This window comes from Rhodnius prolixus, unplaced genomic scaffold (genome assembly GCF_049639745.1).
Source record: "Rhodnius prolixus isolate KJV_2025 unplaced genomic scaffold, Rpr scaffold_1, whole genome shotgun sequence".
Classification (NCBI taxonomy): domain Eukaryota; kingdom Metazoa; phylum Arthropoda; class Insecta; order Hemiptera; family Reduviidae; genus Rhodnius; species Rhodnius prolixus.
In genome coordinates, this window is record NW_027411581.1 from 41,667,800 (window position 1) to 41,789,695 (window position 121,896).

The 121,896-nt window shown below is 34.8% G+C and overlaps 1 protein-coding gene, 2 long non-coding RNA genes and 1 other non-coding gene across 6 annotated transcripts; 3 read left to right on the top strand and 1 right to left on the bottom strand.

Annotated features, from left to right (window-relative positions):
• The first annotated feature begins 83,704 nt into the window (after positions 1–83,704).
• LOC141451462 (uncharacterized) lies at positions 83,705–119,919 on the top strand. Its single transcript, XR_012456829.1, has 3 exons — positions 83,705–83,835; positions 119,157–119,220; positions 119,320–119,919. It is a non-coding gene; the product is annotated as an uncharacterized lncRNA (long non-coding RNA).
• TRNAP-AGG (transfer RNA proline (anticodon AGG)) lies at positions 99,981–100,052 on the top strand. The gene has a single exon. It is a non-coding gene; the product is annotated as a tRNA-Pro (tRNA).
• LOC141451459 (uncharacterized) lies at positions 100,157–104,521 on the top strand. The gene is made up of 3 exons (XR_012456826.1): positions 100,157–100,341; positions 103,022–103,128; positions 104,304–104,521. It is a non-coding gene; the product is annotated as an uncharacterized lncRNA (long non-coding RNA).
• LOC141459959 (uncharacterized) lies at positions 110,327–112,526 on the bottom strand. Of its 3 annotated transcripts, none has more exons than XM_074139552.1 (5): positions 112,493–112,526; positions 112,287–112,406; positions 112,112–112,204; positions 111,120–111,211; positions 110,327–111,014 (listed from the first exon to the last, which is right to left on the bottom strand). In XM_074139552.1, the coding sequence occupies exons 2-5, from the start codon at positions 112,395–112,397 to the stop codon at positions 110,360–110,362; spliced, it is 951 nt and encodes a 316-aa protein (XP_073995653.1). In that variant the 5' UTR covers positions 112,398–112,406; positions 112,493–112,526; the 3' UTR covers positions 110,327–110,359. The 3 variants fall into 3 exon arrangements, with proteins under 3 accessions (XP_073995653.1, XP_073995644.1, XP_073995633.1); XM_074139543.1 differs by having other exon boundaries at positions 110,327–111,056; XM_074139532.1 differs by having other exon boundaries at positions 110,327–111,211; positions 112,493–112,525.
• Positions 119,920–121,896: the final 1,977 nt, after the last annotated feature.

The following is a 121,896-nucleotide window of genomic DNA, read 5'->3' on the forward strand; positions in this document are numbered from 1 at the left end:
CTAGTGTTGGAAAGTAGAAATATTATAATGATTTATTTATTTCTGAAAGATGGTTGGATGGTTGTAAACAGGGATCAGAAGATGGCGGTGAAAAGCCGATGATAGGTAAGAATGGCGGCAGCCTTTCATGAATGTCTTCCAGGTCCCTCCATAGAACTGTGGCAGCACAATATTAATAATGCGGAGATCACAGGTTCGAATCCAGCTTCTGGCTCTTAGATTTTCTCTTCCAAAAACCTTACAGCTCACTTTACGGTAAAGGACAATGCTGATGTGACAAGAGAACACTGTCTGGAGGCCGGTAGTGCACTGAAAAAAGCTCCGATGCTAATGATCTGCAGTAATTGACGTGCCTTAACTTAAAAAATACAAAAAAATATATATATAATAATAATAACTAATTTATTTCTGGCCTAACAACCATAATAAGGATGCAGTGCGTCATTCCAACACATTCTTGGCATCATTCACACAATTTTTATGTCAGTGCAGTCAAATTTTAATGAACTTTAAACTTAGGAAAAAATACTTAAGATATTTATTAGGCCGAATCGCCTCAGCAGCCATATAGCCTAATAAAGCTAAGGGAAAGTAAAAATCAGCAATCAGCAATCAGCAATTGAAATTTAAAGTTTTTTTTTTGTTTTTTTAATCTTGCTGATGGTTTATTGAACTTCAACTTTTAGTTCAAAATAGTTTTGAAAATGTTAGGTATTTGAAAACTATCCAGCGAACTTTATCATTTTTTTGTTCGGCTTATTGGCAACGGCAACTTTATTCAATACAATACAAATGTTTATTCTTAAAAGTTATTTATAAACATTGTTTCTCTGTCTCTCAATGGCACTACAACCCAGTTAGTTGGGACCTGGCCTCCTCGATCTTACTCTGCCTCTTTATTGCAGCCGCCATCCAGTTCTTCCTAGTACGCAGTAGCTGCCTGGCATCCTGCGTCATACTGTCAAACCATCTTAGTTTCGATCTCACAAGTTTCCTTTTGCGGTCAGGGACTTCCTGTTAAAGTTTATACTGGTCTTCCTGGACCATTCTCGTGATATGCCCGGCCCATCTAAGCCTTATTAGTTCAATCCACTATAAAAATTGTTTACGAAGAAAAAATCATTAAAAGCAAAAATAAGGCAAATAAGGTTCTAAAATAAACCTTCGTACAGCGTTACACTTTTTCTGTTACAAAAAATAAATCTTATTTTCATTTTGGGATACCGGGTTCGAGATCCACTGTGTATCCTGAGATTGTTGTGTGTAACTTCATTAAGGGTGAAATAGGTACTTCTTAAACTCATTTTTTATTAAAGCTTGCTGTTCAATAATTCCCTTTATTATTATTATTTAAAAATTAAACAATGACCAGCTCACTAAGAGCTTTACACATTAAAACAAACAACTTTGAATCAACCTAAAACTTTTGGAAATCAAACTTTTATGAAAAAAAAAAAATCTTCTCATATAATAAGTTCATTTAAGTTTTAAAAAGTTTAAGAACTTTTTTGTGCTTTGAAAAAAAAACTTAACAAAATAATAAACTACATCTCACTGATAAAATTTAGATCGTGATTCATCTGCTCCATAAAAACTGTTCGCTTTCATTATCTCACCCTCTCTTTCATTTAAAACTCATCATCATTGAAATCATCTCAATTTCAGCCCGTTGCCAACATAACATGTATCAATGAAGGATAAACTTGGCGAACTCTTCAAGATTCTGAGAGTACTTTGAAGAGACTAGAAAAGCAAAAGGTATAAACGGTGAATGTGGCTCAGCGAATCGGGCAGTTATGGTGCACCAACTATACACATAATTCCCTGCACAGTCTAATGGTGTATTTGCAACGATTATAATAAATTTTAATTGCACTTTTTTTGCTTAACCGCAGCTGGATGAACCACTCTTCCCTAACAGTTCCTGAAGGTCCTTCTAGACGTCTTAAGCGCCAATGGCCTAGCGATTTGCTCGAGCGAATTTAAGTGCGTTCAAGTTATTAAATCTCAACCATGCTAGTGACTTCCATAGTTGATTATTAATGTTGTATTGATACAAAACTGCTATATTTCTTGAGGCTTTATACTTTATATTTATATTTTATTTATTTTACTTTTTTTGCTGTAAAAAGTGGATATCTCCAACACTTCTAAATTGAATGGAGTGCTTCACGCTTCACACAGTATTTCCTTCTTCCATTCATCTCCGTCGAAGCCTCTTCTTATGTAAGCTCATAAATCACAGACTTCTGCCTTTATACTAGTCAAATAAATAATAAACTTAATAATAATAAAAGAAATTGCTGCTGTTATATAACCCTATATTATAAGTAAGTACGCCGCATTGGCTGCTTGGTTTGATCTTAGTCGCCATACTGTCATGCACTTAACATGCATCCTTAAACCATGGCCGTTTGTTACAGACTGTTTTCGATATTTTCGTAGAACTCCCCTTTTTCTCTTTATAGACACTCTTCTTGACAACTTTTAACATTTAGGGCATCAGTACTCTGTAAACTAGATAAATCTTATATCTGTATTAATTCGTAATTCACATATTTCCATTGAAACATAGATTTTGCAAAAGTTGCCTTAGACAGCGTTAGGGACGGGTATTTTCCTAAAAATAGGATATTAAATTACTTATCTTAAACGTAATAGTTTAAGTGCTTCGTGTTTCGTCAGGTCTCAAATTAGGGGCAACGGCCAGAGAAAGTCTTATTTGTAGACTAATTTCTATCTCATTTTAATACGTTTGAGGCAGTACGATGCCCTTCATCAGGAAATACGTACGTCTAACTTGCGAAAGACAAAGTTGCTGAAATAAACTGGTGTTAATGATGATGGTCTTCAGACCTCAAGGAAGTCTCGGGGCCATTGATAATTCAGTCGGCGTGGTGGATTGTCACAGGAGGCGAGAGAATTAGAGCAAGTAGACAGAGCAGTATGGAACTTGGGATATTTCATCTTAACAAGTTGTACGAATGGAATGTTGAGGTCGTTGTGAAGAGTGAGATTGGACACGTAGAAAAAAGCATCAACAATCTGTCGAAGGAGTTTTGACTGAAATGTTTGTACTGAATCCCGCAGCTTCAGTCCGTTTGTCCACATAAGTTTGAGGATATTATTATAAATCAATCGTTTCAGTTCTAGCTGCGATTTGAAGCGAAGTGCATGTAGTCTGTAAAGGAGTTTCGCACTTTTGTTATTGTTTGTCTTTTAAGTCTAGTGTGTGGGTTCCTCGTAATTCGTTTGTCTATAAAGAGCCCAAAGAAGCTCACCAGATATGTGCAAGGGAGAGGATTGCTGTTGAAGAGGACAGGAGGACCGTAGCCCCGCTGGAGATTATGAAAACATTGATTTAAAAAAAATCCCTTTATTTGATTTAAACAATTAATTGTATAATTGAAAAGCAAAAGCATAGCAGCTTTAAGACGTGCTCTAATAGTTCAATGTTTTTCTATCGCTACAGTAAAATCACCGACTGGATTATAAAACCACAATTGTGAACATATCACTTAATAACAACAACTGCAATTCGTTTAGCTATAAGTCAAGCAAATAGTGTCGTGGGAATAAACTGTAACAATGAAATACTTTCAGCGAATGAACTCGTAAGAGGGGAGTCACCACCCTTCACAAACCACAAAATGCTATTTCCAGTGTCATTGTTGCGTCGGTTATATAAGAAATAAAAAGTGTTCTCCCCTTCTAACTACAAAAATATTATTTTTCTAACAGGACTGCATTAGTGGAGGGTTAATGGATTTTTTTTTTTAAATCCCTTAAAATGTTTTCAATTATGTTACACTGAGCGGTGAATCAATCAATTCCCTTTCTATATGGTTGTGAACTCCTATAAAGTGAGAATGGTGCAGGTTTGGTTCACGCTGAGAGCTCCTTCTAGAGGACAGAACTTAGATTTACTAAAGAAAACCATCACTTTAGTCACTGCTAGCACCTATGTGGGATAATGATCACATAAGGGCCTAATGAGTTTTCTTAAAAATTTCGATTACTTTTATTTTTCCAGCAATCGGAGGAAGATTGAGGCTGTTTGGAGAATAACTTATCTTCAAAATGGTGTCAATTTTTAGAAAATTTATCTGTCTTTCTAACCGTATCATCAGAATCGAATTCGGACTAAAACTTTCTGAGTAATAACATTTTTATTGGAAAAAAGTAATGATTTTAGAAAAAAAAATTAAGTGACGACACTTAAGAACAGGGAAAATATGAAGTTGGCTAATACGTCATTGAACTCCACTTCAGATGTACTACACTTACTGGTTCACCCTGTGTGTATTATAAATGATACATTTGATTCTATTGATTCTCAAACAATTGATTTGATCTGTCACAAGGCTAGAAAGGCTTGTGGTTAATCAAGAAGAAATTAAGAAGAAACAGCTGCAATTGGCAGTTCAGACTTTTAATATAAACTGACATTGACATTGTTACGGGCGCTGACAGGCGTCCCCATAAATCTGATATTGATTAGCAGCTGCAAAAAAACAAACAAACAAAAGAAATAACAATGTGAGGATGGCCAATATTCAGAAATTATTTTAAACGTCATCGTTTGATAAATTTCGATAAAGGTTTCGAGATCATGAGTTACCCATCTTAATAATAATGCTCCACAGAAATAAAGTAACTTGGCATCATCTAGAATAAGGAAAACAATATAATATTCTGAAAGAAGGTAACATTGTCTATTTCGGAATTTTAAGGAAAAAAGCAAATGATTGCTTTACTTCAATTGTTTCATCAATCCATCAATCGTCTTTTTTATTCGTTGATCTAATCCAACTATTCTCAACTATATGAGTAAATTCGATTTTAATCAAGAAATATAGTTAAAACGTTGTTTTGTTTAATTTTTCACTTTCTAGTCCGAACAAGTATTGCAATTAAGTCAACTAGCCGAAGAGCGGATGGTTGCAGGACTTGTGATTTCTCAAGTCGACAATGAACAATATGATTCTTGCCTTTGTACGAAGGAAGAGGCTATCCCCTGTTAGGACCTCTGATTGCCTGAGGTTTCAGGAGATCCGGAGATCTGGGCATACAGAAGAATTTAGGGTGTTTCCCAAAAAGTTACTGCCCTAATCATTAATTATTATTGCACGGATTAGATAGTATATGAGACCTTTAATTACATGGTATTCATTTATAGTTTTCATTAAAAGGCAATTCTCCATATTATTATCGCAACACGGCGAGCTTACTATTCCTGACTGGCATTTAAGCTAATTTGGTTTTCCCTCATTTTTCTTAAAATCATACACATCTACATTTTTTCCTTTTTCCCTTATTATTTTTGAGCTGCAGCATTCACACAGAAACTTTTTTTTTATTCAGAGCTCAATAGAAAATGCATTTCTGCGTAAAAACTTAATATCAGAAACTTATTCTGATCGCAATACTTTGGACTCAGAGAGAATGTTTTCAAAAAGGCAAAAACCTAATTCATGGAACAGCCACAGGTTACAGAATTTTTCAGCTAGACCTCCCCGATAAATGTTTAAGTTCATTCAACTCTATGTAAAATTGTTAATTTTATGAGAAGAATAATTTGGTTAATGATGTCTAAAGAACACAGCAGGAGCGCCAAATTATTGGTTTGCGCCAGGCATCAATTATTTTTCATTTTTAGTGTTTATTGTTAATTTATTAGATGATAAAATAAATGTGAGTATTTATGTAGGTAAGGTTGAAGAGCCTAGCGCCATATATAATGGCTAATAATGAAAGTAATTATTTGAACAGGAAGGCGGATGGAATTGTAAGTTATCTGTTACACCCAGAGGGTGGTAATGAAATAGTGATTAGAAGAATTGAGCGGCTTGCTTCCGATCGCCAGTTAGAGGCCACCCGCACACCCTGCACAGCTCCCACTTTCAATCTAACCAATAAAAGAGTGTTGTACGCTCAATGAACATATATAACTCATGGCTTTCTCATTCACTCTGTAATGTCTTATAGATTTAAGTGAATGGACCAGTCTGAAATAACAACTTGATGTCTGTACTAACAACTACAATAAAATATTTCCTTCTATTACTGTCTTCACAATAAATTAACTCCAACAGTTAATAAAAACTAACAATAGAATCAAATACTTTTTGATTGAGCATCTGAAATAGTTTTTGATAAGGTTAATAAGGCCTACTTAAAGGCAATGATCACTGATTCATAATCTACATATTCTTTATCATTCTTGTTTATACATTGCATTTTTGATAATTTCTGATGCAATCAGTACTTATTTATTGTAAAAATCTTTTGATAAAAACCTACTTCGTAAATTTACATGGACTCATTTAAATGTTTTATTATAGCTGTCAAATTAATTGAGTAATACAATTATTATGAATTAAAGTAGACGTTATAAATTAATGTATAATAGTTATTTCTCACACTATATATGAAAGTGCATTTACCTGGCATATTCATTATTAATAAAAAAATATATTTTAATTAGAGTTTATTAATTTTATTGTGTTATAATTTAATTGCGGTCAAAATTTCTGTTCAATAAATTTGGCGTATTGGGTAGAAATCACGTCAATAATTCAATTCAATAAATAATGTACCAAGATATTTACCAATGGAAATTCAGTGTATGTAATATAATTCACAGGTGTTTGTATCTCACCAGTTAACATATCACCCACATCCGGTTGTAAGTACCACCCTAAACAGTGTCAAAATCGACATCAATATTATGTCCAGTAGACCAGAATACCTTTGGCATCATCTAGTATTATATTTATATTAACTGAAATTAGTTTAGATTTATTACAGTATTATTCACATAATTATAAACGATTGTTTTATTCCATGTTAGTAAATAGTTTTGTATTTATTACTACATTGTTGTACGAGGGTGTTGTCCTATTTCAGGTAACAAAAAAAGAAACCTTCTTACCAGATCATATCAGGGCTAAATTATGTTCCAATTGCTATAAATATAACTATAAAAGAATTGATTAAGAATTCCATTATAATCATTTCCATAAAATATTACGAAGGAACAGACATACTTGCTGCACTACTCAAACTCAGAACAATCATTCTTCCAAACTTGGAATGTTTACTACATGTTACATTCTCTCGTTACCTTCTCTGCTTATATTCTACTGTTTTACGGAACTTGAAACCGTGAAAGCCCGTTCTCACAAAACATTTTTTGGGATTTGTACTATAAACAATAATTTCACACTAGGATTCCTATCCAAGCTGAAACAACCTCATCTTTAAAAGCTTGTCTTTCCTACCGCGATGTAGCGCTAAAGTCTCAGACATTGAACGTATTTTAGATGGTGTTCCGCAAGGTAGTAACCTTCTTGCCAGTTTTCTAGCTAACAACTCAACCTAATACAAAGCACCACCACTTAGGCTGACGATACTTCTCTATTTACTGCATATCTCGATCCTCTGGTAGTTTTCCAAAATGTGCAGGACCACCTTAATTAAGTAACTGAATGGTGCCCGCGCTGGCGAATAAATAAGTGCGCACAAATTGCATTTACACTGAGACGAGAATTTGTCGACTATAGATAATCAGAACGCCCAGACATCAACCTATCTGGAGTTCTACCAGGACAGTCGCCTGTCTGGGGACCCACTACGTACCTGACTGAGAACACTGAACACACATACAATCTGATTGTCTACGACCCACTTCTAACATCGATAATAGAGTTTAGGATTCGCCAAATCGTCTAATATCCAGATAATGCATTCCTTCCATTCCAAAATTTGTCAGATGAATCATTAACACACGTTTCTTCGTTTCCGAAGACATTCTCCATAAAGGACTAACGTGCCTTTGATTTGCAAACTAATCGGTTCAAACTTCCTTAACTTTCACACCAATCTATCCTGCCATCCCAAACCTGCTGCAAACCTGTTGTCTCTTTCCACATGATAACCAATAACCGTTAAAACGACGATGTCCGCTTTATCCCCTATTACGTATCAAGGTAGATGCTAACTCCTTGATACCTAACTCCTTGATAGGGAGTTCGACCAAGTCCCCTCATCTCATCTGAGCAGGTCAGATGAGAATAAATAAAAGAACTTAGTTAATATGCTAAAATTTTCTACGAAATGTAACTGTTACACCACCATAATCCTTCTTTGCCACCTCAAAGTGGATATGTGTAATATATTCATTACCTAACAACAACTCAATGCAACGAGAAGCTTGAGCGCCAAAGACGGTAAAAAATAAATTACCCGTGCACCCAATTGTTCCTCTAATAGTGAACAATCCTTAATGCATTCTTGATAAATAAGTTGCATCTAAAATGATGCTCTCACAGACCGTTTACTCGTCGTTCAACATTAGACTATGCCCAGATTGTGCCCTGGTCATGTGTTGTACACAGAGCAACATGTTCTTAGATCATACAAATGAAGGATTTTTTCCGTTCGCCATAATGTTAATATTTGAATGCTAAAACTGTCCGGTAGGACAGTTGTATAAGGGTTGATCGTCAAAAACTGCACGAAAAAGCGTAACGTTCAAAAACACCCAACTTTGACAATTTTTTTCTCTTTTTCTATAAAAGATAAAATTCCCAAATTTTCTTTAAAATATAGAGCAAACCCTCCTTTATAACTGTAATTTTTTCCTAATTACATAGATCTGATAGATTTCTAGAAAAAACGACATTTTCAGAAAATGTTCTTGTTTTAGTTCTTGTTACCTTTTTTGTAAACAACGTAGCGCCTAAACGCGCGAACCAATTTTCATGAATGAGATGTCATTCGATTCGGAATTTTATGTAGATGTGCCTTTTGGGGGTCTTGACGCTATACATCGAATAGGAGAGGAGTTAGCCCTATGTATGTAAGGCCCCCTCCAAAATTATTATTACTAATTACTCGGTAAATCTTGGCCCGATTTTGATAAATGATATAAATGTTTGCTAACAGAAAAATACAAAAAAAAAATAGAGTATTAGTGCTAATAAACAGTAGGATTGCAGATTATTATCAAGGATACAGTAGGATAGTCCTAGATGGTTATGGTCAAAAAGATAGATAAACGCGATAAGTATTAAATAAGTACTCGTATGAGTGAATGTATTTCAAATCGTGATAATTACATAAATATATTCAAATAATGAATTCTAGACGATTTCATATATCCAGAGGAACTTAGTTATTGGCCTGCGGTGGTTGTTAACAAAGTCCATTTCGGGGCAAACTGTCACGCCTTGTATATCCTCCGGGATGACTGTATTAATTTATATTAAACATTATCTTCAAAGTTTTAGCAATGAATATATTTTCATATTCCCATTAGTGTGCCGGTGGTAGATTTAAATGAGAAATAGTTCCCACTGGATTAAAACATTATTGTAATAAACATTTATAGCTTAACTAAACTTACGAACTTACGGCTTAGTAATTTTATTAAATTTTTATTACCATTTATGTGTTTTAAGAGATAAATTAAAGTTTCAGATATTTGCGCTGAGTGTTTTCCTTATTAATTCAGTTAAAAAAAAATGGATTCTTTGCATTTCACAAGATAAAACTCTAGTTAATGAGGAGTCCGCCTCGATCGCCTCTGCACAACTCGCTCTTCTCTAGTCACTCCTCAATTTCCTTCAACATATTTCAATGTCTCTCCTCAAGAGAAGTCCTTCTCTTGCGATCTTCTGCGCGCTCTGCTTCTGAAACTCTGGGTAATTTTGTACGCCAGTAATATAGGCTTATCCCCAAACTGCTGTTGAAGTTCGTCTTTCTTACTGATCTACCAAACCTATTCTCATAGAAAATCTATTTTCATTCAATATTTAATTTTCTTTCCTCGGTTTCCACAACCATCCACATCCTAACCGACCTTAATAATCATTTTATTGATAAACTCTGGGTAATTTTCTTAACAGAAAGGATTATTAGAGTGTTACACATTATTCCTTTATTATTTGTTTTGTAGGTACTATTATTTTATTCCTCGCGGATATAACTGCCTTTGATCTTGTGTGATGACATTATTCACTCTTTTTTTTTTATTCTAATCTTGTAAAAAATGTAAATAGTTTATTTCCCACGTTTACGAACAATCCTAAGAACCAACCTTTGATATTAAAATTGTAAATAAAATATTATTTTCAAAAGTCATAAGCCCTGAAAATGACCTAGCCTATCAAAAGTCGGAAGCTTGGCAGAAAATGAATAAAAAAGCATGAGTGAAATTGGCAATAATCTCTCTTCTTTTTTTCTCTTTGGATTAATGAATCAATCACCAAAAAACTATGAACAATATTTTACAACAATACAAGTAATAAAAAATAATAATTTGCAATCACGATATTGTTTATTTTAGGTATTTTTAGAATAAAAATTACCATAAGTTAGGTACTTAATTTTCAAAAAATTACGATATATGAAATTGGGTGGTGGTTGAAGGAAGGTTATTTCCAGTAAATGCATCTCTCCTACAATAAGTGCATCAAGTGCATGTTCACCCTTCACTCTCACTCTGTCACTCACTCTTGGACACCTATTTCCAGGTCATTATATGTATATAAAAGCTTAATTAGTCTTTTTACTAAAATTTTTATTTTCATTTATAATCAGTATTCTTTTGTCAAGGGAATTTTAATTAATATTGAACCGACCGATTCTTAATTAGTTTCTATTGTTTTTCATTCTTAGACGGGAGGATACAGCCTACCCACTTCAAACAATATAATTTTATTAATATAGCCACTCTCTATCAGCCCAAACGTCTCCTTTTGTTGTTTCTCTTACTCCACTAATATGAGGAACAAATCTCAAAACAAACAAAAGTATGACCAAAGTGTTGATATTTTAATTTGATTTTTAAACGGAAATATTCGTTTTTTTCAAGATCCCATGATTACGATCAAGTGTGATAAAATGGTTTGCGCTTTTTGGCCGGCATCACCCAAAAACGAAAATCCTAGCAAATCCACATTTACATTCATAGAAAATTTTTATTTACATTATTTGTCTATATTTAATGGTTTCACTGGACAACTCAATTAAAGATAAAACAAAAAGTGAAAAAATGCGATGAAATGATGTAAATTGTTTTTTAAAAATTCTGTTTATCATATAAATTCAAATAAATTTACCATTATCATTCAGCGCCTGCTACTGAAGTTGAGTTGAATTACGTATTGCAACGATTTAGAGCACGGAGTTAATCAAAATGGCTTCTGAAATGAATTATTTATTATTCAATGGCCAAAAATGTTTTGCCGTTTATTGGTGTTAATCTTTATTATTTGGAAAATTGTAAATATACAAAGATATGACTGAACCAATCTCACTTTGTCACTTAAATTTAAGATACTTCAAAAAGTGGAGTTAATCGATTTGTGCAGCGAACGGCTCAATTGTTAAAAATTAATTTACTATAAGCGTTTTCATAAAACACCAATGTTTTAATGTTTTTCTCCCTCTCCGACCTTTCGACAAGCTTTGCCTTCATCTTCAGAAAACAAGATTGGTAAAAATAATAATAAAAAAAAGAAGAAAAAAGTAACTTGAAAAAAAGATACAAAATTACCCCTTTACTTAGGGCATATGATGTCTTCTTGGGGAGCATGAAAATTAGATCAGAACTCGTCTGATGATCTGAAGTTCACTTTGGTTAATGAACATCATTTTGCTTATTAAGTGATGATTATTGTTGTTGTTGTTGTTGTTGTTGAGTCACCATCTATGGCCGCTTTCCAGGAATAGTACCTACATTGAAGACCATGAATTTGTAAACGTTAATTTTGAGTTTTTTGTTTTAATTAATTAATTAATTTATTTTTGCTACACTAATCTAGTAAGCGCTGAAAGGAACGAGCAGAGCTGGTTGAAATGTAAAGGAAAAAAAAATTAAAAATATGAAATTAAACTACGAGGGTCGTTTGAAAAGTCCGTGCAAAAATAAAAACTACTTAATTTTTTGGGGTAAACCTTTTTTATTTTTCAACATAGTCTCCTTTTAGGCTTATACACTTCGTCCAACGCTGCTCTAGTTTGTTGATCCCTTCCGAATAATAGGATTTGTCCAAGTCTCAAAAATAGCCGTTCGTTTCTGCAATCACCTCCTCGTTTGAATAAAATCTTTTTCCCGCCAGCCATTTCTTCATATTGGGGAACAAATAGTAGCCCGAGGGAGCCAAGTCTGGAGAATAGAGGGGATGTAAAACGAGTTGGAACCCTATTTCCATTAATTTTGCGACTACAACTGCTGAGGTGTGAGCTGGTGCGTTGTCGTGATGGAAAAGGACTTTTTTGTGGGCCAATCGTGGGCGTTTTTCTTGCAGCTCGGTTTTCAAACGGTCCAATAACGATGAATAATATGCACCTGTAATAGTTTTACCTTTTTCCAGATAGTCGATGAGGATTATTCCTTGCGAATCCCAAAAGACAGTCGCCATAATCTATCCGGCCGAAGGAACGGTCTTTGCCTTTTTTTTGGCGCAGACCCCCCTTGGTAACCCATTGTTTAGATTGTTCTTTGGTCTCAGGAGTGTAGTGATGTATCCATGTTTCATCCACAGTGACGAAACGACGCTTAAAGTCCTGCGGATTCTTCTGGAACAGCTGCAAACCGTCCTTGCAACACTTCACACGATTTCGTTTTTGGTCAAGCGTGAGCAATCGCGGCACCCATCTTGCGGATAGCTTTGTCATGTCCAAATGTTGATGAAAAATATTATGTACCCGTTCATTCTAGATGCCCACAGCACTAGCAATCTCACGCACCTTCACTCTTCTGTCATCCATCACCATATCATGGATTTTATCAATGATTTCTGGAGTAGTAACCTCAACAGAGCGTCCAGAACGTTCAGCGTCACTTGTGCCCATATGGCCACCCCGAAAATTTTGAAACCACTTATAAACTGTTCTAATCGAAGGTGCAGAGTCACCATAATGTTTATCAAGCTTGTCTTTAGTCTCCTGAGGCGTTTTGCCTTTCATAAAGTAGTGTTTAATCAACACACGAAATTCTTTTTCGTCCATTTTTTGAAAATCACTCGACTTCCTCGATTCAAACGAATGCCATACACAAAGAAATAGACCGATCTGGCTGAAACTTGGTGTGTGTTCTTCCAAGAGATGCTACTAACTAAACATAACCTCGATACGCGCCAGTGGTGCTATCTCTCTGACTGCACGGACTTTTCAAACGACCCTCGTAGGTTTGTTTTATTTTATTTAGTTTACTTTATCGCCATTAAAAGAATGAGACCATCTATGAATGAGCCATCTATCTAGTTTTAAGAGGAGTTAAGTTCAACGGCCAACAAGATGTAGCTTCATATTCAATTTTGCCATTTTGCCCTCTGGATGGAAGTAACATAGTTAGCAATTTAAGATCTTCCTGACATGTTTATTATTGTTAATATTTTAAAACACTTTTAATGTTGCCAATACCAGATAACACTTTCTTAACAAGAAATACAACCACATTTTTTGCCAACATAAAGGAAGAACATCTGTTCTCAGATACAATTTCTAAGATAGTGAAGGGCGTGGAATCAGCTAGAGCGATCGTCCCAAGGGATAAGAAAGGTATATGGATGCCGATCTCACCCTCAGTCCGGCAGGAAAAGCGGATTCGCTCCGCAAGACGCCGTTGAATACCTAACTGGTGAAACCGCAGCGAACTGGCTGTGTGTAAAAAGGGGCCAGCTGCACGGTGCCCTGCCAGGTCCTACAGCTGCCCCCGTACATTTTCTCTTTCTATTTCGATAGGTATCGCACATAACTACTACTAACACTATATTTCTCTGTACTTACTTGAACTGACATACACACAAACAAATGCAAATGCATGGGCCACCTTAATCTCTTTTAAAGAAAGAGAAAGACCTTGTCTAAAGGACCACAAAAAGAATGGTCCACAACCACATCGCTTTAGATCTCTTTGGAAATTAACCGTGAATTTGTCCTTAGAGGTGCATACCTAGTCACAATACCGGTGACAATGGCCTGTCACATAAAATCTCCTCCATTTCTTGTAATGGCACCCCACTTTTATTTTTTTTACTTCATCTTCTTTTAAAAACGAAAGAAATTTAATACAATAGAAAAATTTTCAAAAATATCTATTTCTTTAAATTGAAGAAGCTTGCAATAAAGAAATTCTTTTTATTTTCTTACATACAAAGGTACAATCAGGTCTGTCGTAAATATCTTAAAGTACCACAGAAAATGGGATTAGTTATTTTGAGTTAAAAATGATTAAATCAGGAAGAAGGAAATGTGTTCAGAAATGTTTTGAAATTGTTAATTTTAAAGCTAACTTGACTAGGAGAGAGAAATCAGCATTTTCCTCCTAACTTACGATCTATAATTTTGTTTAAAATCAAATTCGGGTCAAAATTTTTAAATTGAAAGAAAATCAGGTTATAAAAAGTGCCATTTATTTTCTGGATTTTTCATATTTTTAGATTTCCTCAAAAACAACTCCAACTTAACAAATTATGCTTTTATTTTGAACACTTTTCTTGAAAAAAAAATTCTATTAAGGATAATTCTGGAAAACTGGGAGGACAACTTCCTTGTAAAGTAACAATTCACTGAAATTTAGGATTCTATCTATTCTGTGCTGTTAAAGATAGTTATGTTAAAATCAATTTGAAAAAAGCCTATTTCACTTTGGGATTGAAGTAGGGTTTCCTGCTTCAGTGTGATTTGTGGTTTTTGGTAACTGCAATTTGTTGTTAATGACTTAAATTTTCAGTGGTTGAAGAAAATTGCTCAATCAGCACCTTGAAAAAGTCATGTCAGACTGTTAAAGCCAAGTTCTTGCCCCTAGGGATTAGGTCATCTCTACGGAATTCAGTGGCCAATTAACTCTGTACTTTAGTTCTGACAATATACTATATGATTATATAGGCTTCGTGACCGTAAATTATTGAACTAAGGATTCAAGATTGGCGAGGAATCAGTCAAATAAAAAAAACAACTCGTCTTTTTGCCAACGTTTCGACAAATATATTGTCCTCTTCAGAGCCTGGATATTACAAATACACAAACACAAACAATTTAGAGACTGAGTAGCACAGAAAATCAGTAAAAAACAGTAATATAAAAATAATATACAATAAATTCTTTATAATTATTGAAAACTTACGTGGCTATGCGGGTTGGTTGCAAAAAGACGAGTTGCTTTTTATTTGACCGATTTCTCGCCAATCTTGAATCCTTAGTTTTATGATTACATATTTCAATCGCCCATTAACCTCACACAATTGTGATTTTGATTCTGGTTTTACACGGATCTAAAACCGATCAAATCAATGAAATAACTCTTTAGGGCAATCTAGCATAAAAAAGGTTCTAAGAGTTTAAAGACAAGCTTTAGTTTATTGTTGAAACGCTTTAGATCAAATAAAATGAAAAATAATGCTATCGATATACTGGGTTTGAGTTCCAACAGAAATCGCAAGTTCAGTGCGTGACGTTATGTGAAGTACGAATGATGATGTATGAAAGAGCGAAATATTCCAGTTACGACGGATACAATCAAAGATATTAACTTAAGGGATTTTATTATTAATCTGCACAATTTAACACGTCATTGAGATTTTTTTATTTTTCCAGTGAACATGGGGAAGCTGTGATTGAAATCATACTTAATGCTTGTGGTGCGAGAGGTATTCTGGGTAACTTGACTTTTGTCACAAATAAACGATGATTAAAACTGTCGAGAAACTTGTTTGCAAAAGTATTGAGCCATTGCCACGGTCACCACGATCTTTGTATGGTGTTGTTTTTATTAATTTTATTGTAAACAAAATAATGGGTATTAATTTTGTCAGTTTAAGATAGTTTTCATGTTCCAGCGGGCTAAACAAGGCTATCCCTTTATCCTCTAGGTGTTTTCTGTGGATAAAGGAATGCGGTCTACCAGACAAGATACATCTGCCCTGCGATGTAGCCCTGGGCCTATCACTAGAGTTCTGCCGCATCTTCCACCCCCTCTTCACCATTCTCTTATAATATCAAGGACAAATTCACGGGTTAATTCCTCTTTGTCAAGATGTTGGCCTTCGGCAACTGAGGTCTCCTACATAAACTACTCTCGGGGCTGGTGTTTGTGTAATACGCTCTGGGTGGGAATAAGAAAAACTTACCAGATTACACGTCACTTCCTTTTTCCTCCTACTATTTCCTTTTTATAAATGTGACACTTTTCAAAGGGGGTTTTTTATTTTATCTTTTATACAGAACTAGTTCTGTTTGTTCAATAGCTCTTTCTAAGTCTGTTAACAGTTGTAATGTCTTAAATAAATATCTCTAAGTTAACATTCAGCTGTGAAAACATTTAAAATGGTTTTGGTTAAACCTTTTTTTAAATAGACTTATTTATATTGACAACTACAACCATAAGCTAGGTTACAAAAGTATTGAAGTGAACTAATTTGTACGAGGGTCGTTTGAAAAGTCCGTGCAAAATAAAAACTACTTAATTTTTTGGGGTAAACCTTTTTTATTTTTCAACATAGTCTCCTTTTAGGCTTATACACTTCGTCCAACGCTGCTCTAGTTTGTTGATCCCTTCCGAATAATAGGATTTGTCCAAGTCTCAAAAATAGCCGTTCGTTTCTGCAATCACCTCCTCGTTTGAATAAAATCTTTTTCCCGCCAGCCATTTCTTCATATTGGGGAACAAATAGTAGTCCGAGGGAGCCAAGTCTGGAGAATAGGGGGGATGTGAAACGAGTTGGAACCCTATTTCCATTAATTTTGCGACCACAACTGCTGAGGTGTGTGCTGGTGCGTTGTCGTGATGGAAAAGGACTTTTTTGTGGGCCAATCGTGGGCGTTTTTCTTGCAGCTCGGTTTTCAAACGGTCCAATAACGATGAATAATATGCACCTGTAATAGTTTTACCTTTTTCCAGATAGTCGATGAGGATTATTCCTTGCGAATCCCAAAAGACAGTCGCCATAATCTATCCGGCCGAAGGAACGGTCTTTGCCTTTTTTTTGGCGCAGACCCCCCTTGGTAACCCATTGTTTAGATTGTTCTTTGGTCTCAGGAGTGTAGTGATGTATCCATGTTTCATCCACAGTGACGAAACGACGCTTAAAGTCCTGCGGATTCTTCTGGAACAGCTGCAAACCGTCCTTGCAACACTTCACACGATTTCGTTTTTGGTCAAGCGTGAGCAATCGCGGCACCCATCTTGCGGATAGCTTTGTCATGTCCAAATGTTGATGCAAAATATTATGTACATGTTCATTCGAGATGCCCACAGCACTAGCAATCTCACGCACCTTCACTCTTCTTTCATCCATCACCATATCATGGATTTTATCAATGATTTCTGAAGTAGTAACCTCAACAGGGCGTCCAGAACGTTCAGCGTCACTTGTGCCCATATGGCCACTCCGAAAATTTTGAAACCACTGTTCTAATCGAAGGTGCAGAGTCACCATAATGTTTATCAAGCTTCTCTTTAGTCTCCTGAGGCGTTTTGCCTTTCATAAAGTAGTGTTTAATCAACACACGAAATTCTTTTTCGTCCATTTTTTGAAAATCACTCGACTTCCTCGATTTAAACGAATGCCAAACACAAAGAAATAGACCGATCTGGCTGAAACTTGGCGTGTGTTCTTCCAAGAGATGCTACTAACTAAACATAACCTTGATACGCGTCAGTGGTGCTATCTCTCTGACTTTGCACGGACTTTTCAAACGACCCTCGTATTGTAGGCGGTAACAAATATAAACTAGTTTCATCGTTCTATATTATTGTATAATTCTTTAACCCAAGGAAGAATTCCTGTCGAGCGAATTTGTTTCTCTCTCTAATTTAGGTTTATGTGTAGGTATCGTTGAGTATATTCCTTTAGTATTGGCCTAATTACTTACGCCTAGAGAATCCCAAACTGGTTCTGTATCGTCCAACAAGAAAGTACTTCAGTATTTAGTATCGCTCACTAAGTAAAGATAGTATTGCATCCTTATCAAATTTACAAAATTGATTTTCCAAGGTAATATCGTTTTGAAATACCAGAAAGCGAAAAAGTAGTTTTCAGAAAATGGTGTTCGTGAGGATGTGAAGAAAATAGCTCAAAAACTAATCATCTTTATATGCCGTCCACTTCTAACCATGTTTCGCATCGCTGCACCAGCTTCTTTAACCTCACTTCATAGAAGCTCTCCGCCTGAGATTTAAACCAGTTGACAATGGTGACAATTGTAAAGCAATGGTGCGTCCAAGAAGGGGAAATTCATCAGCCAGGGCACTAATCGTCAATCGACGATCAGATCGAAGTTTGTGGTCCCCTTGGAAAACGATTTCATCGGTCTGGATACTGGGCCTGCCAATCCGCTCTTTATCGTGGACATTTGTTCGTCCATTTCTGAATGCACGACAACATTGTTTAACCTTTCCTTCATTCATTACTGCAGATCCACAAAACTAGGCACAACTACCGATGAATTTCAGCAGCTGAAGATCCCTTTTGCTTGCAAAAATCTTTTCACACCTCGCTCTTCACAGCTGGCGGGAGCAACGTTTTACGCGGGTATTGTTGTATGCTAGCATGGACAGGCAACGACTTCTGAATCAAAACAACAACAGCAAGAGCTTCGGGAACAGTGAATAGATGGCACTGCCAAGTTTAACTGTGTTTCGACGCGCCAATATTTAAATATTACCAAACGGCCCTTACTTTTCGAATACGCCTCATATAACTTTACAAATTGAAATTTTCTCTTTTTTAAAATTTTATCAAAAACAGCTCCAAAGATTTTTTTTAAAAAAACACTGTTTCACACTGTAAATATGGCGGTCTACAACTTTATTAGAAACGTTGTTCCCAGGAAAATTGGATTTTGGAGACTTTTGAGGAACTAAGTTTGGGTAGGCTTTCCTTTTAAGAAGGAATGAAGTATAATGTACGGTCCTAATTGTTAAATTTGTTGCTAAAATTGCTGAGTTGGATGATAATTGCATGACTAGAAATCCTACTTTACTTAATACATTTTTCGCTTTTTTCGAAAATTTTCCCAAGTTTGCAAGCTTAATATGAACCATTTTTCTAAGGTAGTTAGCTTGGGGTATTTTGAAAGAAACTTAAGACATACACAGAGGGTCACAAATTATGCCCACACTAATTTGTAATAATGATTCTCAAAATTCTTTAATCATTGGATTTGCGGATAAAAGAACTTCTCCTATCCTTGGACACAACTGTTGCCATTACCAAACCAACTTAGTTTGTCATGTTCCGAATTCACTTCATCAACATTGTGTTGAACCTCGGTCGTATTCTCCATTATTTGTCAATAATAATTCACTACGTGGACCAAAATCTCCGCCATGTTTCATTACTTCCTTCAGCAGAGAAAAGTTTGTAGTATTTCCCTTTCTCTTTTTTGCTTTTTGGGATGATATATTGCCCTTTGAAGTGTAAAGTGGAAATTCGAGACTGAGAACATGCCTGGCCAATATCCTTTTTATTTTAACTCAAATCACGCCTTTATACATCATTACTATCAGTACTACCTCATAATTCATGCTGAACATAACACATAAATGGCACTCAAGGGTAATTGCAAGGTTATGCACAAGTTTAAATGGACTCCTCAATATTTGAGAAATGCTCCAATTTAATCTAATGGCTAAGCTATATTAAATCTATAATTAAAGCTCCAAGTATAAAATTCAATATTCCGAAAAATGTCCAGTCAATAGAAATTATTTAATATTCTTTTAATTAATTAAGTACATAGTATGGCTTATGCAGAATTAGAGCAAAAATATTATTGTTGGGAAAGTCTTTTTTAAGTGACCATGAGACCAATTAATACCGATGAATACGATCCATTCATAGATGATCCCAAAATGGTAGGTAAAACAAGAGATTCTGTATTTAAAGTCCTCTTATGAGTTATTCCAGTATTCCAGACTGAAATTAAATTGTATAATAAGCACCACTCTGATGAAGATCTGAAAAGAGGTTATAGAGGCAAGGAGAATCTCATCCAGGCTGCTTTTAAAGCTCTAACAGCTTATAAAACAACCTAATCCTTTGTTTGGGAGTAGGTACCATTGATGAAGTTGTCCCAGCGCAACGAAATGAATGTTCGGACACGCTGGTATCAGATTTAATGAAGTTGCTGTTCAGTTGGCCAGAAATGGAGTGCCCAAACAATTTACAAAATTTAAAACTCATTTAGGTTCTTGAGCAATCACTGTGAGAGAGCATGAAAATTCTGGTAGGCTACTCCAGTAATGAAACCCGGTAAAAGTCTTATGCTCGATCTGTGTAAAACCAGAATTGAGCACCTCTGAGGTTTGATAGGAATCAGAATAAGCTCAAGGCACCCCGTAGGGGGGAGTGGACTAGCCACTTCTTCAGGGAGCTTGGCGTCCCTGCGGGTATCCCAGTCTAACAACACTTCAACACTCACACTGACACCCCTTAACACTCACATACTACACTTAGGACCTGCAGAGGTAGTTGATGTGTGCAGCTACTTGGGTTTAGCGAACCCACAGGTAAACTCGAGCTCCCCACCACACACACTCATTTACACCTTAACATTCACACTATACAGACGACTACACACACTGCACGAACAAGGATACGCACTCGTCGAGAGTCAGAGTATAAATATCTCTCCCTCGCGTGCCGTGGCGAGGCTTTGGGGCTAGGGTGGAAAAGAGGATCCTGGGCATTGAGGGAGACGTTGACCTGCGGGCAGCTTATCCCAACACATGTCTTTGGCCTCGGCTTCACCCGAGAGCTCCACCTGGAGGATACCCCTACTTCAGGAAATCGGCTAGGGAACACTGTCTCAGACAGGTTCCTAGGGGTAGGAAGGGGGTCGCGGGGGCACGGGTCGGTACCTGGTACCGGAACGTTGTCTTCCGCGGCACCGGTCTATGTCGAAGTGCGATGGTCCACCCGGATAGTAACCGGGTCCATTTGAGCGTCCGAGGAGGCGGGACCACGTACTTCGATGAATTTATATGTCTATCATGGATATACATATTAATTCTACCGGGCCTAGCCCACCATTTAACCCTGCCCACAATCCTAACTACCTTCTCCCTCACCCAAACTCCAATACAACTCCCAATCCTACTCCCCCATCCCACATCAATCCAATCTGTTTTTCAGGATCTCGACACGGCATGGACCAGGACAATTCGATGGACGTTTCAACGACGGGGATGCAGGTTACTTTGCAACCCTTTTGCCCTTCTTCCCCGCCAAGGAAGAAAGCCAAGGGCGGCAACCAGAGAGGTAATGAAATTTTTAAATTTGTTGACTTTGAAGCTGATAATTGGGGAAGATTTTTTGTACTCAGGAAGAAAGAAGGTTCATTCTCCAACGAATGTTCCTTCAAAATACACAAGTTTTTGAAAAGTGCACTCGGCAAAACCAAAAGTATAAGAAAGCTTGGCGATGGCTCAATTTGTGTTGAAGCGGATAACCGCTCCCAAATAAGGGCCATTTTGAATTTGCAAAAATATATGGATGCTGAAGTAGAAGCGGGCCCACACAAGCGTCTAAACACTTCCCAGGGAGTGATCACTTGTCGGGATTTTTTAAACAGTGAGCTGGAAGACATTAAAGAGGGTCTGGCCGATCAGGGCGTAATAGAGGTGAGGAGGATTAAGCGGAGGCAGGATGGTTCCTTAGTGGATACCGCCTCCCTTGTCCTCACATTCGACCGCCCGAGACCGCCACAAATGGTAGAAGCTGCATTCTATAAATTGAAAGTACGCCCTTATGTCCCATCTCCTATGAGATGTTTTCAATGCCAGAGGTTCGGACACACCTCCATGAAATGCAAGGCCACCGAAGCGGTATGCGTGTGCGGAAAGCCGAAACATGAGGGCGAATGCACTCCACCAATAAAATGTGTAAACTGTGGCGGAGATCATAATGCCAGATCCTCGGGGTGTCCAATTTTAATAAAAGAGAAAGAAATTCAAAAAGTAAAAACATTACAGCAATTGCCCTACCATGAGGCAAGAGCTATAGTTGAAAGCAGATCTTATGTTACGAAAGAAACTTCTTACGCAGATAAAATGAGGACACCCCTGACAGTGGCACACATTCTTTCAGCCCCTGCGAACCCACAGGGGCATTTAAAAAATGGCCCCTCTCCGGCCTCAAGGGGAGCTATTACTGACTTGGGAGAAATCCCACCGTCTACCTCCTCCCCTACTTTAAAGGGGACCATTATAAAGGTGGGAGAAATCCCACCACCAAAACAAAATGCCCCTCATGGGGCATCGGTAGCCGAAAGGCTACCATCAATCACTCCCACTACTAGTGGAAGTGATTCAAAGGTGGTTCAACAACCACCTAAAAACAAGACTTCCTCCGAAGGGGAGTGGAAGGTGGTAAGTCCACCTAAATACTCTACCAGGAGGAAGCGTTTAAGCTTAAAGATGCCACCTCCTTATCCAGTAGGAATAAGGGGGAAGAGCATCAAATCGAATAAAGAGCAAATGTCTTCCGGCCAAATTGCTCATTCCCCCAAGCAGCAATGGCAGCTAATGGGGACGGATATTGAGGCCTCTGAATCGGAGGGTGGTAACATTTCCGACCACCCCCCAAGAAGAAGAAAAAAGGGCTGGCCTAAAGGCAAGCCTCGAGACAAGTGTGCCACTGATTAGACAAGTGATCATGATTCTCTCTTCAGCATCCATGTATCTTAATACTCAAAACTTAGTAAACACAACGAATTCATTTAGAATGTTCCTGCCACGTGTGGTCACATCGAACTACCAAAATGTGTGAGTCTATCATGCAATGGAATATGCGGGGCTATATGAGTAATGTGGAAGGGTTACGCCGAATGGTGGCGGAGCACCGACCATTCGGGTTGTGCCTCCAGGAAACTAAGATTAGACCGGGGCAATCCATTCGAATCCCCAGATACAAAGTATACAGCAAAGAGGTGCAACCTGCCCCAGGAGGGAGGGCGCGCGGCGGAGTGGCCGTCTGTGTACGGGATAATATACCCAGCCAGCGGCTACCTCTCCAAACTAATTTGCAAGCTGTTGCCGTGCGCCTGTCTACACCACTGCAGATCACATTAGCCAGTATTTACTTGCCAGACATATTCTGGCGAAGAAGTGATCTGGAGAATCTACTCTCGCAGCTGCCTGCCCCAGTGTTGCTGTTGGGAGACTTTAACTCTCACAACACTTTATGGGGTTCAGCTAGAACTGATGCACGAGGTAGAGCTCTTGAGGAGATTATAGACAATTCTAATCTGATGTTCCTCAACAGTGGTGAAGCTACACATTTTAACGCACACTCGGGAGGCTTTAGCGCAATTGACCTGAGTGTTGCTACTCCTACCATTGCAGTTCGCTTAAGATGGACCACACTCGATGAACTATATCACAGTGACCACTTCCCAATCTTACTATCAAGCTCCATCTCCAGGGCGCCCTTTGTGATACCCTGGAGATACGACATCAAAAATGCAAATTGGCCTGCTTATTCCAACAATGTGGTGACTCCACCTCTTACAGGGGATGCCACCCTTGATGCAAAAAGGCTTACAAGATCGTTGGTGCGAGCAGCCGAAGGTACCATTCCTAGGATTGGCGGGAAAGTCGCAAGACTCCCCGTTCCCTGGTGGACCCCGGAATGCAAGGCTGCCAACATAGCAAAAAAGCAGGCCTTTAACAGATTTAAAAGGTATCCGACGGAAGAAAATTTAATTAGCTTTAAAAGACTAAGAGCCAGGGAGAGGCGTTTAATAAGGCATTTAAAAAAGGAAACTCTCACCTCATACGTATCGACGATTTCCACATCGTCGACGCTAAAAGAGGTGTGGGATAAAATAAGAGCCCTTTCTGGTGGTAGCAAATATCCATCGATACCAGTTCTAAAACGTAATGATGTCGTCGTCACCGAGCCAAAAGAAGTAGCAGAAGTATTGGCTGGGCACTTTGCACAAGTGTCCAGCTCACAAAATTACCCTGCAGACTTCCTACGGCGAAAAGGTGACGTGGAGCAGCAGCCACTCGACTTTGAAATCGCCATTGATGAATCCTACAACGCTCCGCTGACCATGCAAGAACTAGAAAACGCTTTAAAGAAATGCAAGAATACAACTCCAGGAGTGGATGGAATCCCATATGCTATGTTAAAAAACTTGAACATAACTGGAAAGGTAAACCTGCTAAAATTATATAACAGCATATGGGAGACCGGACAATACCCTGATGGTTGGCGGGAAGCGATAATTATACCGATCCCTAAAGAAGGAAAAGACCCTAGTGACCCCTCTAGCTATAGGCCCATATCATTGACCACCTGCTTGAGTAAGGTCCTCGAATCTATGGTCAACTATAGATTAGTATATGTGTTAGAAACAAGAGGACTTTACAGCCAGCATCAAGCGGGATTTCGCAGGTATCGTTCCACGTTGGATCAGATGAGCCACCTTGAGGTCTACGTACAAAACGCATTTATGCGTAGGGAGCACGTTCTGGCCGTGTTCTTCGACCTCGAGAAGGCCTATGACACCACGTGGAGACATGCGATCCTGCGGAAGTGTCATGATTGGGGTTTGAGAGGGAACATGCCGAGGTTCCTTCGTGGCTTTTTAGAGTCGCGAAGGTTCCGAGTACGCCTGGGGTCGGTCCTTTCGGACCCACACGTCTTAGAAAATGGAATACCTCAGGGATCGGTATTAAGTGTTACATTGTTTACAATGGCGATAAATAGTCTAGCCGATGTTGTAGCAGATCCGCTTCAAATTTCTTTATATGTTGATGATTTGGCAATTTATTTATCAGGAAGGGATCTTTGCGAAGTTGGAGAATCGCTACAACAGGCAGTTGACAGAGTGGCTGCAGAGGCTTCCAGGAACGGATTTAAATTTTCAAAACTTAAAACGGTGTGCCTACATTTTTGCCGCTTGAGGCATGATCATGCCCCTCCAACACTGATTTTGGATGGCACACCAATTCATTATAAAGATAGCGTTCGTTTCCTGGGCCTCATTTTTGATAGTAAGCTATCCTGGCAGGAGCATATCGAATACACTTCTACAAAAGCAAGGAGAACCCTCGATATCTTGAAATTTCTTGGAAGTTACAAATGGGGAACTGAGCGGGAGATCTTGAAACGTATCTTCATTTGTCTTACCCGCTCCAAACTTGAATATGGAGCCCCCGTTTACAGTTCTGCGCGCAAGTCACGCCTGGCGCTATTAGACAGAGTTTATAATGAAGGTATTAGATTATTTACAGGCGCCTTCCGGACCAGTCCTCTACAGAGTCTTTATGTGGAGTCGGGGATGTTGCCTCCTCAGTTAAGAAGAGAGCAGATTACCCTGACTTACACCGCCGGAATATGGGGGAAGCGGTTTCTTACCTTATTCCCTACCATATTCGAGAGCCTACACGATGAAGAATTTCGTTACCAACGCTCGCGGACGCGACCCCTTAGTATCCGAGCTGAGGAAATCTTAGCTGCAGAGGGTATAGAATTAGGAGAAGTTATGGGTTGGGGCTTTGCACCCCACCCTCCATGGTTACTGCCCTCTGCGCGCGTCCGCATGGACCTGGCAATATTTAAAAAAGATGATACACCGCCCGTTGTCTATAGACAAAGATTATTAGAATTAATGAGTGTTTATTATGATTCTAGACCTGTCTTTACGGACGGGTCCAAAACAGACAACGGTGTTGGTAGCGCTGTGTACACCGATGGAGTTACCCTTAGTTGGACACTCCCTTATTACGCGTCGGTGTACACGGCAGAGGCGTATGCACTTTGCCAGGCCCTAAAGCTAATAAAAGATAAAGATTATAATAAATCGTTGGTACTGACTGATTCGTTAAGTGCGATAATGGCTCTCCGGGATCAATTCTCGACGGACCCAATGGTCGTCACTATTTTAAAATTACTTTTTGATCTTCGTGCACGTGGCCAAGGGGTGACATTCGTCTGGGTGCCAGGACACATAGGTGTGTCCGGCAACGAAAGAGCAGATCAGGCTGCTAAACAAGCTGCCTCTACTACCTCTGAAGATGTCATCCCTGTACGTCCTACTGATTTACAAGCCTATATGAAACTTATTATAAATAGAAAGTGGCAAGTTCAGTGGGACAACACTAATGAAAAACTAAAAGATATAAGGCCACGTGTGCTAAATGCCAAAGTTGAGAATTACCCGCGGCATGAATCAGTGATTCTAACAAGGCTAAGGATTGGTCATACACGTCTGACACATGGGTACCTCCTCATTGCCGAAAGAAGGCCGAGGTGCCCGCGATGCCGAGAAAGGCTGACAGTGTCGCACGTGTTGGAAGGGTGTCAGGCACTGCGAACACAGAGAGAAACAGCAGGCCTGCCACATGACAAGCGCGTTATCCTTCAAGAGGGTTCTCCTTACATCAGGAGGCTATTTACGTATCTAAAACAAATTAATTTATATTTTAAAATTTAGGTTAGTGATTAGGTTAGTTTATAGGTTAGTTCTTTTAAAGGGGAAAGGAATATCGAGTACTTTCCCCTAGTGTGAATGCTTAGGATGAGTGTATTATATTAAGGTGAGAATGTATTTATTGGCATGAATGTATTTATTGGCGTGAATGTATTTATTGGCACGAATGTATTTATTGGCGTGAATGTATTTATTGGCGTAAACGTATTTATTGGCGAGAAAGTCGTATGTATGTTTAGGTTAGGTTTTTTATCTCGGGGTTGAAAGAAATTTTATACGAGTATTTCAACCCCATTAGGTTAATTATATTTAGTTCTAGTTTATTTTGGGATGTGCAGGAATATTAGTTCAAAGTACTGCACATCCAACTGCTAGTAGAGTAAATAGCCTCCTCGGACTTAGTATTAGCAAAGCCCAAGCAAATAGTAAACATAGAAATTATAATACTTTTGGTTTTGCCTACAATAAATATAATAGAAAACATCTAAAATTATTAATTCAGATTTAGTTATGTATTGTAAAATTTAGTTTATTTAAGGGATGGCACAATGATGTTCCACACTCCCCCTCGTCGACAATGTCGATGAAATAAGAGGGAATGTGTGGAGACAATCTTGCGGACCCAGGCTCCACCCGACCTTGCTAAGCAAGGTGTAGTGTTTGGAAGCTATGGGTCTGCACACGTGTCATCCCAGCTCGAGTAGTATTTGGAAAGTGAAAAGAACATTATTAGTGGGCGCTAATGGCCAAGGCAGTCGATGCGCCAAAAAAAAAAAAAAAAAAAAAAAAAAAAAATAAGCTCAAGGCTCCACCAGGAGGGGACCCGGAACCGGAACCTGTTGTAGGTGTGGGAGTAAACGGCTTCTCATAGTTTTGATTGTCTTGCTATCGCTATGTAGTGATTGATATAGTTGGCTTTGTGCGGATCAAGAACATCATATCGTTACAAAGATTCGTGAGGAAGTTCCTCGACCTTCTAAGAAAGGATTTAAGGAGTTAGGTCTTGTTCAGCTCGGTCAGTCTCTCTGGTGGCGGTGCCTTGGGGAACAGGGCCCCCGCTCTTTGATGCTCTTATAAAGCCTAAAGTTATCTAATAGTAGTTCTCACAGAAGAGCATGAGAAAGGACACTAAAAAATGTTCATTGACTAAAACAATTACTAAATTTAAGCGATTTAAATCAATTTAGATAATAATTTAGTTTTTCCACTAGTAATTTTCGTTTATATTGAAATTTTTAACTTATTAATTAATAAATTTTGTATTAGATATTGAAATAACAATAATGAAAGAAGAAAAATAAAAAACTCACCCATCTGAAATACAAAGGCCCACTATATTTCATGGTAGTGACAGCACTGGACTATAACTTCTGATCTAGCGATGACATATTATGATGGAGTAGGTCTCAGACTGCGAGGCGATGTGCTCTAATTTATTCCATTGAAGTTCTGTTCTACATGTTACCTTGTCAAGATTATCTCTCTGACATCTATACACGGTTTATTAGGCTTTTATTTTTTATTATTATTATTTAATTTAGCCGTGCCACGCTAAGAACCGAGCTGGTTTAACAGTCCTGTCGTAACTTTTATTTGCTTACTGTCGTTTCCCCAGAAAATGTCTGCTCTAAGGAGTAAGCTCTTTTTTCTTTTTTTAATTTAAAAAATAAAAAACGTATTTAATCATTTTTAGTCTAGTTTATTTTCAGTGATTGACCCATTTTTTTTAAACCCCTGTATCTCGAGATACAGCATCCGACTTTTGTTTTTCAAATGGAACGTTATATTTTTTGTTGCATATTTTTATAGTATTTGAGCTCCTAAAAAAAACAAAAAAACATTATTTGAAATCGGTTAGGTTTTTCAAAAGTTATGGTAATTTAAAATATGAAAAACAAATTTCAGTTTATCGTCAAAATTACGTTATTGTTTTTTTAAGAATCTGTTCAAACTGGGCACAATCAACGGATAGGCAAGCCAAAACTCTGGACTCCCACGCTTTGCTTGTAGCAGCACTTATGGTGGCGAATCAATATCTAGGTAATCTAGAGTTATTCGACGTTTCAGATCATCGACTGAAGCTACGGAATTAAGGATACTGTACACTTTATTTTTTAGATATCCCCACAAAAAATAGTCCATTTGGGTTAAGCCCGAAGATCGAGGTGGCCATTGGATGGGACAATGAGTCCCTAAGCACTTTTCATGGAAATTTCTGTCCAGGTAACCTCGAATAACTCTCGCATTATGTGCCGGGCAACCATCTTGTTGAAAATACATATCTAGCCGACGTTGTAGAGAAACATCTTCAAGCAGAACTGGCAAAATGTCTCTTAAAAAAAGTTAGATACCTTGCACCAGTTAAGTTCTCTCTGTAGAAGTATGGGCCAATTAGTTGATTAAAGTAAAACTCCACACCAAACGTTTGTAGAAAAAACAACCTGAACGTCTTCGACTTTGCCACCATAAGTGCTTCTACAAGCAAAGCGTGGGAGTCCAGAGTTTTGGCTTGCCTATCCGTTGATTGTGCCCAGTTTGAACAGATTCTTTAGAAAAAATAACGTAATTTTGAAAATAAACTGAAATTTGTTTTTCATATTTTAAATTACCATAACTTTTGAAAAACCGAACCGATTTCAAAAAAAAATTTTGTTGTTTTTTTTAGGAGCTCAAATACTATAAAAATATGCAACAAAAAATATAACGTTCCTTTTAAAAAACAAAAGTTGGATGCTGTATCTCGAGATACAGGGGTTTAAAAAAAATGGGTCAATCACTGAAAATAAACTAGACTAAAAATGATTAAATATGTGTTTTTTATTTTTTCGAAATTTCCCGCCTTTAATAAAAAAAGTGGGTGGGGCATATAACTCTGGTCACCCTGTATATTTAATAGTAATTTCTACTTTACTGGTAAAGTAAATATATTATTATGGAAGAGTGATTTTATTTGACTTCAGTTTAAATTTAACAGCTTTTTATTCATTAAACAAATAAATGACGTTTTCTTTGTTTTTCTGTAACTCTTTCGATTGTGATTTCATATCAAAGGAAAGTTGATAGTTGAAAAATTAAAAAAAAAAAAAATGACTGAACATTTCGCAATCTGACCTTGCATATTTCTTTTGTAACTTAATCGATAGATCTATCACTTTATTGGCTGGACAAGTGCAAATATTAAGAGTAATAGAACTGACCCATAGGTGAAGGTCATTTCTGAGTGGGTGCAGTTCATACATTTTTTTTAATCAGATAATATATTTTATAAGTTTTTTTTCTTTTTAGTATATTGCTTTCGGTTCATTGGATATTAAGTTTGCTTTTTGTTGTTTCATCATATTTCGTACATTTGTTAGTATGCTACTGATATGCGTATGTACGCCGGGGCTACTATGAAGGTATTGTCTTCGAACCTTTATTCTAGTGTATGCAGCCAATGTCCACCGGTCTATTCCAAAACGATTAAAGATGTAATACCATCTTCTATTATTGTTTATATATATGTGTGTGAGTTTGTGAATGGTCGAATGCTCGATTTACGAGAGCATGTGTGCGATATTGGGGAGGTGGAGAGTTAAGGACAAAAGACTTTGGGGGGGGGGTTCACTTGGTGTTTGGAAGCAATTGAATCGTGAGGCCCTGGGGGCGTACTCCCTCCACCCATCCAATGTCACTACTTGTACAAACCTTTACACTATTGCTATGTTGCCAGCATAAACATTACACAAAGAAAACCTAACTTTACATTGGAACAGAATATTGGCCCCTCGTGCTACACCCAAACTATTAAGACAATTGCTTCAATCTATCAAATTCAATTGGACAATAGCTATGTTTTCAATCCTAATTTTTTGTTTTTTCACTAAAAAAATTTCAATGCACAAATAAAAATTGTTTTTAGAGATCAAAGTTATTAATTAATTCTAGTTTTAATCTTTTTTAATTCTGACCTCTGTTGGTGGACAATTTCATAGACACTTGAGCAGTTTTTAAATAACTCAATACCAGTACTGCAATCAATTTTCCTTAATCCTTAATCCAGATGAAGGTTCAACTGTTTAACCACAACTAATCCAAAGTTTTCGTTTGTCGATTATCATGATGTAAATAAATCCACTTTTCAACGGAAGTAATAATTAGTTTGGTGAAACAAAAAAGCACTATGGATTTGAAGAAGAGATTACTTGTAGTACCGGAACTACTTAGTTTCACCACCCTGTAGCCACCCACTCAGCATTGTTGATCCTGGACCAGAGCAGCCATGTAGAAACACAACCTTCTCGACTAAAGTTCATTAATTCCAGGAGCAGGATTGTAAAGTTTTCCCAACCTTCCAATATTCATGTAAAATATGTTTTCCTTCTTCCATTTTTTTTTTTTTTTTTACATTCTCTTACTCTAGTAAGAGAGTGTATTGTAATCGGTCAGATTTTCGATTTTGAGTTCTAAATATAGATATAAATTTTGGGGTCTCTTATTATGAGATAAAATGTGGTTTTTATAAAGGCTGTCTCTGTCTTTATGTGAGATTTTTCCTCTCAATAGTAACTCTAAACGTATTTTACTCGTTTACATTAAAAAACAGCATTAATTTTACAGTTACATAAAATTTTATAACTTTAATAAAAGTTTTATATAAAACTATTAGTGAATTTAGTAAATTTATTAAAAAAGAAAGAAAAAACCCTACTCCCTAAATCGAAACCTTAGTAAAATAAAAAACTGAGACCTAAAGTTGGCCATCATTTATTTTCCCTGTTATTATTATTATTATTTTTAATTAAGGCAAATCAATAATGGAAAGCCATTGCTGCCTCAGTCAAGATTGCCCAGCACTGAACACTATTCTATAAAGTTTCCTAAGAAACCAAAATTTAACCGACTGCGCTTAATCCCAGGACTTTGTCTTTACTTTCAGCATCTCTAACAATTCACTCAAGCTACAAACACAATATTGTAAGTGAACAATTTATTGGTAAGCGTGTGATCTTTCCATGCGTCATTGGTGTGTCCCCAAATTGTAATGAACAAAGTCAGCTGAAACCCGGAATCATTTGCATATAGTATTTTAAAAGGATCAAGATGTGTGCATTTAGAACAAAATAATAATAATAATAAATAATTTTGTATGCTTTCTTTTTTTTTTAATTTTTTATAAATCTGCGACTGCGTCGGTTGTTGCTACAAGCAAATGTGATGTTATGTTATGTCTAGAATGTAGATTGGAGAAGGCACCCAGTGGTGACACTCCATTAACATGAACAGATCGTTATGCTGTTATGAGGAGAGTAGATCGCGCGGCCATCTTCTCTTCAATCTCCTTGGAGGATTACCTGGTAATGTGGAAGAAGATAAGTAACTACTCGTAATGTTAAACCCGATATTCGGAATTTTCTTAGGATTTGAAAACGTTTAAATCCTTTCGTTAATTGAAACAACAAGTACTTTTGCTATTATTATTATTATTTATTATATTTATTTATTTATTTTAATAGACAACATGAGTTACAAGTAGATGAATAAAAACACAAAAATATAAAAATGAAAACATAAAAAAAACTAATAACCTTGCCCTCTCAAATATCTTAGAGCATATATTGTGTGGGATAGTCTAAATAATTTTACATGATTTAGTCTGCCATTCGCCGCCCATCCGTTGGCTATTGTTTGAGATGGCGCGAACGTGCCTTCATTTTCTGATATCAGCATCCTCTAATCTGTCCGTTAGTGGTATAATTGCACTGTGTTATATATATATATAAATCTATTGTCACGAATCCTTTCTAAAAACGACCTTCTTTTAAAAAGCGACAGGATAGATAAGCAAACAAAAGAATGCCATAACCTGGGTGAAGAGGTTGTTAAATATAATGAAAAAAGAGTCTATTGTGAAATATTTTCAAAAGTTAACGCAGAGAAATGGTTAAAATATTTAAGGTGCTGCTTGCTAGTGCAATTTATTTTACATTAAATTCGTAGATAATTTGTTTTTTAGTTATCTGCTTATCATAGATCATGTTTTATAATTAGCTACATTAAAATTTCTTCGTGATGCTGACCAACTAGGTGCGGTATTTAGAACGCATTACTGAAACCGATTTGGATTTATGGATTTGTATGGGGCTTAGCCAAGAATTCTTATTTTCTAAAAAGAAAAGTGAAAACCCCCCGTAACTATTCTAAGAGCAGTATAGCAGATCGTGTTGGTAATTTAAAAAACAAAAAATCGGATGCTACCCCATGGTAGCAAAGTATTCTATAATATAAAAACTACTTATTCGCAAAACGTTCGAGGGTTGCTGCAACGAGACTTGAGTTATACATTCTGTAATAATTTCCGTCAGATATGTGTATATAAAGTACAAAAAAGCTCGCATACACATTGTTTAGTAAAGTTCACACAGAACGCCTAAGATAAGATTTATTTTCATACCATAATTTTTCCCATTATTAATACACTGTGTGAGTGGAAATAGAAATTAATAAAACGGTAAGTGAATTATTTTATGGATGTTAATTGATATGAAGGAATGTAAAATATGAGTAAAAAATTACTATTGTTTTGCTAGACAATCTACCTTTCGTTCTGCAATCATATACGTATTATATAATTGTAGACAATGAGAATTAATGATACATCTTCTTAATGTGTGATGAGTTTTTATGACAGCTATAATTCAGTTTAGATTGGTATCCTGGTTGGAGAAAGATGCTTATAATCCGGGAAATAAGTATTTTTTATTTTTTATTTTAGAGCACTTAGAGACCAGAAAAATTTATGTGAGATGACACCGGCGTTTATAGACGTACGAGTAGTGGGAATTCCTCGTTATTATTGAACTCATTATTGCCGTGCCAAAAATTTGTATATTATCGATTGTAGTAACATCTTAGAGAGGTGTCAAAAAATGTTGAGATAATAAATAAATGATAAAAACTGGCTATTTATATTTATTCTGAAATTAACGGTTTCTTTTTATTTTCTTTGGCCAAGAAGCAAGGTATAAGTCACTCAAATCTAGAAGATGAGGGAGTACTGAATCGAAGGAATCTGAGAAGATCCAGTTTCTTAGCAATAAGTACATGAATGTAACGTTAATATTGTTTGTATACAATCTTTGTACGAGCGAGCTCGAAATAAAAAAAAAGGTCTCTTGATCAATAGACATTGGACTTTTTCTCGTAGATAAAGTGACTGGAGGTCGCTAAAAGACTATTAATTTATTTGGTCATAGAGGCGGCACGGTAGCCGAGCGGTTAGAGGCGAGACCTGTAAAGCTAGTATGCATTGTGGTTCTGGGTTCGATTTCCGGTCTTAGGCCTTGGATTTTATTTAATGGTTAATAAAAGAAATTTACAGTAAAGTATGTTTGCTAGTCACCTAATTGGTAGTTGGACGTTAAGCCCCACCTGAAAAAAACAGGCGATTACTTTACTTTACTTAATTGGTCATAGGCGCCACAATGCCTAGGTCTATAATACTTCTTATTTCTAGAGGAAATACACTATTATCCCAAATTTCCAAAATTGACTATCCACCAAAAATAATATTTTTAAGGTCTCTCCCCAAAACTGTTCTGTTATAAATACATATAAAACACAAGACACGTTTCAAAGACGAGAACGAATTTCTTCGCACCTCAAATCGAAGTAATTTCCTTCTACTCCAGAATATTATTATTTTTTTTTTTTTAACCTCTTTAATACTTGAGTGATTGACCATATCAAGTGCCACAACAATGGCACTTGAAGGAGAAGTGCCTAAACTATAATTTTATATAAAAGTTTCAAACATTTATATAGTTTGATATAAATTACTGGAGCCATTTTCGAGAATATATTGGGAAAAATAATTCAGTAAAGTGTTTTTTTCCGGCATTTGAACTTTGATTGCTAAGTTACTGTCGGATACCATTGGGGTGCTCTAATGAAATATAATTAAAACGTCTTGATATTTTTGATTTCTGGCAGGTTTTTGTTTACGCACACTCATCCGGAGTCATCATTAGCTAAAAAAACCACTTTTTCGGATCAAGGAATCCTCAAAAATTGTTAAATACTCTTCTGTATCGTGAATAATAGTTATTTATTTAACAAGTGTGGAAAGTAGTACTTTTCCTCACACGAAAAGTTTGTTTGCACAGGGTTTGCACGCACGAGCTAGCGAAGCGAGGCGAGTGCAAGTGCAAATTGCCGAGTGTGAGGAAAATACTTTACACTCGAGTTAAATATTATATTTTTTCTGCAACCATTAGGGTTATTAACCCCCCCCCCAAAAAAAAAAAAACTAAACAGGAATCACTATAATCCATTTTAAATTTCTATAAGGTAACACTATAACCTTTTTAACTGTTATAATTAAAAATATCTACGTAATTATTTATTAAAATATTATTTTTATTTCTATATTCCATTCAATTTTATTTTATTTTTTTAATATTCGTTTTTTAATTATTTTGATAAAATAAATTTAAATAAGGTTATTAAAGTTTTACAGAAAATATTTAATAACAAAACTTCTTATATCTAGGAAGCACAATAAAGTTTTTTCACTCACAAGTGAGGAAAGTGACACTAATGGGAATTTTTCTCCACCAGTGAGGTAAAGTTGGGCATTACACAGCTGATTTTAATTGAGTCATGAGAACTTCCCTACATGGTTGCAGAAAAACGTATTTTCTTAGTAGACTTTTCTCCTTATTTAAGCCTCTTTTTTTTTTGTATCAAGTTCCGTAAAGTAGCAATTTTGGTTATCGAGTTTTTTTGTTAAATTCTGAATTTCATTCTTAAATTAATCGTACCCCATTGAAACGGTGTTTTCCAATTAATCCTACGAAAGTCGTCCCCACTAGTGAGGTAAAGTTGGGCATTACACAGCTGATTTTAATTGAGTAATGAGAACATTCCTATATGGTTGCAGAAAAATGATAATTAACTGATCCAAAAAAGTAGATTAACTACATTCGACAGCTGCTGAAATGTTTAAAATTGTGGAAAGTACTCAAAATCTTAATTTCTATCAACTAATTACAATAATGATGCTAAAATTTACTTAACAACAAAATGATTTAGGAATGTATTGCTCATCTGGTGCTAGAAATAATGGCAAAATCCAGCTCTAATCATACCAAATTATTCGTTATCAAATTAAAACTTTATTTTTCTTTTATGGTTTTGAGGTTTATTTAGGTCTTATTATTAATTATTGGGTTTATACTTGGTGTAGCACTTTAAAAGACAAATTATCTTCAATAAGTCTTTAACGTATTGAACGCCTGTGTATTCAAGTAATTACGCTTCAAAATTTACAGCGAGAAACCACAAGATAAATGCGAATTACAATTTTTTGAATCATTTTAAATCTCGATTGTGCTCAATAATCAAAAAATACTTTGAAAACCCTTAATGAAGGGGGGCACCTTTACTCTGAGACGAAGCCGAATTAATGATTTTTAATTATTAAATGGAAAAAAACGTATTTTTATCTCATCGATTGATGAAACCTTCTTACTGCTAAATGAGTAAAGTTTTGTTTTCTGGAGCCATCCATCCACACAAGTTAGTGACCTGCATTTTTAGAAAAATTATATATAACTGTTGTAAATCAAATTTGTCTTTTCATGACATTTTTGACTATATAAGTGAGTGTCAAACGAATTACAGAAAACCACAGAGGTTGGTCCTGACATGGATGTCCAGTCACAATGAAGATTGATCACTATATTACCGACCTCTAGGAGATTTCGGTACACAAGGGAAATACCCTACCTATGTATATCCCTAATGTTGGTTCCTTTAAACATCCAGAGGGAAATCACCTTCAGTTTGGTATTATTGTGCCGTGTGGACAGAGTTCGTCTATAATACGGCATTGTTAGTGTTGACCACATGGGAGGGACCGAGGGATGCTGCACACTATGACTAAGTCACTCTCTTACTAGCTTTTCTATTGAATTCACCAACTAAAATGACATTTCCAGCTGAAACTGCATACAATACGCACCTGCTTCTTTCACTAAAATATATGGCTGATTTATTGAATTATTATTGAGTTCAGCCACAACAAATCTAGTAGCAATAATCGAATAAACCTCACTAATAAGTTCAGAATCTTCAACGATAAATCAAATAAAAATACGATGTTAGGAGGGTGACCAGTAACAACGATGTGGGTACACAATGAAATGTATCCTTCCAGTCCATATTAAATTAGCTTGACAACCCTTCTTACTTACATATATTCTATAAATTCTTTCCCTCCATTTTATGATGGTGCTGTTTTCCGCATGGTTACGAGTACGGAAAGTAATTCATCCTAACATTAACATACGAGTACATTCTGCGGCTTATTGACATCAGTGCGGAATCTTCTGAGCTCATACTGATATCGCGTTTAAAATATTTCTTTTTTTCACAAATGTGATTGGTTCAATGTTTCTTATTAATTTCTGTAGGCATGCGCACTAATTCTTCCTATTTGAAATACCGGACGAACTTAATGTCTTCTTTTCTCTGTTTTAGGATAGGATTGCTGTCATAACAATGGGTTTTCATTTAGTTGCATTTAATTTTTCCTTTAAATTTAATTATTTCTGATTCTTACGGCTATCTTTGCTCGACTGAACGCTTACAAAAATCCGGTTGATTCAAATTTTGGCTTTTTCTAAGCTCTTATTATTACGCTGATTTTGTATTGGAGCCGCAGGTTACTCTTCCCTCATCAATACAATATCAGCTTATCTCTCATTCTGCCACTAGCCCTTTGCCAAACTCTAAGGTGTTCAGAATTATTCTATTATTGTTCACAATGCAAGGTAATGCTGATTACCCGACCTGACACCAATTGCAATCTCCTTCCTTGAAGTTACTACATTTGCGCTTTGGTTTTACAGGCGTCTCTAAAACACCTCCGATCAACATTTTTTTCCGATCAACGACATTTTATTTCTTTTTTTTAATTTGTAGGGAAGTAGTTTTAAACGGAATCGCTTTTAAATATTATGATCAGCAGTGAGCTAAGAACATTATCTGAATCTACTTATTTCTATTCCTTGATGTTTTAAAATGAATGTATTAAGCGCCCTTCCTAATAAAACGCAATAATTATAATATAATTCAACGTCCACCTTTTAATTAGTTTATTTCAGAGAAATTCAACTTAGATCAATCTTTGACCTGCAGAGAAAAACCGCTTACACTGATAGATTAGGGAGCTGCTGTTAGATGTTTTAGATTGCTGAATACTAACCTAACCTATGGTGTTGTGTAGGTTTTAGCTATAATTATATTACAATTAGTTTAATTTGAGAAACTATTTTTTGGAGTCTTTCTGGTTATGCCACAAGAATATTGCAAGGTATCGTGTCCAGACTCATTTTAAAGCTAAAAAATTCTCCTCTCCAGAACATATTGCCTCATCCTAAAAGCCTATCTCTCCGACCGCTACTTCAGAGTGTGATGTTGCGTTTAATTCTCAGCCATGAAACCTTACCTAGCACGGGTCATAAGATATATCTCCATTTTGCCACAGACCTTCTTACACTACGAGAATCTTTCTCTAAGCGAACCTTCCTCAAACCCAGACCTACTTGAAAGCTCCCAATGTATACAGATCCATCCAGATTTCCTAACTGAATGGTGCTTGCGCTAGCGAATAAACTAAGTATCAATTAGAGAAACAATTTCTTTACAACGATAAAAATTTTGCTTTGTAACTGCTATAAATAGCAATGTTATAGTGATATATAATGTTAAACTTTGGAGGTTTCACATTTTAATAAATTCTTTACCGAAATGTAGAGAAAAGTTTGCTCTATAACTGGTATTAATTACAATGTCATAATAGTTTTTGAGATGATGAATTAAGATGACCAGGCTTCCCACATCCAACATAGTCTGGTATTTGGAGTTCTACCTGAGTCTAACTTTAATTCCCAGAAGGTTCCAGCAAAGGCTGGCATGTTTCGTCAGGTACGCTGTGCGTGTTGCGCTTATGGCTACATTTTATATGTATATATATACAATACATAAAGATGGCAATATCTTTATGTATTGTATATACTTAATGCAGTGAATAATTGAATAAAAAACAAAAATTAGTGTAATTTTTCATGTTAATATTTAGTAACAGTCAATTCAAAATTACTGCGTGAATCCTAAATCAACTCTCTTGGTCTTTCCGAAGTCATCCAAGAGCTTCGTAGAACTTCTTAGAATCTTATTTCTTTCTACTCAAACACATAGCACGATCAATTGAGACAGAAAGACTGAATGTTCGGTATTGGTGTAATCAAAGATCGCGGAATTCAAATAATGTAACACATACAACTTAAAGTAATAGTTATTAAAGAAACAAAAACAAAAAACAAAAATACGATGTTTTATTTTGAAAAATATATTGGGTAGGTTTTAATAGAAAGCTGCTTCTTAGGTTTAGCAAATCTTTAATTTTTACCTATTTGAATTCAAAATATATGTTATAACAATATAATTGTTCTACTATAAAGACAGTGCATGCGAGGATAAACATTAATTGGAGTCATAAGTTAGTGCAATAAAAAGCGTAAAAGGATTGGAAATCTGATTTTTTTTGGTGCGGAAATTTGATTTGTGAAAATGATAAAGAACTGAATAAGATGGTGGTGGCGCGTACTTCTGTCAGTGCTATCAACAGCAAACTGCCTCACGTCTTTGGCCCTGCTGGTAAGTGGACAACAAAAGAGCTGGTACATTGTTGCATCTCCTTTACAAAGAAACGTCCCCTTGTCTTACTATCCACAACCACTTGAGCTCCCCACTGGAGACTCCATCAATCCACTTAGGTGACCGGCTCAAAGGCGTCTTAAATTAAACCCAGATTCAACTTCCCCTTCCTCTTGTCTGTGTAACAAGGCGCAGATGGAAGTAACAAGAAAAGTAAGATCTTTTCTATAAGTACAAGAACTTGCAGAAGATGGAAGACTGAGTAGAAATGGAAAAAGAAGAAAGAAAATACTGTAAAACACTATAGTGAAAGACAATTTTCTTGCCGGTCATGTCTTTTCTTCATTCTCTGTCTCTATCGCACTCTGGTTTAGTTCTTTTCCCTTACTTCCTCTATCTTATTCAGTAGAGGGAAAAAGGGTCGTTTGTAAGAATTGTGTAAAAGATACCGACAAAGCAGATTCTTTTCTATTGGCTTGATCCTAATGCGCAAAATGGTCATTCAATTTATCTTGTAGTTCTTCAGTCACAGCATCCTTATTAGTTCTAAAACTTTTGGCTTAGTGGTTTGGCATTTACTGGAACTGTGCTAACGTGCAACCTAACTATTGTAACTTGAGCGAGTTTCACTTGCAATGAATGGCTAAAATGGTTTAATCTTTAAATACGTGCAGACTTAATTAGATTAATTAGATTGTAGTAATGAATAAATATTGGTACTCAGGCAAACTCTACTAATTAGAGGATACATAAATCTTTTATGAATTTTAAATTTTTAGTATTGGTTCGAGTTATATTTAATAGACTAGAATTTTCCTCCATATTAACATGATGCTAACAAAAGCGAGCCATTTATTGAAGTAACATTAATAAATTAATACATTGTAACTTTTTTTTTTTTTTAGGAAGGATAAAGGACAAAGCTCTTGCGCACAAAAAGGGACAATCAATGCGTCCAGCGAGCTAGAGTTTGCCTGCACCTAAACTAAATCCAAATAGTGGCACACATAAAACTACCTCTGCCATTGTAACACTCAACGTAGTGGTGTCTCAGAGATGCTCGTGGTTCCATTAGTATCATAGTTAAAGTTTACAATTTGCGTACCGCGCAAGAGAACTTATGGAAGATTTTTGGAAATACATCATTCGAATTAGTAGTAATAAATCCATATTTTAAATGTAGTGAATTCAACTACTCTTGTTTTGGGTCTAGATACTTATGGGAATCTAAGCTTAACATCATTATCTACCTACTGATTTACATACTGAAGATTTATTGTTGTTACCTTTGTGTGGATCAAAATGAATGCTTGATTGGAGGAATACTGAAGCAGACTTATGATTCAATAAGATAATAAGATATCTTTCTATTTTCTGTCGATGATTTTCAATTAATTTATTTATATTAATATTAACGAATTAATTTAATATTTCCTCCCTCGTTATTACAGAGGATATAAGTAAGAATGTGTTAAAATATAACACAAGAAGTTAGTCCGACTTTAGATCAATTTAGATGTAGGTTACCAATCTAGTCCTCGGTTAGGACCAGTCTTAATTAATACTAAACCTTTTACCCACAGCATTGTAGTATCAGTCCTAGTTGGCAGTTTCAGTCTTCTATGTACTATTCTGTTCAACATTATGAAGTAAAATGAAAAAAAAAGAAGGTAAATTAATGTAATGCTTACTTTTTCAGGTAAACTTTACGACGAAGGCGACTCAAGACGTCACGGTGGCTGAGCGGTTAGAGACACTAGAAAGTATTGCTTATTGACAAATCAAGAATATATCTGCTTTTTGAAAGTTGTAGAATTTTCATTTCTTTATGTCTGAAAAAATATAAATAAAAACAAAATGGACATAATATTGTTCACGAGGCAGAAAGACTTAAAATTATTATAATTAATTAGCAACTGAAATATATTGCTACTATTTCTTTTTGTAAATGAATGAATGATTTATTTAGTTTAAGATTACGTTCAATGAATTTCGTTACTAGCCAATTTAATACCGGAAGTAAATGATTCAAATAAATGTCGATAGAATTCGCCCTCAGGGAGAACAAAGTAACAGTGCAGTAGTTCTTAAAGTAGTCAAAATTCTTCTACTTTATTTCTTAGAAAATATTTTATTTAAAATGAATTTGACACGAAAATTTAACTTTAAATAAAGCAGCACTACAAAAATGACAGACAGATTACAGTAATGGTAATAAACGGAGATTCTATAAAACTATGGCAGATCATTTACCTAGACAACCATGGTTTAAGGGGACTGTCACTAATAAATGGATTGTTGCGACTATAAGCAGGCTGAGAGCGAACCACGCGGTGTGCGGATCGTATCTACACAGGATCAACAAAAGGTCCTCTCCTCTTTGCGTAGATTGCAATGAGGAGGAGGATTTCAAACATGTAATAATGATATGTCCACGTTATGTAGTAGAAAGGAAACGAATGCTGGACGACATATACAGGTATTTAGATGCACCATTTCGCTACGAAGACATAATATTCTCCACCAACATCTATGTAATTAAGTCTATAGCAGAGCTAGCAATTAAATATGAATGTATTTAAAAGTTATAGCCGATTAGAATGAATGGAAGAAAATGATTAGAAAAGGATTACGTGGTTTTAATTTCGGTTAAGCTATAAGAATGGCAGGAATATAGAGTACTGATCCATCCAATAGCTGTAGTTTATGTAAATAGTTGTATATAGTAGAGGGATGAATGTGTGAAGCGAATGTATTTATAAGTAAGAATGGAGAGTGAGTGATATTCTAGTGATAAGCACCTAGACGATGCTGGCTGTATACATAGACGAGGCTGGCTGTATGGCGAAAGCCAATGCCAAAAAAAAGGCAAAAAAAGAAAAAAATATTGTTTGCAGGAAACTAATAATTTTTTTAAAACTAAAACTAAACTATTTATTTACAGTACTTTTGGATTTGATTTCCATTTATTAGTGTCAACATATCAATTAAATTCACTCAATAATAAGACTGTATAAAATTATTACACATTTGACGTTTCGTTCACTTGAAGCGACTATGATGCAATCATAATGGTAACTTAAAGAGTATCATTGAATCACAAGCGTCAAACGACTGACTGATCTTAACGTAAAGAATACAACTGAATAACGAGCGACGGAATTCATACGATCAGTTTAGATTCAAGCGTCAAGCGACTGATCTTGCTGGAATGGAATTCCTACTACTCGCTTGAAAATAGCGTTCAATCATATTGTGCAAACATTTTTCAAATTTGGTTGTAATTACTAGCTTATAAACATCAAATAATGGGGCAAAATCTCAGTAGTTTCGTTCCATCAGCATCAGAAGCAATAAACTGTAAAAAATATTAAAACTTTAAATATAAGTTTACTTTAAATAACAGTTCAAAATTTGGCCATATGCGCTGCTCTATGTTTGCAAGTTTACACCAGAAATGTTCGTTTTGAGTTCATTGACTCCAAAAATTGGTCCGTATGTGTTTGTATCTAAAATATACGTATTTCTCTCATGTTATTATAGCTCTATAACTGGATGGTGCAAAGAAGTTTATTTTGTGAAAGAATATTGAATGACAAAAAGCAGTTGTTACCTTATTACGTAGTTTAAATATTTAAGGAAATGCAAGTAACGTTTCATTGGCACATTTTGTACGGCCAATTTCGTTCCAACTCTCTGACCACAATAACGCGTGCTAGACTCCCCTGGGAACTCGATGTATGTTTACTAAAGTTTAGATGCTAGAATAGGATGGTAGAGGCAAGGAGAAATCTTTTAAGAGAACATCATCTCCCCTGCTGATTTTTTTTTCCTCTTCCTTTCTTGTTTTCTATAAATGCACTGGGACCATATTATATATTAGTGACGGTTGTAGGGACAACAATGTCACCAGATGGACTGGGGTTTAGACGGAGTGTTCTCCTTGTCTGTAAATAGCTGACCATTATTCACGGACAATAGAGCTTGTTTGTGTCGCGCGAAGAAGTATATAGCGATTGGAAGGAGAGGGGTTGAAGAGAAACCCATATCGAGGTGCACTGGCAGAGGGTCTCAAACTGTGCCTCAGGCCAGGTACTTTACTATAGAAGGGGAATAAGTTTAGCAGTATTGGTAGGGCGGAGTGAACTTATTAGAGTCATTGTGAGCTCTGGGTATTGTATACACCCAAGAAGTACTACCAATAGAAGATGACCCCTTTTTTAGAATCCTTTTCCGTCCTACAACCTGGCCACAATGCCTGTATCTCTAAACCACTTTCTGCCACCCTTACCGCTGCTCCTTTCCTTTACCAGAAAATTAAAAAAAAAAAAGAAGAAATCCCAACCCAAATACAGGAATCTGAACGCCTTACTACACAATGCGATCCTGATAGAGATAATTTCGGCCTCATTCTCAAATATACCACATTGTCTCTTCTTATCTTCCACATATGCACCACCATCTACCAAACTCGCTCATTCACCCTTCAAGCTCTGGAATAAGATATGAATCTTAACTCACGACTAAAAGAATATTTCCACCTGCCGTACTTTATATCATTCTCACTTTTGTTCCATTTTACCCTTTCAACATCTCAGTTGTCGCACACAGAACAGTATTATAAGAAAAATGAGTTTGTTATTCAAAGATTTTTTTTTTTAAAGCTTTATTCTCTACTGCACACTACTTGAACGCCTTGAATAAAAGAGTTAAACTGAATTCCCACCATTTTTATAAGGCTCCATTGCAATAGAAAATTTACTTGAAAACAATAATGTTTTTCTTGTTTATCTTTCAATATTGTACAGTCAGAAATCCAATTTGGAAAACAAATATTAAAATTGTTCATGGAGTCGTAGTAGAAGATGACTTCTCTCGGGAAAAGCTTCAAAATTAGGTAATCAGTAAATTATGAATAAAAAACTACGGTCATGCTTCTCTCAGCACGTGTTTTCCCAAGTATATTTATTAGTTTCACTAGACAAGAGTAAGTATATTGGGTTATCGCCAGAATATCCGTTTTGAAGATCTCGGATTCCCAAGAAGTACAAAAATAATAGGATATCCAGATATCCCAGGATGGGATAGTGCTTCTAACTCATAATTATTTTGTTCTTAAATATTAACTTCTAACAGAAAGAGGCATTTTTTTACAGTTTATTGCTTCTGATGCTGATGGAACGAAACTACTGAGATTTTGCCCCATTATTTGATGTTTATAAGCTAGTAATTACAACCAAATTTGAAAAATGTTTGCACAATATGATTGAACTATATTTTCAAGCGAGTAGTAGGAATTCCATTCCAGCAAGATCAATCGCTTGACGCTTGAATCTAAACCGATCATATGAATTCCGTCGCTCGTTATTCAGTTGTATTCTTTACGTTAACATCAGTTGCTTGACGCTTGTGATTCAATTATTCTAAAGAGAATAATTAATTAATTAAAGAAGTTACCATTATGATTGCATCACAGTCGAAGTGATCGTAACGTCTAGTACGTCATAATTTTATACAACCTTATTATTGTGTGAATTTAATTGATATGTTGACTCTTATGAATGGAAATCAAATCCATAAGTACTGTCAATAAGTAGATTAGTTTTAGTTTTTAAAGAAATTATTAGTTTTTTGCAAAGAATATTCAAATAATAAAAAATTCATTTAAGTAATACAGAATTTACCAAAGACTGAGGCAAAATTTATAATGATCTTAGATAATTAATAACTGAGTGAAAACGCAACCGGCCACGGCACATTTTTGCACCATTTCTTCAAAAATAAGGTATTCCGCAATAATTTTTGTTTTTTACATAAATAGCCGAATATGGCGTGTCTTTATTCTTTGGTTCTTGTGGAGAAGACCCAAAGACTCGGATTTCTATTCATTGAATGAAAGAATTCTGAAGCCGAATGCAACACCGCGATTAAAATATAAACCTATTTTATTTATTGAATAAATTTGCATTTGAGGTTGGACAATGAACAAAATAATAGCATAGTTTGTATCAATATCATCCTGGGTTTTTCAAAATGTTGGCAATAAACGCCCAAAAAGTCTGTGGTATAACTGACGGAATCATAGTGTTCTTGGTAAATGAAATTTTGAATTTTATTTTTTATCTGAACACAGATTTCTGAACTCTTTTTGTTCTTGCTGAAATCTAAATTTATATTTTTATATTAAATGTATAAATATATATTTCGAAGAATAAGCCACCATCACGATCTATCCCAAAACATTTAGAAGAACCTCAGAATGAAAGATTTCATTCCAATAATAAGTTATATAAACTCAGACAATAATTTTAACAGCGAAATATTTATGAGAGATTTATGTAACGTTTTTATTGCTTGAATTACAAAATTGAATTGTACATGTAACCAATTTTAAGATTAAATCTTTCTTATTCTTCTTATTCTTCTCTGGTCGTGTCATCCACTGTGACCACGGTGACATTTCAATTTTTGAGTGATACATTAGACGATTGAATTTTATCCTGTCGCCGATCAACAGACCCAGCGGAAGTCGCCTGTCCTCCTCCCCGTTCAGGTGGTAGCCTTCTAATTTCTCAGACTCTCTGGTGTATGTGTGTGTATAAGCACGCTACTACAGCCATTTCATACATTATTCATTTATCCCCACTCCTGTTACCACTGAGAAGATCCTAATGTATTTCGGATGGAAATAAACTCCATTATCTTCGACTTCTAATCAAATAACTCTTTTAGCAGCGGTCGTTTTTTTTTTTTTTTTTTGTTATATATATAAACAAAAAATCTTTATATATACTGTTGAGGGTTTGTGGCTTTATTGTATATCTCTCTTTCTATTGCACAAGTGAAGACTCTTTCAATATCGTCAAATTCTCTTTTTTTTAAAAAAGAAAGTTCTTTCTAATTGTTAAACTTAGCAAGAAGGAAGGCAATCGTTTTCTTTCCCCACACTTGCTAACTCATCATGATAGAACCAGGTAGCTGCAACTGTAGAAAAGGGTTAGAGTAAACCGGTTGTCTAGGGCTAATCCAATTAAGTTGCTCTACTATGAAGAGATTCCCTGAAGTCCGGTTTGATTAAGATATAATACCAACGCCTTACCCAACCAACACCTCATTACATTTCTTAATGAATAGTTCTGTTAGCCACCAAACTGGTAGTTTCTTTAGTGTTGGTTTCTCCTCCATCCCCTCTCTAGCAAGTTCTCTTTTCCCCTCTCCAACTATCTATCTGTCTCTCTCTCTCTCCCACACAATCCCAGTGGTACTAACTCATTAATGGCTTTCTAAAAAGAAATAAAATGGGATCCCCATTAAACAAATAACATTGGAAATAATTTTATTGGTATCGCTTATTTATTTTAATTACGCCGCGCTAACGTCGAACGCCATTGGTGTCTGTATGTCAGTGCCCTATCGGTGGCTCTGGTCAGTGCCCTCAGACAACGTTGTCCATCATTAGCCAATGAATCTGCAATTGTAGGTCCAAGAAAATTTAAGGTTAGAAATTGTCGACTTGTGTCACATTATTATTATTATTATTATTATTTTCTTGTTTGGCGCATCGTCTGCTGAGGTCCACATTATTGTGTTCACATTCAGGACACCATTCTCGATCTTTATACTATCATTAACGCAATAAGTTGATGTTTAAAGGAGAAATTTAAAGGCAAGAGTAACTTTGCGATAGAACGGGAACCGACCGTCTTCTGCGGTTTGGAAACCCATTGAGCTACTATTTGGTCGCTTGTGATTCAATTATGCTCTTTAAGTTACCATCATGATCGCATCATAGTCGCTTCAAGTGAACGAAACGTCTAGTGCGTCATAATTTTATACAAATTTTATTATTGTGTGAATTTAATTGATATGTTGACTCTTATAAATGGAAATCAAATCCAAAAGTACTGTAATTAGTTTGGTTTTAGTTTTAAAGAAATGATTAGTTTCTTGCAAAGAATATTGAAATACATTCGAGCCTCCCATAAAGGACACTCTCATTAGCGGCCACCTCCATTTACGGACAGTTTTTGGATTTCCCCGTTTTACCCCTATACACCTTCTATATAAAAGAACCTCCGTCTAACGGTCACACTACATAGCGACCGTGGATATTGTTTTTGGGAACCGGATTAAATGTTTCACCTCCCACCAACGACCACCTTATTACTAAAAGTTCGTTTGACGCGGTGATCAAAATAATTATCCCCTCTCAAGTTTTGTTTTTTGTTTTTTTTCCCTAAAGTTTCCTATATAAGCTCATACATCTTGTACCATTTTGATCATTTTTCAATATAACTTTGAACGAACTATATTATTTTTCCGATATGTCTCTCAAAAGAAAGTGGTTAACTCTAGAAGAGAAAATAAATGTGTTGGAAGATTTTGCAAAAACCAAATAGAGCCATCGTCAAATTGCCGAAAGGTTTTTTCTAATAATAGATGATAGTATCATTATTTTTCTAATAATAGATGATAGTATGATGATAATTTCACCATAAATTATTATTGTTAGGAATAAATGTGATGATTATTATAAAAATTGTTAAAAAAATTATTAATTAAGTCAATAATATGTAGTTTTTTGATAAATTTTTTGGATAATCAAGAAAAATTTGATGCATATCAAATAGCTAAATAATTATGCAATTATGTACGTTTTTAAATTCATTAATAATAACAAATTTTTAAATAGAAGTTTGGAAAAAAACCCATATTTTTTCATTACGAAACTTGCCTAGCTCCTTCTAACGGCCACCTCCAAACAGCGGCCACTTTGCTTTCCCCCGCCAGTGCCTGTTATTGAGAGGTTCTTCTGTACGTATATGTTTTATGCCAATGTCGATGAGTGCCGTTTTCAGTTAACACAGATTCGACTATAATACAAAAATTTATTTAAGCGATACAGAATTGTTATCTATGACTATATTCTTTTGCGCTTTAAGAGCCTGTGCCATTTCTGGAGCTGATACCATCACTTCCGGTCAGATATTTTTGTTAGGCCTCGATCATAGATGATAGCATGGGCGATTTTAACGTTGGCATTCATGGGTAGCGTTATCCTTATTATGAGTAGCGATGTACTATTGCAGTATTCCAGTGACGTAAGGATTAGTCTTGTATCAATATGGTTTAACTTATTTGGAACATTATTTTTACGTTCTCTTACTCCAGTGAGAAATTTATTGCGATACATCAACATTTTCTAAATTGGTTTTTGGCACCCAGAGCTTGTTCCAGTGCACTGCCGGCTTCTGGACAGTGTTCTCTCGTTACAGAGAAAATTTAAGGGACAGCAGCTGGATTCGAGCCATGAGAACAGTGCGTATTAAGAGCTTAACTACTCCGTCGAAATTTGTAGCAAATGTTTGAAATTAACGAGGAGTTAAAATAGTAATGCAACTTTTTGATTATTTCTGCACTTTAAAGCAAAATAATTATTAGCTAATAATAAGAAACGTAAAGATTTATTGGTGGAGTTTAATACTGGCTGGGTAATATCACGTACTGGCAGTCGGTGAATGCGAAGATGCAGAAAAGAAAATTACAGTCTGAATGTGTCTGGATAAAGGTTGATATTTAGTAAGACAAAAAGGAATGTGATGGTAGTGTATCAGGAAGGACATGCCTCTGTACAAGAGGATCTCATCCACCGCCAACTTGATACTACTACAATCTGGTACAAAAACAATTTTCCCCTCCATTATTTTGGAAATTACTATGGAATCCTTGAGGTTAAAGTTCAAGGATTGAAACATAACTACCTTCACAACTTTTCTGAAATAATGTAATTTAACAGTTGATTATAATACGTAATTTAGTGAAGGAGAAAAAGTATAAAAAAATGATGTGTGTGAGTTAATAAGATTTTGGCTTTGTTTATATATATATATATATATTTCTTTTTAAATTAGCAATAATGTTTATATCGTTACTGAGGAATGAAGGGACATGAGCTGCCTCGACGAAGATCTACTAACAGTTTAAGACGAAATTTACACCCTTTACTGAACGAAGAAAATGAACGTCTTTAGCATAATGTAATGGTTTATTCTTAAAACCGATATTGGAAGAATGTAAAAGTGAGAGGTGAAAGAGATAAATCTACCAGAAGGATTGTAAAGATTTAAAATTTGGGTTTCCGGACCAAAAAAAAAAAAAAAAATGGAGTCGTTCCTAACATTGTTTTAATGGGTTTTATGTTATTCATAGAATAAAAGAGGTTCCCAGAATAATATGTTGGATAATATTTCACTGCCAAATTATTGTGAACTATCTTTTCTGAAAAGTCACTAAAAGTACGCTGATCATAAATAAAGCTTGCATTCAGAAGAATCATCAATATGGCAGATTGCAAGTGAAAAAAAGGGAGATTGATTGTCATATTAGACGACAATCCAAACAAACAGTAAGCTTGCCAAAAAAGCAGATGTTTAACAGATGGCAGAATCTTTCCACTGTGCATTGCTCCTTGGTATTAGTGCCTCCTGTCGCATGGTCTCCTTCAATGATCAGTATGAGCATGATTCAGTCTTTGCTTTCTGTCTGAATAACTCATCAGATCACCAGTAAAATTATTAAGAAGGGCCCAAAACACCTGGATATGCTCCTAAAAACTGATAAAATCTAAATGAAGACTCTTCATTGAAGAGTAATTAATAAAATAAGACTAGAACATTTTAATCATGAAGGAATTACAGTTAATTGCTGACATAAAATTTGTATTTACCAAAAAAATAATAATTTTTAATAATTTTTATTGGATCAGAGGAGATTAAAACTCTTAACCGATCAAGAAATTTTAAAGTGGTCTGAAAAAAAATGATAGAAAATTAAGGATTCAAAATTGGCGAGGAATCGGTCAAATAAAAACAACAACTCGTCTTTTTGCCAACGTCTTCTTCAGGGCCTGGATATTACAAACACAAAAATACAAACAATTTAGAGAATCAGTAACATAGAAAAACAGTAAAAAATCAGTAATATAAAAAAATAAATAAAATAATAATAAAAATAAAAATAATTTTTTTTATTGTATTTGTAATATCCAGGCCCTGAAGAAGGCAATATATTTGTCGAAACGTTGGCAAAAAGACGAGTTGTTGTTTTTATTTGACCTATTCCTCACCAATTTCGAATCCTTAATTGAATAATTTACGGTCACGAAACCTATATATTGATAGATAGAAAAATGATGATAGATCAGATGCGCTCATCAGATCTTTGTATTAAAAGGAAAGTCATCCCTTTGGGGTGCAATATAAGATGTTAGATTTGAAGGCGAAAGGCAATTAATAAATTGAAAGAACGTTATTCACCAAGTGGACACATTTGATCTTTTTCAAAATACGTAAAATGCGATGAGCTGGTGAAATAGCAAAAAAAGATTTCTAATTAAGCTCCTTAAAGTGTTTTCAGAGTACCGAAGTACGTGAACATATGAATTCAAAACCAAAGCAGCACTGGCTAGATGGAATATGAGAGAATGACCAGAAGAAGCATCACGCGGAAGGGAAAACCAAGATAGTTAAGTTAGCAGAAAGAAGACATGATCCCTAGGCTTTCTCGCAGAAGGAGGTGGAAGAATCTCTTGAGAAAGTTAGTTTGTGTATAGGAAGACACCTCCAATATTGATGGAACTAAGTCATCAACTCCGCCTGGAGAGATCTTCATCTTAGAATATACTAATTTAAAACAGATTTTCTTGGGGCAATCGTAAATGCATGAATGTTTGTAAAATCTATTGTAATATGTAACTTAAGAAGAATGACAGACATAAGTTAGAATAAGTAAATGTTGTATATTGTGAAGTGAATGAGTCTCTAAACGGAGTACATAAATCAAATTAGTCAAAAAGCAATTTTTATTGATATATTTCTCGCATTAGAAGAACATTATCATCCAACATATTTGAACAAGGAGGAAATGAAAATATGCCAACATATGGTTTCCTAGTTGACATTACTTCGGGTAACTTTAAGACGTATGAAGTAGCAAAAACTCATGAAAATTGTTATTCTGCGCATAACAGTAATTTGAGTTTTTGTTTTTTTAAATTTTAATTTATATAATTAAGCAGAAAATATTAAATATCTAAACTATAACATCATTATTTGGATATAATAAGCAATCTGATTATTATAAATAAGTTACTCAACAAATATAAGTTACTCCATATTTTTAAAGTTATTACGTGTCGAAATAGAATGACCAAATATTATCTGTCAGAAGGGGGATTCACTTTTTCCCCTTCTGTTGACCTGGAACGACTTTGAAATCGTGATCTTGTCTTACCACAGAGTTTAGAAGTCGACTTCGCAATACAATATCTCACGACAAGACGATGTCGGCCTCCTAAACGAAGCTAGCTGAAATGCCAAGGGGAGCTCTACTATAACTTCACCTCTACAGTTAGTTTGGTATTTCAAACGTTAAATACTGTTGAAGATAATAAGGCCTGACCCCCACCTCTTCAATCAACTATACAAATGCCCACATCCTTTTTAACTGTTCAATCTTTTTTTATAGATTACAATTAACTAATGTTATTTTAACTAATACTGGACCATCTTTTATTTTATTTATTTAAAAATTTTAAAATTTAATACCGATTACACTTGGTAAGAAAAACTTGAAGTCTTTTCAACTCTTACTGCAACTTACGTAATAATATTCCTTTGTACTCCATTATCGCTAAGCTACAGGAAGTTTAGCCAGTAAAGTGGCACTTACTAATAACAGATTTTCTTTAATTTGTTTATTTAACTCGTGTTATTAATTTCAATTAATATTACACAGATAATGAAGCCTCTCGACGCTATTATTAAATGATACTTCACAGGAATGAGTAAGAAATCTCTTCACCAGAACTTCCTAAAAAGCATTTTTATGGATAATATTTAAGATAAAACTACAAGCTCTTCATGTATGCAACGACATACGAAGTTTGGAGAATTTCGTTGAAGCGGTTTTCGAAAAACTAGGTTCGATTCCCAGACTTGGCTATGGTTTTTATTATTTATTTATTTTTTTTTAGGATTTTTTCCTCAACCTTGAGGTTTCCTCAGACCAATTTCCCTTCACACATATACCAACAATGTAGTGCACTGCAGGAACCATGGTTGCCCTATTCAATCTTTACTATTTCTCCAGTGCACTCTATCCACCGCGTCTTGCTCGCACAACCCTCGTCCAGCCATTAACTCTTCAATGCTATTTTACCACCTGTTCCTCTTTTCCACGTACCTGGCGGGCTCCATTGCATGACAGACTTCGGCAGTCTCTACCTTCTGGCATCCTCAACACGTGGCCGAACCATATCAGCTTCTTCTTTTCCATTTCTTCCGTCACTGTGCTGTGCTTCTCCACTATTTTTCTTATATCTGCATTCCCCCTCCTCTCTCTGCGGGATATTCTCGCGGAACGCCTCCAGAAATCCATTTCCGTCGCCTCTATCTTTTTCTGCATTTTCTTGCTGACTGTCCTTGTTACGCAAGACGTAGAGCAAGACGCTTTGAACCAACGCTTCATATATATGCTTCTTCATAAATATGCCAAGAAGCATATCTGGTTTTTATTTAATGTGTGAATATTGATATTTAAGCGAAGCTAACCGCTTTCTCGATAATACGAGATCGGCAGCTTGGTCTTGTGCACGTCAGAAAGAAATAGCTATTATATGTAGCCTTTGTTTTCCATATATATGTTGAATAATGCTTTAGATTTCTGTTAAATACTTATAAATAAAGCAAACGTTTTTGTTGAATCTTTTCTGGAAATTCTTGGTCCAGCGGAAATGCTATTACTTTATCTTCAAGTTTTAGCCTAGAAGAAGACGGAAAACCTTCTATCTAATACGAGTACATCACCATTAATTATTGCCATTTTCCCCTGAGAAAAGTCACTTACTTAGTAATTATATTAATGTATAAAAACTAAAAGTTTAAGTCTTGTAACGTCACTTCTTCTTGATGCTGTAATTCTTTTTAGCAAGTAGTTTGCAATATGCCAGTGCACATTGCAGTTTTTTCTTTCAGACCTATCAAGTGTCAAGTTCAATAGCGCCTCTACGATTACACTTGGCTACACAAAAAAAATCATATAACCTTCTCTATTAGCACACTCTTAGAAAAACACAAGTATCAGTCCTCTTTTTCTTGAGAGGGCTTCAACTGTCCTTACTTTACCATTTCACAGTCTTCAGCTTTACTTCAGCGAGTCCCTTTAGTCTTTGCCATTTTTCAAATACAATTCTCTTCATATGAAGACATTTCAGATCTTCAGAAGTGAATCCAGTTTAAGTAAGGTTGTTTCTCCTACAGCTTCGTCTGCCATTTCATTTTCAACGGGGCCCCACTGCGTCTTGACATACTAAGAAACACCAGTCTGTTGTCGTGTAAGTGTATTTGTAGGTAAGAATTTAATCGCACATTCTAGCACTCTATTTCCTTTAATATAAAAAAAATCTCTAATATTAGCTCCAGTTATAAATAAACTTATTTTTCGGAAGATTTTAATTTTCATTTCATTTTGTTTTTAATCACTAATTTGGCCGGATCTCTTGGGTGGCGTCGCCCGTGTACCAAGAGGAGGGTTTGTTTAACTATTCTCTTGATATAATAACTTCATAATCTTCACCAATTAAACTAGTACAGTTATTTAAATTTATTTAAAACTACATATTATCTTAGCCAGTGTACCGTAAGATTTAGTTCACTTATTACCAATTAAAGAGGAATAATGGGATACCCATTAACCTTTTTCGTATTATTGGTTTTGAGGTATTCTTTCTGAACTAGTTCCATGTTTTGAAATATCTCCTCCATCGTCTTAAATATTTATACGTTATCCAGACAGAAATGTCATTCTGAACACGCTACGTCAGCCACACACCACATACAAGTTGAAAATGCACGTTTATGCTTTTGAAGAAACTGACTGAATTCTTTAGTAGCCCTATCAAACACCTGTGCCTTACGTTAAAAAATTGCCATCTATCTTTGTTGATAGATAGATTCATCAGCTAAATATTTATTCATCAGCTTAAGTATTTATTTATCAGCTAAATATTTATTTTCTCATAAAATATTTTATTCATTTATTTGCCACTTTCATTAATGATAGGAACATTTGCTTTTATTACGTTGAATTGGATTGTAATTAATAGTTTATTTACAAAACTAATTATGTTTGAATTATTATTATCAATAATATTTATTTATTTATTTTTTAAACTTAATAAAAAAAGACTAAACCCAAAATCTGGTATATAAGCTCTTTCAAATGCCGCAAATCGCGTAATCTTTTATTCATTTACTTAATTATTTTTTGCCCAAGCGTGTATGCCTAACATACATATGCCTAACAAGAGCATTCCAAAAATTTACAGCCTTAGCGAACCTATCGCAAAAATAAAAATATTTTGCATTCAAACAAATAAATACTTTCATCCTAATAAATAACTGCAGATAAATTTATGCTCACTTTCATAGTATCTCACTTGATATCATATTGGGGGTGGAATACTAGATATCTCTCTCATCTTAATGTACCTGATCCTAAAGTCAAATTAAACGACAAGTTCACTAAAATCACGTTTCAATTAATCAATTTTATTCCTAATAAATTCCTTTAGTACTGTTAAGCTACTAATCGACAATACATTAATCGACAATTGATTGAACCTTAATATTTTATTGTCTAATTCTAAGAAGTGTTTCCATTTATTTGTAACACTGTAACGCCATTCTTTGGAGGCCTTCTTGGCAACATGGAAGTCGGAATAATTGAATTCTACCTGACACTATGATTCTGTGAGGAAGTTAAATGAATGCCACACGATTTGCTATTGGACATAACCTCTTGCTGGAAGACTCTAGCAAACTTAGGCCCTGTATAAGCACCTTTTTCTCACTAGTTCACACTTCATAATTGACGATGAACTTAAAGTAAGACGGTATTGGCCTCATGGCTAAATGCTGTACTGTTAATTAGTGGAGATTGGATTGCCAAGCATCACTTACCGTAAATTTGCAGATTAGAAATTGTAATTTTGTGAATGGGGAACTGTAGCAGATTTCCTGAGGCAACACGACATCAGGCTTTACTTCCGTTTTTCGACAGAAAGAAATTTAATTAGAATTTTATCGTTGAAACAGCTCCTCATTTTTAAGAAATATATGTGACATTTTTAGAAGAAATGGAGAGTAAAACGAACTAACTTTTCCATTACTTTTCAAGCCAAAACCATTCCAAGAACAAAATCCTGCGGTCATCCCCGTTATTAATATTGGCAAAAAAAGACCTTAATGATGCTAAAATAACTTATAATCATTTTCAATTAAATAACTTGTACAATAAATGATGAAATCAAATTATTTTTTCAAAATGAAACCTGAGAACTAGTGATTTATCCCTAAATGGATACAAAAATAACTTGTGCCTTTGTTTTTACTCAATTATTGATTGTTGTTGTTAAAGTATTACAGCTGTTGTGCAATAACTACCGGATAGCTCGGACAGAAGTTCAAGGTAAACAAATAGAACAAACGCCTACTGGACCAGAACTGCTCGTTCACTTTCCAACTGCCCCTCGGACTATCATCTCGGTGTACGTATTATTTGAGCTACAGAAATAACGGATCTCTATTAATAGTATATCGTGTCTTCATTTTTCTGACCCAAATTTTTATTTATTTCTACATAAAACAACAACGATTTTGCACTTGTTTCACCAAACTTTCATTATGTTTGTTTTGATTACTTATGAAACACCTTAAGATCATTGCATCTTTGCGGAGTACAGATTTCTTATTTTCTAGTTTTAAGGTAAGATCTACATATTCTACTCATCAATTATAAACTTGTAGAGAGCTTTTAATCAGTCCATAATAAATAAAAACTAGAATAGAACACTTACTGTGATTAAAGTGAAACAGTGGCACTAACAAGATGTGCAACCAGGACCTGAAGATCGTCTAACTTATTATAAATTTAATTATAATAAATTTATTAAATGTATTACACTCTTACGAGGGAACACTGTCCGGAGGCCGGTGGTGCACAGGAAAAAGCTTCAGGTGCCAATAACCTCAAATATTGACGCGCCTTAACTCTGTCGGAGTAGTTTTGATTGAAATGTTTGCACCGTCCGTAAATTTGAAGGTTTGGCTGAACCCCACAGCTCTAGTCCGTAGGTCCACATAGGCTTGAAGATAGTGTTGTATGTAAAATGTTTGAGTTCTAAGGGCAATTTGGAGCGTCGTCCAAGTAGTCTGTAAAGAAGTTTCGCTCGTTTTGTCATTGCTTGTATTTTAAGTCTAGTGTGTGGGTTCCACGTGAGTCGTTTGTCTATGTAGAGCCCAAGGGTAGCGCACCAGATCTGTACAAGGAAGAGGATTGCTGTTGAAGAGGACAGGTGGGCAGGAGCCCCGCCGAGAAGCCATTTGAAATGATTTTTATCATTTAAAACAATTTTGAATTTTATGACAAATAATTGATGTAAACAATGACAAAATGAATATTTTTTTTATTGCATCAACATTGTGTTTTTAGCCTAGGAGCCTTTTTTTAGTAAACAGCCGGCCTCCAAGTATTGTTCTTCTGTTACAGGCAACGCTTTCCTCCACTAGAGAGGAAACTGTAAGAGGCTACTGGAAAGAGAAAATTTAAGCTCAGGCTTCGAACCCTAGATCTCAAAGTAAGAATCGAAAGCTCCAACCACTATACTAATCCGTTCTACTGAACTGTAATTGAATTATTATTACTATTAAGGACACCCTTTGTTGGTCGAATAGGAATTTAATTTTTTACGTAAAAATTATAAATTCAGAGGAAATCGGTTGAGCCAATATTGAACGAATAATTTAAGTGATCAAAAAACAAATTGCGGGAAGTCGTAAGGGTTTACACCGGAACTTTAAACTTAGTTTAATAACATGGAATAATTTCGAGTAGGATTTGTCTCTGCTGAGTAAAAGATTTTCTTCAATTGTGCATCCACACATTCACTAACACATCAACTCTGCAAAATACAATACTATCAAAACGTCATCATCATTATAGATTTTCCTTGCAATAATCTGCGCCCTCAACTTTGCAGTCAACTAGTACCTCCCTTATCTCTGTCAGGCTTGACACTTGAACGGGCAGGAAGCCCTAGAAAGGGTTTTAGCCACACCGCCTAGCTCCTCTTGGCTGGCTAGAAGGGAGCAAGACTCCCGTGGTGTGTACATGGTGCCTCCCCAGACCAACACTCTACACCATATAACTGTTATCTCATACCCATCCAGATAGCGGCGTGTGCGCCTTATTGTCATTGTCACTGTAGACATTGTGTAACGCTATGATACTGCGCTGGACGGGACGTTTCTCTTTCAACCAGTTTGCTCCTTCTTCCTGATAAACTTTGGTTAATTGCTTCAACCCTTCTCATACGTGGCCTTATTATCTCCTTCTACTTTTGAACTTGCATGACGCACTGTCTTTTATTAGTTCACTGTAAAATCAGAGCCGCCATACTACTCAGGAATTTTATGAGATCCACATTTTGTATAATATTAATTTAGATGAACCCAAGCACTTTAATTTCTTAGTTTATTTATGTTTATCTATTAGTGTAAAAGAGATTATTATATTTTACGGTCAGACTAGGGAAAGAGTATTTTGTAATAACGAAATTTAGTTTCAATATGGTGAGCTAATTGTATATGTAAACGTTCAATGCACATTTTAGAAATATCTTAAACTTAAGTGAGAAAGCACTTGGTTCAGCAATGGCTTTTTATATTTATAATAAATCTCTCATAAGCAGAATAATAAATAACAATGTACATTATTTCATCGCATTTCTCCACTCCACTTGGAGTTAATCGAGTTGTACAGTGAATGGCTCATATGTAGATCTAAAACTTGCACTGTTATACCAAAAAAATAGATAGAGGATATTGCTAGAAAATTGGGTGGATGGATTCTTTCTAAAGGGCAATTTTTTGTTATGATGTACAGTTCTATCTGAAGGGTAGTGTTAAAGGTAGGTTCAATATCCGGTTGAACATCTGCAAATCGCACAATCAACCAGCCTGGTCCTCTTCGAAACAGTTTGATTGCCAAGAAAAATGGTATGAGTGAGAGAAAAGAAATTTAAGAGCAAGAATTGAATTGTGCGATAAACCCCAGTTGGATGGTCGAAGTTTAAACAAAGTAAAGAAGAACAACTGTGAAATAGCAGAACGATTATCGCTTCAATACAGCTCGCCTGGTTCTTGAACCAAAAAAGAGATCTCTGCTTCTCTCTATAAAGAGATAGGCCTGAATACAGCATCGTAAAAAGTAGCATAAGAACATCCTAATCAGACACAAAACTGCTCGCAGGAGATTTCGTTTGAGATTTTTTTCTTTTCTTTTTTTTTAAATAATGAACACTTCATAACACCATACACATTGTTGGCACAATATTTATTACAGAGAAAATAGAACTGCTGCTGTTGTTCAACCAGTATCATCTAGGACTAGAAGAACAAATTAAAACTATGCTATAATTTATCTTCAATAATTACAGATCAACAACTGCACTTGTTATAATGTTAAACATGCAGACAACAACAGATCATTTTTTCGAATTTGAGAAAAATTACTATGAGATGTTAAGTCTAGTTTCTACCTGAAACTTCAATTACTACGATCTTAAAATCCATAACACATCCTTAAATTTAGTGTTGTTTGTAGTTATTGTTTACACAACATAAACGCCATATAATAAGGCGATATGTTATGTATGCTTCTTTCGCTGCTAAAATGTATTGGGGTTCATCTCCGGCATTGGCGTTAGATTTTGTTGAATCTGTCAATGTGAGAAATCTACCTTTATAATTATTAATACCACCTTTATGCTGAAAAAAGACAAAATGTGAATGAAACGGTAGTTTTGAAAGGAGCCATTCGCCATCTAGCCGAAATTTAACCTTAAACGCACTGTAGTGGAAAAATGATTAAAATAAATATAGAGGACCACCATGAGCCTACTCAGTTTAAAGAAAATCGGGAAAAAGAAAAATCACTAAAAGTGGAAATCTTTTTTGTAGATTCCCAGTTGATTGCTAAATTAGAGACGGGAACGCTTACGACACTAAATAGTTATATACAGTACGAGTCGTATAAACATCCTACGACCTATTTATTTTTCACCATTTTCTAAACGTCTTTCATTTGGGAATATTCAGTGTTAACTGATCTCATATATTTGTCTTAATCTCAAAACCTTTCTTACTGTGAGAGTATGATAATACTTGAGAAATGAACATGAAATGGCTGTACCGAAGATGACCACAAAAAGTTGAAACGTTTGAGGGAAAAAAAGTATATTAGAAACGATGAATAATAAATATTGATTTTCCTACAAATATATCTACAGGGTGACCAGAGTTATATGCTCCACCCACTTTCTTTTTAAAGGCGGGAAATTTCGAAAAAAGAAAAAACACGTATTTAATCATTTTTAGTCTAGTTTATTTTCAGTGACTGACCCATTTTTTTAAACCCCTGTATCTCGAGATACAGCATCCAACTTTGCTTTTTCAAATGGAACGTTATATTTTTTGTTGCATATTTTTATAGTATTTGAGCTCCTAAAAAAAACACAAAAAAATTTGTTTGAAATCGGTTAGGTTTTTCAAAAGTTATGGTAATTTAAAGTATGAAAAACAAATTTCAGTATATTGTCAAAATTACGTTATTTTTTTTTTTTTTTTAAAGAATCTGTTCAAACTGGGCACCATCAACGGATAGGTAAGCCAAAACTCTAGACTCCCACGCTTTGCTGGTAGCAGCACTTATGGTGGCGAAGACTAGATCTAGGCAGGCTAGATTTATTCGAGCCACGGGATTAAGGTTTCTGTACACTTTATTTTTTTAGATATCCCCACAACAAATAGTTCATTGGAGTTAAGTCCAGAGGTTGAGGTGGCCATTGGATGGGACAATGAGTCCCTAAGCACTTTTCATGGAAATTTCTGTCCAGGTAACCTCGAACAACTCTCGCATTATGTGCCGCGCAACCAACTTGTTGAAAATACATATCTAGCCGACGTTAAAGAGGAACAACTTCAAGCAGAACTGGCAAAATATCTCTTAAAAAAGTTAGATACCTTGCACCAGTTAAGTTCTCTCTGTAGAAGTATGAGCCGATTACTCGATTTCCTAAAACTCCTCACCAAACGTTTGTTGAATAAATAACCTGAACGTCGAATAACTCTAGCCTGCCTAGATCTTGACTTCGCCACCATACGAGTAAGTGCTGCTACAAGCAAAGCGTTTTCGCTTGCCTATCCGTTGATGGTGCCCAGTTTGAACAGATTCTTTTTTTTTAAGTAATTTTGACAATAAACTGAATTTTTTTTCTCCATATTTTAAATTACCATAGCTTTTGAAAAACCTAACCGATTTCAAATTTTTTTATTTTTATTTTTAGGAGCTCAAATACTATAAAAATATGCAACAAAAAATATAACGTTCCATTTGAAAAAACAAAGTTGGATGCTGTATCTCGAGATACAGGGGTTTAAAAAAATGGGTCAATCACTAAAAATAAACTAGACCAGTGGTGGGCAACCTTTTTTAATGGGGGGCCACAAAGTTTAAGAAATTCTAAAGGAGGGCCAGAATGATAGAAAAAATGCATTTTGTGTTAAAGCTTTTAATCATAATATTATAAAAACATTACAGGATTACACACTTGTGTAACTACACGGCTAGTTTAGCTTCACCTATAGGTTATGCATCTAATATTCTACTAAGTAGAATCTACTTTATACTTCTCGACCGTCAAAACGTAATTATAGCGGGCCATTGACTATCCATGTCGATGGACCCTCGGCGGGCCGGATTAAATACTTTCGCGGGCCGGAGTTGGCCCGCGGGCCGTACTTTGCCCATCAATGAACTAGACTAAAAATGATTAAATATGTGTTTTTTATTTTTTTGAAATTTCCCGCCGTTAAAAAAGAAAGTGGGTGGAGTATATAACTCTGGTCACTCCGTATATAAATTGAATAATCAGTTAAACCTAAGTTAATACACTTTGAAATTAAAGATGTAAAATTATGGAGTTATTAGAGACTTTCTGACCTTTTGAAAAGAAATTTAACTTTAGAGCTACATTTTCTAGTTCAGGGCTTCGCAGTATACCTGATATATACTTAATTAAGTTTAATATTAATATTAACATTGACTGTACAATATTCTTCTTTTCACTTAAAAATAAAACTTTCATAAGGCATAAGAATTTCTGAGAGATTAAGAGTTTGGAGTCTGTCTGCATGTTTCAATGATTGTATGAATAAAGAATTAGGTATACTTGGGGTGGCGCATATGGTAGGAAATGATATAAAAATGCGCATGCTTACCTACTATAAATAATAAACACCATGTGGGCTGCAGAAAGGTTAATCATTTAGTCTAACCATTACCTATTTTCTATCTTAGATGGGGGCCTACCTATTCTGCAGGCAGATGTCATCATACTTCCAGCGAACTAGGGTAGAAGTGTAAGAAGTAATTTCAATAAACGACCAAGATGCTGCATCCTTTCTGGTACATGCCCTGAAGGAAGGGGATGATGATGGCATGCCAAGCAGAAGAAAAACCTCTCTCACACTGGCGCACCCTTCATCCCTTGCGCATATTCCCTCATCCAGACTAAACGGGGTGGCCTGCAGACTACCATCACATCGCAGGGCTGGGCGGTGGCCAGAGAATTAACAAAAAAAAAAAAGGTAGAAGAAGAAAGAGCTAGAGACTGCCGCTCTTCGTGGTTATTGTCGGCTTGAACGGGGTAGTTTATTGATATTCAAAACAAAATTACTTAAAAAATAACAAGCCTCATGAATAATACACAGTTCAATTTTCGAAAGACTGGCATCAAAATGCAAAGCTGAGTCTGGGGTCGAATAATTATTGAAAGGTCGGTCGCTTCGTTGCTATTCACTGGGTTGTTCTTAAAAATCGAATTTAATAATAATTATGTATACAAAAATATATATATATATATATATATATAATGAAGCATAAACTAATAAGACAGCTTTTTAATTTTTGATAACTGGTTGTAAATTAGTATTTACATACACAAAACCTTATATTTAATAATTTTGAATCTTTTAAAAGCACTTACTAAAGAAATATACAGTAATGGTGAAGTAAAAAAAAGAAAACAGTCTCTGAGTAATACTTGATGGGATATCGGTCTTCATGTTACTCACATAAATATGAACAATCATCCAATCCATGTTTGCTTATGGTAATGCAATTTCCTAAGTTTATACCACACTTTACTTATAAACTGTTATACAGCGGCTGACAGTTTAATGTGCGGATATAGTTTGAAGTTATTTACAGAATCTTCTATGTTATTGCTGATCGTGAGACGAAATATTGCGAGTGATTAAATTTGTAAGATATCAGATACTACCTACTTCTACGTAGTTTTGTATACTTTCATGACATTTCCGTATTTAGTTCTGACAATTGTACCGTAAGTAGTAACGTACAAAATGAAAAAAAAAATCTTAAAAATGAACATCTATATGAGACTAGAAATAGAGATAATGAAAGAACTGGATTTTTATTGTAACTATTTAAAATTTAAAAATATTTGAATAAGGTTCTACCTGCGAGTCACATTGATACGACACTAATCTAGCTCCAATTTCTCCTCAGACTGCTCTTAGTCGAGTTTCCCCCGTGTATTATTCAGATAGAAGTTATTAGAATTAAAAGGTAATTTTTTCTGGAAAGATGTTCCAAATATGTTCAACGTGAGAACAACACGTTAACAAATTTTATAGCAAATCGTCGAGACCACTTGTTAGGAAATCTCCAAAAAGTGGAAAATCCATTTGGTGACTTATTAATATTTCTTTTTACTTACAAACACATAACATTTACAAATCATTTAAAAAAGACAACTTTTTCGGACTCTCTGGACTTCGTAGCGGATATCTCTTTTTTACACGCAATTTAAACCGATCGTAATAATTTCCTATTTCAATAAGGGAAAGTAAAAAAGAAAGTTAGATATTGCGAACAAGTTTAAAGACTTAGTTTCCACCATTTCGCTCCGGATGCAGCTCATTCTTTGCAGCACAGTTATTAAGAAATACTAGAATGAGACAGATAGCCGCCTTTGTTTGCCATTGTTACCGCTAAAATAAAGAAAAAAATATCAATGACTTTAGGCTGTTCTTTCTAAGATCAATTCCAATCTAGCCGCAGAAAAGCCGAGAATGTCGGTGTGTCACAAGACACAAAAAAGTGATAGTTGCCAAGAAATAATTTATCTAGCTGGTATTCTTGAGTTAAAGGAAATAGTATTCGGCAAAAATAAAGATATATATTATGAAAGAAGATTACGTTACCTGCCAACACTAGATACTTCTTAGAAAAACAGTTCAATCTGGAGAGTGACCAGATCAATGGGAAAGGGTCGCCCTAGGTAGTTTATTGAATCTTGTGTGAATTATATGAATGCCCTCAGAGTAGTTTTTCACTTTGAGGAAACATTCCCTTCATATTCCATCAAAGCTTTTATAGAAATTAAAGAAGTAAATTAAGATGCACAGCCTGAAATACAGATTATAGTGAGGTGTATATAAAATTGATTTGACGAATTGACTGACGGTTTTTTTAGAATTTTCAAAGAACAGGAAGCCGTGCTCTGAAGCAAAAGAAGTTAGAGTCATAAGTGACTGTCCAGAACAGAGAAATCCAACCTGCGGGCCGCATGTGGCCCGCCTTGAATAAATTTATCGCCCCCAATATTCATTCGAATGTTACAAAAATTTTTCATTGTCTCCAAATGGAACTGATTGACTTACAAATTAATAATGAACTAAAAAAAAACTTTTTTGAAACATCAGAATCAAAAATAGTTTTTTACAACACTTATGCCACAAATAAATACTTCGTAATTTGAAAAATCCGGCTCACAAAGTTATAAGCGCTTTTAGGTCTAATTACACCAGCGAATCGTTTTTTTCGGAAATTAAATCCACTTTGATGGCTGTATTTATTAATGAGATATAATAAGGAGATAAAATTTGGGAGCTTTACATTTCCTTCATATTTCGAATAGCTGTATCTCCTGTCTTATTGGTATAATCTCTGCGAAAATATAGATAATTATACTACTCATTTACCTCTTCAATTGTGCACAATTCCTGCTTTCTAGCTAAATTTTTGAAGGAAATATAAGGTGATAAAATTTGGGAGCTTTACATTTCCTTCATATTTCGAATAGCTGTATCTCCTGTCTCATTGGTATATTCTCTGCGAAAATATAGATAATTATACTACTCACTTTTCTCTTCCATTGTGCACAATTCCTGCTTTCTAGCTAAATTTTTAAAGGAAATGTAAGGTGATAAAATTTGGGAGCTTTACATTTCCTTCATATTTCGAATAGCTGTATCTCCTGTCTTATTGGTATAATCTCTGCGAAAATATAGATAATTATACTACTCATTTACCTCTTCAATTGTGCACAATTCCTGCTTTCTAGCTAAATTTTTGAAGGAAATATAAGGTGATAAAATTTGGGAGCTTTACATTTCCTTCATATTTCGAATAGCTGTATCTCCTGTCTTATTGGTATAATCTCTGCGAAAATATAGATAATTATACTACTCATTTACCTCTTCAATTGTGCACAATTCCTGCTTTCCAGCTAAATTTATGAAGGAAATATAAGGTGATAAAATTTGGGAGCTTTACATTTCCTTCATATTTCGAATAGCTGTATCTCCTGTCTTATTGGTATAATCTCTGCGAAAATATAGATAATTATACTACTCATTTACCTCTTCAATTGTGCACAATTCCTGCTTTCTAGCTAAATTTTTGAAGGAAATATAAGGTGATAAAATTTGGGAGCTTTACATTTCCTTCATATTTCGAATAGCTGTATCTCCTGTCTTATTGGTATAATCTCTGCGAAAATATAGATAATTATACTACTCATTTACCTCTTCAATTGTGCACAATTCCTGCTTTCTAGCTAAATTTTTGAAGGAAATATAAGGTGATAAAATTTGGGAGCTTTACATTTCCTTCATATTTCGAATAGCTGTATCTCCTGTCTCATTGGTATATTCTCTGCGAAAATATAGATAATTATACTACTCACTTTTCTCTTCCATTGTGCACAATTCCTGCTTTCTAGCTAAATTTTTAAAGGAAATGTAAGGTGATAAAATTTGGGAGCTTTACATTTCCTTGATATTTCGAATAGCTGTATCTCCTGTCTTATTGGTATAATCTCTGCGAAAATATAGATAATTATACTACTCATTTACCTCTTCAATTGTGCACAATTCCTGCTTTCTAGCTAAATTTTTGAAGGAAATATAAGGTGATAAAATTTGGGAGCTTTACATTTCCTTCATATTTCGAATAGCTGTATCTCCTGTCTTATTGGTATAATCTCTGCGAAAATATAGATAATTATACTACTCATTTACCTCTTCAATTGTGCACAATTCCTGCTTTCCAGCTAAATTTATGAAGGAAATATAAGGTGATAAAATTTGGGAGCTTTACATTTCCTTCATATTTCGAATAGCTGTATCTCCTGTCTTATTGGTATAATCTCTGCGAAAATATAGATAATTATACTACTCATTTACCTCTTCAATTGTGCACAATTCCTGCTTTCTAGCTAAATTTTTGAAGGAAATATAAGGTGATAAAATTTGGGAGCTTTACATTTCCTTCATATTTCGAATAGCTGTATCTCCTGTCTTATTGGTATAATCTCTGCGAAAATATAGATAATTATACTACTCATTTACCACTTCAATTGTGAACAATTCCTGCTTTCTAGCTAAATTTTTGAAGGAAATATAAGGTGATAAAATTTGGGAGCTTTACATTTCCTTCATATTTCGAATAGCTGTATCTCCTGTCTTATTGGTATAATCTCTGCGAAAATATAGATAATTATACTACTCATTTACCTCTTCAATTGTGCACAATTCCTGCTTTCTAGCTAAATTTTTGAAGGAAATATAAGGTGATAAAATTTGGGAGCTTTACATTTCCTTCATATTTCGAATAGCTGTATCTCCTGTCTTATTGGTATAATCTCTGCGAAAATATAGATAATTATACTACTCATTTACCTCTTCAATTGTGCACAATTCCTGCTTTCTAGCTAAATTTTTGAAGGAAATATAAGGTGATAAAATTTGGGAGCTTTACATTTCCTTCATATTTCGAATAGCTGTATCTCCTGTCTTATTGGTATAATCTCTGCGAAAATATAGATAATTATACTACTCATTTACCTCTTCAATTGTGCACAATTCCTGCTTTCTAGCTAAATTTTTGAAGGAAATATAAGGTGATAAAATTTGGGAGCTTTACATTTCCTTCATATTTCGAATAGCTGTATCTCCTGTCTCATTGGTATATTCTCTGCGAAAATATAGATAATTATACTACTCACTTTTCTCTTCCATTGTGCACAATTCCTGCTTTCTAGCTAAATTTTTAAAGGAAATGTAAGGTGATAAAATTTGGGAGCTTTACATTTCCTTCATATTTCGAATAGCTGTATCTCCTGTCTTATTGGTATAATCTCTGCGAAAATATAGATAATTATACTACTCATTTACCTCTTCAATTGTGCACAATTCCTGCTTTCTAGCTAAATTTTTGAAGGAAATATAAGGTGATAAAATTTGGGGGCTTTACATTTCCTTCATATTTCGAATAGCTGTATCTCCTGTCTTATTGGTATAATCTCTGCGAAAATATAGATAATTATACTACTCATTTACCTCTTCAATTGTGCACAATTCCAGCTTTCTAGCTAAATTTTTGAAGGAAATATAAGGTGATAAAATTTGGGAGCTTTACATTTCCTTCATATTTCGAATAGCTGTATCTCCTGTCTCATTGGTATATTCTCTGCAAAAATATAGATAATTATACTACTCACTTTTCTCTTCCATTGTGCACAATTCCTGCTTTCTAGCTAAATTTTTGAAGGAATTACTGGAAGGGAAAGAAATGCTCTGCTATTTGGTCCGTTTCCCCTAAATTATTAGTGCTCTTGGTTTTCATTTAAGTTGTCTTGTGTTCTTTAACCAACAGGGCCTGAGCACCGCACTCTCTGTGCCATTAAAGTGAAACAAAAGTTTTACTGTAGTTAATGGCAATAAGTCGATAAATAAAAACTCTGTTGTAAATTTTAATGCCCTGAACAATTTTTACTTTTGTGCGTAGAAATTAATAAATGAGTAATGGGTTCAGACAAGAAGGTTTAGGTTGCCGCATGGCTGACTTTCAGCTGGCTGTTATAATAAAACCAACTACTTTACTAAGCCATTGGATATATAGAGTGAATGTCGGATGAAATAAACAGGAAATATAAAACAACTTATTAAGAATAGAACATCCATATATATATATATATATATATATATATATATATATATATATATATATTGCGAACTGTCACGGGTTCAGAATTTTAAAGGAACGTTCAACTGTCAAAACGTGTGTAGAACAAGTATAACAAATCTAACTTCAATTTACATAGTTATTACTTGCCTACGTTACTGTTACTGTCCTACATAAGGCTAGTTGGCGAGTAAAGGGGAGCTAGGCCTATCTGGTTCAACAATCTAACGGGACGGTCACTTGATCTGCACTTTAACACCTTTTCTAATGTCTTGCGGTTATTTTCTATCGTACTTGTTTTTCTTCTTCTACAAACTTGGTTACCACATACATTAGGCCGCTACCGTGATTTAGCTCTGGATTACAGATGGTGCTAGTAGTTTGCCTCAGTCTTTGTTTATATCTGGAGTGTAGTAGTGTGTGCATTTATTGTGTACTGAACAGATTACCTAACCGGCATTTAGAGGTTGACTACTGGCACGCCAAGATAATTCATTGCGGGTTTACTCTGCTCTTGTTTCTTCCTTCTAAATCTGTTTGTATCAAAGGCATTAAATATTGTTGTCTCAATGTGATTAATTTCATTATTAATACAATTTGATAATAATGCAGGTAATTTAGTTAATATCATAGTTATTTCCAAACTATTAATTATGAAGTAGCCAACGGTATTAATTGGTTTTTGGTGGAATACAGGATTGAAAATTGTGTACTTCACACATTCATTATTAATCCATCTGCATTCACAGGTTATTTTCCATTATAGGTGAGTCGCGTGATCACGTTGAAGAAGGAAATGACCTAGCTGGAATGATTTTCGTTAAATGATTGTTTTTTCCGTCACCTTTTAACCATATTTATGATTGCGTTTTTTAATTATTTATTTTTTCAATGACGTACATTTATTGTGGAGAAAAGAGCAATAAATCCCGGATCTTCAATATGTAGAACCCCACACTGTTCGTACCTCCTAGGTGGTATATTGCTACTAATATATCCCCATGTTTGGTAAATGTAACTTACAGACATGGTTGCAATTATAATTATTTAAATCACGCTCCAAGATAGGTAATTGCTCTGTAACAATGAATAGGGCAGCTATTCAATGGAATGTTTTATAGTACCAGCATTTCATATATAAGAATAGAAGTGGGCAATGCCAGTACAAGGAATAATTTAAAGTTGCTTAGCATTCTACTAAACCAAACAGACTTGCATTAAATTACCATTATAATGGCAGTTAATGCTAATCTCGAGACCATGTTAATAGCCGCACGGTTGGTAGTAAAGTTTAGAAGGAAAAAAAGATAGCCAATAAGCGTGTCCAATCTATAATTTGGAAGACAAAAGAGCATTTAACACTCGTCCTATTTAATTATTTGCCAGTTTAGGCGCATTAATGCACTTCTTTGGCTGACTGCAAAAATTAATATTGAAACAACTAAAAACTGAAAAAAAGGGAAGGGATTAGCTATGACGTTAGCGTACTGGACTCCCACGCGGAGGTCCCGGGTTCGAATCCAGCTGCTGACCCTTAGATTTTCTCTTCCTAGGAGCTTCTTAGAGCTTACTGTCCGGTGATGGACAGTGTTGTCTGTAACGAGAGGCCGGCAGTGCACTGAAAAAAGCTCCGGGCGCCAATAACCTTAGATGTTGACGCGCCTTAAATCATTTAATAATAATAAAAAAAAAATTTATTCTTTTAATAAAAATAAATGGCGCTTTCCCTTAACCGATTTCCTTCAAATAAGGATTAGCCCTTACGCATTAAATTTCGTATGAGTATTATAAACTATAAAATTATTGGGTCCCTAAAGTACTTTCAAATAATACTTTAGAAGGGAAATTTGACGCCCATCTTCGCTAGAACTGCCTTAAAAATATTTTCCTAGATAAATATTTCAAATAGATGTTAGTTCTTATGTGCAATGAAGGGAACGAAACCAATTCGTTCTTCCATCCGAATACTTCCAGTAAAACACAAAATCCAAAGTCTGCACGATTACCATGCGTTTTAATATTAAGGTAAGAGAAAGTAAATCGGAAAAAATCGAATCCCTAGTCGCCTAAAACATCGGCTAATCTAATCCAAATGAAATTTGATTCTATCGATTTCCCACTTTACGCTTCAAAAGAAAATATTAGATGGATAAGAAGGTTTTATCGCCAATGGCATCTATCTAATATAATTAAGCTGTTCATACGCTTACAGCATAACAGCTCCGCAACCTTCAATCAGAAGGTCTCCTGATGAAGAGCTCTAATGCTTCCTGAAACGCAGGGAAGAATCAAGAAATGAATCCTCAAAAAAACACTTTCTTTAGCCGTTGCTGACAAAATTTCTCATCATAATTCAAGGCCTAATGTATCACTAATTAAAAAAAAAAAGATACAATAATTTATTTTAACTTCTTTAATTTCCTTTTTTACTTTCGACTTTCCCTTTATCGATTACTTGACGATTGCAATATTTCCACTCTCTAATAGAAAGTGAAGTGCAATGATTTTTAAATGTAGAAATATTGAAAATATTTGAATTAATTCAAACTAATGACCCGCGGCTGCGCAAAATAACGGGAGATGGTAGATTATCCGGTGAGTGGTTGATGTGATATATATATATATATATATATATATATATATATATATATATATATATATATATGGCATGAGATAGTGAGCGTGAAGAATGTCTCCGGTGTACTCCAGATGACGTGGATAGTTCTAATGAAGTCGGTGCCCTTTATAGCTAGCTGGTTGTCCACTAAGTAGAACACTACTAGGCTCGCTTTCTACACTAAATATCATCGTAACATTATATTTAATGAACTTCCGCTCTGTTATTACGCTTATTTAATATTAATTACTTTTTTTCCTTGTATTAGGCTTGTTTATATCTCTCGGGCACAATTTCTTTCTTTGGTAAAAATAATAATATTTGCTAGTTAAATTTAAATCTAAGGGTTTCGCTAATATACTTTTTTTAAGTTGAGCTATTTTCTAAATTAATTAATAAATCAGGGAAGTGATTAACTATGCGGTTAGCGTATTGGATTCCCACGCGGATATCCCAGGTTTAAACCCAGCTGATGGCCCTTAGATTTTCTCTACCTTGAAGGATCTCACAGTTCACTGACCAGCGATGGTCTGTAACGAGAGACACAGCCCGGAGGCCAACTGTGTACTGGGCTCTGGGCGTCAATAGCCTCAGATGTTGACGCGCCTTAAATCATAAAAAAAATTAATCCAATCAAAGAGTAAATTTTGAATTATTTGTAAATTTCTTCTTTCGAGGAGCCTATGACAGAGGGAGTACATCCCAAATCAGAAGCTTTATTTCAGAAAATTCCTCCGGCATTTTCAATTTTCTTTACGTCAAATAAATAATCATTTATTTAAAATTTGTAACAAAGTATAATTCTGATTTTGTGTTGGAAATGCAAAACCAGATTGAGCAGGTTATGAGGGCATTAGATACTAATAAATTGTACATAAATATGTCTTTATTTAAGATTAATTTAAGGATTACACGCGTTTTCAAAATTTAAAATTTAACTTATTGTTTCTTTCCTAAATTGTTCTTTCAGTAAGTTCAATGCCCCAGCTCATATTTCTTACATCCTGCTATACAACGTATGGAATCTCCAACAAAATCTGCATATCAGAAGCGCCTCTTTGCTAAATTAATTTCCGAGTTTTGATGCTTTTCTCGAAAACAACGCTCATCCATTTTCCTTCAACATTTCTTAGCTCTTTGCATATCTCCAGATCTATAACTTTTACTTGAAACTTTTCCCAAGCAAATGCTGGCTAAGAGACAACTTGATAAGCTCTCTAGAAATAGGTAAAGTTTACTCTAAGTACAGTGAAAGGCCTTATCACTTGGGCAACACTATGGTGTTATGTTTTGCAGGTCATCTAATTCAATAGTGGAATGCAAAACCACTGCTAAATTTAATTGTGACTTTTTCCTGCATCTTTGTTGATTTTCAACCGATTTCCGGAAAAAAATGGTGATCAGAATTCTGTAAAAAAAAAAAATAGGAAGCGAAGAAAAATGAAAAATTTAAGATCTTATAGAAGCATTTCTTCAGCATGCCATTAATACTTTCACCTCCCTAAGTCTTAATGCAGCTTGGTTTCAGAAGATGTAGATTCAGGATAGAAATTAATCCTATTTCAAAAGTTCGAAACCTAAGAATCTATCTTCTCAATTTAAGTTCTTCTTCAATTCCCCACTTAAACATAACGACGCTGGAGTTCCACAGGGCAGCATTCTGGGTCCTATTCTTTACTCCATTTACACTTCAGACATACCAACTGATCCTAACACCACACTTCTCACATAGGCAGACGACACCGCCTTACTGTCTACTAATCATGATCCTGTACTTACCCACAGAAATCTGCAGTCACATCTCTCCTCATTAGAACAGTGGTTCAAGAGATGGGCTATTAAGCCTAATGAAACCAAGTCTCAAAACATCACCTTTACTCTTCGTCGCATTACTCCTCCTCCAGTCTTCTATAACCTAACATCTCTACCAGTAGTGAACGTTGCCCGCTACCTTGGGCTTTACTTAGACCGAAGACTTTCTTGGAATCCCCACACTATACTTAAAAGAACAGAACTAAACAGACGCTATCGACTATTTAAAAGACTCTTAGACAATAGATCAAAACTCTCTCTGGACAACAAAAGATTGATTTATACTTCTATTTTGAAACCCATCTGGGCGTATGGAATAGAGCTGTGGGGTTCAACCAAACGCTCCAACCTCCAAAGGATTCAATCGCTACAATCTAAAATACTTCGAACTATTGTAAACGCTCCGTTTTATGTCTCCAACCTGACTATACATACTGACCTTAACATTCCTTTTGTCATCAAGTTGCTAAAACACGATACAGAAAACTCCACTTCAGCCTGCAATCTCATAAAAATCCTCTAGCACAAAATCTTTCTTCTAGAACTCTTCATGACAACCCGACAAGACGTCTTAAAAGACAGTGGCCTCGTGATCTCCTCTCAAGTGAAGAGAGTGACTTACCTTATAATGTTTTGGAGTGTTACCACTGGGTAACTCCACTCATTTACTTCTACTGTTCACTGTTATCATGGTTACTTATAGCGCTAACGCGCTGATTGTAGCACAATATACGGAAAAAAAAAAGTTCTTCAGTCTTATCGGTAATTAATAATTATAGTAGATGTATCTAATGAACAAGCGATTAACGCAATTAAATTCAAGGAAAAAAACTTTTTATAAAAAATGAATATCAGATCTACTAAAAAAAAAGTAAAAAATAGAGAAGCTTTATTCAGTGGAAAAAAGTAGATACTATTTTAATGGAACATCTCTGATATGAGGATGGTTTCGTAATGGGAAGTTAATACAGATAACTCTCAGAGGCTTTCCGCTGGGCTAACACCAATATTTATTATGTTCAGCTTATTCACAGGAGCAGAATGTTTCTCTAGTCCCTCCTCTTCTAATCTCATCCTGCTGTTCCTTTTTTTTTAAGGATTATTTTTCAAAATAAATATTTCACTGTTGATTTCTCTTCTATAGTTTCCTTTTCATAATTTATACAAAGAAAGATAAATGTTATTTCTCATAATTTTGACATATGATTGGTATATTTCTAAATCGTTTACCCAATCTCTGTTTTTTATTTGTTTGTTATTTTTCAATTCAAAATAAATCGGTCAGCAAACTAGTAAAATTCCAAAAATATTAGGTGTTGTTTTCTTAATGCTTCTTACTGAAATGCAGTCGTCTGTACAGTTCAAAATTGAGTGGTGTAGCTGCAGTTTGCCTGCGGATACGCTGCGAGGAGTTCTCCTGTACGCACCATTTAAAAATGCTGAATATAATTCAGGGTTCGGGTTGCTACTGCATCCAAAATAAAGAAAAAATCGCTTAAAAAATCCGAGCTGAAATATTAATGAAATGTTAGATACTTGCTAATTTGTGCACCTTTAGTCGTTTAATCAACCCTTATATTTAAATTTTTGTTAAGAAGTAAATCATTAAAATAAATTTACAAAAAATATTTTTGCATATTCATTGAACTTAGAATATTAATTTTCCGTGATAATTACAGCAGGAACACGGCCCAGTAGTTGTAGTTTGGAACCCATTATTGGAATTAGCGTATCCACAAGGCAAACTAGTAACTCACTTCGCACAAACTAGTATCACTCTGGGGAAATTATGGGTCCTCTGAGGCGTTGGTTGCTCAAGACTACCCACTAATGAATATTAACAACCTCTAGCCTCTTTTATTAGAACACTTTCTGGGAAAGATTTTCGCGAAGATTTAGCTATTCTTCGAAATGGTACCTTTAATCTCAAACATCTAGTCGGAGAGATATTTTCAAAATGGGTGTCACGGTAGCTGAGAGGTTATAGGCGAGGCTTATAGGTAATAGGTACTGGGTTCGATTGCCTAGGAATTTATTGACTGGTTTAAATGTGAAATTTATATCAAAATAAGTTTGCCTTCGCCCACGACACCCTAATTCAGTGGTTTCCAACCTGTGGGGCGCGCCCCTGTGGGGGGCATGCAGCTGTTTCCAAAATATCATTTTCGAATACAAACCAAAAAAGTCGAATAAGTGTCAAAAAAAAATGAATCAGCAAAATAGGTATACGTAATCCACAATCCTCGCCGCGAATTTTTCGGGTACAAATGCTAAAACATCCATCCATACTCTTGCTGGAACGAAAACATCTCGCTTTCGCGTTTGGAGCCGAGCGCCGGCGGGGCGATTAGAAACCCATTTGTGATTGAAAAATATGATGATTTTGGCCTTACCACAGCAGAGCAGGAAATGATAATTGACTTATCTAGTGTTAGCACATTAAAGCAGATGTTTCAAGACGATAATAATATTGTTACGTTTTGGCTACGAGTAAAGGACGATTTTCCTACTTTGACAAACAAACCTTTAGAAATTTTATTGCCATTTGTAACATCTTACCTCTGTGAAACTGGTTTTTCTACAGTAGCTGTCTTAAAAACAAAGTATCGATCTCGTTTAGTGATTGAAAAGGAACTGAGAACCGCGATTTCTTCAATGATACCACGGTTTGAGAAAATTTGTGCTGAAAAACAAGCTCAACCGTCGCAATAAATTTTTATAATGTTGTATTAATTATATATTCTTTTTTTTTGTATTTTTGTAGAATTTGTTTTTATTACATTTAAAATTATTATTTCTTATAATAAATAATTATTTTTTTATGTTTATTTTTACATAATATTGTATATTATTTTGTAGCCCATTTAATAAATTATAACATCAGTTGAGTATTTATGAAATTAGATTGTTAGAAAAATTAAGGGGCGCAACAATTTTTGTTTTTTTAAAGGGGGGCGCAGGTACAAAAAGGTTGGAAACCGCTGCCCTAATTGTTATTTGGACATAGAGTCCTCCTGAAAAATAGGCATTACTTTCTTTGATTTTCTGAATTGAATTAGTGTACGGAATTGAAACAGGTTAGCTTAGGATGAGTCAATGTTTTTACTTCTGTTAAATTAACTTCTGCTCTATTTTAAAAGCCAAATGTAACGCACCAATCAAGTAATGAGTATATATTTCCAAAATCAAAACCTGTCATTATTTTTTAGTAAAAATGAAAGGTATCAGTGAACTAGTAAAATTAAAACATTCCAGATGTCCCCAGGCGGCTGGTACATTGAGTTCCTTAATAGTCGGGTACCTGTTTCCATTATCGGCCAGGCGTAAGTTGGAATTTTTCGAATTAGTCCTTCAACACGTCCGCCTCAGGCGTACCACACGATTAGTACCATAGTAAACGTGCTTCTTTCATTCTTCATTCCAGAGCGTTTCTACTAAAATCAAAGCTGACTCTAAGAGTAGTGTTATTGAAGTCAGGTACTACTTGGTAAACTACCTCTGTTATTGTTTTTACAAAGAGGTTCATGAATAAGAAATTCTAAATTTCTTAACTTTTTTGTTGTTCAAATTATTGTTTCTTATTTTTATTTTTGAAACGTCTTCCAGCAATTTACAAATTAAACCTTCTCGTAATAATTTATGATCTGACGATTTACCGGGCGCGTATTTTAAGCACACGCAAGGAATTCTTTTTATTTTATTTTTTTAATTTTGTATAAAATCTGTAAGCATTGATTTTTCTCATAGAATTTGTTTCGCTACGCTAGCAATTTTAAAACTCTCCTGATTAAAATAATTAGTTTTTTAAATTAATAAAATAATTATTATTGTTATTATAAACAGTGAAAAAGCCATTTTAAATCATACAGGTTATAATTTGTGAACTAAGTTCAACAACGAGTAACAAAACTTTTTGATGTTCCAACCCGAAATAGAAATGTCACTATTATTTTTTAAGTTGTTGTAAGATGGATATAGATCAATTTCCCAAGCTCCAGATATATATTTTATCTGTTGATTTCAACGTCGTATATGTAAAAGTTTGAATAGCCGCAAAAAAAACCAATTTCTTGTCACACGAGTAACTTAAAGACTAGACAGGAACAAGATAACCTTGTATGAGATTACTGCAAAACCAGTAGTATCAGATAGCCAGGGGGTGATAATTATTGATAGCCAGAGAACCAAAGTTAAATATATGTGGGAAAGGAAAACTTAAGTACGAGGATATACTACATTGAAAATAGAAAACTGAAAATCAGGGAATCGTTTTCTTTGCTGGTTAAGAATCACGAAAAAAGAATTGGATGTGGAATCATTTGTAAATAACAGCCAGTCTCAGCGCACGATTTACTGTGGTGTCGTAAATAAAACGATAGTTTTATTGTTTTATTGAAAAGTTCTATCTTATCTTATGCAGGAAGTAATTGTGCAAGATAAGTATATCTTTGCAGCGAGAGTCATTATTTAAAAAAATGATTTTATCCGTAATAATAATTACAATTCACAATTTCGCCAAATATTTTTAATGTTATTATTTAATTCAATGGACTTTTTGAGGTTGTGTTAAAATAACGAAACAGTTAGGAGGTTGACAGAATTCTTTTGCCGTCCGTTTTTCAGAAACATAAGACTCCATTTTATGTACTTTAAACTATCTTTCTAAAGTATGAGATGAATTAGGTACCGAACGGAAAAATTTGCAGCAACCAAATGTTTATCAAAATGAGTCATTGAAAAAGTCGTTGAACAAGCAACAAATCCAAAAAGAGTAAGTCTTTCTTGTTCTACTCTGCTCCAGAGTTCAGCAATACGTAACAGTTTTTATACGAGAAATAAATCTTCCTGTGACAATTAATAATAAATTATTAGAGTTAGAATTTTACTTTTCTTTATTCTCGATTTATATATGTCTATTTTTTGTCTAAATATTAATTAGTAAATCATTTCAACTTTCTCAAATGAAATCCCACTTTATATTGTTAATATTTGTATGGACGAGAAAGAAGAAATTCTGGCAAACTTGGTGCTGCAACTCGGTCCGGAGATTTAATCAGAATAATGAAGTCATCAATTGAAAATCTAAAGTTAGAGTGGTGAAGATTACAATCTACAATCCAATCCAGAGAACTAATTTCCCAACTGTACAGAGTGAATGCTGTACTTCTTTGCATGACTTCCTTAGTTCATATTAATAAAAGGAAATCACGATGATAGCTGAATAGATAAAACTTGTAATAACAGCTAGACATCAAGATTTATGGGGTAAACTGTCACTTAGCTGATAAAAATAAAACTGAGATTTCGTTACATTGATTTTGTTTTTGTTCATGGTTATTTCGAATATTTTTATTGGTGATCTAGTACACTCATTCTGGCGTATTCTTCAAGATCTTGAAACAAATTTTAAAACTCTGGAAGAAGAAAGATAAAGGCGACCTTGTCATTTTTTAAACAAAATACTCAGGGTGAAATTGACTGCATTGAGCTCCGAATGCCGTTTCCAGTCATGCTCCACTTCGTCGACTATGACACTGAATGATTCTAAAACTATCCCAAATTTTGGAATTGCATTAATCTAAAAGCAATTGTAAGCGACTTTAGATCGAAAGGCTCACATAATTCCATTAGAAATTCCTTTTACAAAAAACGCCATCAAATTTTCCGCAAAGTAAAGATATCTCGAAAATTAATTCCGTTTTGAAAATGCTTTCTATTGAAGGAGATCATAAGAGATCCAGAATTTAATCAGAAATTCGCCACTAAAAAATTAGGATAAATAGATTTTCTTGTTGAACCGGGATAAATCGAAAAAGTTGGGAGATCTTTGAATAATAGCCACAATATTTGAAATTATTTTTTGCAAAAGCTGTGAAAAATTTTAAGGCTGCAGCCTACAGATTTTTTAAGTTCTAGAAATCTCTGGTTGCTGTACAAAGACGAATAACGTTAACAAGAGGATTTCGCAGATATGAATTTTCTAATATTAAGGGGTTATAGGCATTCAGAAATTTGAAAAAATCGATTTTTTTTAAAAAATTTATATTAAAGTATAGTATCTCAGGAATGTTGTCCTAAAATTTCAAGTCGATCCAAGCAAAATTGCAAGAGTGAAAGTGTTTACAAGCCCCGACCGTTCGAATTACCATCGCTGAGCACAGAGCTCAACTTGCTACGCGGGAGGCAAGAATCCTACGCAGACAGCAGAAATCGGAAAACTTGGACATTTTGGAAGACATGGAGGACTTATTTTAAGGGCCTGGGATCGATGACACTGTGTAAGTTGAAAAAAAGATTATCCAGGTTTTATTCACAAACCTTTAACCGCTGAAAACTTTAAACGCGTTTTTCTCAAAACTACGTTTTCAAAGTCGGTGGACACGATATCTCAAAATCTACTGCACCGATCTTTTTGAAATTTTACGTGTTTCTTTTACACATATTAAAATCGTACTTGGACGAAGGATTTTTTTTTTCAATGGATAGAACTTGTTTTACAAAATAAAATGGTCAAATTTTTTAGTGAAAATCGTGAATCAAACTTTAAAGTTGTCCCAAAAATTAAAAATTCAATTTTTTTCTAAATCCTTCGGTCAAGTTCGAGATAAAGTCATCTACTAACGAAATCTTTTCGAAATTTTGATTTCAGATGACCCAGTCTCAAGATATCATGTCCACGAGAGGGTTGCATTTTTTTGACGTGTTGCATTAAAATATTCGCCATAAGTTTTTTTTATTTTATGATTTAAGGCGCGTCAACATCTTAGGTTATTGGCGCCCGGAGCTTTTTTCAGTGCACTGCCGGCCTCCGGACAGTGTTCTCTCGTTACAGACAACACTGTCCATCACCGGACAGTGAGCTGTAAGAAGCTCCTAGGAAGAGAAAATCTAAGGGTCAGCAGCTGGATTCGAACACGGGACCTCCGCGTGGGAGTCTAGTACGCTAACCGCATAGCTAATCCCTTCCCTATTCGCCATAAGTACAATTATTAATTTGTAACGAAAAAATTACAATAAGTTCTTCAAACATGGACTGATATGACGCAAAAGTTCCCGAATCAAAAAGTAAACACGTTTTTCCCCCAAAAAAATTTGAAAAAATGACTTTTTTGGCGCCTCTGACTGCCTATAACCCCTTAAGGTGAGTTTATTAATGTGGTACTTTAAGGCTTTACGAAATTCGTTTAGTTCAATATGAGTATACCCCAAATGAAGAAGTTGATCGACTATTGCTGCCTAGCAGTCTCAATTACGGGAGATTCAATTACGAAAATTGGCGTATTATAATGATTCTTAGGCAGATACGCTGGACTTGTTTGTAGGAAGTCCTATGTTCGCTCGCGTGTAACATCGTGGTAAATGTTTATTTGTTAGAAGGACTTATCGAGAATTAAGTGTTCCAAACCCTATTCACGACCTAATTAGGTACTACTAACTTAAAACATCTTGGAAATTATGCGATACGATATTTTAGATGCGATTTTGTGAATAATTATTATTGAAAGCTTCCTAAATCATTATAATGTGAAGTGTAGCTAACTTAATTCAATTCAGTCCTTTCCATTATTTATTAGTGAGAAGGTCAAGCCAACTAAATTTTGATATCAAGCTCTACGATGTCAACAGCCTCTCTAGGACGTTACAAAGGGAGCAATGTAATTATTGAATGAAATGGAATGAGAGCAAATGTAAATATAAGAAGAGTATATGTGATGAGCTGGACATCTTTCTTAGCACACGACAAAACCCAAATAGTAGCGGTCATTAACCCACCTGTAGAATCTTAAATTTGGACTTTCAGGCTAGGAAACCCATTGCAAAAGGTAGCCAAAATCCTAGAAAGAGATATTCGTCCATTTCTCTCTGAAGAGAGTTGTTTGTTATGTTTGTGTTTAACAATCAAAGAAAGCCATCAGACCTATGCAGACAGAGGAAGTAACACACAGCATTTTTTTAATATAACCCACAAAAAATATCTCTTTCAAAGAAATTATGGCCGTTTGTTTGTTCCATTTGATGTTCAAAGGGTATAATTGTGGTGTTAAGTGGTGATACAACGAGTTGGTAGAATATCCTTTTTTAGATTTTTTTATTTTTTATAAAAAAGCTCGCATGTGCATTATTTTAAAGAAAGATGAAAATATTGAAATATATTTCCTTTTTTATGAAAACGGAAATGAAATGAGAGAATTATTGAACCATATGTTAAAATATTAGGTCGTTGCCTTAAAGCTAGTGAAAACAAAGCATTGCGTGGTATTGCGGTTCACAGTCAAATAATATGAAAGGTTTAGATGAGGCATCTGTCGTTTAGAGTTGAAGACATCTGTTACCAAACTGGGTTTCTCGGTTTCTCAATTCCATCGCGTCTTTCCTTCGGATTTTTCACTTTCTCATTTTTGTTTAGTCGCTATCGCTTAGGTTTGTAGCTGTTCGCTTGGTAAGTGACTTCATCTTAGGGACCGATGTTCCATTTAAATTTATACCATGATATTTGAATAATAACAAAAGGTTTGAGTTTCTATTTCATTGGGTTATGGCATTGTTTCTCAAACTTTTGGTATTTAAGCATCCAAGTGCAGCTTCATTTTTATTGCACCGACCCAGCGCTTCCCGATAAAGTATTACAATATGACCATGTAAATATAGAAAAGAAAACAAATCTAAATTTTTGTTAATTTTATAATAGGGAATGAATTTTCTACACCATTACCTCGAAATCCACAAGCAGTTTTCGAATACCCTTTTTGAGGATATTCTATATTACCATAAAAGTCTTCTAATGACGTTTCGGGACATTGTACAATAATTAAAGTTATTATTCTCCAATAAGTACGAAATTTCAATTAAAATGATATATTCTCCTAACCATTTTGAAATTGAAAATTCCTTCTTGTTGATAATTAAAAATATTCCTGAATATACGAAGTAAAACACTAACTACGGACTCTGGGAATGGCGGCTGAAAAGAGCTTTCATTCAGTTTTATTCCACTTCCTTAATTACTGGCAAGAGCGAGAGCGACAATAAGGGGCATGATTGGACATATTCCTCTGGCAAGTCTCGTTAATCACATACTTATCATCAAATTATATTTCCCTCTTTGAGAATACATTCATGAAGTTCCGTTATAATTACTGCAGTGCAGCAACAGCCCAAGAACAATACCAACATGACTTTGCACCCTCCAACGAACGGAATTTATCCACGGTATTTATGAAAGTTATTATTATTATTACATTATTAATATTTTTTAAATACTCTACTAAGTGGTTCTTGGTGCCATCTTTATATTGTCTTTTACAATTTAAGTTCAGTATATTAAGTAAAAATTAGTTACATATCGACTACAGCATTAACATATATTAATAATATTCCTAAATTTGATTGGCTTCAAAGAAGTGTTACATGATAAATCCTACTAGATCTATTGTAAAAATGTGAAATTTTAGATCTGTATGATCTGCGATATTACAGAATGTTCAAATTTGATATTTTAAAACCAGATACCATGGGACCGAACTGGGTCAAATTAGGGAATTCGAAAAAGGCCCCATTCTCCATCTTTTTTAATGCTTAGTATGCTCATTGCACTCATGCAGTTCTTAACTTTTATTTGATACATTGTTCCAGGAACAGGCTAGCTACGACCGTCCTGGGGAGAGCTGACTTAAGCTTTACTTCGAAGATCATTTGTAATGAGCTTTCTCATTATCTCTACAATATATATATTTTTTTAAATTTAAAATACGTCAGCATCTGAGATTACTGGCGCCGGAGCTTTTATCAATGTACTCTCGTTGCAGACGATACTTCACCGGACAGTGAACTGAAAAGACTTCTACGGAAAGGGAATCTAAGGGCAAGCAGTCGGATTCGAACTTGGAATTTTTGCGGGGGAATCCGTTGCAAACAACTTCCTTGTGTATTATTTTTGGGGCAGTTTTATGACGATCGACCCTAACGCAATTGTCTAATCGGACAGTTCTAATTAATAAAAAAAAAATTCAAATTTAAAGAGAATCGGGTTCAGCAGAAGTGCCATATTGTGGTTGTTACAGATTCGCACAAAGTAATTTCAATAAAACTTTGGTGGTTTAAGATTTTCAAGAGCGTGTCATTGTTCCATACCAAACTATTATTTTTTAGTTGAAATATAACTGGGAAATGGGATTTGCTAAGTGGTAACTGGGAATAATGGACCCTGGTTGGAGCTTCCAAGTTCGAGTTCAGTCACTGACTGTACAGGAATTGATTTAATAATAAATCGTAGTCTGATACGATTCTCTGTTGAAACATTTGGATTCTTGCAAATGAAACTTGCATTGATCTCAATATTGAAATGATCTCAGTATTTCGATTGAAGTGGTGAGAAAATGATGCCTAGCTAAATTTACCAATCGATAACTCAGAATATCAGCTGCGGAGAATATCGATTGCCTACTGAAGCAAAATAATGGGAATAACAAGGAAAGCTAATTTCTTTAGCAATTTCTTGTTTCCGTAACAAGATGTTACGGTGTTTCCATCTAAATATTGATCTCTGTTGGTGTGCTTGAAAAGATTTTGAGAATTTTCAAGCCATTTTAATTATTTTAAGGGTTGAGCGGATTAAAAATGAGAATAATTAAGTCACTTGACCAATGGTTTAGAACAAGTTTGTTCCACCAACTATTACACCAAAATCAGTTCAGCTGGTTAATAATCAAATTGTCTATGATATATAAATATATTTGTGGCCATGTTTGGATAATGGCCTTTTCACATTACGTATTTTGGTTCGTAATTAATTAGGAAATCAATTTAATTTAACCAAATCACGTTCATGTAGGATGAAGGCTTAATGTCTTCATCACGCATACTGGCGTACCATTCTAATTGATATTAATGTAAGATCCGTTACAGTTACAGCACAATAATAACGGCCTTAGGGGGACATCGGAAATAAATTTAATGCTCTGTTCTTTATAAAAGCAGTAAATTACATAGTTAAAAAAATAGTGAACAGTAAGATACAATGTATACTTCAATCTAGTTTTAATATGTTTCAGTTACTTTAAAATATTTGAAATCTGCGATTTTTTGAAATAATATTGGATTCAACAGTGAGTTCAAACTCTACTCCTAGTAATGACAGTAACAGTACTCTGTAACTCGTTAACTCCAAATGACATGTGGCTCGTTGGAGATGTGATGTACAGACTTACTTTGTCAGGAGTACTTGTACCCTAGAAAAGCGATGGAAATAAGTTAGTTTTGAGCAGATATGTGTCGGCATTATTATACAAATATATAACCAGTAATTTATATCGTGCTGCTAAAAGAATTATTATATTTTACAACCATAATTATTTAAACAATATAGTTGCGTACCAACCAATCACAAACAACTTATGGATTGAATGAAGATACTCGTAATTCTAAGAGTTAGTTGCGAATTTTTACTTGATCTCTAATTTTTAAGTTTCTCCTATGCAATAAATTGTGGATTTTCAGCATTCTAATTAAAAAATACATATATGTTTAATTCGTCTTCGGTAGGACTTAGAAAATAAATACAATGTAACTTTTGTAGTAGCGCTGTAAAATATACGGCAATGTTTGGAAATAAAATAAGGAGAAGAGATAAAAGCCAACTAAAACAGTTTGTGTGCATACAAGCATGAGATGTAGGGAGTATGTCTAGAGTTGCGAGCACACTAAAATAAACAATATGGTATTTTTCTTTCCATTCGCTCATAATGCCCCTTCAAACGTCAGTCTGTTTACACTGCCCTGAAACTCTTCTTCTACCAGTAAGTAGAAAAACATGTACTTCAGTCTTAAACCTTTTGTCTATAAAGAATGTGCTCGTTGTTAATTTCATTTGTGGAGATTGTTTGGAATTTCAAAGGAAAACTTTTTAAATTTAAATAATTCGACTTATCTCGTAAATTGGAATCAATCTTATACTAATACTGAGCACTATTTGGTGTCCAGGTTAGTAAGCGAACTTGGACGGCTTCCTTGCACTTGATCAGATCCGAACAAGAGCTCTTATTTTGTCCGCCTGCGGCAATGCTTAACTTAGACCTAGCTAATGTTAATGCTTCACATTCTGCGCTACATTAACATTTCTAAATTGTCGAATATTCTGGTTTCCTTGCCAGAATCATGAATATTTCCATAAAATCAGATGATTTGAGAAACAATATTCGTATTGTTAATATTGTAGTGTTAAATTAAAGTAAATGCACAATGTCTAAGTCATGGTCAGTCTCAGGATTCTTCCTATCTGCAAATCTTAAATTTCAATGGACAAAGGTTTCTTCTGCACAGTACATAGACCTTGAGGTAGATTTACGGACATCTACTACACCGCGCTGCTTTAGCTTAAAGTTTTGTGTAACTTATTGGTTCCATTTTTAGACGGACACTGATAGAAATCACTATCTTTCTTTTTGCTGTGGAATTAATTTTTAGGATCTGTTTTTTCAACTAACTACCATTTGATCGGCTAGAGAGCAAGGATTCGATTACGTTCAGCCGTTCTGAAAACCTGTGCGATTATCGAATCAGTAAGTCATCTCCAATTGCAATTCACCTCAATTTTTGCCCAGGAACATTTGTTTCTTTTAATTGAATTTTATTCTCTCTGATTCGTGCAGTCTTCCTTACACTTCAAAGTAACGAAAGTGTATTTCTATTCTCCTTTATGTACTATTAGATTGGTTTATTTATTTTTTTTATTTTCTTTGAACTGAAGACGCGTCGACATCTAAGGTTATTGTCACCGCCTTTACAATTATTTGTATTGTTACTATTTCTTACACTATTACCTATTGAGGTGAGGATTCGATTCCCCGTCTAGGCCACGCAATTTAATAATGAAGTACGTTTGTTAATCACCTTCGTCCACGACACCTGATTTAGTAGCTGGATGTAAAGCCTGCCTAAAAAGAGTAAGCATTAACTTGTTTACTTTTTTCTTTACTATTATCTATTATTATACGCCTCTCTTGTCACTATCTGACAATGTTTTAAGTGGGAAGGTATTTTCAAAATTTATATTTCGCTACTTTTAATCAAAAATTGTCTTTTATTTGTTGATAGATGTTCACATTTGTCATTTACATGGTTAACACAATAACCTTGGAATATAACTTTCTTAATTTAACACTAACTAAACCAGGTTACAGTCAGATCAAACCAACAATATGTTTCATAAAGGTTTTCAGCAATCACATTTACCACACTTCATACTTATCTGCGCTGTACAACCTCTTGCGGTTTGCAAAGTAACTAGCCATCCTTAAATGGAAGTGTTCTAAATTATTTGAGAGAAACGCAGATGGTTTAAAGACAGACCTTTCTTACGGATTGTTTTCCTGAGGGCTACGTACCAAACTGGATTATCATAGAAAAGAAAAATCCATTGTAATAAACAAGAAAATCTCACCTGTTTGACCCGTAAGTGTAAACGATTTATTGTTTTCAGCGTCAGAAAATATTTAAAAACAAAGAGTAAATAAATAAATAAATACATAAATAAATAAATAAATAAATAAAAATGAACAGTTCGCAAAGGGGGAGTTAAAAATATTCTATGTCCTGCTTATATTTTATTATTTCAGTTGATCTAGAGCAGGGATGGCGAACCTTTTTGAGACGTGGGTCAAATTTTGTTCATTTTTTTTTTAGTACTAGCTCTTGGGTCAGTAATGCCCATTTGCACAAGAGTTAAGTTTAAAATTTTTTAAATGAATATTTTCAAAACTAAACATCTTTAAAATTCAGTTGGCTTAACGGGTAAAAGAGGACGAAACAAGTGCTATGGAAGTCTCTTTTTACGAACATAACTGAACAAAACCTTACAAAAGTGTGTTTTATTTGGAGAAAAATCTAAATATGGTTATTTGCTTTGGGTTGTCGATTTTTTTAACAAACAAAATATGAGTAAAATTATACATTTTATTTGATATTTTGTAAACTCTTTTGCTTTATTTCAAATAGTACAAAAGCATTTGTCGTCATTTGCGTTTTAGAACTGTAATGATAAAACTAAAGGCATTTAAATTGCTTTTGTGTCAATGCGTGATTGGAAAAAAAATACAGATAGAATATAAATTATCCACACAATTAGAAAATCTAAATCAACCCGCGTAAACAAACAAATGGTTGCCTAGCAATTGTGGGTCAGTGAAAAAGCTTGCGCAGGTCAGTGTCTGACCCGCTGGTCTTAGGTTCGCCATCACTGATCTAGAGGAAGTATGACTATTCCTGCAATTATACTAGGCCGCCAGGGACCTAATGGAAAACCTTAATCCTCGCCATGGGGCATTTTTTATTTTATTTTATTTTTTTTAACTTTTCCAAACTCCTGCGGCAATTGTTAAATTTTTGAAAATGAGTTCTCCCGGAAGTGCATGTTTTGAGGTAGTGCTGAAGAAGTTGATGATGCTTAGTAATTAATTGTAGATCTTGGTCAAACCTCCAAGGGAGGGAGCCGAGAGAAGGGAGTAATAAGGATGAAGAAGAAAGGTTGAGTTTGGAGGTGTTTTTGTGGCCTTTCAGGTGTGTAGAATTCTTTGTGAATTTGATAGAAAATGAGGGGTATTTAGTGCAATAAATAGCGATTTTCTGTTCATTGTTTTCGGTGACTGATTCATTGTTTCAATAGGATGAAAAAATAAAGGCCAATTTCAGTCATATATTGTATTTTTATCATGCCGAGCTTTTGACCTAGGGACTAGGTCATCTTCAGGGCTAATTGACAATGTAATATTTTACATCATTAAAGGGCCGGTGGGTTGCCTCGGCATATCGCACCGTATCCGAGCCTGCTATTATGGTAATTGCTGGGGTCATCCCTATTGCTCTTTTAGCTGGAGAGCGTAAGAGGCTCTATAAGAGAAGAACGGAAATCAACAGGGAAGCCGTTTCCAGGGAGGAGCGTTCCCGCACTGTCCTGGAATGGCAGGCTACTTGGGACGAGGAGCCGCGTGGCCGATGGACCGCCAGACTTATAAGAGATATAAGCATCTGGATAAGGCGGTCTTTCGGAGAAGTGGATTTCTACCTTACCCAACTCTTGAGTGGGCATGGCTTTTTTAGAGCATACCTCAAGAGGATGGGGAAGGAGGCCCAAGACGATTGTTTATACTGTACAGGAGTGAGAGATGACGCCTACCATACCTTTTTTGTGTGCGAAAGGTGGGGTCGCCTCAGAAGGGATTTGGAAATGATAATCGGGCGGTTGACTCCTGAGATGTTGGTCGAGGCGATGCTCTCTTGCAGGACTAACTGGTTGCTAGTGGCTGGTTTTGCAAGAGAAGTACTCGTCTCTAAAAAAAGGGACATGGAATACGTATAAGCAGGGTCCCCTGGGTAGGGGCAGGATTGAGGCCTAGCCTGATGTAATGCTGACATCACAGCGAATCCAGGCTAGGCCTGGCAGTAGGGGGGTGTTTTAGCCGGTAGGCCGCGAGGGAGTCCGGCACAGTGTGCGTAAGTAGCATTTCACCCCCCTAAAAAAAAAAAAAAGGCCGGTGGGTATTCTGTCTTCACTGCTTATGGACTGATTATTTTCGGTTTTATGTGTTTGGTTGTGAGGAAAAAATACAAAATATGACTGAAATTGGCAGTTCAAATCGCCAGAAGTCGTTTCGTCCGTGAATTTCAGGAGAAAGCCTTACCGTTCCTTCTTCCAGATACGCCCTTAATCGAATTTCCTGGCGAATTTTATCAAATAAAATTCATAGTTCTACATGTGCGCACTATTAGTACGCTATGTTTAAAGAAACTCGCAGGAAGTCTCAAACTATTAAGAAATCGACTCAGTAAAGTTTTATAATCTGTTGACTGATTCGGGCCAAAGACATTGTGGCATCCTCTGTTGGAACGGGCACAAGTAACACATTGGGACTTCCGGCAATTTGAGGTACCCGATCTCCACCCAGAGAGAGAGATTTGGAGAACGTTTTCATGATCAGGAGGCCCCAAAAAGGAAAAATTGAAATCGTAAATATGCACGATAGCAATACAGTGGAGTCTCGGTTATCCGTCACCCTTTTATCCGTCTATTCCAATTAACCGTCACTGTTCTCAGTCTTTTGAGATTTTTTCCTTTATCTTTTAGGTACATACTCGTGTCCATCATTCGACAGTTTGTGAGTTTTTTCCTAAAAAGATCAACCACAAACAAAACCGCCCACAAAACCGATTAGATGTCGCAGACATTGTATTCATTAATTTTAATACACAATAGAATGAATTGAATAATGAAAGATACCTGACCTTTAAGGCTTAGCGTATAAACGTATAAAATATGTATACCAGTTAATACAAAGTTTTATACACGTTAAACAAAAGAATCTGGAAATTTTCCTGTTTTTTTCCATTATCCGTCTATTCGACTATCCGTCACGTGACCGGTCCCGGTCATGACGGATAACCGAGAACTCCACTGTACTTTCTTACGTCAACAAGAGAAATAAAAATTTGTAGCTGTGATTAAACTTGAAGCAAAAAAATTATAACAATGATTTGAACTATTTTCATTCAGTTGAATTCTAAAATTTGAGATCAATCACCTTGTACGAATCATTATATACGAGTATATTATATAACCACAATTTAACTTAGTATTCATCTTTCAATCAAAAAAATCTTATTTTAAAAGGACATCTGTAGTTGTTTTATTCGTTATTAAGTGATATGGAAATTACGTAGGCGATTAGATGAACTGAAGACATCATTCAGTTAGAAACGAACAGGGCAATGACACGTATCAGATCATTCTTTGGTAATCATTACTGGCTGGGTATAAACCGTTATCGATTACATCTCGATCGACACGCACGTCCAATAAATGACTGACATAGATACTAGGTAAAATTATTTCCTATTAAAGATTTATACTCTTTTTCCAAATCCGTTATGATTTACTGGTAAAAATATCAGTCCATGTACGGCGTTAATAATAAAACTTTTTTAACATTTGCTCCTTACAGAGTTCCGGATATAGTTTTCAAAGTGTTCAAATGGGATAAAAGAAATTATTAAACAATTGGATAGTTACTGAAGTACCAGATCCGCCACAAATATTTTTTTTTTTTTTAAGGGCAATCCGAAGCTTGCACTCAAATAACTTCTTTTTCTAAAATCGTCCAATCAACAAATTAATCCAGATCTTGTACTCTACAATCCAGGCAAACCTCAGATTAATCGTCATTAAATTGAATAAGTATATAATCCAGTATTTATAATCCAGAATTCAGGACTCTGTGTGGCGATAAAAAATCTGTACGGTCAGTAGTAATATGCTGATACCTAACGTGGCTTCATGACTACAACTAGTAAGTCATAAATATATCAAAAAGAATTTAAACTAATTGAGCTTAAGCTTAATTACATATACAGGGTGTTCATTTTAATACGGCTCAAATGCATTTCATGCTTAAACGGTTGTTCTGAGCGAAAAATGGTAGAGGAAAAATTTGTTGCCTGTCACCTCTAGTTTCAGAATATGTGACTTGATTTTAGATTCCTGCCCGCATACGCGTGTACTGTGCTTTCAAAGGTGTCTCCTCAGATTCAGAGAGCAGTTGATAACCTCCTGGCTAACCTGGCTTGCGAGTTATGACTTATTTCCCGATATTAAGAAAAATACTAGCTTTACTGCCTTGGCAATATTTTTAATAGAAAGGGGATGAAAAAATACATAAAAATGATCTATCGCATGCTCTTCTTTCTCTATTATAACAAGTTAAAAAAATTGAAATATGATTAAAAATACTGGATTTTGAAATGGCCTAGCACCTTTAATTTTAAAGATATCGAATTGCGGTTTCCGGTTTTTTTCATAACTTTTTATACTCTTTAAAACTGTGTATATGAAAAGGGGGGGTCAACCGCAAACTCTCACTTTTGGTCGCGCGTCAGCCGCGTATGCCTGCAGGAATCTAAAATCAAGTCACATATTCTGAAACTAGAGTGACGGGCAACAAATTTTTCCTCTACCATATTTCGCTCAGATCAACCGTTTAAGCATGAAATGCATTTGAGCCGTCTTAAAATGAACACCCTGTATATGTAGTACCTAAGTCATAAATGACCAATTTAAACTCACAGTAAATTGATGATGTTAGGAAATTGTAACCATTGCAAATATTGTACAATTATTCGTCGCTAATTCTCAAACTGCCTTTAAAAATTTGAATGTATACTGAATCATAGTTAATTATTTAAATTAAATTTAATTGATCTGAACATTGTATATATAGGTTCACCTAATATAAATTCGCACACCAAATGGACACAAAATCCAGGCAAAAATGCTGAAAGATGGATTCTATATTGTACGATATATATGGCACATATTAGTTATGGAACAGTTTCATTAAACCTTGTAAGGATCAACATAGAGACTTTGAATCGCTCCAAGATGGTCAAAACTCATTTGATCAAACGCCCAGTAGCAGCTAAGTAGGATTGTTCGACCAGATACCGATAATGAAGGTTATATTTTGGCAAAAGAAGTAGCCCCCACAACTTCTACAGAAACAATTTTTCTTCTATTGACTGGTTGGGATAGCCTTTCAGTACCTTGCTCTTCAAAGTAGATCCAGAATCCCGTGGTTCGACAGCTCCTCGCTATTTGAAATTCTAGTTATATACTTACTTACTTTCCTGATGCTGTTGGACTGTTAAATATCCTACGTAAACATAATTCCTCGAGAACGTAACTTTTCAAGATTTCGGTGGGAAAAAATGCTGGTGTCAAATGATGGAAATTACTCCAATTAACTGTAATGTAAATAATAATATCATTTTATTAAAATTGAATGAATTATAGACAGTATAGCAAAAATCATAGGCTAACGCATTAATTTGAAGAATGGAGCCTTTTAAATTAAGCTAGTTAACCTCATTAACCTATCAATATTAAGAATGTTTATTGCCGTTCCAGTTAACAGATAATGTCACCACTTTATTTATTTAATATCAAGAAGGCAGTCTACATTGCGGAGTGGAAAAAAAACAAACAATAAAGTTATTTATTTATAGCCATTACACTGCGCCATTGAAGCCATTAAAATTTTCGCCAAGTTAAACATTTTTATCTCTTTGAAATTAAACGTTCACTTTTATTTAAATAAATGTTTAATATTATCTATTAATTATATCAATTAAGTTATTTAAATGCAAAACCTCTTCACAGATGTACACACAAGTGCAGACAATATTTACCACATGGCTAACACAAATACCTTTCATATTAATCTACCGACAATATCTAAATGTAGAGTCTATGTAACGTCAAAACCTATCTAGATTCTGATAATAAAATGGTAATTAATCAAATCTTTAATATGAACACACTTGACTTCTAATTTGAAGTCGTTTATTTTTTATCTATCAATTATAAAGCGGTTCTTCGCTTCAGCTTTTACTTACTCTTCATTGATAATACAATTTCACTCATCATTATAATCACATCGATGTTATGAACATAATTACATTAATCATGGTTATATCACTTCAAATTCAGTAGGCCATTATTTGTCTTTAATTTAAAGTGATCATATAATGTAACAGTAATACGAGTATAGAGATCACTGCTTGCAGTTTGTACCTTTCCTTTACAATTGCAACCCGGAAATAAATATTTTGACGTGAATACGTCTTTAAATTTGCTATCATACGGAGGCAATCCAAAAAAGCCTAATGATAACAAAATCGGGGGATACAGTTTGGCATTATAGTTTCGAATCTATCGTCTACATCCAAAATTAAATTAGACCACTGTATCGCTAAAGGATCAAAGAATAAATTGCGAAAAGCGAGGACTGTGTCGCATCGCGTGCGGTGGAGGGGGAAGCGCCGCCATTTTTAGATCATTTTGCAGCGTATCGAGATTTGCAATTAGCATAACTTTTGACTCGGAGAAGCTAAGATGTTCGTTTAAGTTTTAATCGACAGCTGTCGTCACAATCTATCGATTGTACATAAAACATTAGTGAAAAATAGTGACAGTGAATATAAAAAAATGTTAGAATAAAAAAATATTATCAAAAATATGTAATGTCGGCCTATACGCGTCGAAAAGCCAAAACCAAATACAGAGATCGTATACGGTTGGGAAGGGCTTCTCAAGAACAATCGAATGGTAATAGTAGAAACACCATATGACCGAGTCAAGCTGTGTCTGGAACGTAAAAGAATGAATGCGGCCGAGCATCCGAACGACGGTGTCAGTACATCTGCAGCTGGGGCGGTTGAAATTCTGCAAGTGGATGATAAAATCGCTTCTACAACGACAACGGACTGTACAGGCGTAGATTGTGTCCGATCTTCGATTTGTTTCCTTGATTTCATCCTAAATACATAAATAAAAATATTTTATATAAAAAATATAACCCGTTACGTAAACGTATTCACGTACAACACACGGCCGTGTCCATGACGCAGCCACCGTTTTTTTTTTTCTAATTTTCTGAAATGGATCGGTTAGTGTGTAATTAAAAATATTTTTCTGGTCTGAGATCCTGCAGCAGCCTAAAGGTCGAATCAGATCATTAAACATAATTGACTCAGTCAGCTAGCATTTATCCAATAAAAAAAAATAGAAATTTTCTGCCGTTATTTAGAAGCAATTTTTAAAATAATTACAAAATTTAAAAATAATTATTATTTTACTGGTGTTTTCAAGTTCCCAAAGTTACATTTTTACCAGGTATTACCATGTAAAGTTATTGAATTGAAACAGTTAAAAAGTTGTACCACTCACATCACTGTCAGTTTTATTATATTAAAAAAACATATATGTTCTATTTTTCAAGGAAATAGGAGAATTTTATAACAACGTGGATGTGGTTAGAAGGAATCAGAAAAGCTTCCACTGCCAACTGTTACTTTAAGCGCAGGTAATTTTCTATCCGTGGGTTTCTATGAAATGTGTAATGCTTAACATACATCTCACATCAGCATTGTCGACTATCTGACTTATTTCCCGTAATTCTGTAATAACTTATTACCGCTCATTTCCAAACCTTGATGAATTTTTACTTATAAGAATCGTGATTGCAGTTGTTTCAACCAGACAGTAGATGTGTCCTTTTTAAAATTAAAAACTCCAATTTCACTTTATTTATTTCCACGTTGGAGAATAATAAGCCAAAAAAGAATAGCGAAATGTCGATTATTTTAGACGGGCTTTACATCCGACTACCGATGAGGTATCGTGGACGGAAGCAGTTAGCTAACAATACTTTAGTTAATTTAATAATTATTCACATTAAATAAATTCGGAGAACAAGATCGGGAATTCACAACTTTGCTTTGCGCCTATAACGGCTTGGTTAATTGGCTCTTATTTGTAAGCACAAATCAAACTCATCATGCTACTGATGAATGAATTAAGTAGCTATTGTGAGATGACTTTAGCCGGATACTTGTACCTGAGCCAACAATACGGCCGCTACATCTCTCAGACTAGCCGCGACGGGAGACTTGTTTGTTTCGAATACGAGGTGTGGCTATTAAATAACGAGACTGATGCTGTAAAACATTTTATTTTAAATTTAACTTAAATTTAATTTAAATTTTAAATAACATATTTAGTTATTATCACCTTCAATATACACCTCTCCCCTATCCCTACAACGCTCCATGCGAATTTACTATTGTTCGAAACAGTGCTGGAAGTCTTCTTTTTCTGTTAGCTCCTGCATGACGCGTGCCGCTTTTTCTTTCACAATTCAACGGATTGAAATCGTGATCCTTTTAAGGCAGATTAGACTTTGGGGAACAGATGAAAGACATATGGGGCCAGGTCAAGCGAATAAGGCGGTCGGCCTAAAACTGGGATGTTGTACTTGGCTAGAAACGTCTTGACAGACAATGGAGTGTGAGCCGGCGCGTTGTCTTGGTGGAGAACCCATGACTTTTTCTTCCTCAAATCGGGTCATTTTTTTCCTTATTCTTTCACGGAGTTGAGCAAGCACCTCACGGTAGTAATGTTGATTAATTATAATCGATATTTTCATCCGTTTGAGACATGGAAGGGTGACCCGGGCGGTCATCATCTCCGACGATGACCATTTCTATTAGGGCCCCTTCCTATTTTCTTTAAATATAAAAGCGGCCATCTTGGAAACGCTCAAAACCACTCAAAAACTTGCGCACGTGATAAACATTCATCTCCATAAACTTCTTTTAATAAAAGATAAGTTTCAGTAGCGGTTTCACCAAGTTTCATGTGAAATTTCACGACAATTCGTTGCTGTACTACATGTGTAGTATCATGTTTTCGGCAAAACGAAACTAACACCTCTTACACAAAAGAAGGTTTCGGTCAGACAGATTTCTCTACAAACACGTGAGGCGCTGCAATCGAAAGAGAATGCTTTACGCTGCACAGCTGTCGGTCCTTAGGATTTGGCGCATGCATAGTTCTTCTGTAGCAGCATCAGTCTCGTTATTTAATAGCCAAACCTCGTACTTCAATGTAAAAAGATGTAGCTGGAAGGGAGATTTATTTTGCATATTCTAGTAGATATTTTTGAGAAGAATAAATTGGCTGATAACGTTTTGACATGAGGGAGATAAATTTATCTCCCACTCTCATTCAAAAATTTATACTTATATTTGTTCGTGTTAAGCATGAGCGTTATGTGCTTATCTTTTCCTTAAAATAAATACTTCTAGACAGGGCATATTTCTTATTACTATATACAAGTGAACACTTAAGGGCCCCTTCCTATTTTCTTTAAATATAAAAGCGTATTTGCTCTCGTTAAAGGAGATTTAACATGAAAGTAAGCAGTGCAAAGGTACTGTTTGAGCGATGATGCAGGCAAGGCTTATGAGTCACTTGTATCAATAGATTTATCTGTCGAATGAATTGTGAAAGTAGATATCTTCCATCTTGCTGTTTACTTCCTTCTTATAGCCATCCCCTATCCGATAGTAACGTCCATTGATTTCAATATTGCTGGCTAACTTGGATGAATCCACCGTCTACGTTAGAGGGTTTTAACCAAACAAGTCGAGGGTTCTCTACAGTGCATGATTGATAGCTATGAGTGGATTTATTTCCCTACCAATTCCACCGCTCTAACCTGTACCCCAAAAATGTTGATTAAGACATCAGAGAAGGGCAGGTTTACAAAACGGGATGCAGTAGGAAACGTCACCCTTTTATTTATAATGTACTATCCAGTTGAATTATATAAGGAATATAAGCTAGCAAGCCTTCTTAGCAAAATGATGTACATAATGCAGAGAAATGGTCTAAATAGTGCATATGAATAGTAGAATACTCTGACAAAGTAAAGATCTGGGGAGCGGAAGGTAGAAAGAGACCCAGCGAGTGTACAGAAAGGGATAGAATGGTGAAGATTATTAAATTAAAGCCAGTAAACTCCCTGGAAGGCCCTAATTTATACTGTGGGTATTTGGAGGACAGATGACCCTAATGAATTTAACACCTATCAGTGCATATTAAATAGACTTCCGCTGTAAATTAAAATTAATTAAACAACGCGTGCCTAAATTTAATTAGCGTTATTCTCTGTAAAGTTAGATTCTGCTTACAGCTTTAAATCAACGCTTTGGTTATATTGGTGCAATTCGTTTTGATAATCGGTATCTATCTAAACCATTTGGAGCAATCTCAGTTTTTCATTAAAAAAAATCATTAAAAGCACACAAATTTGGTGCAAAATAAATAAATTCTCCTGGATTAAATTTAAAACTTTATAATTAACCCACCATCGGGCGCTTTTAATCTGTGAGATGAAGATGGCATTTTCTTGTTGATAGCAACTCAGGTATCTCTTTGAATGAGCCTTGGCCCTCAGTAGCTTCCTCTTTTACCTTCTTCTAACCGAACGGCCTGTCGGTGTTTTACTCTGAGTTATGTGGTGTTACTTAGCGTCCGCTTAATCTGTCAGATCAGTTGCGCCCGATGGTCTTATTCTTTGGGTAGTGAAATTTTCCAAGTTTTCTTATCAAAAACTGTTACAAAGTACATATTATAATTTAAAAGACAGTTTTCTACTTATTGACTATTTTTGCAACGAGTGTCTATTGTTGAATAGTATTGAATAGAAGAAAGAGAAGGGGGATTCGGACACTAAACAAGCTTTTTTTTTTTGAATTTTTAGAAGATCAAGATGCGGATGAATTTGAGTGCGTATGTACAGATAAAGTAACCAAATTGTCGGATAAAAAACCTACTTCTAGTGTTAGACGAGGGAGCCATAATATTCTATGGCGTTTGCCTGGTGTAGTTGGTGCAACGTCGTTAGAAACGTTCGGAGATGGTTCATGGTCATTCTTTCGCTCTTCTGAACAATGCGTAAAAAAACTCTGGGATAATGCTAATAAACCATCTGACACATTCATTCATAAATGTGCACCTCAAAATTAGGGATGACTGATTTTTCTATTCACATTAATGTTCTGTTCCACTTTACGAGTATTTTTTTTAAAGAAAAACTTAAACTGAAATTTTCCATACGTTTCCAAAACATTTTTGATAAAATTAACAGCTATTGGGTCATTAATCTCACAGATTAGTTGCGCCCTATGGTGTTACGAACATATTGCGCCCGATGGAGGGTTAAATAAATAGTTCCTATTTTTTTCAGGCGGGGCTTAACGTCCATCTACCAGATTTGGTGTTGTGGACGGAGGTGACCAGCAAACATACTGTACCATGAATCTCTCATATTAATCATCAAACAAATCCTAGACCGGGAATCGAACCCAGTACAACATTACTTTCTCGCCTTTAACCTCTCGGCTATCGTGGCGCTCCAATCAAGATTCAAAAACAAAAGTAAAACATAAGATTAAGATTTGAGCGAAACACAACATACTTCTTTCTGTTCCTGCGACGTTCTTTCAACGTTACATTATTATTAAATGTTTAGTCGCTTCCAATCCTTGTAAATGTTTACATCAGGTTTTTTAAGTTTTGCAAGAGAACGAGCTGTTCCCATTAAATAAATAATAAGTGTTTCTGAGAAGTTTTAACGTTGCAAGTCTTACGCATAAATAAGGCTTGAATGTAATTTGTTTCAGTTGGAAGAATGTAAAAAAAGAGTAGAAAAGGTTACATTATTATCTTCTACATGATTTGATGAGGAAATTAATAAATCTTCGAATTCTTTGGGAAACAGATTATACTTATGAATCATTTTTCAAGGAGAAGATTAAAATTCTTGAGACAAGATTCTCTGTTATTCCCTCCCAATTTAATATTTTCCCGGAATGTCCTCGGTGATACTTTTAAAAGAGAAAGTGGGTAGAAATAGCCCCAAATTAGAATTAAAAGAAATATAAACGTAGGTATTTTAATTTCTACAAGAATATATTCACTCAATAAGGTAATGTGAAAACCAATTTGTGGAAGTAATAAATAAAATATCTTTAAGGAGATGTCGACTAGCCGCTTATTCGGTGGACTCAGTTTTTCCGCTGGTATGTTATCCTCAGGACACTTTTAGAGCCTGCGTATTTCCTTGTTTGAGGTTGTGGGTAAGTCCGTGGCACCACTCTCCTGGCACAGGTACTCTTTAGTAAGTTCCAGGTCGCACTGGTGCTACGAGTAGTAAAATGAATTTTGGTACTGTACTGTTCTAGCCTACGAGGTGTGGCTATTAAATAACGAGACTATTGCTGTAAAACATTTTATTTTAAATTTATACATAATTAGTTATTATCACCTTCAATATATATCCCCCTTATCCCTAAAACACTCCATGCGAATTTTCCATTGGTTCGAAACAGTGTTGGATGTCTTTTTCTGTGAGCTCCTGCATGACGCGTACCGCTTTGTCTTTCACAGCTTCAACGAACTGAAATCGTATTCCTTTTAAGGCAGATTTAACTTTTGGGAACAGATAAAAGTCACATGTGGCCAGGTCAGGCGAATAAGGCGGATGGCCTAAAACTGGGATGTTGTACTTGGCTAGAAACGTCTTGACAGACAATGCAGTGAAAGCCGGCGCGTTGTCTTGATTGAGAACCCATGAGTTGTTCTTCCACAGTTGAGCAAGCACCTCACGGTAGTAATGTTGATTAATAGTTTGACCTTTAGGAACCCAGTGAAGGTACTCCTTGCCATGAATGTCAAAAGAGGATTGTATGGTTCAATCACCTACATAAAAATGAAATTAAAAAATGAGGTACCTCACTCGCTCAACCAGATACAAACCCTCCAATCCCGAATCCTAATAACCATAGTAAACGCACCATTTTATGCCTCCAACCATCCACACAGACCTAAATATTCCCTCTGTCACAGACAACCCAATCCCATTGCTTAAAATTCCTGGTCAAATCGGCTTCCCATTTCAATATCCACTATGTTACATCCAGAATACTCCCGACTAAACCTCTTCGCAGACCCAGGCGCCGATGGCCCAGTGACCATTTAAGTACATAACGACGATCGTTCTAGGTTGCCTGATATGTTTGCAGCTGCAGACTAATGGCTATCAGCACTGATTGGTCACCATTCACTTGATCACGCTAATGTGTGCATCTGTATACATTATGCACATATATGTACATACTTCCCATTTATTCATTATTATTGCATATTGTATGCAGTTGCAAAATTATTAAAAGAAAAAAGAAAACATTCTGGACGACCATTTGCACTGTTATTCCTTAGCCGTTAACGAAGACGAACATAATATTGTACATTTTTACAATTCGATTCGACACAATGAAGTTTTTGTTCATTTGCTTAATTATTTCTAATTAAACACATTGCTTAATGCATTTATTTTTTTTCAAAATAGTTCCATACTAAGTCCAAATTTCTCACATAAATCAGTACCCTCCTTACAAACTAAGAATAACTTTAAGGAAAGTATTGAGGAGACCTCTTGTTTCGGCTTATATGCTAATAGAAATGGTAAGATAGCCATTGTTTATAAGCTGAGGCCGGTTCGACACGACCAATACCAAGTTACAATGTATTATTATGATGCTAACGACCTTTCTTACATTTCTCTTGGTGGACCAAAGCTCGACGACGCATCCTAACCAAATCCTTTTCTCTTCAATACTTGATTCTAATAAAATATAAAACAAGTTATGTTTCTATTTAGCGAGGAGTTATTATTGTTTTTATCACTGTTGGTCAAGCAACGTCAAACTGATCTGCTCATTAATTTTTAATTTTCACTTTCCACTGGCTTGAACACATTTTTCCAATCGTGCCAAATTCTTTATTCTTAGTCCATCAGAAGTACTATTTCGCGAACTTTCAAGCGAAAAAAAAGGTATTCAGAAAATAAGTCTGGTATGTTGATGTTGAGAAGTTCTATGGATTAAAATCAGGCGGTGCCTTGTTGGTTTTTAAAAGGAGTACTCAAATAAATCCACTTTTTATCACCTCTAATTATTAGTTTGCTAAAAGAAAATTTGATTACTTACTAGTGGCTTTTAATCTAACATTCCTTACTTGATACTGTAGGGATTGCAATGTAGAGATACATTTCAGTAGTGTTTAAATATTGTGTTTACTTGATTAAAACAAGTGACAAATAAAACATATGTTCCTGAAATAATTAATACAATAAATTTACGATTTAGTATCAAATTACTACAGATACAATTGTGACATTTTTCAGCAACCTCCTAGGATTATACGAATTATTATGGATCTGATAGTTAAACGCCACAAAAAAGACATTACAAAAAGACGAATTGATTTATTTGTATAATAATTTTTGAACTAGCATTATTTCATTTTGAAATTAATTAGTACAAAAGAAAGACCATTAGTTAATCTCTATTTTCAAAACATTTCATCTCATTATTTACTGGGTAATTTACTCTTTTAGGTTTAAAGTTTAAATAAAATAAAATGAAACAATAAAAAAAAGTGATATAGACTAAAGTACTATACTAAAGATCAAATGCCACACTTCCGCCTGGCTCGTTGGTCTAGGGGTATGATTCTCGCTTAGGGTGCGAGAGGTCCCGGGTTCAAATCCCGGACGAGCCCCAGTACTTTTTTTTTTATAGAAATATATATATTTTTTTTTTACATTTCTAAAATATTATATGAGCAATTATCTCACATGCTCAATTTTTTATAAAATAATTTTTTCCTAATATTATTTATGTGTACGATTCAACTATCAGAATTGTAGTTTTTATTTTTTGTAAATTTTAAAAACTTTAAAGATCTCGTTCATTTATTTGGTGAAAAAACTAAATACGGAAATGGAGAACTATGTTCAGAAATATAAGTGCATATTAATGGGACAGTAGACATGTCACGGTGAATTTAGGTACGTTTCGAAATAGTTAAGTCTAATTGACAGTATATTATTTTGGGGTTTTCCTATTTAATTCTTTCTAAAATCTGAATAAAAATTTAGTCCATTTAACCCGAAATTAATTAAAAGAGCTGTTTATCAGCATAAAGTTTCAATTACAAATAATTATCTGAGCACTCTTATCGAACAGTTATGTTGTTACAGTTTTATTGGACAACTATCTAGCTGTGTTTCTCTAGTTACAGTTATAACAGTACTGCAGATAAACTGCTGACAGTTTTTTTACTCTTAAAAAGGGTTATTGCCGTTTCAACTGCTAGAATTTCAACAATTCAAACCATCTAATGAAATAAATCGTTTTCCACATTCTGTTTCAATCGCAGACATTTTAATTTTGTTTTATGCAATTCTAGAATTAAAAGTGTAACTTTCATCGCCATGATTCCAACTCCTTCTAAATGTCTAAACCAATCAGCTAGTCCTCAATTAAATCCAATTAAAACTTTGTTGGTTTGCATTAACTGTCAGTTTCCCTTCGTAATGAATCAAATATCTACTTCCTTTTTCTAAAAATGTTTCAATCTTTCGAAAGTATTTATTTTATTCTTTTGTTTAAACTTAAAAAACTCCCAATTTAAAAAAGAGTAAAATCCGGTTTTTAAAATTTTCTTTCACACTATGCTCGTAGTACATACTCATTTTCTTTCTAAAACAAAAAGTTGGATACAATCTGCAGATTTCCCAAACTTTTGGCTTTAGGGATTACGTAGGTGCTTTGGCGGTTTTTCTTGATTGGAAAAGGGTACATCTACCTTAGAACCCTACCAAGCTTAAATTCAGGGCCCGTTTTTTTTAAATATGAGCAGGGTAGAAGGGGTGCATGCTAGTTTATACGTGACTGTAGGCTCCTCTCTATTTCTAGAACTTCCCAAGAGGGCATGGTTCCCTTTTGATCTGGGGGAGACATTATTAGAAAATCTGGGGTGAGTTGGGGACGTGGTGTAGGAAGAGGGTCTCCGCTCATTTCTCAGAAGGGAATCTACCACAGCTAGAATCCTCTTGGGGAGCTTATTCCAGAATAAAGTAAAGTAAACGCCTACTCTTTTTACAGGCGGAGCTTAAAATCCAACTACAAACTAGGTACCGTGGAATGGGCCAAAAGCTTGCACTACTACAAACTTTTTGTCTATCAAATAAAAAATAGATGCACGGAAGACACGAGCTTAGAATTTCTAACTCACCAATCCACGTTTCTTAGACACTACTCCAATACCCGCCCCAGTTTGCGTTTCGATCTTTTGACTAAGATCAAAGTGTAGAATTTCAGAATGTAGGGAGTGACTCGGCTTCAAGGATTAACTACCCTAAATGTTGGCTGCAACTTCTCCATCCAGGACATCCAGATTTGTTTCATTATTGGAGATGCTGCAGGTTCTCACCTGGCGCAAGTGGGAGGGCGAAATTGATCTAATTAAAGGATGCAGTGAAATTCCCCCGATAAAAAAGTCAAATTTTTTCTTAGCTTTTTCTTTTCAGAATTCCTAAAAAACTAACTGATAAAAATTCCTTCTAAAGTTGTCTAAACTTTCAAAGGCAAGTTTAATTATACTGGACTCCAGCAGCTTTGGTCAGTGTGAACGGATTGAATTCAAGATAGAAAGTTCCTGCTGAAATATTGATCAAAGTTGACAATTTAATTTACAGCTACCCTTTTCTTCTCAGCTCTTAAGGAAGTTGTTGCCAAGAGAAATATGGGCATTGTTTGCTGAAATAAGAGGAAACTAGAAATGAATATCATGATGGCATGACTCATGCTGAGTACTAATATAACTGTTTTGTTGGTGGCAAGGGCGCATGTTTGCCCCTTCTATTCCATCAAGAATGACGGGACCCTTCTTTGATGGTTATCGACTGTAGAAAGAATGGACTTTCTAGGTTTTTAGTGTTTGTGTGGACTGCCTTGAACAATTGTTCATTTATTGAATGACTTCCTTCAGCAAATTGACGTCTCGTTAGTCTTAATAGTTCCAACTAACATATAAAATGAAAAGCATTCAAAAAATTGGCAGATATTTTTTCCTAATTCTTTTAGAATCATCTTTCAATTAAAATAATACAAGTAAAAGTGAATTACATTAGTCAGTTGCTAGTAAGATGGTCTAGTCCTGGATTCAATTCCAGTTGGCCTACTCTTAGATTTTCTCTTCCTAGGAGCTTCTACAGTTCACTGTCCATCTGCATAAAGGCAACAAGCGTCATTGTTTAATTCACGACTACAGGTTTTCATTATAATATTAATCACCATAAATTTTCTTTTTTTATTAATTAACAAATAATTATAAATTATTGATAAATAAAAACAAGTTTATTCAATAATCATTGTTACTTCAATCAATTGTCACAAAATATTCGTTTGTTGATGTTTAATTACATTCCCTCCTGGGGAATGTCTCATTACAGGATGATATTTGCTCTCAATAAACTAGGCAATTAATTGACATTAATGAATTGAATAAATTGTAATGTTGATATCGTCAATTGCATTACAATTGAAATGTTTAACAAATTAATTACTGAGGAGTATTTTAATGTTTTATTATAGATATTACATTTTATTAAACTGAGTAATATTTTTATATACCTAATTGGCTCTTTCAGTAAAGAGTGGTTAAACAATAATTTCATTTTACAGTTTTACAATTTGGATGTGAAATTGAATAGAAAGGGAACCATTCATTGCAGAAAACTGCGACAAAACAATAATTCTAAAGCACAAGTTATTGAATGAAGTAAAAAAAGGTGCGAATCGTCGTCTGTTTCACATTTTATTTATTTATTTTTATTTTTTTAAAGTTACCCTTAGTTAAGGGAGCAACCAACAAAATAATGCGGAAGTTTAAATCACCTTCACCTTTCAGAATAATAGCAGCCAATCATTTTACATTGTTTTACCACTTAGGGCCCCCAAGATTCAGCAAGTCTAACTAGTATTCTATTCAGTAATTTAGGTAATTCATTAAAGCTTTCTCCTGTAAGTATTCCTTTACAAGCTGTTCTAACGACTTTTCACGAAAAAATAAAATTTCTCCACTCTATCTGAGTTGCTTTTAGATTGAGAGCAATTGTAACTACATCCCTCAAACATAACAAGTTGCCATCATTGACTTCTTTCTGCTGTAACCTTTAAATGATTCCCATTTCTTTTAGTAAAACTAGAGATTTTTTCTTGTAGGTTGAGGGAAAATATGTGAGAACTTCATTGTTTACATCCTCTTCAGGAAATTGAATTTAGACTAGTTGTTCAAATACAATTCTTACATCTGATATCAACAAGATGGAAGAGAGGGACTTGCTGTTATTATCGGTCTTGTAATCTTAAGAAAATGCAATGTTTTGATCATTCTGCTGGTGAGGGGAGGTACACAGGAGTACACCAATGAAATGCAATGTGTGATGTATCTTCAATGTTCTGTTTTATCTCGTTCTTTACTGAAACATTTAATTCTGGTTACGAAGCGAAGCAGAAACTATAATTACTATCAATTCTAGCCAAATTTTCAGAATATTTTATTTTTTTATTTTGTTATCGCTCACACACCCCCTGCATGGTCTCACTAGGATTAGGAACCTCAGTTTAAAATAGATTAATCTTCCAAAAAATGGATTTCACGAACTGAATTCGAGCATTTTAATGCCAACAGATGCTCATTTTCTACTTTACCGATTCCCGTTTTTACGCTCAAAATTAGTGTATTTTTTTTTGTTTACCTTTATTCTTTATAATGCATATGAATTTCATTGCTTATAGACACCATAAACTAAATAATGACAAAAATACTGTACAACGAACGTACTAACGTAGTCTTCTGCCGCACCATAATAGCAAATTGCCTTATATTTAAAGAATTTATTGATTTGTAATTAATGAATTACCCCAACATCAGAAATAATCCATTGTACATTTGATTTCATAGACTAACATGAAGAATGAGATAGTAGGGCATGGCAGCTTGTGGCCTGGAGTAATGCTCAAGTCTCCATCGAAACAATGAGGAGGTAGCTAGCGGCCGAGTGCTTCTCACAGCACTAATCTCTAATCAGCAAATACGTTAATAACATTCTCCAATAGTAAATTCTGTTTAATCAATGCAGTTATTAAACTTTTAACAATTTCTAAATATAAATTTATGTGCCCATAATCTTGATAGTTTCTTTAGGGATTGTTTTATCAATTTTAATCTTTTCTTTAAGAGTTTTATAAAGGTTCGTGCGAATATTTTCTATTTTTATTGTGAAGTTTGATCTAAAATTTTGGAAAATTTAATAACTTAATTTTTACGCTTAGAAAAAACTGAACTACTTATTTTAATCAATATACTTTTTTTAATAAATACTTAGTTTTAGCGAATAATATTACTCAAGTTTTCAAAGACTAAAGAAAATTTGTGAGTTTGAACCTTGAGAAAAGTAGCAAGGGAAACTCATACAAGGGTTTACACCAGATTTCATTTCATGTTAATTATCATTCAACAAATCGTAAATATTGCTAGTTTTCTTGATTTTTTGAATTTCTTTCTCTTATTTTTTATTTTTTACTTTTTTAATTGAAATTGTATGAATATATTATGGATTACCGGATACAGATGCTTCTATTACAACCTAACAACCCTTCTTATGGGTTCTCAGTAAATTGTATTAAAACTATAGATTTAGTTACCTTTCTGCTCGTTCAGAGATAGCTTAAACTAACAAACAATTTACCACCTACATTAGTTCACAAAAAAATAAGCCTTCGGGGATTTAAATCCTACTTAATCCATCTTCGTAATTGTGAAACTAAATTATAAAAAACGCCGAACCTGACTTTCCACTGTTTGATCAGGAGAGATAGGAAAAGTTTAGTTTAGTTACATTTTATTCCAATCAAATTTCAGAAAATGTATAAACAGTTAAATAGATTTTAAGGGGTAAAATATTTGGAAAGACTTTCAAACCAAAACCTTTTTTGGTGCTAAAGGTTTCGAGTGTCATTGGTGCTATTCATCAAGAGCCCATATATATACGAGTATATTATATATTGTACAGTCGAAGAAAGTCAGATTCATTTAATAATGGTGCCATGAATTGTGTTGGCCCTGACAAATTATTAACCAGAGCTAAAAAAGCTTTTAGGTTTTGTTTTAAAAAGCCATGTTTTAGAAAAAAAGAATTATTTTTTATAGAAAAGTAATACAGTGCAACAGAGAAAGGTTCAATGACTTCGTAATGTGGCTCATTCCTGGACGGAATGTCAGGTCGAGCGAAGTGAATTCCCTTCTTTATCCCATCTATACAAACCGTTGCAGTATCTCTGCATACCCTACGTACTTTCTAAGTACACTCAACTAATACCTAACTAATTGGCCTTCAGAAGGAATCCTCCCTGGAAGCCAAGAAGATTTTCTTTAGAATAGTCCGAAAACATATTCACCAACCACTACTTACTTCGCCGCCTATTGTTAAATGTAAACTCTCCTTTTACAAGCCGGCTACTTCAACGAAAGGAATTAAAGTTGTCTGAACAATGTGTATTCTGTGTGGGTGTGTGTGCGTGTGTATGCTCAATTAACGAGTGTTTGTGTTTGTATTTATGTGTCCTGTTCGTTCTGTATTTATGTGCAGAAGAGCGCTACCAAAACGTGGCTAACTTTTTGGTTCCCAGCTAATGAGTTGAAATTATATTTAGCGGGCAGATGAAATGTCGGAGTGCAATTAGCAAGGCTTGCGACCAGGAGTGTTGGAGGTCTGAAGAAACCTTTGTGGTCAAACGGGTTTAGAAGAACCAGAGTACTTCTAAGAAGCATCGCCCTTTTTCTACTTAAAAAAAAAAAAGTTATAATGATTCCTATTTATTTACTTTTTGTTAGGAATGAAACGGAAATGTATAAGTAGAGCATATAAAGTGAAATTTAGTGCTTGGGGATAATCAAAATGATGCATTAGGATTAGGGAAGCATTTGAACTTTGCATTATTTGAAATGCTTTGGAGCTTTCAATAATGTTTCACTGATGCTGCCAAACAACGTTAAATATGGTAATTTTCATATTTCACTCCTTAATAAATCCCATTTCAATACAGTATTTATAATGTAGCTGTGAGAACAAGTAACTTACATCGGTCAAAAGAATCACAAAAGTAGGTCAATCATCGCCGCCAAGCTCTTCAATCTAACTCCTCATACGATCAGCTAAGGGAAACGCTCGTATTCCTCCCAAATGTAACGACTCCAGATTTATTAATATTTCTATATTAGAATTGAAGAATTAATACCATACTCTTTAGTTCGCCGATTATTAAAAAGTTAAAAAACGAAAAACCCACTAAGAATTATTCAGCGTTTTTAAATAAATAATCATAAATCCAAGCTGATCTTGCTTTCAGTTCCAATCTTATAATCAATGGTCCCAGAGTTATTTTCACCAAACGAAGATTTCTGGAGCGCGTCAAGATTTGAGGCCAATTACTGTCTTTCAGCATACAGTGAGCTACAAAGTTGCTCCTAGGAAGAGAAAATCTACTAAAGTGTACTCTGGTCTCTCCTCAAAACGCATATATCTTTCAAAGCGATTTTTTTTTTGTTTTTTTAACCAAAAAAGTTGTTTTTTTTTTTCAAAACAGAAAATGGCGCTGAGCTCGTAACAATGTGTTTGAAGTATTTTTACAACATTTTTGCAAATTTACTTTAATAAATTAGCCACTCGGCTGTATTAAGTTCGGAATACAAAAAATAAAAATAAAGAAAAATAAACTTGTTTCTAAAAGAAACGCTCAAGTTGTATATTTGAGCTATGTGCATGCATTTCAAGTTGTGAACGTAATAAAATAACTATTTATTTATTTAATAAATAAATAAAAAATAACTAATTTTAGTTTCAAGTTATCTAGCTCGCTTTTTTTACCGCTTAGTTTAATGATGTTCAAAGAAAAAAATAAAGATATATAGACCATTACATAGAAAACATTTCATTAATTCCTTTTGAAGTAGAAGATAATTTTACAGCTGCCGGTATAAATCATTTGAATTAATATAAATATATTGTGGCTGTAACTGACCTTTTTCAATATCTTCTCGGTGGCTTGGGCCACACGAACTTGCTCTCACAACTGTTAGCGGTATCTTCGTTACGTATAATGCTGATATATAACTTATATAGAGATATTTATTTATTTATTTATATGCTACAGTATGTGACCTTTCTAATGGCCAAACAGTTATAGTATACAATACACAAACGCAAAACACACACTGTATGTGTGAATAAATACCTTTTCAAATTGTATACCACATAACATACTTAGCTCATTTCTCATGCATCTCAGCTTCCTAACTCATGTCAGCCAAAACGTTTATTTAATGCTTTCTTATTTATGCTTCCGTCGGAGCGATTGCGTTAAAATTGGCTATTATTCTGTATTCATCATCCTCGGATCAAATGGGCTTCTGCAACATGTTTCACCAGATTTCTGAAAGCAATATACAAATAAATAGACTCTAAAAAGATTCAAGTTTGTGATTTACTCGAATATACTCAGTATGTGTTTATGCTATCTTTACTTACTTATGTGAATATTCACGTATACGATGTAATTTCAGATAAACACGGAATGCTACGATCAGAACTAACACGATTAATCAGGAAGGTGTGTTGTAAACGAAATGTATTAATTCGGGTGATGGTCTAGGGGTTGTGAGCGTGGTAAGAGGGAAATCCCCAGTTCAAATCCCGTGTAAAAGCTAATTTTTATTAATTAAAAAAGTTAATAGTAAAGTATGTGCTCCCCGTGTACTATCGCTTAATTGGTAATTAGACAGACCGGTCCAAACAAGCCCTGCCAGAAAAAAGAGGCGATCAGGCTAAGGTTACTCAAGTCGTACCCCTTAAAAAACGTGCTCAGAAATCAGAGAATATATTAGTAAATTCATACTTTTGGATATCATTGAAAACCTTATTTATTGCAACAAAAGTTTCCTTAAAAACCTAAAAGTTAAAAAAATTGAAATCGGTACGACTAAGGAAACCATTACCTCGGTAACAGTAACCTACTGCTTAAGTCGTACCTCAAACTAAAATTAAATAAATATATTGTTTATTTTCAAATAAATATATTTGGACGAGGAACTCGAGCCAGAAAATTTAATTTTACCTTTATCTCTCTCGAAGTCTGACGTGATAAATTGGAAACTGAATGTGAGACAATAATATCGACAGTAACGACAGCGAGTGTTTCAGTTCCTGTATTTGTCACACGACTTGTTAAGTGTTGTCCTATAGTCGATGGAAGTGAGTCGGCTGATGGACTTTCAGTTTCTTCAGTTTCAATATTCTATTCTGGAATTGGCTTAGACAATTAGTCCTCATTATTTATCATCGAAGCACAGAAGCTTCAACCCGTAAGATGTGTCTTTTACATAACCACAATCCTGTAGATTTAAAGCCGTTTATGGCGATATCCATACGAACAGATTTTGGGCATGCTTTACCTCATAACTTCGAACGGTACTTTGTTTAATTGTTTCGCCAGGAATAGTTCTTACCAAATTAATGAGGCTTCTTTATAATTACTCTTGAATGATTTAAAAAAAATAACGTCCTAATGGTGGAAAACGGTGTGTTCATCTACCTAGCCCCATAGTTATTGAAATTGTAATTCAACTAATGCACCAGAAAACTAAACTTGAAACTCACTGTGACCGGGTTTTAGGTACGACTTGGGAAGCGTAAGTGGATACGAGTTAAGACACAGTGTATATCAGTTCATATAACCCCATAATTATTTGAAAAAAAATCTTTCACAAAACTGTAAGAGGCAAACAAATCACTTATACAGATATATGTATAACTTATACTAAAAAAGCAAAATGTATTTAACTATTGTTTTCTTGCCTTAGGAGCTTCCACATCCCAGATGGAAATTACACTCAAATGGCTATAAATGGATTTATTTACCAAAAACAGTCTGAATTCATTGAAACTCAAATGCCACTGCCTACGCGCTTAGGTACAACCGAGAAGTATAACTAGGTACTGTTGCAATTTCTATTCGGGAATCATTGAGGTACAATTTAAGCGACTTAGTCGACTTTCCTCAACTTCATTTTCCATTCCGAGGATTCAGGACTCTGTAAAATTAGTTTTTACTACGAATTGGTCATTGTTTCTGTGAGTGACAGAAGTGTGCCCGATATTTCTCTCTAAACTCTCTCATTTCAGCGTACCTTGCACAGTCTTAATTACATTATGTAGAAGCATAAATATAGCTGGTTACTATGCATTGCTTCAAATGGAAACCAACTGGCAGACAAAACAGAGTTCTGCCTTTTGGTATATTTTTCGGGATCATTACGCCATCAAAGTATTGTATAAAGTTCGCTGTATGCATTAGTGGGTGCACTTTGTCAACTAATAAGCTAATCAATGTATTATAAAATAAAAATCTTGTGTAATATATAGCATTGGGTGAGCAAATAAGTGAGGCAAGTGCTGATTATGTACACAGCATTGGACCCTTGCAGTTACCCTCTATGGCTGCACACCCTTTATTTTCACCCGTAAATATTGTCAAGATATTCTCCAACTCATCCCCCTATACACTCTTCTCTTATCAACGGAAGGAAGCGACCGAGGATAGACAATGGGACGGAAAATTTTATAATAAATTTAATCTTAGAATTCGTCGATCATAAATCATTTCACTTTGATGAATACATGTAGGAAATTGCAATGCGTACAGCAGATCGTGTTTGACTTTGTGAGATGATAACTTTAATCAGTGGAAAAAAACTGAATCTCTAGCATTTTTATAATTAATCAAATATCATGTAAAAATCTCACTGAAGACATGATATTAGAGCTAGAGTTCAAATTTCGGTTTCAATTTTGAACAGGGAAATAGCTAACTTCCATGTTTTCACACTAAAAAGTAACAATAAATAACAAGGAAAAAAAAGAACATGTATTTCTACTTAAAAGAGAATTTTATTGATATATACTAATGCTTATTTGAATTTTTATGCTCCACGCTGATGTTCCATCCATTCTCATCTTTTTTACCATGAACAGTAGTATCGCCATGTTGCCAGGAGACTTCACCAGAAAAATGGTCATTTTTGGAGGCTGAATTTTTAGTTTGCTCCCCAGTCGACGGTTTTGTGTTTGATGTCGTTTTAGAATTTGATTTGTTTCCTGTTGAAGTTCCTTTAGAATTTGATTGGTTTCCGGTTGAAGTTCCTTTAGAATTTGATTTGTTTCCTGTTGAAGATCCTTTAGAATTTGAGTGGCTTCCCGTTGATGACCCTTTAGAAGAACCTCCAGAATGTGACCCAGAGCTGCCAGCATGTGAACCAGAATGGCCAGAATGTGACCCAGAGCTGCCAGAATGTGAACCAGAATGGCCAGAATGTGACCCAGAGCTGCCAGAATGTGAACCAGAATGGCCAGAATGTGACCCAGAGCTGCCAGAATGTGAACCAGAATGGCCAGAATGTGACCCAGAGCTGCCAGAATGTGAACCAGAATGGCCAGAATGTGACCCAGAGCTACCAGAATGTGAACCAGAATGGCCAGAATGTGACCCAGAGCTGCCAGAATGTGAACCAGAATGGCCAGAATGTGACCCAGAGCTGCCAGAATGTGAACCAGAATGGCCAGAATGTGACCCAGAGCTGCCAGAATGTGAACCAGAATGGCCAGAATGTGACCCAGAGCTGCCAGAATGTGAACCAGAGCCACCAGAATGTGAACCAGAACCACCAGAATGTGAACCAGAGCCACCAGAATGTGAACCAGAGCCACCAGAATGTGAACCAGAGCCACCAGAATTCTTTAGTATTTGTTCTGCAACCTATATTCAACATTAAGCATACATTTTGTACATGAAATTGTATTTTTCAAAACTTACTTCATATAGGCATATTTTCTTCCCATCACATTCTGATTCAGGTTTGTACCACTCGGTGAGTGTCACTTTTTAGCACCCTCCCAAATATATTTCTGAAATCTCCCTTTTATCAATGAAATAAAGTATCAATTAATGTAATTTTAGCGCAAAGCGTTTAAAAGTAGTGGCGATTATCAACAAATATAATGAATCAGAGCCTGATGTTGGAAGGACATTTGAATTCGATCAGAAGTCAGGAAAATTAGTACGGTTTCAGGTACAATCACAGCGAATCTAACAGATTATTAGCCATTTAACAAAAGTAGATTTTGATAAGAATTTTTTTTTGTTTTAGGGGTTTGTAAATGTAATTATTATTTTTCTATTTTAACATTTCGATTCACCGCTTAAGTCTAATTATGGATTTATATTATAATTACGTACAACGCCGACGAACGTAAAGTGTTGAAATAGTTATTTATCGTACAAGTGAGGAAAAGTGTGCTTTTCATGCACTGATTTCAAAGAATCTGGAACGAAAGTGAGAAAACTCTTTCCACAAGAGTACAACATTATTTTGTCTACAACCATTTTTATAATTCAGTAGATAAACGCTGAACAAAGAAGAAAAGGCTACCCAGCTGAAAGTTAGGTTAGGTTACCAATAGTTAGTTGGAGATTTCGAAGAGTAAAAATTAAGAAACAAAATTGGTAAGATTTATTTACATTTTTCCCGTAATTTAGGAGAGAAAAAACCTATTAAGTACCAAAAAATAAATTTTTGAAGCGATTTTGATATTAACAGCAAAATTTCCTCAACTCGAAACATTTCACCTGAATTATAATAAATAATTATTTATTTACCTGCCATTCATCCTGCGTGGGTGGATATGTTAATCTATTTTGCAAACCATTTATATCTGGAAATCCCAAAATGTTTTGAAACTCCTGCACCCCCTAAATTTTGATAAACTGTCTTATCATATAATTATAAAATATATAAAAATATTTTCAGCTTTAGAAAGATATTAAAAATTACTTTCTCTTGGGAAAACAGCTCATCCTCATCAGTGTGGAGTTTATCTATCACCACCGGATGATTCCAAACAGACCCAAATAAGAAAAACGTTAATAAGACCTGAATAAACATCGTACACACCTGGAATCAAATAAATGAAGTTATTAATAAAGTGTAACTTAGTTTAGATGTAAATATGCAATTATTAAAGCACAGTATAAATCTACCTATCTTGCACCTTTTATTACAATTCACTTTCAATTGAACGCGTTTAAATATATAAACCAGGTTTAAGATAAATAATCTTAAGATAAACGATTATTAATAAAACTTTGTTATCGAGCAAGCAGTTAAGATCATTGCGTAATTTTCCATCTTAATTAACCCATTTTTATAAATATATTCCATCTTAAATGATTTATTTTTAATTGCTTGTGATAAAAAGCGATTTGATACGAAATAAATATTTCAAAATTAGTTTTCAGAAGAAACACTTGACTCGTGTAAAGGACATAAATATTTACCTACTTTCCATGAGTAAGTTAAAAATTTAACGAACTTATGAAACTTGGATTCAATATTAATATTTCTCAAGTAGGTTAGACTTTCTTTGAATAGCGGTAAAGGAAATTTTTGTCTTTAAAATAGTGGTAGTAAGACTGATTTAAGCTTTAGTAATGTCGTTAAGTGAAGTAAACAGTGGAAGTAGGTCGTAGCCGAAGAGCACTGGGAATATCATTCGACTACAGTTTCCGCATAGTTGAGTCTGTCGGAAGTATTAGCCAGGAAAATCAGAAAGTTCTCTATGAATATTTAACTAAACATTCTCCGGAAAAGAATGGAAACTCAGAATGGCCATGATCGTTAAAGTCATAATCTGGCAGCCCATATTTTCCAAGTATTTTTCTAAAAGAGTGAGATTAGGAATTACTGATCGAACCCCTGAGAAGAATATAGCAGTATCACGAGCATGGGTAGAGAAAAAGATGTTTGGGTTACTAGGGACGTCTGCCCTGTTCACTTGAGGGATAGAGCATAGGATGCTTTCTTGAGGAACGAAATATTTAAGTTCAAAGAACATTTTGATATTATAATAAGATACGACAAGAGAAAGTCGCGTTAGGTTGGCACCCAAATTTTTCAATTAGCTAGACAAGAAATTATTCTAGTAATTCTTAGCTTGCTGAGCTAAGAAAGTATAATTCTTCTAATCTAAAGTATTTCTTGCAGAATTACAGAAAAAAGTATAACGTTTAATATAATACAATACTAAGACAATATCAGTTGTAAGATTGAACACTTATAAGGTTTTTAAAATCATTAAAGTTCTAAAGATTCTCAAAGTTAGACAAGAATATGGATTTAACAAATAAATAAACTTTTATCTTCAATTCTATAGTGTTCAAACATTTTAACGAAATGAAAAAATTTGATATTTCTGCAAATAATAAACTTTGTGTTTAGAATAGAGTGAGAAAAATGAGATCCTCTTGCATCTTCAGCTCAAACAAACTGAAAAAACACTGTCACTACAAAATAGAAATTAGACAGTCCACCTCTGCCACAAATATTTATCTTCCATCGCATGCGATTTATGGTTAATCAAAAAAAGTGACGAGTGTAAGTACAATGGTAGTTGATACGTTTCTCTTCAGACAATAAATTCGGGACAAACAGTAGAATCATGAATTTACCAAAGTGACGAATTTCGGCTGTTTACTGAAACAATGGCCGCCGAGAATAAATCACTGTCCAGATGTTAGTTTTATCAAGAAGAATTTAGAACTAACACAAATTATTCTCGCCACTCCGTCATAACGGCGGCTCCTGTGCTGAATCGGACAAAGAAAAATCAAATTTATTTGCTTCACATCTTACCATCATCTTCTGAAAGTATCTCAACATTCTTAATTCCGATTGTGCCCATCAAATCTCTGAAAATCTGGGGTCTCCAAGGGCACTTTTTTCACCTCCTTAAGGTTCTTTTCCATTGACGTCTTCCTATTTACTTTACACTTTTAGAATATAAAAATCAGACGTCTAGAAACTAAAAATTCTCTCTTTTATAAAATATTACCTATTATTTTTCAGAATCTTTCAAAAATGAAATATTGATTATCTCTTGTCCCTAAAACTGTCTTTCAAACTATCTGGCCTTCCTATCTCTTGGAAATAGTCGCCGTTATCCGGGCGACTTCCTAACCAGAAAACCTACTCGCTTTTCTCCTCATTACTAAAGATTTAATAGAGTTTCTATGTTGGGTTTGAAATTGCCACTAAACCTTTTAGCAGTGAAATCGTTCATCTCCACCTTCTACGAGTTAGAACATTTGTGCTCTGGGGGTTGCTCAAGCCTTCGAATCTGGTCTGTCACCAGTCTGCTGCCACTTCTCAAACATATCCATATTACCTAATTCTTCGCTCTTATTTACCGAAGGAATTTAAATTTGACTAAATTTCCAGTACTTTTCTTAAAACTCACTAATTGGTGTTCCAAAAGTAGATTTGGACAACACCTAATGGTGCTGGTGTTCTCACAAATTCTTAGGCCAACAATCCTGATGACACAACAAATGATCGTAAAATTTTCTTACTTTCCACCATTTCAGCGATAACTTAACTGCATTGTAATGGAGTATTTAGAAAGAAGTGCAACAAAAATATGTAGTTAAATTTATATTCTGCTTGTGCACAATACAAAGGAAGCTTCATTTTGATGTTGCACTTCTGTATTTCCACCGATATGGTTTGGACAATGCGTCCTCATTATTTATCATTGAAGAGAAGTCTTCATCCCGAAAGACATGTCTATTATATGACCATAATCCTGTAGCTTTAAAGCCTTTTATGGGTTGAGGCTTCGTAATAATAACTCAAGATATATAAAAAAAGAACAGCCTAATGAATGAAGACCATCTACCTAACCCCATAGTTATTGAAAATGTATTTCAACACATGCGCCAGAAAACTAAATTTGTAACCCTAGCGGCCGGGTCCTAAGTCGTACCGGTGGTAAGTGGGTACGAGATAAGAAACAGCGTGCATGTCAGTTAAATAAAGACCCAAAACTATTTTGAAAAATCTTTCACAAAACTGAAAGTGGCAAACTAATAGATATATAATTTATACTAAAAAAGCAAAATTAGTGCTGCACGAGACCGAGACGAGGCGAGACTTTATGCAGATCTCGCCTCGGTCTCGTATGACAAGTGCTCGTCTCGGTCTCGGTCGCTCTAATCTCGGTCTCGTCAAGATATCTCGTTTTTTTTTTTTTTTAATTTTTGTTTAAGTATTAAAAATGAAAAAAAATGAACCCAATATCTGAGGCAATCAAAATTATTAAAAAAATGGTTTGTTATCAATAATCTTTTCAAAAATTGTTATTAAAACTTTGTTATCGAGCATGCAGTTAAGATCATTGAATTATTTGCCATTACTTTCCTCCTAATTAACCAAAATTTATAAATATATTCCATCTTGTATGATTTATTTTTAATTACTTGTGATAAGAAGTGATCTGGTACGAAATAAATATTTAAAAATTAGTTCACAAGAGAGACAATTGACTCGTGTAAACGACCTACTTTCCAGGTCTAAGTTCAAAAAAATAACAAACTCATGAAACTGGAATTCAAGTAGGTTGGAATTTCCTTGAATAGCGGCTAAGAAAATTTTTATCTTTAAAATAGAGGTGGTAAGACATTAAGATTTTAGTAATGTCATCACGTGAAGTAGATGTCGTAAGAGTGAATGCAGCTTGTAGCTGAAGAGCACTAGGAATACGTATCATTCGACTACAGTTTCGGCATAGTTGAGTCTGTCAGAAGTATTTGCCAGGAAAATCAGAAAGTTCTCTATGAACATTCTCCGGAAGAGAATGGAAACTCAGATCGGCCAAAATTAAGTAAACAACCGCGCCATGATCGTTAAAATTATAAACCAGCAGAAATCAATGCTATCTCGCGCATTAGGAACGTTATTTAAATGAAGAAAGCTGATTTCGATCAGGAATATCCCAGTTTGATCAAATTGGTTGAGGTTAGAATAAAGGCTTATTCTGAAGTATTGTGGTAAACGATCCCAGGCTAGTGTCGGAATACGTAGAGAGGTTCCTTTGAGGAATCCGACGCATACTAGAAAAAAAGGTATCTTCAGCATATGAACAGCAACGTTAAATTTAGATTAACCTCCTTCTCAAGAGTACTAGATAACATTACATTTTCTAATTTCCTTGGCATCCACGATTTTATAGTGTGCGATTGTACTACGAAATATACAGGGTGTTCCATTTAAAACGCACCAATCGCTAATAACTTTCTAGGAAAGCGAAAATCCGGAAAACCCATTACATAAACTATATGTTTTTTGTTTGTTTTTTTAGTCTAGTTTTCAAATTTTCCACCCCCGATGCTGTATCTTTATTTTTTGCGGAGTTACAGCTAATAACCTGATCGGGGTTTCATAAGGACTACTGGCTTTGACAATGATTATGAAAACTATATAAAAAGTTGTGAAAAATGACGTTGACCCCACATCGATATCCCCAATATTTGTCGAGATATTTAAGGTCAAAGTTACAACTTTATCTATTCATGATCGGTTTTCAATATTAATTTTCCACCAGAAATACACGTTTTGGGAGGTTCTCTGACTGCAAAAAATGTTATTTGTGACGTACAGATCAAAAATAATAATAACTGAAGATTTAAAAAAAATGTAGTGTAATGTAATGGTTGTGAGTCAGGATAAATTTGTTTTATCATCAAATAAAAGCAATCATCACATCATTTTAATGTATTCCATATGCATGGTTTCTTGACCTATGATTTCGGTAAGAATCACTTGAATGTTGGTCTGGTGGTCAAGAGCGTGGCTTTGTAAGTGGGAGGTCCCCAGTTCGAATCCCTATCATTTTACATTTTATTAAAACAAATATTATGTTGCATTAATTATTATAAATGACTACTTATGGGGTACATTAAAATGATGTGATGGTTGCTTTTATTTGATGATAAAACAAATTTATCCTGATTCTCCTACAACCATTATATTGCACTACATTTTTTAAAATCTTTAATTATTATTATTATTGTTCTTTGTGTCACAAATAACATTTTTTGCAGTCAGAGGGCCTCCCCAAAACGTGTATTTCCGGTGGAAAATTAATATTAAAAACCGTTCACGAATAGATAAAATTGTAACTTTAATCTTAAATATCTCAACCTTACATCATACACCTATCCCACCAGCCGACCATGTGCGGTACCTTGGAATGTACCTAGACAAGAGACTTACCTGGAACCCCCATACGAGACTTAAACGTACCGAACTAAACAAACGATACAAACTTCTAGCCAGACTACTCGACAAACGCTCAAAACTCTCACTGCAGAACAAACGACGACTCTATACAGCTCTTCTCACACCAATATGGACTTACGGACTCGAACTTTACGGAACAGCTAAAAAATCAAACATCAATAGACTGCAAACACTCCAATCTAAAATTCTCCGTCACATAGTAGACGCTCCATTCTATGTTAGTAACCACACAATCCATACAGATCTCCAAATTCCACTCATCTCTGAACTTGCCAAAATCCGTTATAAAAATTTTCATCAAAATCTCTCATTTCATCCCAACCCTTTAGCTGCAAACCTGTCTACAACTACGCTACCCTCCAATCCTCGAAGACGGCTGAGGCGCCGTTGGCCCCGTGACCAACTGGGTGACTAATGGCGGCCATCACTGGATGGCCGTCATTCACGTTTGACACGTTAATTGTTTATACATTTATCGCATTTACCTATTGTACCCTGTGGGTACAGGTGTGAATTACATTAAAAGGATAAATAAAAAAAAATAAAAAAAATATCTCAACAAATACTCGTATTAGGTATATCGAAACGGGGTCAACGTCATTTTTCACAACTTTTTATGTAGTTTTCATAATCATTGTCAAAACCAGTGGTCCATATGAAACGTTGATCAGGTTTTTGGGGGTGGAAAATTTGAAAAATTATACCAAAATAAACATTTAGTTTATTTAATGGGATTTTCCGGATTTCCGCTTTCCTAAAAAGTTATTAGCGATTTGTGCGTTTTAAATGGATCATCCTGTAAATTGTATATTCAGTTTTCAGACCCATGATAGGAGTATGTTGCGAACTCGGTTTGCTCAAAGCATTCACCTGTGTAAAAGGCGGTTATAATTAGTACGTGTAGCTTAGTTAAGGAGCATTTCGAGGATTCTTTGGAGGGTTGTTGGAGGGTATAAAACCAGCGGAACCCAAGTTCTAACAATTCACTGGTGGGGCTTATTACCTCTTTGTGGGATGTGTCCAGTTACAAGATCTGAGTAATATAAAAAAAAAGTCCCACATAGAGTTGCAACTTCTAACCAAGTTTTGCAAATACTGACACAAAATTAACCCACTTCTCAAGAATATCAGAATTGAGTACATACTTAGTGAGTAGAAGAGTTGTTATTAATCTTATCTTCAACGTTATATCATTAGGCAGAATTTTATGTGGCTCACAGAGCCAGTAGTGGCCTCATCACAGTTAATTACCTCCTTTAGTTATCTGCACAAAATTTTGTTGCAGATTAGGCTATTTGAATCTAATTAAAAGCAAAACGGTTGAGCATAAAAATTTTATTAAAATAAAACTGGGCCATAATTTCTAACGTTCCACTTGAAATACTCGTATAATATTACAAAATTGCGAATTATCTAATAACTTGCAAGTACTGACTTCATCAACTTACTTACCAGCGAAATTAAAGCGATATCTCTTTCCAAAAATATGATAACATAATTAAAATAATAATATTGTTTTATTTGAAAATGTTGTTTAAAAATTTGCTTATAATACCAACTTAATTTTAGGTTGGACAAGCTTTTCAGACATATGCGTGATTTGGGAATTTCATAATTGGAGCTGCAGTATTTGGTTAGTATGATTACTTTTTTCTGATCATCGTCAAAAAATAACTCCTCTTAGTAGAGATATTCTTGCAAAATATATATATATATTTGTTGGATGCTCCAGGCGCCCAAAATAGGAAACGTCGAAATAGAGGGGAAGACGGGAAAGAAGAGAAACGTTCTGGGACAAAAAAAAAGTGAACTGCCTTCCTGGACGGATCCCGAAAAATTACCTACGTACTGATTGATTGATACTGAGGTGAATGATTGAAGCTATTGTAACAAAATCACAGAAAAGTAGAATAGTCAGTGAAGGGTGAACAAGGTCTGACGGGAGAAAGCAGTGCAACTTGGCGAGGAGATCTGTTCGCCAAGGCAGAAGAAAACCTTAGCGCCCTTGAAAAAAAGTAAAGGCCTCAATGATGTTATCGATAATGTAAATTTAATTTTCCCTTCTTGTCAGTTTTCCGAAACAAAGGTTATGCGGACGTGGAAACTATTTATTATTCCATCCATATTCCTTTTTTTTATGTTTAATAAAATATTTAAAAAATAATAATAATAATAAATTTATCAGATTCACGAAGTAACATAATATAATAATCTTTGTAACCATATTTAGAGGTAGTCAGTAAAATTTGAAGCCTAATGTAATCTTCTTATAGAGGATATATATACTGTAATTTTATATATTCAAGTAAATACATTAAAGCCCCTTAAAGGATCTATATTTAATATTTTATGCAGGCAAGGGCCATTCGCCACTACCTTCGTGGCTTTACTTTACCAACCCTTGTGGAATATATTCTGCGAAAAGTCCTTGCGCATTATTTTTATTCATACTGAAAAGGAAGTATTATGTGACTTCCGGCAATAATCGATCCACATTTATCTTCCAAAAAAAATATTTTTTTTTGTTTCATTTTATATCTTCCTAAACACTAGATAGAAATACATAGAATAAAATAATGTATCCTAAATATTCTCTAAACTTCTTATTTAGAGCTAAAATTTTTCTTTTCTTGGACAATTTTTTTGGGAGACTTTGTTTTAGTCATTTTGAGGTGTTTTAAATTGTTGCTATTGGTCAATAACTCGAGAATTTTATTAAGAAAAAGTGAAGAGTGTCAGTTGATTGTTTTGTTTAGTCAAAATTTTTGTTTCAGTTCATTCCAGTTTTATTTCGCCATTTTAGTTTGTTTCATTGATTTCTTTTTTTCTTCTCAATGGTTAATTTTATGGTCAAAAGTTAAACATTTTCCTATAGGTTTAGGCAAACGGCTTCTCGCCATGCCTACTGAACTTTGGATCAGCTACTGTTTTGTATGTAGTCTTCTATTTTGATAAATTGTAATTATAGTGAATTTGAAAAAAAAGTATATGTGCTGCATTAAGTTATTATTATGTTCAAATTTTAAGAGAAGTATATTAAATTTCACGCAGCAGATACTTACATAAATTCATTTCTCAAAGGCAACAGACTAAACTTGTAATAGAACACATTAAAAACGGTTAACATATTTGAAACCAACAATATGGTAACATTAATCTCGTATATATTAATTTTGAATAATAATAAATAATACATTGACTCAGGTAAAATTCCCAAGGAAATTTACATTTAAAGTGGTGATAGGCAAAAACTGTGACTACCTGTTCAGGCCATCAACAAAACCATATCCCAGTAGACAGAATAATCTATCCGTGAGCAAAGCATATTCAACACCATGAGTGTTTATTTTTTACTTTTATGTTTTGCATCCTCCCTAATGTTCATTGTGGCTTCCCTGGTGTCATTTAAAAAAAAAAAAAAAAGAATAAATAGAAACAAAATTGAAAATAAAAGAAGCTATGTTTCTACAAAGTTTTAAAAAAGAAATTTGAAGCTGTCAATTTAGAGCATACTAATTTCAAACAAGCTGGTGCTCCCAGAGTGGAGATCGGAATATGTCGGTCTCTCTGGGCAATTAAATGAAGTGCGGCTATAGCTATCCTTAACTTCGTCCCTTAAAAGCTCGGCGTCTTTTAACGTGGCTGACCACTGAGTTTGCTTTAACTATTTGATTAAAAAGATGGTACAGTTTTTCTAGATATTCATTTTTACTCTATAACAATTCTTAGCTCACAAGTTTATCAATCCAGTCAATATTCATAGACTTGTTGCATTTCTTGAGCTATAATTGGCCATTTTCCTTTTTTCTCTACAAATGGTTGACTTCATTTTCTTTTCGAGCCATTCTATAGTTATTTTTTTTCTGTACTATTCCATTTTCGTGGGTCCAATAACGGTTTAGTCTCTCTTGAAATTCTGACTGCTAACACTGTTGCCAAACTAATTCAAATATATTTGATGAATATTTTTTATATATACGTTTCTACATAGAATATCTACGCAAGGTGAAATTACTTCGTTCTCTCCTTTGATCTTGCGGCAGTGAATCTGTTCAGCCTCCGGACCAAATTCTGTTTCACTGCAGGCTCTTGGAACACAAACGGTCTTCACTGGTTAGAAAGATATTATAGGAGGTAGATAACCAACCACACACAGTAATTTGACAAACAGAGACTTTTAAGAGGAGTTTAAACTATTCATTCGCAGTATTTCGCTGTAATAGTGACCTTCTATTATTCATTCATAGTAATTAATACATTAAGTGTGAAAGATGATTAATTAATGAGGAGGCATTTGAGTGAAGGTTGT

Coding starts and splice junctions, on each gene's coding strand:
- LOC141459959 (XM_074139532.1), bottom strand. CDS start 112,397: ATGTTTATTCAGGTCTTATTAACGTTTTTCTTATTTGGGTCTGTTTGG. Junction 112,205..112,286: donor AGCTGTTTTCCCAAGAGAAA/GTAATTTTTAAT, acceptor ATCAAAATTTAG/GGGGTGCAGGAGTTTCAAAA. Junction 111,212..112,111: donor CCACGCAGGATGAATGGCAG/GTAAATAAATAA, acceptor TGTTGAATATAG/GTTGCAGAACAAATACTAAA.